Here is a 144,179-nt window from a genome sequence, read left to right as displayed (position 1 = left end):
TCACTGGTGTTTTAGAGGGAGAATGAGGGAGTAAGGAGGAGAAACGAGCTGGGGCTTGAGCAGTCAGGGAAGTGAGAAATTACAAAAACTAGGTTGGTGGGTTGGTCAATGTGATTAAGCCATGTGGGTTTGCTAACTGGTGCTTATCTAAGTTAGGCTCCTACCCTCCCACAGAGACTAGGAGATTGTTGCCCTATCTTCAGGTGTTGACTGAAACAAATTCTTTTGGCAGCGTTGAGCTTTCCCAAGTAGAAACTTAAAAGGAAGGAGAGGGCTGCAGGTCATCCCAGGATAAGACCTTGAGCAACGAACTATGCTAGGGTTTATTCAGTTCTCTTAGTGTGTGTTTAGGTGGGAGGAGGCTGTGGGGGGAGGTGGGAAAGGGGATGAATGAAATCATTTATACTGAGTGTCTGCAACTCTTATAGGCCAAGGTTGAGGCTTAGTCAAGAAGAGCCCGAGTTTGGTCAAATAGAGTCTTTGTCAGGACATCCATGAACTAAGGGCTTTATAGTGTCTAATACATATCACTATCTGGCATCAGCCAATTCTCTTGTTTAGAATATTCCATACCGTCATACAATACCACAGATGCAAAAGTTAGCCTTATAAAGCTAGTACCTTTACTGCCTTTCACTCATTTATTCATTCATTCAATAATTTACTTACTTACTACTTACTAACTTTCTTTGGCCTTTTATTTCAAGCATTTTTTAACTTCTGGAGAAATGATGATTATGTTCAATTAGATATATATAAGATAGCATCAATAAACATTAGTTCTCTTTTCTTTCAAACTTCACTAAGAGATCCTCTGATACCAACTCTGTTTTCCCGGGTGATTCCCTCACCAAATTTCCTGTTTAGTGGAGCCCTGGATTTTCTGACTCATGTTCACGTATTTTGTCTCACACTTCTCTGAGTAGGCTAGGGCATTTAACAGTTTCCTGCCTGATTCACAGATGGAGTCAGGCCTTCTGTGACTCCTACTTTGGCCTTCTAGAGCTACAGATGCTCTCTTTAGATTTCAACTCTGCCCAGACCCCTGGGCATTCTCTTGCTAACATTCATTGACTCTAGCAGGCCAGCCCTGGCTCTTCAGGCCGACCCAGTGTCCTAGGGCCCTGGTTTGGAAAGGAAAGTTCAAAAAACCTTCACCCAAGTAAGAAAAGCATCTTCCTTTGCAGCTGGGTACCATTCCCTCAACCTTTACAAACCAGCAAGAAAACCTGATAAATATTTCCCACTCTTCTCTGCAAAGCACTGGATAGCTACACTGCAATTTAGTCAAGATGGATGAAGCCATTGAACCTCTAAAGGAGTTAGTAAATTAGCTCTGGTTTTCCACTGTCCAAAGAGAAATGGGTGTTGTTATTGTTGTTGTTATTTAGGGCATAACAGGCATCACCTCCTACTTATTACAAATTCAGGTTTTAGCATTATTGACTTATTAGATATGTGATTTTTAGAAAACAATCTCCTGGGCCGGGTGTGGTAGCTCACGCTTGTAATCCCAGCACTTTCAGAGGCTGAGACAAGCAGATCCCTTGAGCCCAGGAGTTTGAGACCAGTCTGGGCAACATGACGAAACCCTGTTTCCACCAAAGAAAAAAAAGAAAGAAAGAAAAAAGAAAAAAAACAGAAAAATTAGCCAGACGTGGTGGCATGTGCCTCTAATCCCAGCTACTTGGGAGGCTGAGGTGGGAGGATCACCTGACCCTGGGAGGTGGAGGTTGCACTGAGCCAAGATCACGCCACTGCACTTCAGCCTGGGTGACAAATTGAGACCTCATCATAAAGAGAAAGAGAAAGATAGAGAAAGAGAGAAGAAAGGGAGGGAGGGAGGGAGGGAGACCCTCAGTCTATCTGATTTAGGTTTATTTAAATTCAGTTTAATGGCAAAGTGACTTTGTGATACAACTAAGAGGAGGTTGCTATTCAGAAACTGTTTAATATTATAGTCAAGAATCTAAGTTAGCTGAGTTACCTCCAAATTCTAATCCAACTTTGTGAAAAACCTAAATGGTGTGCCTCAGAGGTTATACCTCTACTACTAAGATGCATTTAGACTTTTCAAACCTCTAGCTTCAATTGTTTTAAGAAATCTAAACATGAGATTGTCAAAATCACTATCACCAGAAAACATGGGCCAAGAGAATTCTTTTCCTGAGAGTCATTTATCTAGAAAAAATAGGTTGGGAATAATAGGTTTGATAAAGAGAAGGAATTAGCTATATGGGTTATTTTCTTATTATAACCAAATGATTAGAAGACTGTGGGCAAATAAGAATCATAGTATCTTATCCTTGAGTTAAACATTTTTACTAATCACCTACTTAAGAAATGCCTGGTGTGCTTTTTTGCAGACATTTTGGACTTGCTCCAAATCAGAATCTGTTAGTATGGTGTGTCAAGAATCTACATATTTTTAACAAAGTTCTCTAAGTGATTCTTGTGAACACTAGAGTTTGAGAACCAGGGTAAAAGGAGACGAGCACCCCCATACACTGCTGCTAAGAGGGCAAATCAACAAAACTCTCCTGGAAGGCAGTTTAGTAGACACTCTCAAGCAACTCTAAGTTACCCAGGTCACCAGATAAACTGACACTCTTTTCTCTCTATAAAACACACTGCTGGCCATGGCCCATCAAGTTCTTAATGGCAATAGGCTACTATTTGATCTGCTCTTCAAATCATGAATCATCTGCTAACTAAGGGTCAGTTGTGTGTGTCTTTTAAAAACTTTTATGCTGACTGATTTATAATATTATGTAAAATAAAAGAAAAAGAGTTGTTTCAGGGAAAAGAAATTTGAATACTTTGGACAGATTCTAAAGGCAAATTGTACACATACAAATCATGTCAAATCAGGAGTAAAAGATTGGGGGAGGGGTAGCAATTTTGAATGACTATATACTCAGATTGCTTTATAAATTTTTTCAGTTCTTGCTCTGCCTTAAAAACGGAAAAAGTAAAAATATTTGACAATTTATTGTAGATGTCATTTATCTAGGAATGATTACATAGACCGTTGTAATCAGGGAACCCATTGTCAACAATAATAAATTCCTTGGCACTAAAAATAAATTTTAAAATTTCATTTAAATGAGGAGGAGGCAGAGCAAGACAGCTAGATAGAAGCCTCCACCAATCATTCTCCCCACAGGAACACCACATCAAACAACTATCCATACAAAAAAGCATCTTCATAAGAGCCAAAATCACATGAGTGATCACAATACCTGGTTTTAACTTCATATCACAGAAAGAGGCACTGAAGAGGTTAGGAAAGACAGTTTTGAATTTCCAGGGCCACTACTCCCCCATCCCAGGGTAGCAGCTGTGTGGCATGGAGAGAATCTGTGCACTTGAGGGAGGGGGAGTACAGTTTTGCATTGGAACTCAGTGCTGCCCTGTCACAGTGGAAAGCAACACTTGGCAGAACTTAGCTGACATCTGCAGAGGAGCATTTAGACCAGCCATACCCAGAGGAGAATCACCCATCCCAGTGGTTGGAACCTAAGTTATGGCAAGCCTTGCTGCCATAGGCTAAAGTGCTCCAGGGTCCTAAACAAACTTGAAGGCAGTTTCAAGTTTATTAGGCCACAAAGACTGCAATTACTGGGCAAGTCTTGGTGCTATACTGGGCTCCGAACCACTGGATTTGGGGGACAAGCAACCTGGTGAGACACCAGCCAGGGTGACCAAGGGAATGCTTGCATCACCCCTCCCTCAACCTCAGGCAGCACAGCTTGCAGCTCCAGGAGATATTCCTTCCTCCATTTGAGGAGAGAAGAGGGTAGGGTAAAGAGGACTTTGTCTTACATTTTGGATACCAGCTAAGACACAGTAGGATAGGGCACTGGGCAGAGTCCTGATACCCCTATTTCAGGCTCTAGCTACCAGATGATATTTCTAGACACACCCTGGGCCAAAAGAGAACTTAGTGACTTGAAGGGAAAGGCCCAGTTCTGGCAGGATTCATCACTTGCTGACCAAAGAGCCCTTGATCCCTGAATAATCAGCAGCAATATCCAGGCAGTACTCTCCATGGGTCTTCAGTAAGACTCAGAGATGTGCTGGCTTCAGGTGTGACACAGCACATTCCTAGCTGTGGTGGCTATGGGGAGAGACTCCTACCTGAGAAAGGGGAAGTGAAGAGTAAAGAGGACTTTGTCTTGTAGCTTAGGTACTAACTTGGCCTCCATGGGGTAGAGCACCAAGCAGGCTCTTAGGGTCCCTGATTCCAGGCCTTGGTTTTTGGATGGCATTTCTGGGCTTACCTTGAGCCAAAGGGGAGCCCACTGCCCTAAAGGGTGAGTCCCAGGCCTGGCAGCATTCACTACAAGCTGACTGAAGAGCCCTTGGGCCTTAAGTGAACATCAGTAGCACCCTGGCCCATGGGCCTGGGGTGATGATGGATGCAAGGAGAGGCTCCTATGCCTGCGGAAAGGGGAGGGAAGAGTGGGAAGGACTTTGACTTGTTTCAGTGCCAGCTTAGCCACAGTGGGATAGAGAACCAGGTGGATTTCTTGGGTTTCAAACTCCGGGCCCTGTCTCCCAGATGGCATTTCTGGACCTGCCTGGGGCTGGGGGGGATCTTGCTGCCCTGAAGGGAAGACAAAGTCCTGACTGGCTTTACTACCTGCTGATTGAAGAGCCCTAGTGCCATGAGTGAACATAGGCAGTATAGCTAGGCAGTGGCTACCAGAGACCTTGAGCGAGACCCAGTGCTATGCTGGCTTCAGGTCTGACCCAGCATAATCCCAGTGCTGGGGGCCACAATGGTGCTTTTGTCACCCCTCCCATAGCTCTAGGCAGCTCAGCACAGAAAGAGAGACTCTGTTTGTGTGGGAGAAAGTAAGGGAAGACAACAAGAGTCTTATGCCTGGTAATCTAGAGAATTCTTCTGGGTCTTATCCAAGTCCACCAATATGGTACCTCTATGAGCTTGCAAAAGCAACAGTAATACTGGGCTTGGGGTGCCCCCAAATGCAGATATGACTGCCATAGGCAAAAGCTTAAATCACAACACCCAAGTCCCTTTGAATACCTGGAAAGCCTTCCCAAGAAGGGTGGGTACAACAAGCCCAGACTGTGAAGACTACAATGAATACTTAACTCCTTAATGCCCAGACACTGACAAACATCCACAAGAATCAAGACCATGTAGGAAAACATGACCTCACCAATTGAACTAAATAAGTCACCAGGGACCAATTATGGAGAGACAGAGATATGTGACCTTTCAGACAGAGAATTCAAAATAGCTGTGTTAAAGAAATTCAGTGAAATTCAAGATAACACAGAGAAGGAATTCAGAATCCTATCAGATAAATTTATTTATTTATTTATTTATTTATTTATTTATTTATTTATTTATTTTTAGACAGGGTCTCACCCTGTCACCTAGGCTGGTGCCCAGTGGCATGATCCCAGTTCACTGTATCCTCTGCCTCCTGGACTCAAGCAATCCTCCCACCTCAGCCTCCCAAGTAACTGGGACTACAAGTGGGTGCCGCCATTTTCAGCTAATTTTTGTATTGTTTTTTTGGTAGAGATGAGGTTTTGCCATGTTGCCCAGATGGGTCTCAAACTCCTGGGCTCAAGTGATCCACCTGCCTTAGCCTCCCAAAATGCTGGGATTACAGGTATGAGCCACTGCACCTAGCCCTATCAGATAAATTTAACACAGGCCCACTGGTCTAGAAGGAAAAAATGGTTTTCTGGGATGGGCCCAGGGCCCCCTGCTGTGTGCAGCCTGGGGACTTGTGCCCTGTGTCCTAGCAGCTCCAGCTGTAGCTAAAAGGGCCAAGGTATAGCGCTCAGGCCATGGCTTCAGAGGGTGCAGCCCCAAGCCTTGGCAGCCTCCACATGGTGTTAACCCTGCAGTTTCACAGAAGTCAAAAATTGAGGTTTGGGAACCTCCACCTGGATTTCAGAGGATGTATGGAAACACCTGGATGTCCAGGCAGAAGTTTGCTGCAAGGGTGGGGCCCTCATGGACAACCTCTGCCAGGGCAGTACAGAAGGGAAATGTGGGGTCAGAGCCCCCACACAGAGTCCCCAATGGGGCACTGCCTGGTGGAGCTATCAGAAGAGAGCCACCATCCTCCAGATCCCAGAATGGTAGGTCCACCAACAGCTTGCATTGCGTGCCTGGAAAAGCCACAGACACTCAATGCCAGCTTGTGGAAGCAGCTGGGAAGGGGGCTATGCCCTGCAAAGCCACAGGGGTGGAGCTGCCCAAGGCTGTAAGAGCCCACTTCTTGCATCAGCATGCCCTAGATGTAAGACATGGAGTCAGAGGAGATCATTTTGGAACTTTAAGGTTTAATGACTGCCCTATTGGATTTTGGATTTGCATGAGGCCGTAGTCTCCACCTCAGTGGACAGGTTGGTTGGAGTTTCTCCAGGGAACCCCTCCCACCTGGCTGTCTCATTCCCCTCTCTAAAGAAGTACATCTAACTGCCGTTAGATTAAGGATAGGACGAAGACTGATCTTAACTGCTTCCTGCTGACAGGGGGCACTGTTTTGGGAAAACAGTAATCAAAGTTCCCTCAGAGGCCTATTTAAGGGTTCCCAGCAGAAAGGCCATCATCAGAGGCTCCAGTTGCATGACTGTTTGGAGTCTGATGGCCTGAAGGCAAGAACAGACAAACCGGGTTATTAGAAAACACGTATAAAATGAAACAAGGGGAGGGGTAAGGATAGCTAGAAAATTCCGTGGCCTTTTACCAGTTTGTATAGAGAGAGGGAAGCCAAAAGGCTGACTGGCAAAGAAACTTTATCCTTTTGCCGGCATGTTGGGCTTCTGGGTTCTCTTCCCCTGAGCCCAATCCTAAGCCAACCAGTTTAAGGTTTGAGAAATTTACTTTTTCCCATTTGGAAGATCCATCTGAGGCGAGTGTCCTGGAGGCACAATTGCCTAATTGTGAAAAGAGGACAGAGGAGGAGGAAGGAAAAAAAGAGGGCTTTTTTTTAAGGAGTCTCAGGGTTCAGGATGCATTCAAAAGAGGTACAGACTGAAGATGAATGGCTACCCATCCAGAAAGAGGGAAGCAGGTATCCCTGGTTTCCTTCTCTTCCTAGCAGATACCCAAGGTACATGAGGGAGGGAAGGAAGAGTGTCCTCTTTCCCTCTTCCATCCTTGCATCCCTGAATCCCGGTGACCTTGGCAGGTCCCACCATGAGTGCCAAACCAGCTTCCACCCATGAAGCAGGGTATGCCTAGAGAATAGGAATTATCCAATCTCATGCATGCCTCTATTTGTCCTACTATCAGTAGACTTGGAGTTCCCTAGACCTCATTTATGCCATGGATATTAATGTGGCCTTTATCCATGAAACAGGAAGCTTGGGCTTGGCTTAGTTGGCAGGAATCAGCCATGCTCACCTGCACTGTGCCTTTTAACCTCTGTTGTCATTTGGCTCTGGATCCATTAGATCCAGTTGTCTTTCATAGGGCTTTGACCCAAAGCTTGGAACTGAGTTTGGGACAAAAATATGTCTCGGGGGGTTGCATGGACTCCTTGTCATAAGCCAAATGCTAAGATGAAACTGTGGAACTAAGTCCTCCAACAACGGACAGGAAAGAATGTCTTGTGACACACCCAGAAAACTGGTGGCTATAGTTATGCTTGCTAAGATTTGGGTGCATGGTGTTTGACTTTGGTTAGCTCCTTTGGTCTTACTTTCCCAAAAAGGAAACCTCCGAGTCTTGGGTATCCTATTTATTCCGATCACCTTGCAGGATTTGCAGGATAATTGCTCAACTAGAATATTGATTCAGATTTTAACATTTCTCATCCCTTTTGTTCTTTTTGAGCTGCAGCCAGGGATTGCTGGTTGGTTCACAGGAGTAAGCAGGGTTAGTCTAAAATGTAGGTGAAAACTTAAAAACAAATAATGAGTTTAGAATTTAATGATAAATATATGATAAGTTTTGAAACATGATTTCTCTCTCTCCAGTCCTCATTTTTGTTAAAAAATCATCATAAGACTGAATGGTTTACAAAATAGACTTTAGTTTTATACTTGGCCTGATTATTTGCATAAAGTGTGGCAAGAATAACTATTTCTACATAGGCCTTTTAGATTGGCTTTGATGGAATTTTCTTCTACAAGTAATCTCAGATAATACCTTTTAAAGTTGAGCCCAATCATGGGTTTGTATCCTTAAACACCTGTGATTTGGGTGATCCTTTCCTCTTAAGGTCCCATAATAAACTTGGAGCTCCTGAACCTGTTAGAAAGTGACATTCTTTACTTACCACAGGTCAGGAACCCTATGCAGGGACTGGATAGACAAAGGTATGAGGCCAGTTTCCCCACTGGACGTTTATTGGCTCTGCAAGTTGGGATTGACTCCTTAAACAGAAGCATACCCTTCCAGGCAAAGCCTCGGTAAAATAACCACTTTCTCCAATTGTGTTCTGTTGCAAAAGAAAAATGAATTCTTATTGTACTAATGCAAACAACAATATTGCCATAAGAATACTCACAGATAGTTTCCAAATTCTAGAGGAACCAGGCACAGAGGAACAAACATGCTCCAAATTTTGATTACAGGAGTGTATACCTTACTTAATTATTAAAGGCCATAAATAGTTCAAAATAAGTTTCCTTGACTCTGAAAAATACAACAAGAAGCAGTAATATTCCAAGCAAGAGCAAAAAAAAAAAAAAAAAAAAAAAATGCTTAAGGCTGGGCGCAGTGGCTCATGCCTGTAATCCCAGCACTTTGGGAGGCCCAGGCAGGCAGATCACTTGAGGTCATGAATTTGAGACCAGCCTGGACAACATAGAGAAACCCCGTCTCTACTAAAAATACAAAAATTAGCCAGGCGTGGTGGCACATGCCTGTACTCTGAGCTACTCAGGAGGCTGAGGCAGGAGAATCACTTGAACCCGGGAGGTGGAGGTTGCAGTGAGCCAAGATCCCGCCACTGCACTCCAGCCTCAGTGACAGAGCAAGACTCCGTCTCAAAAAAAAAAGAAAAAAGAAACAAAGAAAAAAAAAAGAAAAAAAGAAAAGGTTTGCTTTAGCTTCCTGAGTTAGTCCATTTAGTTAAATCTTGTTTTGCTTGATATTCATGAACACTTCTGCTCTTTATGAGCCATGTACATTTTCCTTTATTCCAAATCTCTAAAGTTATCAGAAGCCTGTATGTGACAGCACCTGTTAAAGTTCTATAGTTTATTATTAACCATCTTTCAAAAGGATTAAAACAAGACAAAAATTGTCTGTGAATAGGAAAATATCCAGGATAGTTACAGTGAGAAACAAAATTGACCAAGAAGTTTGGTTGTCTCCATGGTTTACAATAACTCAACATGAAAACCTTAATTATGATCAATAGCATAAACTCAGACATTAGAAGTTTGGAAATGCCATACAATTTTGGAACGTATATTAGCATTATTCACCAAGATATAACCTAAAGAAGACTGAGCATCATTTTGGCAATCCCATGTAACTAGACATGTCGAAAAATCCTGTTTATGTCTCTTTTCTGGACACTTCAGGGGCCCTCTGATGTATTCAAAAAGCCAGGTGCCAGGGAAGACAATTTTGAAACTGAAGTTTTATTTTGGGAAGGTTGTTAAGTGTTTGAGGTTTCATATCATGAAATAGAATTCCAGACTACCATAAGTTATTTATTTTGCCAAAATGACGACTCAGAAATTTTAAAGAGCACAAACCTCTTATAACCCTTTACAAATTTTGCCACAGAGCAGATTGGTGCCTTAGGAAAACCTTGTTGTGCTTTTATTTCAATGCTCAATTTACAGAAAAACCAGATAATGCCCTTTTTTGAATTTAGTCAATATGTTCACACAAAGAACCTCTTCTGCAAGATTTCCACAATTCTTCCACCACTTCTTTGAACCTTCAGTTTTTTCCTAATTTAACTCAAAACAATCCTTTAACCCTAAGCAAAAGTTTATATTTCCATGCCTTCTTATAACCTTTTACTAAAAAATACATTTTACTGTTCTTACAAACCTTAAATGTAAATCTATTTCCAGTAGCTCCAATTAACTACTAGCAATTTTTAACTTTAAGGTAAAACTTGGTTGCCTTAATTGTGTGCCAACTGCAGCCAAGGTTAGCCTTCTTAGTTAAGGACATGGTTAGTTCCACATGTCCCCAGGCCTTACCAATTGTGAAGCTAGCAAGTCAAATAGCTCTCAAAACCCAAAAAGCAATTTGTAATCTCAAAACACTTAGCAAATCTTGCATCTGACTTGCATTTTACCAATAGTCCTTAGGGTTGCTTTTATTTCTTAAAGATTAAAGTCATGTGAACTTTTTCTTAAAGATTAAAGTCTGGCTCACCCCTGTAATTCCAGCACTTTGGGATGCCGAGGTAGGCAGATCACGAGGTCAGGAGATCAAGACCATCCTGGCTAACATGGTGAAGCCCCATCTCAACTAAAAATACAAAAAATTAGCCAGGTGTGGTGATGGGCACCTGTAGTCCCAGCTGCTTGGGAGGCTGAGGCAGGAGAATGGCATGAACCTGGGTGGCAGAGATTGCAGTGAGCTGAGATCACGTCACTGCACTCCAGCCTGGGTGACAGCGTGAGACTCCATCTAAAAAAAAAAAAAAAAAAGATTAAACTCATGTGAACTGAAAAGGACCACAGTTTTTAACTTCCCTTTAAAAAATATTAGATCTAAGTGCTTGTCTTTCTTTAGGTCAAATTAATTAGAGCTCTTTTTACAGACATCACACACATTACACACACAGACAGACAGAAGAAAACTCAGGCACTGGGTGGGGCCCTTTAAGAGACAGCACTAGGAAAACATGCAGATATCAAACCAGAAAGAAACTTATTCCCTAAGACAGGATTGCTAAACAAAGCCCTGCCACCAAAGTTACAAGCCACGCCCTTAGAATGTAAAACAAGATGGAAGCTTGATTTTACAACCATAACTTTGCAGAAAATATAAACAGTGATAGTTGGGTGGACTGGCCTAGCAAAACATCTTCTAAAAGAAAAAACAAATAAACGTCAAAAGTTAACTTGCGGATGGGATAGAGAAGGGGAAAGAAAAAAATATAGTTTAAAATTGACTGGGGAAGAACCTTATTCTTATGGAAGTGGTTTTTCTACCAAGGAGAAAAGTTTAATTATTTTCTAATGGAGCTGAATCTCTTGGCCAGGGAAGGGGAAGGCTCCAATGGCTCATGGCAGAAAATGCCAGTCAGCTGCCCCCAGTGCCTTGGGCCATATGTCCAAGCCTGGCAGGGAGTTGGGGGGTGAAGGGTATTTGCTGTTCACCTGTCAGTCCCGAAAAAGGAAGGAAAAGGTCATGAAAAGACCTGGGAGCAATGAGGGGTGGAGGTATGGTTTCCCCTACCCTTAGAAGTCTGAGGATGAAAAGGCTTAGAAGCAACAGTGAGAGATTTTGAGTTCCCATTTCACTCACCACTTGAGCCCCACATTGGGCGCCAAAAATATTGCAGGACTTTTCCTTAGTTCAGCTAAGGATGGGGTCTATGTCTGTCCCACAGCCACAAAAATTTAGGCTCACAGACTGAGGGGTGAGTAAAGCGGGGTTTTATTGGGTGAAAAGGAAGAAAAGGAGGAAACAGGGACTCTTGCTAAAACAGAGTCCTTGTTAGAGTGCTTCCCACCCACTGTTTGAATCTCAGGTTCCACACAGGAAGAGGAAGGGTCAGCCTCCATCTCACTGAAAATGGCATGAACCTTCTGAGACTCCAGCCAGCGGAAAGGCTGGTTGGAGTTTCTCCAAGTAGTACCTCCCACCTGGCTGTCTCATTATGTGCAAGTCTTATGATAACCTTAAATCAAGAAACATAGAACGTATACAAAAAAAAAATTAACAACAAGAAATTAAAGCATACCACCAGAGAAAATCACCTTTACTAAAAGGAAGACAGAAAGGAAGAAAAGAAGGAGGAGAAGACTACAAAACAATTAGAAAAAAAAATGGCAGGAGTAAATCCTTATTTACCAATAACATTGAATGTAAATGGACTAAACTCTCCAACAAAAAGACATAGAGGCTGGGCTTAGTGGCTCATGCCTATAATTCCAGCACTTTGGGAGGCCAAGGTGAATAGATTGCTTAAGCTCAGGAGTTTAAGACCAGCCTGTGTAACATGACAAAAACCCTCTTTTTGGAAAAAAAAAAATACTAAAAATTAGATGGGCATGGTGGCAAGTGCTTGTAGTCCCAGCTACTTGGGAAGCTGAGGTGAGAGGACCTCTTGAGCACAGAGGTCATGGCTGCAGTGAGCCATGTTCACACTACTGCACTCTAGCATGGGTGACAAAGTGAGACCCTGTCTCAAAAAGGAAAACAGAGAGAGAGAGAGAAAAAAAGACCCAATGGTCTGTTGTGTAAAGATACACATAGACTGGTTCATCTTTTAGTCTTTCTACTCAAGAAAGACGTAAGTAGTTTACACACCACAATTACAGTATTATAATATTCTGTGACATGCAAATGGAAACCAAAAAAAAAAGCAGAAGTAGCTATACTTATATCAGACAAATTAGATTTCAAGACTAAAACTATAAAAAGAGACAAAGAAGGTCATTATATAATAATAAAGGGGTCAACTCAGCAAAAGGATATAACAGTTGTAAATATATATGCACCCAATACTGGAGCACCCAGATATATAAAGCAAATATTATTAGAGCTAAAGAGATAGATAGACCCAGGCTGGGCATGGTGGCTCAGGCCTATAATCCCAGCACTTTGGGAGGCTGAGGCAGGTGGATCACCTGAGATCAAGAGTTCAAGACCAGTGTGGCCAACATGGAGAAACCATGTCTCTACTAAAAAATACAAAATTAGGCGTGGTGGGGCATGCCTGTAATCCCAGCTACTTGGGAGGCTGAGGCAGGAGAATCGCTTGAATCCGGAAGGCAGAGGTTACGGTGAGCCAAGATTGCGCCATTGCAATCCAGCCTGGGCAAAAAGAGTGAAACTCCATCTCAACAACAAAAAAAGAGAGAGAGAGAGACCCCAGTATGGTAATAGCTGGAGACCTCAACACCTAACTTACAACATTGGACACATCATCCTGACAGAAAATCAACAAAGAACCATCAGATTTAATCTGTGCTGTAGACCAAATGGACCTAATAGATATTTCCAGAGCATTTCATCCAATGGCTGCAAAATATACATTCTTCTGTTCAGCACATGGAATATTGTCAAGGAGAAGCTATATGTTATACCACAAAACAAGTCTTAAAAATTAAAAAAAAAGAAATTAAGTATCCTCTCTGACAACAATAAAATAAAACTAGAAATCAATAACAAGGAATTTTGGAAACTATACAAACATATGGAAATGAAACAATATGCTCCTGAATGACCAGTGGGTCAACAAAGAAATTAAGAAGAAAATTTAAACATTTCTTGAAACGAATGATAATGAAAACAAAATATAACAAACCTATGGGAAACAGCCAAAACAGTGCAAAGAGAAAGCTTTATAAGAAGTGCCAACATCAAAAAAGAAGAAAAACTTCAAATAAACAACCTAATAATGTATCTTAAAGAAAAAAAAAGGCAATAGCAAACCAAATCCAAAATTACGAGAAGAAAGAATAAGGATCAGAGCAGAAATGAATGAAACTGAAATGAAGAAAACAATATAAAAATCAATAAAACAAAAAGTTAGTTTTCTGAAAAAATGAACAAAATCAATAAAACTTTAGCCAGAATAACTGAAAAAAAAAGAGAGAAGACCCAAATAAATAAAATTATGGATGAAAAAGGAAACATGCTTTTCTCCAACTGATGCCACAGAAATTGAAAGGATCCTTAGTGGCTACTATGAGCAACAATATGTCAATACATCAGAAAATCTAGAAGAAATGGATAAATATCTAGACATATACAACCTACCAAAATAGAACCATGAAGAAATCCAAAATCTGAACAGACACATAACAAGAAATGACATCAAAGCTGTAATAAAAATTCTCCCAGCAAAGTAAAGCCCAGGATCTAATCGCTTCACTGCTGAATTTTACCAAACATTTAAAGATGTTTGGTAAGTACCAATCCTACTCAAACTACTTTTAAAAAATAGAGGAGAAGGGAATACCTCCAAACTCATTCTATGAGGCTAGTATTACCCTGTACCATAACTAGACAAAGACATATTTTTTTTAAAAAAAAGGTAACTACAGGCCAAGATCCCTGATGAACATTGATGCAAAAGTCCTCAACAAAATACTAAGAAAGCAAATTCAACAACACATTAAAAAAAATATTCAAGCCAGATGTGGTGGCGCCCACCTTTGGGAGGCCAAGATGGGAGGATCGCTTTAGTCCAGGCATTTGAGACCAGCCTAGTTTTGTAAAGACCCTGTCTTTATAAAAAATAAAAAATCAGCTAGGCATGGTGGTGCATGCCTGTTCTCAGCTATTTGGGAGGCTGAGGTGGGAGGGTTGCTTATGCTTGGGAGGTCAAGGCTGAAATGAGCTATGTTTGCACCATGGTACTTCAGCCTGGACAAAAGAGTGAGACCCTGTCTCAAAACAATATGTAAATAAACAAGTAAATAAATATAAAGACCATTCATCACAACCAAGTGGGATTTATCCCAGGAATGCAAAGATAGCTTAACATATGTAAATCAATCACTGCGATACATTATAGCAACAGAATGAAGGACAAAATCTATATGATCATTTAAATCAATGCTGAAAAAGCACTTGATAAAATTCAACATCCCTTCATGATAAAAACCTTCAAAGAGCTGGGCCTAGAATGAACCTACCTCAACATAATAAAAGCCATATATGGCAGACTCACAGTGAGTATTATACCAAATGGGGAAAAACTGAAAGCCTTTCCTCTAAGATCTAGAAGATGACAAGGATGCCCACTTTTACCACTGTTATTCGACATAGTACTAGAAGTCCTACCTAGAGCAATTAAACAAGAGAAATAAATAAAGGGCAATCAAATTGCAAAGGAAGAAGTCAAATTATCCTTGTTTGCAGATGATATGACATTATATTTGGAAAAACCTAAAGCCTCCACCAAAAAACTATTAGAACTGATAAATAAATTCAGTAAAGTTGCAGGATACAAAATCAACATACAAAAATCAGTAGCATTTCTATATGACAACAGTGAACAATCTGAGAAAGAAATCAAGAAAGTAATATCATTTACAACAGCTACAAATAAAATTAAATACCTAGGAATTAACCAAAGAAGTGAAAGTTCTCTACAATAAAAACTATCAAACATTGATGAAATAAATTGAAGAGGACACACAAAAAAGGAAAGATATTCCATGTTCATGGATTGGAAGAATAAATATTGTTAAAATGTCTACTCTACCTAAAGCAATCTACAGATTCAGTGTACTCCCTATGAAAATATCAATGACATTCTTCACAGAAATAGAAAAAACAATCCTAAATTTTATATGGAACCACAGAACATCCAGAATAGCCAAGACTATCCTGAGCAAAATTATACTACAAAAACTGTAGTAACCAAAAGAGCATGATACTGGCATAAAAACAGCCACATAGGCAAATGGAACAGAATAGAGAAACCAGAAACAAACTCATACATCTACAGTAAACTCATTTTTGATGAAGGTTCCAAGAACATACATCGGGGAAATGACAGTCTCTTCAATAAATGGTGCTGGGAAAACTAGATACTCATATGCAAAAGCATGAAACTAGACTCCTATCTCACATCATATACAAAAAGTCAAATAAAACTGGATTAAAGACATAAATCTAAGACCTCAAACTATAAAACTACTAAAACAAAATATTGGAGAAACTCTACAGGACACTGGAGTAAGCAAAGATTTCTTCAGTAATATCCCACAAGCATAGGCAACCAAAGCAAAAATGGACAAATAGGATCACATCAAGTTAAAAAGCTTCTGCACTGCAAGGAAACAATCAACAAAGTGAAAAGACAACCCACAGAATGGGAGAAAATATTTACAAACTATCCATCTGACAAAGGATTAATAACCAGAATACCAAAGGAGCTCAAACAACTCTGTAGGTAAAAATCTAATAATCCAATTAAAATGGGCAAAAGACCTGAATAGACATTCCTCAAAAGAAGACATACAAATGGAAAATCAGTATATGAAAAGGTGCTCAACATCATTGTTCCTCAGAGAAATGTAATTCAAAACTACAATGAGATATCATCTCACCCATTAAAATGGCTTTTATCCCCCAAGACAGGAAATAACAAAGGCTGGCAAGAATGTGGAAAATAGGGAACCTTTGTACACTGTTGGTGGGGATGTGAATTAGTAAAACCACTATGAAGAACAGATTGGAGATTCCTCATAAAACTAAAAATAGAGCTACCATATGATCCAGCAATTCCACTTCTAGGTATATACTTAAAAGAAAGAAGATTAGTATATGGAACAAATGTCTGCATTGTCTTCACGTTTCTTGAAGCACTATTCACAATAGCTAAGATTTGGAAGCAATCTAAGTGTCCATCAACATATGAATGGATAAAGGAAATGTGCTACATATACATAAAGGAGTACTATTCAATTCAGCCATAGAAAAGAACAAGATCCTGCCATTTGCAACAACATGGATGGAGCTGGAGGTCATTATTTTAAGTGAAATAAACCAACCACAGAAAGACAAACTTTGCATGTTATCACTTATTTGTGGGAGCTAAAAACTAAGACAATTGAACACACGGACATAGAGAATAGGATGATGGTTACCAGAGGCTGGGAAGGGTAGTGGCCGGGAGAAGAGGGGATTGGTTAATGGGTATAACAACATAGTTTGATAGAATGAATAAGATCAAGTATTTGATAGCACAACAGGATGACTACAGTCAACAATAATTTGTCGATCATTTAAAAATAACTAAAGTGGCCAGACACAGTGGTGAACACCTGTAATCCCAGCAGTTTGGGAGGCTGGGGCAGGCAGATCACTTGAGGTTAGGAATTTGAGACCAGCCTGGCCAATAAGGTGAAACCCTATCACTACTAAAAATACAAAAATTAGCTGAGCATGGTGGTACACACCTGTAATCCCAGCTACTCGGGAGGCTGAGGCACAAAAATTGCCCGAACCCAGGAAGCAGAGGTTGCAGTGAGCCAAGATCATGCCATTGCCTTCCAGCCTGGGAGACAGAGTGAGATTTCATCTCAAAACAAAACAAAGCAACAACAACAACAACAACTAAAGTGTACAATTGGATTGTTTGTAACACAGAGAAAGGATTAATGCTTGAGGTGATGGATACCCCATTTACCCTGATGTGATTATTATGCATTGTATGCCTGTATCAAAATATCTCAGGTACCCCATAAATATATACACCTACTATGTCCCCACAAAAATTAAACACTATTTTTTATTTCATCTAATTTTAGTGAGTGAATGTGCATGTGTGTGTGTGTGTGTGTGTACAGAAAGAGAGAGTGAGAGAAAAAGAGGGTCTTGCTCTGTCACCCAGGGAGTGGCTCAACCATTGCTCACTGCAGCCTCGACCTCCCAAAATCAAGAGATCCTCCCATCTTAGCCTCCTAGGTAGCTGGGTCTACAGGTGCATGCCACTATGCCAGGCTAATTTTATTTATTTATTTATTTATTTATTTATTTATGTAGTAAAGACTGAGTTTCACTATGTTGCTCAGACTGGTCTTGAACTCCTGGGCTCAAGCTAGTCTCCCACCTCAGCCTCCCAAAGTGTTGAGATTATAAAGATGAGCCACTGTACATTTACATTTTAACGTATTTTTAAGTTAAAATAGAATGTTATATATATATATTTATAAAATATTATATTTCTCTATTTAACCAGTTCTTTTTATTAACAGACCATTTACCAGCTTCTGTCTCTTTGGTTAAGTGAGCTTCTATTCTTTGTGTCAAAATATTCATGTTCTTTAATTCAATAATTATATGTACATCTAGGCTGGGCATGGTGGCTCACACCTGTAATCCTGGCACTTTGGGAGGCTGAGGCAGGTGGATCGTTTGAGGGCAGGAGTTCAAGACCAGCCTGGCCAACATGGTGAACCCCAGTCTCTACTAACAATACAAAAATTAGCTGGGCATGGTAGCAGGCGTCTGTAATCCCAGCTACTTGGGAGGCTGAGGCAGGAGAATCACTTGAGCCTGGGAGGCAGAGGTTGCAGTGAGCTGAGATCACACCATTGCATTCCAGTCTGGGCAACAAAGTAAGACTCTGTTTCAAAAAGCAAAATAAAAAAACATGTACATCTAGGAATTTAGTCTAAGAAAATAATCATTTATGTTCATAAATATACGTGTGTGTGTGTGTGTGTGTGTGTGTGTGTTCACGTTGGCATTGATTATAGTAGCAAAACTCTAAAAGCTTCCTAAAATGTCTATCAATTGAGGTGTATTATAATGGAATATTATGCAGAACCGTCAAAAATATTAAAAGAGGTTTACATATAATGAGAAGGAAATGTTCAGGTTATTCTGTTAAGTGTTAAGTGAAAGTTATATACACATAGAAAAATGTCTGAGAAAGGGTGCAGAGGGGAGAAAGAGGTGGACAGGGGGAAAAGGGGAGAAATATTCTTTGTTCTGGAGAATATTAAGGTGAGGCATACATGTATATAAAGATTTATTTTCTCTCAGAACACATTATAGAGCAAAAGCAATAAAGATATGTTACCTGGATTTTCAAAGAAAATTAAGATATTTACAGTAGATAAACTCTGTGGTTATAGTTGCTGGGGAAAAGGACGGATTGTAAATTTTTCTGACTTGAATGTTGAAAATTAAAAATTAAGAATGCCTTCTATATCTATAACTTTAAGTGATCTTAATATCATATTTGAAACTCTGATGACGGCTTTGGACTTTTTAAAAAGAGGAAGAATTATCTGAGAGCAAGCACACCAAAACTTGCCAGCACACAGGAAGCACTTCAGATCTGCAGCGTGAACAGACACAGGCCTCTTCTCTTGTCTCTATACTGTGTTTATTTATAAAGCAGGAAAGCCAAGTCAGAACAACAATCACGTTTCATTTCAAAACAATTTATCTCAGCATACTCTTTGTCTTTGAGTTTTGTGTGCACTACATATTTGTTTTCTCACTGCATACTTTTAGAATGTATTCATTTGAATTATTGGGTCCTTTGTTTTTTCAAGGAAAAGATTTAATCTTAACTACCTAGCTTTTTAGAAAGCAAAATCTCTTTTTTTTTTTTTTTTTTTTGAGACAAGGTCTCACTCTGTCACTCAGGCTGGGCTGCAGTGGCATGACAACTGTTCACTACAGTCTTGAACTCCCAGGCTCAAGCAATCACGACCTCAGACTCTTAAGTAGGTGGCACTACAGGCATGTGCCAGCATGTCCAGCTAATTTTTAAAAAATTTTTGTAAAGAAGAGGGCAGTCTCACTATGGTGCCAGGACTGGTCTTGAACTCCTGGGCTCAAGTGATCCTCCCGCTTTGGCCTTCCAAAAAGCAAAATTTTTTACTAATTTAGGATTTAATATGAACCACTAAAAAAAGGAGCTTTGAAAATAATCACATCTAGATTTGTTTTTTAACTTGTAAAGTAAAAAGATCAGTATTCTTTCTCACAGCGTCAGCTTCCTATTCAGTTGTTGTTATTTGCCAATGATCTTATTTCTAGTTTAGATAAGTTGACCGAATTTTCTAAGCTCAATATTCAACATTTGGCTACAATTTATTCCATTTTTAGCCATCTGAAGATCTATCTGGCTGAAGTAATTTTTAAATCCCTAAATTTGTTCCAGGGGTTTTTCTAATAGTAATTCATCCTTTATTTAAGGCATTTTGTTCTTTATAATTGGGAGTAAGTTGTAATCCTAAAAGGAAGGTGGTTAATGAGAGAATTTCAAGTTTATGAGTGTAGCATTACCTCATTGGCTTTTCTAGCTGCCTACTTCATGGACAAACATTAGATCCCTGTTTGTGGATAGGAAATAAAGGAGAAAAATAGGGAAGTTCAGGAGAGTCTCCAAGACTGAAGAAAGCCTTTAAGAATGAAGCCAGGCAGTCCTGAAATGGAGTTAGACATCAATTGTGGACTGAATTGTGCCCCCAAACCCAAATTCATTATGTTGAAGTCCTAATCCTCAATGTGACTATATTTGGAGAGAGGGTCTTTAATGAGGTAACAAGACTAAGCGAGGACATAAGGGTGTGGCCCTAGTCCAACTTGACTTGTGTTGTTAGAAGAAGAGGGAGAGACACTGAGGATGCACACACACAGAGAAAAGGCTGTGTGAGGACACAGAAAGCAAGCAGCCATCTGCAAGCCAAGGAGAGAGGCCTCAGGAGACAACCAACCTGCTGACACCTTGATCTTGAAGATATTTACAGATATTCAACCTCCAGAACTATGAGAAAATAAATTTCTGCTGTTAAGCTACCCAGTTTGTGGTATTTGGTTGTGGCAACCCTAGCAAGCCAATACAATGTCTGAAGCATTTAAATCACCAATATTTTAAAGCCATAGATAAATGCCTGCCAATGAGAATAGAAAGAAACACTTCCAGCTGGACACGGTGGCTCACACCTGTAATCCCAGCACTTTGGGAGGCTGAGAGGGGTGGATCACCTGAGGTCAGGAGTTTAAGACCAGCCGGGCCAACATGGCAAAACCCCATCTCTGCTAAAAATACAAAAATTATCCAGGCATGGTGGCACTTGCCTGTAGTCCTAGCTACTCAAGAGGCTGAGGTGGGAGGATTGCTTGAACCCAGGAGGTGGAGACTCCAGTGAGCTGAGATCATGCCACTGCATTCCAGTCTAGATGACAGAGTGAGACTCTGTCTCAAAAAAAAAAAAAAGAAAGGAAGGGAGGGAGGGAAGGGAAGAAGGGAGAGAGGAAGGGAGGAAGGAAAAGATGAAAGAAAGAGAGAGAGAGAGAAAGAAAGAAATAAAGAAAGAGAGAAAGAGAAAGAACGAACGAACTTCTTACAAGTGCTACAATATAAAGTAACTAACTGAAGACTATAATAAACGGGTTTATACACAATAGAGAGTAGAATGACCATGGATCTGGATGCTTTAATGATGACACCATGATTGAGTTGACTGCTCCCGAACTGAGCCCTCTTCAGAGCTATCATCCTAGTCACTATGGACTGGAACTGATCCAGAAAAGATACAAGGAAATTAGAGGAATTCTATTTCCTCTATGCACTGCTATTATATCTGATATTGGCCTGACTAGACTTTCTTCTTTGATGGAGACAGTCAGGAGTCTCTATTCTACATCTACTTGCTTTCTAAAACTACAGAACCGTCAGGTGCGGTGGCTCACACCTGTAATACCAGCACTTTGGGAGGCCAAGGCAGGAGGATTGCTTGTGCCCAGGAGTTCAAGACCAGCTTGGGCAACATAGCAAGACCTCATCTCTACTAAAAATAAAAAAAATTAGCTGGACATGATGGTGCACACCTGTAGTTGCAGCTTCTCAGGAGGCTGAGGTAGGAGAATCGCTTGAGCCTGAGCAGTCAAGGCTGCAGTTAGCTGTGATTGCATCACTGCACTCCAGCCTGGGTGACACAGCAAGACCCTGTCCAAAACAAAAAACAATGAAAAAAACAATGGGACATAAAAAATTATCGATATTTTCATAGTTGTAGTGAAAGTCGTTTATCTGAAGTTCTTGAATACAAAATCTGACAACTGCACATTCACTGCCTCAATTACATTCACTCTGTCTTTTGACCTTTTCATAATTAAAATTCATTTAGCATATTTGCTGATTTTTGTATAAAGTTATTGATGATATGTGCCAATTTCAACCACATTCATTTCCTAACCTATGACTTTTCTTCCATTGCTCTATGAATTTCAGAATAATTGAAATCCTCAAGGAATATATGTTAGGTATAATCCCCTCTTTTAAAAAAAGTTGTATCTTGCTTCAGTTTATCCCTGCCCATCTCAATTTCAGAAAGCTAAATTAAAAATGCATTCTGGCTCTTTATTTTGGCTTTTAAAAATTACACACATCAGATATTTTCAATACACACACACACACACACACACACACACACACACACACTCCAGTAGGTCTCATTCTTTTCTATCTTCTCTTTCACATGCCCCTTTAGACCCTTCATTGAAGAACCTAAACCACATTGTAAGTCAAGCTCATTCTCCTCTACTTTCCCTACCCTTGTCTCACCTCAAGGGGTTCATCTCCATCCAGTCCTGCATTTGTCGATGCTGCAGCAGTCTGTGTTCACATAGCTCCTAACCACTTCTTTGCAATGGAGTTCAGCTTCTTTCACTCCTGGGGTACCTTGTAAATTTTAGAATCACCACCTTCCCTCTCTGAATCATGTGGTTCCAGTTATATTGGTTTTGGGAGAGAGGTGAAGCAGGTCAGGTTGCTCTGCTGTTTACAGCCTGTCTCTTAATTATCTGTCCACTGCACCCATAACAGGACTAACATGAGGCTGAAGAATGGCTAACAGTTTTCTGAAGAATTGGGAAAAAGCTAGAGTGAATTACAGTGTAAGAAAAGCATAGAACTAGGTATGGTGGCTTGTGCCTATAATTCCAGCTACTGGGGAGGCTGAGGCTGGAGGCCAAGGCTAAATTCCTGGCTTGAGCCCAGGAGTTCAAGAGTGGCCTAGGCAACATAGCAAGAGTCTGTCTTGGGGGGGGGGGGGGAAGCACAACTGAGAAAAAAAAATTAAAGAAAAGACAGAACTGGTGCTATGGGTCCAAAGGAAATTAGCCTTTCATATGAGTCTCCTAGCACCACAGTTTCTAGACTTTGAAACGTTGTTTCAAAGTTCACTCTGCACAGAGAGCTTCTTCTTTACCCTTCTCAGTGAGATTCTACACTTTGCCACTTTAGGACTATCCTATTCCCTAACACAGGAGTGATGTACTTGTCCTAGACTCTGTGCCTTGTGCCCTACCACACCCTAGGGCAATTCATCTGAAGCTAAACATTTCCCTAAATTTTCATTATGTTTAGAAAGATAGTACACAGAAGCTTCAGCAGAATTGTTTGATTTTGGGAGACTCAAAGTATGCACACTTTCATAAAATATTTGTTAGTTTAGAGTGAAGCTATGCCTCCTTACTCCTGTGTAAATTTGGTGGAAAACACACGTGCATGCATGCACATGCATCACACATGCACACATAGCACACGTATTCACACATTCAGATCTACCCATATATGTGTGCATATACACAGCACACATATGTGAATGTATACATACATACATGCCTGTGTGTGCAAGTATGCACAGCACCATACCTTTCAAAAATCAGAACTAATCAATCTCTCATCAATATCCTTAGCTGCAGAACCTATAGAAGATTATAAAGTTAGTTTTTCTTTACCTTTGGTCACATTAACTTTTTGTTGTTATTGTTTATTTTTGAGACCTAGTCTCACTCTATCCCCAGGCTGGAGTGCAGAGGCATGATTTCGGCTCACTGCAACCTCTGTCTCCCAGGTTCAAGCCATTCTCCCACCTCAGCCTCCCAAATAGCTGGGACTACAGGTGTGTGCCACCACTCCCAGGTAATTTTTGTATTTTTAGTAGAGACGGGTTTCTCCATGTTGGCCAGGCTGGTCTTGAACTCCTGACCTCAGTAATCCACCTGCCTCAGCCTCCTGAAGTGCTGGGATTACAGGCGTGAGCCACTGCCCCCAGCCTCCACATCAAATTATTATGCTGGTTTTCACCCTAATTAAACTGTGAAAGAGGGGGAAGAAATCTTTTCCTTTTTAATATTTCAATACAGGTCAATCTTGAGGCCAGGGATAGAATTTATGCTTTCATTTATACCATCAATAGATAAAAATAAAAAGTCCCATTTTTCTAACAAGAACATCTATATAATTATGTGAATATAGGCACGCATAAACATTTAATGTACATACATTTAAGCAAACAAATCATAGGTGTATAGTGCAATAAATGTTTATATATATAAACCACCCTGTGGTCACTACCCAGGTCATAATATAGAATATTATGATCACCTAGAAGGTTCCTTTGCACCTTTCCCAGTTAATACCACCAATTTCTCCACTCCCCAAAGCTTTTACTTCTAACACTATGAATTAATTTTGCATATTTTTGAACTTTACATGAAGTTAATCATACAGAATGTGCATTTTTTACTCAGTGTAATGATTTAGAGAGTAATTCATGTTGTGGTGTGTATCAGTAGTTCATTCTTTTTCATTACTATGTAGTATTCCATTATGTAAACATACCATAATTTGCTCATCCATTCTTATATTTGTAGACATTTAGGTGGTTTTCAATTTGGGCCTATTACAACTAAATCTATTACAAACATTCTTATACCTATTTTATCAGACATATGCACTAATTTCTATTGCATGTATGACTACGAGTAGAACTGCTCCTAGAATAGGTATATAGAAACTACCCAGCAGGTTTCCAACTTGGTTTAATCAACTCACACTCCACCAGCAATATATGAAAGTCCCAGATGCTCTATATCCTTGCTAACACTCAATATTATCAGCCTTCTAATCATTAGTACTTTCTAGCGGGACATACATTTCCTTGATAGTGATATTTAGGATCTTTTCATAGGTGTGGAGGCCATTTAGATGTCCTCTTCTGTGAAGGGCCTGTGCCTATTTTTTCTCTGCCCGTCTCCCACTGAGCCTATTTTTAATTAGGTTGTTGTTCACCCATATTATTAAAATTGTACTTATTTGTGACACATTTTAAGAAACTAAAGACAGTCATCCCTGGGTTTACAGGGTATTGGTTCCAGGTCTCCCATGTATACCAAAATCTGCACATGCTCAAATCCAACTATAGGCCCTGTGCATATTTGAAGTCAGTCCTCCATATAAGTGCATTTTGAGTCCCTCCAATACTGTACTTTTTATCTGTGTTATATTGAAAAGGAAATCTGCACATAAGTGAATCAATACAGTTCAAACCTGTGTTGTTCAAGGATCAACTGTATTGTGATTTTTTTAAAAGCAATTTTTATGAATTACTATTCATAGCAATTACCATTAATTTTAAACAGTCAAAACAATAATCCCTAATGTCTTTCACTATGACATATTCTGAGGAGTCACTCAAGAAAGTATATAGTTTTCCCTTAGCTAGGCTTAGAAAAAATTATACTGAGTCACAAAGGTTGAGGTAGATCAGAGTTTATCAGCATTAACTGGTCATCAGTATCGGCCAAAAAGAAAATTCAGCCTGAGCCAGCAATTGTGTGAAACATACAACAATAATCTGTGGTAGACTGAGGGATTGAAAGATTATGAAAAATAGAGGACAAGATGTTACCAAAGCTATAAAAGGTTATCAGTGGGTAACCTATGAATCTATTATAATTAGGGTTAGGAAGAGATGGTGTTTTAGATTAATTATAAAGATGACCAGGACGGGCACAGTGGCTCACACCTGTAATCCCAGCACTTTGGGAGGCCAAGGCGGGCAGATCACGAGGTCAGGAGATTGAGACCATCCTGGCTAACACGGTGAAACCTCATCTCTACTAAAAATACAAAAAATTAGACAGGCGTGGTGGCGGGCACCTGTCTGTAGTCCCAGCTACTCGGGAGGCTGAGGCAGGAGATTGGCGTGAACCCGGGAGGCGGAGCTTGCAGTGAACCAAGATGGCGCCACTGAACCCCAACCTGGGCGAGAGAGCAAGACACTATCTCAGAAAAAAGAAAAAAAAAAAAAAGAAATGCAAAATTAGCCAAGTGTGGTGGCGCAGGCCTGTAATACCAGCTACTCAGGAGGCTGAGGCAGGAGAATCACTTGAACCCGGGAGGAGGAGGCTGCAGTGAGCTGAGATCACGCCATTATACTCCAGCCTAGACGACAGAGCAAGACTGTCTCAAAAAATAAATAAATACATAAGGTGACCGTAATTATTCCCCTCCCAATATACACACTCCTTTGCATTGAGACTTTGCAGCTCCTCCTATCAAGAGGAAGAATCAATTTTCCCTCTCCTTGAATCTAGGCTGGCCTTGTAACTTGCTTTAGCCAATAAAATCTGTTGAGGTGATCCTGTGCCAATTCCAGCCTTGGACCTCAAGAGGCCTTGTAGGCTTCCACTGGCTCTCTTAGAACCTTATCCAGTCACTGTGTGAATAAGTCTAGGCTAGACCCACATGGTGCACTGACAGATTATCTCAGGTGAGAAATACTCTGCCAGAAGATCCTGAGATGTGCAGGGAGACAAGTTTGACGGGTTATAAATTGTATTGCAATTTATAAAGGAAAGCATTTAAGGATGGGTTTGGTGGCTCACGCATGTAATCCCAGCACTCTGGGAGGCCGAGGCAGGTGAATCACTTGAGGTCAGGAGTTTGAGACCAGCCTGGCCAACACGGAGAAACCCTGTCTCTACTAAAAATACAAAAATTACCCAGAAGCAGTGGCACACACCTGTATAGTCCCAGCTACTTGGGACGCTGAGGCAGGAGAATCGCTTGAACCTGGGAGGCAGAGGTTGCAGTGAGGCGAGACTGTGCCACTGCACTCCAGAAGCCTAGGTGAAATAGCAAGACTCCATCTCAAAAAAAAACAAAAACAAAAAAACTTGAGGTCAGGAATTTGAGAAAGCATTTGAGTATCAACAAGAGCAAGGAAAATTCTGCCCACCTTTTTATAAATGCATTTTTGTCGAAGCCCTGAAATCCTTGCCTGCCTGACAGTTTAGCTTTATTAATATCATCATTTTATTGTATTATGATGGGATTTGTTTGGATAATTACTTAGATAATTTGTTGCATTTTGTGTATATTATCTTATACCACAGTAGAAAATAGAAAAAGTGAAAGTACTGCTTAAAATGACAGTGCAATTGGGAGCAAGATGGACTCATTAAGTTTGCCAAAAGCAATAGTCAGCTGGGCACAGTGGCTCATGCTTGTAATCCCAACACTTTAGGAGACTGAGGCAGAAGGACTGCTTGAGCTCAGGAAATGGAGACCAGCCTGGGCAACATGGTGAGAACTCATCTCTAATAAAAATTTTAAAAATTAGCTGGGTGTGATGTGTGCACTTGTAGTCTCAGTTAATTGGGAGGCTGAGACAGGAGGATCACCAGGGCCACATAGCGAAATCATATCTCAAACTAAACAAAACAACCAACCAAACAAAACCAAAAAGCAACAGTCATTAGTTTCAACCTAATGTTTATTGGACTAAAGATGATCTACTGTGTATTCAAGAATTAAGGAGGCAGAGGTTGCATTGAGCTGAGATCACGCCATGCACTCCAGCCAGCCAGTCAGAGTGAGACCCTGTCTCAAAACAGACGAACCACAACAAAAACAAAAACAAAAACAAAACAAAAAAAAAGAAATGACACTATGTGACTTTCAAAGCTAAGCCATACACAAAGTCATACAACTTGCACTTTGCTCACTGGAATTCTCCCCCTTCTTTGACGTCTTCAACCACCATGTAAGCAGTCTGACTGCCCCTGAGGTGGCAATTCTGTGAGACTGTCCAAACTAGCCCACAGAGAGAGATCACATGGAGAGATCCTGAGACTTCTTAAAGAAAGGGAGAGAGAGAGGAGAGAGGACAGAGGAGAGACAGAGAAAGATGGGGCGGGGGGTAGGAGGGACAAAGAGAGAGAGAGAGACCTAGCTAATTCCTAACTATCCTGTCCTTGTTCTTCCAGTTCTGCCCCCATCTGATGGTACTGGCATGAGAGACCTTAAGCCAGATTCAGGCCTTTAAACTGAGCCATTTCTGAATTCCCGCAACAAAGAAACTGTGAGAGATAGTAAAGTACTTTTATTATAAATCTCTACAATTTTTTTGCAAAGTAAGTTGCATGTGATAGCCTACCCAGAAGTTGAACCTTAAGTTAACCCTATGATTAGGATGTTGAACCCTAACTGATGTCAAAACACAAAATTACAACAAATTTAAAGATCTAATTGTCTTTCTTTTGTGATTCTGGAATTGAGTAACATCTCATTCTGTAAAATAGAATGGGTGTTCCGCCAAGCTGAGCAGAGGGGGTTGGCTTTATAGGCAAAGGGCTGAAGAAAGCAGAAAGCAGGCCGGGCGCGGTGGCTCACGCCTGTAATCCCAGCACTTTGGGAGGCCGAGGCAGGCGGATCACAAGGTCAGGAGATCGAGACCACGGTGAAACCCCGTCTCTACTAAAAATACAAAAAATTAGCCGGGCGCGGTTGTGGGCGCCTGTAGTCCCAGCTACTCGGGAGGCTGAGGCAGGAGAATGGCGTGAACCCGGGAGGCGGAGCTTGCAGTGAGCCGAGATCGCGCCACTGCACTCCAGCCTGGGCGACAGAGTGAAACTCCAAAAAAAAAAAAAAAAAAAAGAAAGCAGAAAGCAGATTGACCATTTCAAAGTTCCTTTCCTCATAGGGTTAAAACGGAGTGAATTTTTATTATTTATTTATTTTTTTTGAGACAGAGTCTGGCTCTGTTGCCCAGGCTAGAGTGCAGTGGCACGAGTTCGGCTAGCTGCAACCTCTAGCTCCTGGGTTCAAGCAATTCTCTTGCCTCCCAAGTAGCTGGGACAACAGGCGTGTGCCACCACATCCAGCTAATTTTTGTATTTTTAGTGGAGACAGGGTTTCACCATGTTGGCCAGGCTGCTCTTGAACTCCTGGCCTCAGGTGATCCACTTGCCTTGGCCTCCCAAAGTGCTGAGATTACAGACGTGAGCCACCATACGTGGTCTAGAGTGAACTTTCTTATCATGCAGGCTCAGGTAAACTGGGGCCCCTCTGGTGGCTGTGTTGCTATGAATTTCCTGGTTTATTTATTTATTTATTTGAAAACTAGCCCCTTTCAAAGTTCAGTTTTATTACGTAGCAGTTAGCACAGGTGACTCCATGCTGGTTTGGTCTGGTCTGCTGGGGGTTAGTACAGGATCAGTCTAATAATTTTTTTGTTTGTTTGTTTGTTTGTTTGAGACAGTCTTGCTCTGTTGCTCAGGCTGCAGTGCAGTGGCACGATCTCAGGTCACTGCAATCTCTGCTTCCTGGGTTCAAGTGATTGACCTGCCTCAGCTGGGATTACAGGCACAAGTAGCTGGGATTACAGGCATGCACCACCACGCCTGGCTAATTTTTGTATTTTTAGTGGAGATGGGAATTCACCATGTTAGCCAGGCTGGTCTTAAACTCCTGACCTTAAGTGGTCCTCCCACCTTGGTCTCCCAAAGTGCTGGGATTACAGGTGTAAGCCACTGGTGCCCAGCCCTCATAAATTTTGTTAAACACTGTCGTCGGTGTAAGAAATGAGCTAATTGATTCAAAGACGCTCAGAAACGTTCGGCAATAGGAAGGACAAATTGCAGAAGGCAGAGGAAGGCATAAGATTGAAAATGGGGATACACTGCAAGTCTTTAGTGAGAATCCCAGGTCCCCACTCCTACCTGAGCTATCAGATTGTCCAAAGAACCAGGGTCACTCACTGCAGAAAATCAGTTTATTCTTTGGACAAAGTTCAAAGTTCTTTGGACAAAGTTCAAGGGGAAGCCTCCAGAGAAACAAGAGGGTCAACTAAAAGCTAAAGAACACTGGCCAGCGAGGAAGGAGACTAGGGGTTTAAACAATAACACTCTTTCATTGGTTACATGTCCTCGTGCAAATCATTTCACCATTTCTTAAAGAGAAGTTTAGACCAGAATGAGGTCTAAAGTAGATTTTCATAGTAAAAATACATGATTGTATTAAAAAGAAAGAGCACACCTTTTAAAATATGACTAATTTAAGTAATGAGCAACCATATGAAGTGCTTTTTAGCCAATGGAAATTCTAGTGCATTTCTTGTAACATGTAGTCCTTTCTAAAATAGCATTAGAGATTATAATCAAAATCCTCCAGTTAAGAGAATTTAATGGTTTCCCCGCCCCAATGGGACCAATGATAAGAGTATGGAACAAGATATAGGGAATGGAAAGAATATGCATGCATCTAGGACTAGTGACTGCAAATATGTTACAACCCCTAAACCCAAAGCAACAGGGGAGGGAAAGACAGGTTACCAGAACATGGAAGAGTGAGTCATTTGGAGCAGGTCACCTGAAGAGGACAAGTGACATCATGTAAAGGTAAGAGACAGTCTGACTTGGTCTTTCAGGGAGAGAGTCACGGGAATATCCTGATATCATTCTCTTCGCATCCTGCAGGTTTTGTCTGTGCTCCCTCCCCATTGGTCAACCTCAGTTGGAAGCTTGAGGTACTGCCTCTATATTCTTCCTGCTCTTGGACTCTAGGACTGCAAACAGGTAGAGAGTGGCCCTGGAGGAGAAAAAGGAAGACATCTAACATAAAAGGGCAGATGAAAAGGTATTAATCATAGCTTCAGAGGATAGGTTGTAATTCACTTTTAAAAAATAAGTTACTGGCTTTGAGACAGTAGTTAAAAAACAAGACATTCTGAAGTATAAGATTCTGGAATTTGTTCTACAATCAACCTTTTTCTGTTTCGCCTCTTGACTTGAACAAATATTGGATCATGAGTGATGGTACAAACTTTAGTATTTGCTTTTCATCCATGTAAATAATTTCTCTTTATTTTTCCCTGTTCACATCCAAATGGTTTCAGCTACACACTTGGTAGTAAGGCATGATATGCCAAAACTGTCTTGGCTGAGCACAGTGGCTCATTCCTGTAATCCCAACACTCTGGGAGGCTGAGCCAAGTGGATCCTTGGAGGCCAGGAGTTCGAAACCAGCCTGGCCAACATGTTGCAACCCCATCTCTACTAAAAATACAAAAATTTGCCGGGCGTGATGGTGTGTTCTTCCAATCCAGCTAATTGGAATGCTGAGTCACAAGAATCGCTTGAACCTGGGAGGCGTAGGTTGCAGTGAGCCAAGGTTGCACCACTGCACTCCAGCCTGGGCAACAGAGTGAGAATCCATCTCAAAAACAAACAAACAAACAAACAAACAATCAAAAAACCAACTGTCTAATATTGTGGTTTTTGTCAGAGAACTATTTTGTCTTTACAACTGAGCAGATGCCTAAGAACACAACAACAGTATTGTAAGCAAAGAGAGAAAACAGTACATAGTACTACGTGGAGAAACACAGGAAGGGTGTATTTTGTTATATATAGAATCATTACTTGCAATTATTTGTGTATACCCTAAGTTGCCTACTGCATATGTAAATTTATGTTTCCAGATGTAATTCATTTGGTGCGCAGGACACATATATCATTTTTGAGTCTTACATCTCTAAACTCTGTCCTAAACAACATAGATCGTTTGGGATCTATACACAAATCCTATACAGTCTCAGTAGATGCCTAATTTTGAGACAGTAGTCTTATCCACACCCCGCCCCAGTTCTCCATTAAAGCCCCATCACATTAAGATAGATAAATCTCATAAGAGTGTGTACAGGAGGTCTTAAAAAGTCCCTCTTTAAGAACTTTCCTCTCTCTCTTTAATACTTGAAACTTCTGTTTCCAGTGGTCAGTTAGACATCTCCAGCTAGACAGATGCTATATTTCGGGTGCATTTCAAACGCAACACAGCCCATTTGGAACTCATTGTATTTTCCCAACTTGCCTCCTCTTCAAGTTCAGAGCATCACCATCTGACCAAGCCATCAATTTAAATCTCCTAAGCTAGAAACTTGGGAACTGTTCTCAACATTCCATTTTCCTCATCTTTTATATCCACAATCCCACAAGTTTTATATGCTCAATTTTCTAGAATACTCTAGAATACATCCTCTCCTCTCCTACTTACCGCCACTAATTTCACCAAAACTGACACAATTGCCTCCTCCCTAAACTTTCTGACAGTAAATTCTCCCCCTCATCTCCCTCTTCCTTACTTTTTTCCTAAGGCATCTGTCCAGATTCCTTTTGCTATTATTTCAAATGCATATTTAATTACATCCATCTACTCCTTAAAAATCTTAATTTTTCCCTGGGGCCCACAAAAATCTTCTGCTTTGAATGCTAATTTTCACACGCTGCCCTTCTCTATTTAGTCAACCATTCTCTGATTTGCAGTCTTTTCAGACCTGTGAAAATGCATACTTTTTGTCTTTGTTTAAGCACTCTTTCCTCTTTGGGTATACTCTGTTTATCTAAATCTTTTCTATAACAACAGCACTAAAATAATTTATTGTGTACTACTAAGGGATAGTATGCAAACCACTTTACATTCATGAGGTTATTTCAAGCACCATTTTACATTGAGGAAACTGAGGATGTAATTTGTGCAAGATCACATTTTAAGCAAGCAGTAAAACTGGGATTACAATTCCGGTCTATCTCAATCCATGAACTGAACATTTAAATGCTGCCTCCTACTACTATGTATCACATAACTCATGTCAAGTTGTACAGTTATCTTTAAGCTTCCAGATCATTCTACTTCCCCTTTTCTTAATCATTCTAGTTCCCCTTCTCTCATCTCTAATCATAGTTTGTGCCAACATCCGTATTTGGTACTAAACTATTCTTTAATATTTTATTTTTGTTAAATCTTATCTCAACTAGATTGTAATTTGTTTTGTGAGAGGTAACTAAAAAAAAAAAAAAAAACCCAACGTTACTCCACGAGGCCACAGAATAACCTTATAATAGTAAATGGTTTTGCCTTACTGGGATAGGTAGTAAGTGTGCTTTAGGTAGATCTGGTTTGTGCAAATGTAATTGCGGTTTTTGCCATCGAAAGTAATGGCAAAACCGGAATTACTTTTGCACCAACCTAAATCTCTCATTTACATATGTAATAAATACTCGATATTTGTTTTAATTAAAATAGGGCCAGACATGTGAATTATATTTAGAGATTCTAGTAACTGAAATTTTCACAGGGGCAGAAACCCAAAATATGTATGTGCAGTTAATTTTTCTCTCTCTCCTGTGTTGGGCCATCTTTTTTTTTTTTTTTTTCTCTCTCTCTCTCTTCTTGAGATGGAGGCTCACTCTATCGCCCAGGCTGGAGTGCAGTGGCGTGATCTTGGCTCACTGCAGCCTCCGCCTCCCAGGTTCAAGCAATTCTCCTGCCTCACCCTCACGAGTAGCTGAGACTACAGGCACCTGCCACCATGCCCAGCTAGTTTTCAAATTTTTTTAGTAGAGATGGGGTTTCCCCATGTTGGCCAGGCTGGTCTGGAACTCCTGACCTCAAGTGATCCGCCCACCTCGGCCTCCCAAAATGCTGAGATTACAGGCCTGAGTCACTGCGCCCGGCCTTTCTCTTCTTTTTCATGATATACTACTGGTCTTGTCTGTGCTTGTAATTATTTTAGCTGTTTATTAGTTTATTACCCAAAAAAAAGATACTCTTATCTTTACGGGAATAATTAGCACCGATAGGAATATTCAAGTTACCAATTTTGGAAAATATGAAGTCCAAGTTGTCTTGTTTTGTTTTCTTTTATATCCTGTCTCCCTTCTTGCGAAGACGTATTTTCATTTAAAATAAACCCACTCACCCCTACCCCAACTCCCCAGCTGTAGCAGGGAAGGATTAAGAAGGGGGCGGGGGAAAGCCCTGTTAGGTAGCGCGGCGTTGGGCCTACTTCTGAGAGTTTAATCCTAGTAGGGTCTTTGGAGTTCTTTCTTCGGAGGCGCGTAGCTCTGCATTATTTAAAACTGTTTTCCGCAAACCCGCAATCCCTTAGGCCAAAGGCACCCCTAACGCGGAAGGTCTACGAACGGAAATATCCCGAGCTAGAGAGCGGCCTTTCTGGCAGCAGCCCCGGCTCCTCCAAGGCCGGAGGGTCGGCTGGGAGCGCTGCAGGTCAGAGAGGGCGATCCCAGCGGGACCCGCGGCCTGAGGATGGGCCTGAGGCTGCCGCCTCCGCCAGGCGACGGGAAACCCTCGGACGTGGGTTTCCGCGCGAAAGCAGCATTGCGGCCAGGCAGGAAACGTGTTCGCGAAGCAGGAGGGCCCCTGGGGCCTTTCCCGGGCGACCCGACCTGCATGGCCGCGTGGCGGGAGCTTTCCTGTTGAGCGCGGTGGAGCGCGCACGTTTCCTTCAGTTCTTTCTCAGAAGTTTAGGCCGCACCCGCCCGCGCCCCCTTTCCACGATTATACAAGAGCACGCCAGGGTTTCTTATTTTTGGTGTGTTTTTGAGACCAAAGACCCCTATTCGCTAAGCCTGAGGAGGCGCCCGTCCCCTCAGCCCTGAAACGAGTCCTCAAAACGGCAACCGATGTGGGTAGCCGCGCAACCGCCCGAAACCCAAAGGCCAGAGGGCGTGCCCAGGGGCCAGGTGCAAGCGGTGGGGGAAGTAACGGCTTTTGGTAGCCACGCCCCTCCGTCCCGCCCTCTCCGCGCCTGCCCATTTTCGTTCCCTCGGGTCTGTAACCGTCTCTCGGGCCGCTTCCTCTTTAAGGCGGAGCCCGGCGTGGATATCGCGAGATCCGGCTTGGCGCCGTGACCTCCATGTGGGAGCTCCAGCTCTATAAGTAAACACTCTGCGCGGCGCAGACATGGCCTCTTCCTCTTTTTGAGGCGGTGTCTGCGGCAGCGCCTCAGAGTGGTTCCGGTCGTCTCTTCTCAAGTCGGTTGGTCGGTCGCGCGGGCTGAGAGTCGCCGCCGCCTGTCGGGCCCGGCGTCCGGTAGGTCCAGTGCGCGCGCTCGCCCGCTTGCCGCGGAGGGCCCGAGCCGCAGGGGAAGCGGCGCGGGCCGGGCGGGGCGCGGCGCCCCGAGCGCAGGGGGAGACAAAGGGGACCGGCTCCTCTCTAGGCGCCAAGATGTGGATCCAGGTTCGCACCATTGATGGCTCCAAAACGTGCACCATTGAGGACGTGTCTCGCAAAGCCACGATTGAGGAGCTGCGCGAGCGGGTGTGGGCGCTGTTCGACGTGCGGCCAGAATGCCAGCGCCTCTTTTACCGGGGCAAGCAGGTGAGGCGCGCCCGCCGCGCCCCTCGCGAAGCCGGGGGCCGGAACAGCTGGGCTCCTCTGGACGCACAGGTCCCAGGGCTCGGTGCGCCGCGCTCTGTTGTCGCCTGGCTCCGCTGCGGGTGGGCAGCCCCCGCGAGGCGCAGCGTGCGGGGCCCCGTCCCGCCGGATGGGAGGGAGTGGGTCCCTGCCAGCCCGAACTGGAGGTGCGCCGAGCGGGGTCAGAGGTGAGGGTGTCCGGGGCGCAAATACCTCGCCGTTTGTTTTTGGCAGGACAGCGGCCGTAGGCACTGGACGCCGAGGTCCCTCGCTTCCCGCGCTCGGCGGGGCCTGGGGCCCCCAGAGGGCGGGGAGGGCAGAGGGCTCTGGCGGCCATGCCTCCGCGCGGGAGACCCGGAGAGCTGGCTGACCCGGCTGAGCGTTCGCCTCGCTTCTGTGGCTTTTCCGCGTCTTCGGCTTCTAAAAGGGGGAAAAGTCGGGCATTGAGCTTTCAAGAACCATACCTCTGCTTCCTGACTGGTAGGATTCGCGCAAACTGAAGATTCCAAGGGTTTCCAGAACTTCTGGTCCCTCTTCCTCGCCGCCTCTCCTAGGTTTGGAATGTCTCGAGGGAGGTTAGAGACCTGGGCATGAAGCAGCTGTCGGTTTAACCGGGTGCCGAGTTTACGACTGCCCAATATAGGCCAGAGTGAAAAGGAGTGTAAGACTCTTGCTCTTCTTCTCGCCTTCTAATACTCATCTCGTTCACGCTTTTAGCACGGCACTGAAGCATAGCCAGCGGTGCATACTTGAAGGCTGACTGTGGGCACCTCTGGTATTTTTATGGTCTGGCCAGTCTAAGATTTTTTTTTTCCTTTTACAGTCTATACCCCTAGCCACTCAGACCCATCATATTTTTCTTTGTCTTCATGTTGTTGTTAATACACTAAAAAGTTGGCATCCTGAATTGATAGACCACAGTTTGGCTCCAATCCTGTGATTTGAAATAAGTGTAGCTCTTTGATTCGGTAGAAGTAGCCTACAGTCTCAAACTACTTAAAAGGAATATTTTCCTCCGCTTCACAGGCTTAGTCTTCGAAGACTGTCCAGAAATTTCATAGTACAAATTACACTTTGGTAAGGAGAGAGCTGCTTTTTTCCCCCCGTTTCTTTCTCTCTTTAAAATAATGTTATAGCACCTTTGATTTGTGTTTGCAGCCAGTTTTGTACTGACTCCTTAGTGTTTGACTTGTAAAAACAGGTATTTAGTTGTAAGCTTTGCTTTTGAAATAATTGTACACTTGTTAAATACTACCTAGATTTGTTTTGCTGTGCCTCAGGTGGCTGATATTGTTTCCTTTTGATCATAAGTGAAAAAGCATGTAATCGTCTGATGCATTCTAGCTAGGGACAAATAGTACATGAATTCCTAGGACACTGGTGATTTCAGCACCAGAAATAGAAATGAAGGATGTTCCTGGGCGACACCCCTAAAATCTTTATTATCAAATATGCTAAAATAATTATCACATATGGGATTGGGTTAAATTCAAGGCAACAAAGTAGACTTTCAGTAAACCTGGAAGCTCATTCCAGATTCCAGGGAAAACTGAAGATAACCGTTGAACTTCTCTTCCAGGATCCTAGTGGGTAATTCAGTACTCTGGTTTCTTCAGCCCAGTAGGGAAGAGGAATAGACCTTTGGTGCCAGCCATTAACTTGGAGACAGAAAAGGAAGGTCATTCCTACCAGCTGTGTGTTCGCTTCCTTATGAGCTGACAGGTAGCTATGTCAAGAGTGTTATCTTATCTTGGTCTTTGGAGCTCCACAGATGAGTTAGCTTACCTGTAGCAGGTAGCTACTGGATTGGCATAACAGAAAGTCCCCATCCTGTAAAATACCATGTCCTCATTGGGAAAAGGTACCCATTCTTCAAAATACTTTACTGCCACGTAGTGAAAAACGTCATAAATGGCAGACAGTACATTTATTTTTGTTTAAGTGGACCCGCCCCCCCATACTCCATTCGTGTGTTAGGTTGCAGCTTTTAATCTTTGGTATGTATCAGAATCGCTTGTGGATATTTATTATAGATGTTCAGCTCACCCCAGAACTGCAAGTAGTTAAATTTAACAAGACCCCACGGGAGATTCTGATAACACCAGAGTTTAGAAAATGAATGTTGAGAGAGAGTCTCCTACTAGTCTCTTACTATTCAAAGTATGGTCCCTGGATTCTCAGGACCAGCAGCATTGGCTTTACCTGGAAACCTCACGCCAGACCTACTGAAGCAGAATCTGTATTTTAACAAGATCTCCAGGTGATCTGTATGTAAATGAAGTTGGAGAAGCAGTGTTAATTGACTCCACTTTTTTTTTTTTTTTTTTTGAGCCGGAGTCTTGCCCTGTCGCCAGGCTGGAGTGCAGTGGCGCGATCTCGGCTCACTGCAACCTCCGCCTCCCGGGTTCAAGCGATTCTTCTGCCGCAGCCTCCCAAGTAGCTGGGACTACAGGCGCTCCACCACTCCCGGCTAATTTTTTGTATTTATTTTAGTAGAGACGGGGTTTCACCATTTTGGACAGGATGATCTCTATCTGGGACCTCAGGTGATCTGCCCACCTCGGCTTCCCAAAGTGCTGGGATTACAGGCGTGAGCTACCGTGCCCGGCCTTGACTCCACTTTTGAGTGTCAAAGTGGAAACCTGCAATACAAAGCTATAAGTTCTGGTTAGAGTGGGATAACATGCTGTGAACATTCTTACCTGGGAAGTTGAGTTTGAGGAACGCGGGGATTGGGTCTTTTTAAGGAAGAGTTATGTTGGTGAATCTTTAAATCTTTTGAGAATCCAGAGCTTTCCCTATTTTAAAGGATTCCCTCTCCTGTCATTCTTTCACTCCTTACCACTGTAGAGATGGCCTTAAAATAGATAATAATGTGGGGCATGAACCATAGTTGAAGAAAAAAGTTGCCCCTCCCCCTTGGCTTTCACACAGAATATAAAAGTACTTGCTTGTTTAAAGAAGTATCGATGTATATATTATATATGATGTATATAATATATATAATATGTGATGGATACATGAAAGTTATTAACTTATGCCCTTCACTGGCAGCGCTCGTCAGTAGTTGCTTGGGAATGACTTCCCACTGCCCTCTCAGCCACTTCCACTTGGCATTTGCTTTCTAGTATTCCCTTGCATTATTGTTGTAGTTCCTCTTGTTACTTGGAATTTCTTCTTTCAACTCAGTAAAATTTAGAGAGTGGTCTGACAAAAAATCCTAACAATTTTTGCTTCTTAAGTATTTTAAATCCTGCATCCCCATCTTCAAGTATGGCAGTTCTCAAACATTTACTTTTGAGACTTTGGTGGACCTAAGTTACATCCTTCTGACTCATATGTTTGTAATTTCTAAATGACCGCTTCCTTTTTTCCCTACTTAGAGCATAATTTGAGTGTCAGATAACTTTCAGTCTTCTTTCATTAAATATGGAAGAACTTCAGTACTTTTCAAGTAAATCATCTCAACACTTCACAGCTCTTCATAGTATGTGAAGCTTTGTGGAATAAAGTTGTGTGAAACTTGTTATTGCAGTAGATAAATGGTCACTATTGTAGGAAGACTGAAGGAGTACCTATGAATTAGGGAAGGAGTCGATAATCTGGGTTTAAAAAGCCTGTCATAGCAAGCATGAGGAAAGGTGGTTATATGTCACTGTGGATATAACTTATTATAGGGCCTCATGCCTTGATGTGCTTAGACATTTGCTTAGAGACATAGGCTCTTACGACATTTTTTCCTGTCAAATCAAATTTTAAAAAGTACCACTTGAAACAGCTTGTATTTACTCATGACAGTCATTGAGTAGAAACTAACCAGGAGTTGAATGTAGAAATACCCTCAACGTCCCTCTGACTCTGGTTCCCCAAACCTAAGTGGAAAAATGTTCTTTCAGTTTCCAGCAGTTGTTTTTTTTTTTTTTTTTTTTTTTTTGAGACGGAGTCTCGCTCTCGCCCAGGCTGGAGTGCAGTGGCCGGATCTCAGCTCACTGCAAGCTCCGCCTCCCGGGTTTACGCCATTCTCCTGCCTCAGCCTCCCGAGTAGCTGGGACTACAGGCGCCCGCCACCTCGCCCGGCTAGTTTTTTGTATATTTTTAGTAGAGACGGGGTTTCACCGGGTTAGCCAGGATGGTCTCGATCTCCTGACTTCGTGATCCACCCGTCTCGGCCTCCCAAAGTGCTGGGATTACAGGCTTGAGCCACCGCGCCCAGCCAGTTTCCAGCAGTTTTATCACTTTAACTGCTATCTTCATTTTTGGAAATATCCTGCTAGTTAATTTGCAGGTTTTATACTGTTAGAGTTTTTATTATCTTTAAACACTTCCATTTAAAAATAGTCATAATGTTTATCAGTTCTATGTTATGCTTTTTCAGCTCCTTCAGAATTAGTGAGGTATTTTGTTTGAGTTTTTTTGTGGGGGCTGTTGGAGATTGTCAAAATGATGGTGTGAATGCAGTGTTTGCTCCTTGAGTTTTTTGGGGTTTTTTTCCTCGTCTATGGGAGTTCAAGACTAGAGGGTGTTCCTTTTTTTTGTTTTTTGTTGTTGTTGTTGTTTAGGGGGTGTTTTGTTTTGTTTTGTTTTTAACCAAGGAAGCAATATTCACATGCCTATCCTTATTAAGGCTTATTTGCTTACTGACTTGGGATACTGCTTAGGCTTGTTTAGAGTGAGCATGCTAACTTGTGAGGTAGTACATAATTTAATTCCCTGACTGGGAAACTTGTGAAGTTCTTGATCCCTTGTTCTGCTTGACAAATACGAATACCTATAGTGTTTGAGATTGTGCTTGTTGGGTTCTTGGACCACCAGATTTCAAATTACTGATCTAGTAGATTAAAAGTTTTAAATTCCGGACTTAACTTTTATTTCCTTTTGGTTGACTTCTCAAATACGGTGTTACTTTGTTAGAGTTGTGAATGTTGAAAAGTAATACATATGAAGAGTAGAAAATGAGCAATTTAAAAATCGGTTATGTTTCTGGGAAAGTGATAGTTCTGGCCTGAAAGGAGTTTAGTTTTCTTGTTTCATTGTATCATAGTGAAATTGCCAACTGAACTTTATAAAGAAACAAAATGGAGACTTAATTTTCTAGGGCTGTTGTATTAATGTAGCAAAACCTGGGTGGCTTAAAACAATAGAAATTTACCCTCTCACAGTTCTAGAGGTCTACCAAGTTGTCAGCAGGACCATCCTCTGATAGCTCTAGCGGGGAATACCCTTTACACTTTGCTGGAAATTTTCTTTCTTGGTTTGTATTAAGTACATCACTCCATTCACAGGGCTGCCTTTTTCCTGTGTCTTCACATTGTCTTCCTGCTGCATCTTTCCGAATGTCCCCTTATTATGAGGACACTAACCATGTTGGATTAGGGCCCTAATGGCTTTGTTTTAACTTAATTACCTCTCTGAAGACCCTATCTCAAAGTGAAGTCACATTCTGAGGTACTGGTGGTTAGGACTTCAACAAAAAATTTTGGCAGGGACAAAACTTCCTTAGCCCATAACAGTAGATTTTGCATTTCTTTTGTTAAATTTATTTCCTGATTAGCTCTTTAAAAGACTCTGTTTCCAAATAAGGTTACATTCTCAAGTACCATGGATTAGAATTTCAACCCATAACCCTTGCCAAAATATGGGTGGGTTGCAAGATAATTTATTCACTATTCATCCTGGAAGACTTCTTGATAAAACGTTGTAATTCTTGCAGATGGATAGAATTAGAGAACTTCAGGCAAGTGGAGTAGCGTGAGCAAGAATTAGAATTATTCCTTCTTGGTTATTTTTCTGCTTGACTTAAAAAATAAAAACCTACTGATAATGCTTTATTTTGCTCTGTCGCCCAGGCTGGAGTGCAGTGGCCGGATCTCAGCTCACTGCAAGCTCCGCCTTCCGGGTTCACGCCATTCTCCTGCCTCAGCCTCCCGAGTAGCTGGGACTACAGGCGCCTGCCACCTTGCCCGGCTAGTTTTTTTGTATTTTTTTTTTAGTAGAGACGGGGTTTCATCGTGTTAGCCAGGATGGCCTCAATCTCCTGACCTCGTGATCCGCCCGTCTCGGCCTCCCAAAGTGCTGGGATTACAGGCTTCAGCCACCGCGCCCGGCCCCTGATAATGCTTTAGAAAGATAAAATATTTAACTTAATGTCTTTTTTTTAAAAAGTGAAACACTGAGCTGATGACTTAATGTCTTTATGAAAAATGAGGTCATAAAACAACTTTGAAAATTCACATTTCTTGAAGTTGATTCAAGCACTGATTAAAAATAAAACTTGATGAGAAATTAAATCTAGTTTAGAGTTTTTCTGTGTAGGTCATAAGGTCACAGCAACCATGAAACATTTTGGGTTTGATTGATTGATTGATTTAGAAACAGGGTCTCACTCTGTTGCCCAGACTTGAGTGCAGTAGCATGATCATGGCTCACTGTAGCCACGACCTCCTGTGCTAAAGTGATCTCCCGCCTCAGTCTCCTGAGTAGTTGGGACCACAGGCATGTGCAGCCACACCCGCCTAAGTTTTTTATTTAATTTATTTATTTTTATTTTTTGTAGAGATGGGGTTACCCAGACTGGTCTGGAGCTCCTGGGCTCAAGAGATTCTCCCACCTTGACTTCCCAAAATGTTGGGATTACAGATGTGAGGCATGGAACCCAGCCTTTTTTTTTTTTTGAGACAGAGTCTCTCTCTGTTGCCCAGGCTGGAGTGCAGTGGCACAATCTCGGCTCACTGCAACCTCCGCCTCTGGAGTTCAAGAGACTCTCTTGCCTCCGTCTCCTGAGTAGTGGGATTACAGACGCATCACCACGCCTGGCTAATTTTTGTATTTCTAGTGGAGACATGGTTTCACCATGTTGGACAGGCTGGTCTCGAACTGCTGACCTCATCATCTGCCCTCCTCGGCCTCCCAAAGTGCTGGGATTATAGGCGTGAGCCACTGCGCCTGGCCCATTTTTTTGTTTTAATGGCTAGCAGTGTTCTCTGTAGTGAATATGGAGTAACTATTAAGAATTTATTGGGGTCCAGAGAAGACACTGACATCAGAGGCCATTAAATAATAAGAATGGTTTTAAAATTTCTAAATTGGAGTGCTATGGATTTTAAGTTTCGCTAGGACATTTGAGCAACTGAAAACGTAGAAAGATACATTTTAGAGTAGCATTTCAGTATTCTTTCTTTATTTTCTAGTTGGAAAATGGATATACCTTATTTGACTATGATGTTGGACTGAATGATATAATTCAGCTGCTAGTTCGCCCAGACCCTGATCATCTTCCTGGCACATCTACACAGATTGAGGCTAAACCCTGTTCTAATAGTCCACCTAAAGTAAAGAAAGCTCCGAGGGTAGGACCTTCCAGTCAGCCATCTACATCAGCTCGTGCCCGTCTTATTGATCCTGGCTTTGGAATATATAAGGTATGTTGTTTTCTTCAGACTTACTGTTGCGAGAATACAAATAAATTTCTTTTGTGTTCAGGATGTTTTGAGTAAGTAAACAGTGATTGCCATTTGAAAATAAAGATTGGGATGTTAATATAGTAACTTTTAAAAGTAGTCTTTTAAAAATTGATATGAAATACGTAGACAAATGTACAAGATGTATATGTACAGTTTAAAGAGCAGTAAAGGAAATAATTGTGTAATTGCACCAAGGTTAAGAAGTAGATTGATTTGAAATACTTTTTTTTTTTTTTTTTTTTGATATGGAGGCTTGCTCTGTCACCCAGGCTGGAGTGCAGTGGTACAATCTTGGTTAACTGTAACCTCTGCCTCCCAGGTTCAAGCAATTCTCCTGTCTCTGCCTCCTGTGTAGCTGGGATTACAGGCGTGCACGACCACACCCAGATAATTTTTGTATTTTTAGTAGATACAGGGTTTCACCATGTAGGCCAGGCTGGTCTCAAACTCCTGACCTCAGGTAATCCGCCCACCTTGGCCTCCCAAAGTGCTGAGATTTCGGGGGTGAGCCACCTTGCCCAGCCTTAAATACCTTTTTAAAGCCTCGTATGTGTCCCTATCGGAACACTTCTCCCTCTGTCTCCCTAAGAGGTAAACTGCTTATTCTGACTTTTATGCTCATTTTGTTTTTCTTTAGTTTTGCTACTTACGTATATTTCTCTAGGCCGTATGTTTTGTCTATATTTGAATTTTATATGATGGAATTCTACTTTTTCTCAGCATTGAAAGATTCTCTGCATATAGCTGTGTTTTATTGCTTTTCACTATTATGTCATTCCATTTTATTAACATACCACAGTATATTTAATCTAATGCATAGATACCTGGCCTGTTTCCAGTTTCAACTGTTTTAAACAGTGCTGTTTTGAACCTTCTGTTATCCTGGTGCATATGTTCAAGAATTTCTACCTAGGATTAGAAGTGCTAGTTGTTCACCCACAGGGTACTGCCAAACTGCTATACTTCATTCCATTGGTCTATTTGTCTAGCTCTGTTCCTATACTGTTCTGAGTACTGTGGCCTTATGGACTGTTTTGATCTCCCTTTCTCCTATCTCCCCAATTTCTTTTCACGTTCAGGGTCTCTTGGTTTTCTTGGCTTTTAGTATTTGGATACAAAAACTGTAGAAATAGCATGTAAAGCTCTACAGTAATCTGATGGGATTCTATGGGGATTGCATCTATAGATGAGCTTGGAGAATCGACATCTTTTTTTTTTTTTTTTTTTTGAGACTGAGTCTGGCTCTGTCGCCCAGGCTGGAGTGCAGTGGCCGGATCTCAGCTCACTGCAAGCTCCGCCTCCCGGGTTTTTACGCCATTCTCTTGCCTCAGCCTCCCCAGTAGCTGGGACTACAGGCGCCCACCACCTCGCCCGGCTAGTTTTTTGTATTTTTTAGTAGAGATGGGGTTTCACCGTGTTAGCCAGGATGGTCTCGAACTCCTGACGTCGTGATCCGCCCGTCTCGGCCTCCCAAAGTGCTGGGATTACAGGCTTGAGCCACCGCGCCCGGCCGAGAATCGACATCTTTACAATGTCGAGTCTTTTAATTCATGAATAGACTTCTCCATTAACTTAGATCTTTTCTTTCTTTCTTGTATTTATTTTATTTATTTATTTATGTGAGACAGGATCTTGCTCTGTCATCCAGGCTGTACTGCAGTGACGTGAACACGGCTCACTGTAGCCTTGACCTGCTGAGGTCAAGTGATCTTCCTGCTTGGCCTCCCAAAGTGCTAGGATTACAGGCGTGAGCCACCGTGCCCAGCTAACTTGGATCTTTGACATCTTAATTAGTTCTCTCTTTACATATTTAATATTTTGCTTTATTTCTGGTAGCTTTGTTTTTGATGCAATTATTATATATAGTTATCTTCTAAAATAGTAATCTGTTTGCTGATATGTAGAAATGAAATTGATTTGACTTTTGTAACCAGCAACTTTTCAAAGCTATCTTTGTAACTTCTTAATTCTTATCAGTTGGGATAAATGGGCACCTATACTGTTTTTCAAAGCATTTAAGACCAAAAATTGAAAATCGGTAGATGAAGTAAATTATTCAAAATTATTCAAATGGAGATAATTTTGGATATATGGAAAAATGCCAACAGATATAAATATGTATATGGAAAGATTAAGAAGAGATAGAACTATGTTTCCAAAGAAAGTACCAGGCTTGGGTTGCTGAACTGTTTTAAACCTATGAGGAGTAGATCATTATAATGTTACCTAAATTTACCTACAGCATAAAGAAGGAAAGCTTCCTATTGCTTTATAAATTGAGTTTAATACTGACACTAAAACATGACAAAAAGCACATCAGCATCACTAACATTGATACAAAACGTAAGTTCTAGTCAGCAAATAGAATTATGGCTATATTCACTGATTTACCTTGCTTTTAAAAATTATGGCTGCTTATTAAAAATATATTACTTAAAGCACATGTGGTTTGTCAGGATGTGGGGACAGTTCATTATTTTAAAATGTTTCAGTATAATTCATTGTACTAATAAACCAAAGAAAACAAATTAATTTAAAATGTTTTCTGCATTTAAATACAAATTTTAGTCATTTGTGATTTAAAAAAAAAAAAAAAACTCTTGGCTGGACGCGGTGGCTCACGCCTGTAATCCCAGCACTTTGGGAGGCCGAGGCAGGTGGATCATGAGGTCAGGAGTTCAAGACCAGCCTGGCCAAGATGATGAAACCCCATCTCTACTAAAAATACAAAAAATAAGCTGGACGCGGTGACTGGTGCTTGTAATCCCAGCTACTCGGGAGGCTGAGGCAGAATTGCTTGAACTTAGAGGGTGGAGGTTGCGAGATTGTGCCACTGCACTCCAGCCTGGGTGACGGAGTGAGACTCTGTCTCAAAAAAAAAAAAAAAAAAAAAAGAACTCTTGATAAAAGGAATAGATAGCATAGGTTAATATCTTAAACTACATTCTATACCAATATTCCCTTTAAAGACAAGCCAGATGAGGAAGCCAATTAATGCTTCCTTATTTGACATCTTTTTGGAAGTACTAGATAATGCAATTAGGCAGGAGAACAAAATAAAGTGTAAATATTAGAGAAGGCAAAATTATAGCCTATGGATACCTGGGAAAGCTGAGAAAATGTTTTAGAAAGTTATGAGCAATCACTAAAGTGGCTATCTTCAAAGTTAACATTGAGCTACTGATAGCTCAAGGAATTACTACGTCAATTAGAACAGGAAAAAAATTGCAATAACAAGAGGTAAAATCTGGGAATAAGTTAAGACTTATGTAAATTAAAACAGTGCTATGTAGTGGTCACAAGACAGAATTTTTAGCACTGAAAGCCAGCTTGCCATTTTTTTCTATATTACTCTGATTTCATCCACCTTTTAAATACCAGTACTTTCTGCATTTTTTACATTATTACTTTTTTATTTGTGTTACCACCTCCGTCATTGCTTTTAAAATAAACTTATTTTAGAACAGTTTTGGATTTACAGCAAAATTGAAGATAGTAGAGAGAGTTTCTGTATATCGCACACCTAGTTTTCCCTGTTAACATCTTAAGTTAATATGGTATATTTGTTGAAATTAATGACTCTTATTTTCTTAGCTTTTACCTCATGTCCTCTTTCTGTTCCAGAATCCCACTAGGATACTATACTGTATATAGTTTTTAAATCTCCTTTGACATTGACTGTGACAATTTCTTGGGGTTTTTTTTTTTTTTTTTCCTGATTATGTGACCATTTTGAAGAGTTCTGGTCAGGTATTTTGTAAAATCTCCCCCATTAAGATTCATTTGTTTTCCTTATTTGTCTGCGTTTGCTTTGGGGAGGAAGACCACAGAGGTGTTTTCATCACGTATAAAGAGCACATACTATCAATGTTCTATTTGCTAAGTATAACTTAGGTTTTACATCAGTAATAACATTAATACTGATGTGAACCTTCATCATCTGCTGGGGTAGTGTTGGTCAAGTTTCTCCTCTATTAAACTCACCCCACACCCCCTTCCTGTCTTTCCATACTGTACTGTTTAAGAGAAAGTTACTGTACAGTCCACACTTAAGGAGTGGGAAGTTAATGTACGCCCTCTACAAAAATTATTTAAAATTATTCAATATGGGACGTGTATTTATTCAGACATTTACATCAGTATGGACTCATGCTCAAATTGTTACACTTTTGGCCGTTAGAAACTCATTTATTTGATGACTGTGTCCCTTTGACATACCCCTATATCCCCCATTATTGTGGGCGTTTTGTTTTTCTTAAGCATTATCTTACTTTCTGGCACTACAGCATGCTTCAGGTACATCTTGTGTATTTCCTGCTTCAGTCCTAGAATCAACCATTTCTCCAAGGTTCCTTTAATTGTCAAATGATAGGGGTCGGGCACAGTGGCTCACGCCTGTAATCCCAGCACTTTGGGAGACCAAGGAGGGTGGATCACTTCAGGTAAGGAGTTTGAGATCAGCCTGGCGAACATGGTGAAACCCCATCTCTACTAAAAATAAAAAAAAAAAAAATTAGCTGGGCGTTGTGGCACATGCCTGTAATCCCAGCTATCGGGAGGCTGAGGCAGAAGAATCTCTTGAACCCAGGAAGCGGAGGTTACAATGAGCCGAGATCGCACCACTGCACTCCAGCCTGGGTGACTGAGACTTTGTCTCAAAGTAAATAAATTTAAAAAAATAAAACGAAGATCTTGGCTCTAGGTATGCTTCTTACTATTGGTGTGTCATTGCTTTTAGAGCCTTCAGCAGACAGCAGGTAAATAATACATATTTGTACTAACCTATGTATATGTACATCTATGAATATTTACGTAACCGTCTGTATATTAAGCTTACAATATTACTTTTCATCTTTGACCAGAGTTTACGGTCGGCTGCTTTTGAATTGATTGTTTTGGCAGTGACAGGATGAATTTGCTTTCAAAGGAGGGCCAGTTTATGTATCTGCACATCTGAGATTAATCAAGGTTCAGCAGTTCAGGTCAACTTAAATTTCTGTTTAGCAAACTTCTCAGTACCCCACTATTCCTTCCTCTTCCCTCCCCAGTCTAATTCAGAAGAGCATCATGAGAAATTACTTCTCTCAGCAGGTCTTTGCTTTTTATTTTGGGTGTTAGTGCCTTGGCTGTGAACTACAGAATTTAAACTCTATTTGACATCTCTTCTATTTCCTATTATTGTGTAGTATAGATGTTAAAGACTTGAGCTTTGCCATGAGATCTGGTTTCAAATTTCAGTTCAGCTGCTGCTTGGTTATACAATTTGGGAAGTAAATTTTACATTAAGGCTCCCTTTCCCCGTTTAGGAGCCCATAGGAATCTAGTAATTCTCAGAAGGCTGCTGTTCATACAGTAATAAATTTAGAGCTGTCTTTAGTCTTAGTTGAAGCTACAGTAGATTTATTTACTTTTGGAGGGATGAACCTTAGTAATTGTCATAGGTATTTGAAATTTTGATACCACTACCGCATATGGAGAGCCTATGAAAGATTGTACAGAGGCTGGGTCCATCCATTCACATTGTGTGTGCATTTAACATAAATTGAATCACACCGGGTCTAGATTGGGAACTAATTTTCTGCAATAAGATGGACGTTCGAACCTAAGTTGTTTTTAATTTTGGTTTTTGTATATGGAAGTTTTTTATGATACCAGAAACAACGTACTTTTCAAATGGCTGTCATCCTGCCTAAATGATGACGGTTTAGAATGATGATGGTAAGCCTTTACAGTTTAGCTGAACATGTGGCACTGTTAAACTTCTTACATGTTTTCTTATGCTTATTGTATAATAGAAAGTACTGGAAAGTGGAGAATTATCATTGATATCTTAGTATATTATTTCTTTTGTCCGTAGTACAGTTTTTGATGTTTAACCTTTTTGATTATGAAATGTATTAGACAATATAAAGAGTACGATCAGTGTCTATAAACACCACCCAAGTTATGAAATAGAATAACAATACTCCCAGGAACTTACCAGGTGCCTCCTCCTGATTATAACTCCCTCTTCCCTAGTTGTAACTGCTACCCAGACTTCTATGGTAATCATTTCTTTGTTCTTTACTAACTTTCTTATTAATGTTAACCTTTTTTTTTTTTTTTTTTTTTTTTTGAGATGGAGTCTCGCTCTGCCGCCCAGGCTGGAGTGCAGTGGCCAGATCTCGGCTCACTGCAAGCTCCACATCCCGGGTTCACGCCATTCTCCTGCCTCAGCCTCCCGAGTATCTGGGACTACAGGCGCCCGCCACCTTGCCTGGCTAGTTTTTTGTATTTTTTTTAGTAGAGACAGGGTTTCACCGTGTCAGCCAGGATGGTCTCGATCTCCTGACCTCATGATCCGCCCGTCTCGGCCTCCCAAAGTGCTGGGATTACAGGCTTGAGCCACCGCGCCCGGCCTAATGTTAACCTTTAACAGCATGTTAATAATCTTTAACTTATTTATGCAACCCTAATCCCTCATTTTCTGGTTTCTGAACTTAATGTAAATAGAACCATATTACTTTTGCCTTTTTTTTTTTTTTTTTTTTTTGAGACGATCTCATTCTGTCACTCGACTGGAGTGCAGTGGCATGATCATAGCTTACTGCAGCCCCAACCTTCTGGGCTTAAGCGATCCTGCCACCTCAGCTTCCTGAATAACTGGGACTACAGGTCTGTGCCACCATACCCAGCTAATTTTCAATTTTTTTGTAGAGACAGGGTTTCACTATGTTGTCCAGGCTGGTCTTGAACTCTTGTGTTCAAACAGTCCTCCTGCCACTTTCTCCCAAAGTGCTGGGATTACAGTGTGAGCCATCACACCCAGCCCAGCATTTTAAAATTTGTAATTAAAGAAAGATGGGGCTGAGTGTGGTAGTTCATGCCTGTAATCCCAGCACTTTGGGAGACGGGGGACAAGTGGATCACTTGAGGTCAGGAGTTCGAGACCAGCCTGGCCAACATGGTGAAACCCCATCTCTGCTGAAAATACAAAAAGTTAGCCACTATGGTGGTGGATGCCTGTAATCCCAGCTACTCAGGAGGTTGAAGCAGGAGAATTGCTTGTACCTGGGCGGCAGAGGTCTCAGTGAGCCAACATCACGCCACTGCACTCCAGTCTGGGCAACAGAACAAGACTTCGTCTCAGAAAAAAAAAAAAAAGGGAAGATGGTACAATGAGAGAACGATTTTCAGAGTTGGAGAACCTGTGTTCTCAGCTTAACACCCACATTTTTTACCTGTGTCTCTCTTGAGCAAATGTATTTCTTGTCTGAACCTCATTAGAAAATGGGAATTATTTTGTATTATAATTAAAGGAGGTAAAGTATGTATTGGTTAACTGCTAATGTTTACTAACAGTATGGTAATAAGACTATACTCTGCGGTTTTTGTTTTTGAGACAGAGTCTTGCACTATCATTCATGCTGGAATGTAGTGGTGGGATCCACGCCTGGCTAATTTTTGTGTTTTTTAGTAGAGGTGGGGATTTTGCCATGTTGGCCAGACTGGTCTCGAACTCCTGACCTCAGATGCTCCGCCTGCCTCGGCCTCCCAAAGTGCTGGGATTACAGGCGTGAGCCACTGCACCTGGACTATACTCTTTGAGTTTTAATGAGTCTTAACATTGAGCATATATACTTAGTAAGGAGACAGTTGTTTCATTTGTGTGTACTATATGCTTGCTGGGTTGGCACGTTACATGAATTTTCTCACTTTATTTCAAATACACTGCAAGATGCTGGGACAAATTAAGTAACTTGTTCATGGTTACACCTAGTAGGTGATAGATGAAGAACTTGAACCTAGGTTTACCTGCAGAGCTGAAGTGTTTTCTGCAGACCAAATGATACCTAGCATATAGTAAAACCGTCAAATATTCGCTGTTGGTATTTTCTTTTTTTATTGATTGCTCCTTGCCTCCCATACTTTAGTTTTCAAACATATTAGATATTTGGACAGGTAAAACCTTTTCTCTAAATGTGGCTTTTTTTTTTTTTTTTTTGAGATGAAGTTTCACTCTTTTTGCCCTGGAGTAGTGGCACAATCTTGGCCCACTGCAACTTCCACCTCCTGGGTTCAAGTGATTGTCCCGCATCAGCCTCCTGAGTAGCTGGGATTACGGGTGCACACTGCCACACCTGGCTAATTACGTACTTTTAGTAGAGACAGGGTTTCGCCATGTTAGCCTGGTTGGTCTTGAATTCCTGACCTCAGGTAATCTACCTGCCTTGGCCTCCCAAAGTGCTGGGATTACAGGCGTGAGCCACCATGCCTGGCCCTAAATGTGGCTATATGTTTGATGTGAATAAATGCAGCTCTTAAGTATAGAATTATGTGGTTGGCTTAAACTTTTTTTTAGCTTTTTAGCTCAGCTCCTTTTCCCCCCCATATTAACCTTTTTTTTTTTTTTTTTTTTGAGACGGAGTCTCGCTCTGTCGCCCAGGCTGGAGTGCAGTGGCCGGATCTCAGCTCACTGCAAGCTCCGCCCCCCAGGTTCACACCATTCTCCTGCCTCAGCCTCCTGAGTAGCTGGGACTATAGGCGCCCGCCACCTCGCCCGGCTAGTTTTTTTTTTTTGTATTTTTTAGTAGAGACGGGGTTTCACCGTGTTAGCCAGGATGGTCTCGATCTCCTGACCTCGTGATCTGCCCGTCTCGGCCTCCCAAAGTGCTGGGATTACAGGCGTGAGCCACCGCGCCCGGCCTGAATCTTTTAAAAATAATTGTATATGATGTTTTGACATCTTTGGGGGCCTTACTGGCTGAGGAGGGACTGCCCTTCTTCCTAGGGCTAGCTTATTCCTAGAGATTGTAAACAGCTGATCAGTGAGCCTGCCTTTCATATACAAAACATCTAATCCTGAGTCTATGCACTTAACTACCTCCTTTATCTAACTCTTAAACACCAAGCCAATATTCTGCCATGATCACCCAGGGTCAGGTACCAAACAACTATAGACCACCCCTACAATCCAAAGCCCACTGACATTATTCAAACTAGCCATCTTGTTTCCTCTGCCTTGCCTTTCCATGGAAAACACAATAAAGGCTCTGGGTCCTAATTTTCCCCAGTTCCCTCTGCCTCCTGACCAAACCTAGTGCTTTCCTATATGTCTCCTTCTCTTGGGAAGTAAGTAATTGTTCTTTCAGTGGCGTTGGCCTCTCCGTGTTGTCACTCAGTTACATCAATAAAAATCTCATGAGTACAATTCAGATGTTCCCACATAGGCAAATTCTGTTTTCCTCTTTTGTCGTCTTGTCTGCTATTTTGCTACTCCTCTAGCTAATTATTTCAGTTCTTAATTTGTACTAGATTACTTAGTTACCATGGCAGGATCTTCTGTGTTCATATTAATCACACAGGCCTAAGTATTTTTCCTCTGAACTGCCTTTAAAATCCAGGCTTTATAAAACAGCTTTAATATCTTGCATGCATCTTGGCCTATTCAAATTTTGCCTGACTTAGTATGTCTATCCAATGTGCAGAAAGTTTTGAATTTAAGAGCATTTCTGCCCCCGCCCAGTTTATATGCATTTCTGTGAGTGGTTACTCACAGCAATACTTAGTAGGATACTTACTATACTTAGTAGGATAATATTTTTTTGGCCAGGCAAGGTGCCTCGTGCATGTAATCTCAGCACTATGAGAAACCAAGGAAAGAGGATTGCTTGAGGCCAGGAGTTCAAAACCAGCCTGGGCAACACAGCAAACTCTGTCTCTACAAGAAGTAACGTTAGCTAGGTGTGGTGGCATATACCTGTAGTCCTGCTGCTCAGGAGTTCGAGTTCAGGAGTAGGAGGCTGCAGTGAGCTGTGATCACACTACTGCATCCAGCCTGGGCAGCAGATAGCCTGTGTTTAAAAAAAGAAAAGAAAAGAAAAATTCTTGTTTTTAGTTGTAAATCTAGGTTTACTATATTCAAAGAATGCCCTACCTTTGTGAGCTGATATGTTCTATGTGTTGATGTTCAAACAATGGCATTATTTTGAGGTTGATTTAGGTTTCTGTTAACTTTAGTTTTATTTTGAGATGTTAAGGTAGCCAGCTATTAGATCTTCGTGCTAGTATCTTACATTTGATAGGCAAATTCAGTACTTCATTTGTGCCTCCTCGTGTTCCTTAGTAAGGTTGATACAGCTTAATGTATTTTTGCTGTTACCATTTTAGTATCAACTATATGCTGCATTCTTTGCAATATTTTCATAGTGATATATGAAACTTACATTTTGATTTGCTGCAACAGAGTAGTAACCTCAGTTTATTCTCCCAAGTATGATGGACCTTAACATTGATTATTTGCATTTTTATTGTGTTATCTACAAGAGACTAAATGTCTTTAAATTTGTCAGTGACTAGTATGGGAGAAATGAGCCTATGTTTATTTGATACATGAATTTATGTTATGTATGACATGCTCCATCTCTGATTGTCACACCCAGCCTGGTTGACTGTTAGGTTTTTATTTTTTCCTAAACTCTTCATTCTTGTGTAATATTAAACATTATGTCTTTCAAGCTATTTTATTGCTACCATGTTCATTACATACACTGCCTTTGGTCAAATGTACCTCTTCTAGTAGTGACAGTTGATAGTTTTTGTTTTGTCTGTATTCTTTCTATCCTCTGTCAGTTTGTGGTTTGAAACCTTTTTATATTTTCAGTAACTTACATCTAAGTTCCTAACTTCCTTTGAAGTTGCTGTTGACCTGTCTTGTCATTTATCAAGGTTCATGGTATGATGGCAAGAACGTAAGCTTCAAAGTCAAGATGGCTTCAAATCCTAACCTTACATTTCATTAGCTTTAACCTAAAGGAAGTTAATTTCTCAGAGCCTTTGTTTCCATATTTTGTAAAACGAATTAAACTTGTTAGGGTTAGACATACCTGAGTAAGGAACCTTGCATATTATCTGGCATACTGATACTTAACTTTTAGTATATACTTCTCCCACAAGGTATGCCATCTATCAGACACCTTAGGAGTGGTGTCTTCTACCTTCAAGGAAAAGGTAACTGGATGAAATAGTGATCTTGTGTTGATTTCATTTTTTCTTTTTTAAGGGCTTAAAAAGAAAGTTGAAGGAATTTCTCTTGGTTATTGTCCTGAAAGGGCTCTGGCCCTTTTTTTTTTTTCCTTGTTTTTCTTTTTGAGACAGAGTCTCACTATGTTTCCCAGGCTGGAGTGCACTGGCACGATCTCCACTCACTGCAGCCTCCACCTCCCGGGTTCAAGTGATTCTCCTACCTCAGCCTTCTGAATAGCTGGGATTATAAGCATGCTCCACCATGCCTGGCTAATTTTTGTATTTTTTAGTAGATACTGGGTTTCACCATGTTGGCCAGGCTGGTGTTGAACTCCTGACCTCAAGTGATCCGCCCCTGCCTCGGCCTCCCAAAGTGCTGGGATTACAGTGTGAGCCACCATGCCTGGCCTGATCTTTTAAACAGTGTTTAAAAGGAGAGGATTTTTTTTTAACCTTCCATTTTATAACTCTTAATTCTCTGATACACCTGTCTTTTAATACTCTTTCCTTTTGTCAGATTGCATGGGTTAGTTCTGGATCAGCCACTTGACTTGACTACATCCATTTTGTGTCTTACAGCCCTGTTCATTTTTATATTTTATCTTTGTTCTTTGAGGTGGTAGATAAATGTATTTGCCTAGTAAGTTACTAACTAGTGATGGAACTTCACCATTTCGTATAGATGTGTTCATTAGACTCTTTTTTTTTTTTGGTTGTGCATAATTCTCTCATTTTCAACTTTTGTTTTTCATGCTTTACTGTTTTCTGGTTGGACTGATTATGTAAGTTATCTTTAGGATTATGAAGAAATTAATGGAACAGTTTAGTCATAATAGTTTAAAGTCCTGGCTTTTCATTAGTGTCATTCTTACTTGATGACTTGCAAGAATGACTCTTAGGCACATAAGAATTATATTTTCAAAAGTCTAGTGTATACGTCAAGGAGTAAAGAAAACATCTATTTCATTGAAGGAAATCAGGAAGAAAGTTAGTTTTCATCTTAGTCAATAGATTGAAGATAGCACAATTCAGAAAGAATAGTTTTGATCTAATCTTATCACTTTAAACATGAGTAGCTGCAAATATTGTTTACCATGATAACCCACAAATAACTTGAGTTATATTAACGTTTATGAAGCAGTAGACAAAATTAAGCTTCATTAACTGATTTTAAACTTTTTTTAGGTAAATGAATTGGTGGATGCCAGAGATGTCGGCCTTGGTGCTTGGTTTGAAGCACACATACATAGTGTTACTAGAGCTTCTGATGGACAGTCACGTGGCAAAACTCCACTGAAGAATGGCAGTTCTTGTAAAAGGACTAATGGAAATATAAAGCATAAATCCAAAGAGAACACAAATAAATTGGACAATGTACCCTCTACGTCTAATTCAGACTCTGTTGCTGCTGATGAAGACGTTATTTACCATATCCAGTATGATGAGTAAGTGCTCAAGCTATTGAGGACTTTATTCATATTTTCATTTGTAGAAACAAAGCCTTCTCTTTCAAGATTCTTTTAAATAGTCTTTCTGAAGAAATCCTTTAGAGATTATGTTCAATTTGTTACTTTTTGGTTTTGGTCGTTGTACTCTAATAAATAAGGGCCCTTTAGCTCTCTATTGTCTCTGATTCTTAAGTGGTTTATTTTTCAGTATCATAATATTGGCTTAATTTAGGGTGTATGGGTTTCTGTTTGTCTTTTTCTCTATTAGGTGGGCTTTTTTTGAGACGGAGTCTCTTTCTCTGTTGCCCAAGCTGGAGTGCTGAATGGCACGATCTCGCCTCCTACAACCTCAGCCTCCTGGGTTCAAGTGACTCTCCTGCCTCAGCCTCCCGAGTAGCTGGGATTACAGGTGCCTATCACCACGCCTGGTTAATTTTTCTATTTTTAGTAGAGGCGGGGTTTCGCTGTGTTGGCCAGACTGGTCTCAAATTCCTGACCTCAAGTGATCTGCCCCCCTTGACCTCCCAAAGTGTTGGGATTACAGGGATGAGCCACTGTGTCTGGCCTCTATTACGTATTTTGATATGTATTTTAACAGTATTTTGGAAACTATTTTATAACATGTAGTGTAATAGCATTAGAGTGACATCTGTATGTATATGTTGTGGGGAGTGGGGACAGGGTCTCACTTTGTTGCACATGCTGGAGTACAGCGATGTGATCATGACTCACTGCAGTCTCCACCTCCTGGGCTCAAGCGATCTTCCCACCTTAGCCTCCCAAGTAGCTGAGAATACAGGCATGTGTATTACCATGCTTGGCTAATTTTTTTTTTATTTTGGTTTTAAGACAAGTGTCTCACTCTGTCACTCAGGCTGGAGTACAGTGGTGCAATCTCTGCTTACTGCAACCTCTGCCTCCCCAGGTTCAAGCTAGTCTCTTGCCTCCTGAATAGCTAGCATTACAGGCGTGCACCACCACGCCTGGCTAATTTTTGTGTTTTTAGTAGACATGGGGTTTCACCATGTTGGCCAGGTTGGTCTCGAACTCCTGATCTCAGGTGATCTTCCCACCTCAGTCTTCCAGAGTGCTGGGATTACAGGCGTAAGCCACCACACCTGGCCGGCTAATTTTTTTGTAGAAATGTGGTCTCACTATAGTGCCCAGGCTGGTGTTGAACTCCTGGGCTCAAGTGATCTCCCGCCTCAGCCTTCCAAAGTGCTGAGATTAAAGGCGTGAGCCACTGTGCCCAGTGCAAAATATTTTTTAAACAGCTTTTTATTGAGATAGTTCATGTACAGTTAACCTGTTTAAAGAGTATAATTCATTGCTTTTGACATATTACCACAAACTAATTTTAGAGCATCCCCCCAAAAAGAAATCTCATATTGATTATCAGTCACTCCCCAATCCTACTTCCCCAAGAAAATTGGATGGATTGATTGATTTAGAGATGGAATCTTGCTCTGTTAGCCCAGGCTGGAGTGCAGTGGTGCGATCTTGGTTCACTGCAACCTCCGCCTTTTGGGTTGAAGTGATTCTTCTACCTCAGCCTCCTGAGTAGCTGGGGACTACAGATGCCTGCTACCATGCCTGGCTAATTCCTGTTTTTTTGGTTTTTTTGAGATGGAGTCTCGCTCTGTCGCCCAGGCTGGAGTGCAGTGGCGCAATCTCGGCTCACTGCAAGCTCCACTTCCTGGGTTAATGCCATTCTCCTGCCTCCGCCTCCCGAGTAGCTAGGACTCCAGGCACTCGCCACCACGCCTGGGTAATTTTTTTTTGTATTTTTAGTAGAGACGGGGTTTCACCGTGTTAGCCAGGATGGTCTCAATCTCCTGACCTTGTGATCTGCCCACCTCAGCCTCTCAAAGTGCTGGGATTACAGGGGTGAGCCACTGCACCCAGCTAATTCTTGTATTTTTTAGTAGAGACTGAGTTTGACTATGTTGGCCAGGCTGGTCTCGAACTCTTAACCTCAAGTGATCCACCCACCTTGGCCTCCCAAAATGCTGGGATTACAGGCCTGAGCCACCACGACTGGCCCAAAATCGGCTTTAAACTGTTAGGTTGGAAGTGGTATTAAGAACTTATCTTGAGGGTTTAGATTCTGATAGTAAACTATTGTCTTTACCCATTTAAAAATTATAGTATGAAAGTTACTGTTGGGACAGATTTAGTATGTATTAAACACACTAAATGACCTTAAGTCACTAATCAAGTAATACATTAATATGTATGGAAGATATTATGCTACCAGATTCTTATCAAGTAAAAGTTCAAAATCCTAGAATGGTGGTTATTTTTCATATCACAAAACAGTATAAAAAGACTTCAGTATTCAGATTTCCAGGATATCTGGAAACGAATCAAAAGTAGATCCCTTTAATCTTTACTTTTCTGGTACTTATTGTGGTTGTGGCTAAGCTGCCAACACTGCTTATTTGACATGGTAGATGGTAATAGTACCAACAGTTATCTGAGTATTTAGATCCGGGATTGGCCAGAACTGAACAGAGGCTGGCGTAGAAAAGGGTTGAAGTTGGTGTGTAATAGTACGTGGTCTCTGGGTTTATAAATGCTGCGTCAAAAGAGGTAAATAAGTAGAATGTTTTAAGTTCTTGAGTTTTGTTGTGGAAATGGGAGAAATAATTAGGAAAAGTACTACCTTGAATCTGATTTTGGCCAATAAGAGTTATTGTTTGGCAAATAATATTATGCAGAATGGCACAACAGAGACATAGAATAAGGAATTTTAAATAGTGAACAAAAGCTTATTAAATTTTGCAGTTTTAGGGGCTCGTAAAGTTGCTTTTGAAGTAAGACTATCCAATGAATAGGCCCTACACTTCAGTTTGGTGTATGTTAGAGCACAAAACACAGTACTTTAGCATTTGGCTGCTTTTTTTGTCCGTTAGAATGAATGTTAAGTAAAGGGAAATCTAAATCCAACATGTGTGAAGAGACTAAAATTACCTGCCCTAATAATTTTACATGATGGAATTAAATGTTTCAATGCTGGCAACTTGAAAATATGATAGCTGAACTTTCTTTGAAAAATGAAAAATAACAGAAGCTTAGTAACAGGTAAATGTCACCTCTTTAAAAAGAGGAAAGGACTATATAAGATATGAGATGTATAAAATAAATAAGCTCCTGGATAAGAGAATCGTTATGAGCCGATATGGATGTGATACAAAGCTTGTTGAAGTTTCATTCTTCGTGATAATGAGAAAAATGAATTATAAAATATAATGAAGTACATGTTGATTTCAGTAAGTCATCAAACAAGTTCTTCCTTGAATGGAGGATGCATTGAAGAAAGCTGGTGAAGTGTATAGCCTAACAGTAGTAATAAACAGATTTTTTATTTTATTATTTTTTAGGCAGAGTGTCGCTTTGTTGCCCAGGCTGGAGTGCAGTGGCACGATCTCGGCTCACTGCAACCTCTGCCTCGCGGGTTCATGTGATTCTCCTGCTTCAGCCTCACGAGTACCTGGGATTACAGGTGCCCGCCACCACACCTGGCTAATTTTTGTATCTTTAGTAGATACAGGGTTTCACCTTGTTGGTCAGGCTGGTCTTGAACTCCGGACCTCAGGTGATCCACCTGCCTCAGCCTCCCAAAGTGCTGGGTTTACAAGCATGAGCCACTGCACCTGGCCAGATTTTTTATTGAGTAGTAAGCTCCAAGTGAGTTGATAGAATGTGGTTGTCATATAGTTATGCTGTAAACCTGTTTTACTTACTTTAGTTTATTTATTTATTTTTGAGACAGAGGCTTGCACTGTGATCCAGGCTGGAGTGCAGTGGTACGATCTCAGCTCACTGCAACCTCTACTTCCTGGTTTCAAGCAATTCTCATGCCTCAGCCTCCCAAGAAGCTAGGATTATAGGCATGCATCACCACACCTGGTTAATGTTTGTATTTTTAGTTGAGACTGTGTTTCACCATGTTGGCCAAGGTGGTCTTGAACTCCTGAACTCAAGTGATCCATCCACCTTGGCCTCCCAAAGTGCTGGGATTACAGGTGTGAGCCACCACACCCAGCTAGTTTCATTAGAAGTAAGATACCTAGTACAAACCAGATGATGCTGCTGTTGTACTGGACTGGCTATTCCCTACTAGGAGTATTGTCCTCCAACTCCCATGCCTTAAAAACAATACCATCAGGACCTGGTGCATATTCAGAGTAGGACTCAAAATGTAAAACTACAGTGAAGAGTAGCCAAGAAAACTAAATACTTAGCTTAAAAGACCTGGATTATGGTATTTCTCTCAAAGAACTACTTTTTCATTTTTCTACTAGAGTGATAAGCATTATTTGGCAAACCTGTACACATTTGTATCTCCAAACCTCTGAGTGTGGCAGTGTAGTTTGAACAAGCCATCATTTAGCAAAAGCAGGGAAATGTATTGTACATGAGATAAAAGAAACCTGCCTCCAGAATTCTTTTGGGCTATACAATGTTTGTCAGTTAAAATGGAGCTGTTTAAAAGCTATTTTTATAGTAATCTACATATCTAATAGATTACTAGACCAGATTATCAGTCTTTGAAATGAAGCTTCATTAAAACAATTATAAATCATTAAGTGGTTAATATAAAAAAGGGAGAAAAATCAAATTTTCTCATATTTCATTTTAGTAAGTGTGTACTGTTCAGTTTTATAGCTTCCTCAATGTTGCATATTCCCATCAATTATCCTCTCTTTAGTTAAGATATTAAAGGTTAAGATTAACATTTTTAAAGGCCCTAAACATCCGAATTCACAAAACTGACAGCAGTCTTGCAAGTAGAGACCCTGAAGCTATTGATGAAGAGTCAGGATGTTGACTGAAGGAAGTAGTGATCTTGAAGGACAGTCATTCCATTAGTGTTTTAAATAATATCTGTGGCATAGCTTATGATATTTTAGAGAATGTTGTCTTATGTGCCAGACTCTGAGCATAACTTCTTACACAGATGCTACGTAATCTTTAGCATGACTATAATGTAGCTACATTAACTCTTGTATGGGGAAACCAAGGATTAATTACATTATTAGCCAAGGGTCACATCTATTAAATTGTCTGATTCCAGAGCCCAAGAGTTAACCAATATGCAATATTGTGATTCAGCACAGACATGGTACATATAATTGGTAGTAGCCTAGTTGTGTGTTGCCTTCAGAGGTCAACATTTTATATAAATATTTAATTGCAAGTATGACCTGAAGACTTGCTGTAGACTTTGCCTGGGATTTAAAGCAAAACACACACACGCAACTTCTATTGAGTTAAACCATAGGTATGTCAACAACTTGGGCTATCCTGTCAAATTTTATCTGTACTCATCATTTGACTGCTTTATCAGCAGACAAATGCTAAAATCTTGATCCTGCTTTTGTGTATAAGAAGCATCTGCTTTCAGTGGATTTTGTTTAGATTCATTTTAATTACTTAGACTAGTGGTACTCAACCGTGGCTACACATTGTGTAGGAAGTTTTCAAAATAATCAGTGCGTGAGACCTCTCCCCACAGAATTTGCAGATAGTCCTTCTGAGGGAGCCCCCTTCCCTCTCCCTGGCATTGATGTCTTCAAAAGTTCTAATGATTCTAATCATTCCCTGTGATTCTATTTCATTCTCTGTGATTCCCTGTGATAATAATCCCCTATGATTGTAATGTCTAGCCATGGTTGAGAACCACTGCCTTAGTCCATTTATTCTCAAAATATGGTCGTTGGCCAAGAGCATCAGCATCACATGTTAGAAATGCAAATTCTTGGCCTGTGTGGTGGCTCATACCTGTAACCCAAGCACTTTGGGAGGCCAAGGCAGGTGGATCACTTGAGCCCAGGAGTTCGAGACTAGCCTAGGCAACATGGCAAAACCCAGTCTCTACAAAACAAACTCAGCCAGCTATGGTGGTGTGCAGCTGTAGTCCCAGCTACTCAGGAAGCTGAAGTGGGAGGATGGCTTGAACCCAGGAGGTGGAGGTTGCGGTGAGTGAAGATTGTGCCATTGCACTCCAGCTTGGGTGACATGGTAAGAACCTGTCTCTACCAAAAAAAAAAAAAAGAAGTGCAAATTCTTGGGCTCACTCCAAACATATGATGAATCAGTCCTGGGGGTGGCTGAGCAATATGAGTTCTAGTAAGTCTTTTGAGTGACTCTGATGCACACTTCAGTTTGCGAACAAATCATTGATTGATTCCTTTTGACCCAGCCTTATCCATTACTATCAGGCAGCTGCTGCCAAATAGCAGTGTGGGGGAAAGTAGTTGATATATGACAGTTTAAATATATTTTAGAGACCAAAGATGATATGCAATACCTGAAGAATCTGAGCATTCATTCTTATTTTAGTATGTCTAGGTGGTTTGTAGCTTTTTTTTTTTTTTTTCATTTTGTTTCCTTATAGACAAAATTATTGGAACTAAGTCTTTTCTAAAATTATATTTCGTTCAAGCTAAGTCATCTGTAGGTGACTTTAAATGAGGGACCATTTCTCCACTGTGCAGTCTTTACCCATATTAATTTTTCATAGAAATTAATGTCTGTAATGTATTTATGGGGAAATTTGTCTGTTAAATTCTTGAGTCGGGGAAATACTATGTAATAGTTGACTTTTCTGAGATCTAAAGTTTTTCTTGCTCTGTTGCCCAGGCTAGAGTGCAATGGCACAATCTTGGCTCGCTGCAACCTCTGCCTCCTGGGTTCAAGCAATTCTCGTGCCTCAGCCTCTCGAGTAGCTGAGATTACAGGTGCCTGGCACCACATCTGGCTAATTTTGGTATTTTTAATAGAGACAAGGTTTCACCATGTTGTCCAGGCTGGTCTCAAACTGCTGACCTCAAGTGATCCACCCACCTCAGCCTCCCAAAGTGCTGGTATTACAGGTGTGAGCCACCACCTCCAGTCAGTCCTTCTAAGACAAGCTTCCTGAATGGGAGATGGGATTGAACGAGATGTCAGATTCTTCCCTGATTGTAAAATGCTTTTCCTTGAAATGTTACCAGTGGATGAAGCAGCTCAGTCTCTGTTCATTACAGAATAATCATAATCAACCCATAAGTTTTCAATCAGTTCAAAAGTTTTCTAAACATTGGCATAATTTTTTTTTTCTTTTTTCTTTTTTTTTTTTTTGGAGACAGGGTCTTGCTCCATCACCCAGGTTGAAATGTGGTGGCACAAACATGGCTCACTGCAGCCTTGACTTCCTGGGCTGAAGTGAATCTCCTGCCTCAGCCTCTCAGGTAGCTGGGACCACAGATGCACACCACTGTGACCAGTTCATTTTTGATTTTTTTTTTTTTTTGGTAGAGATGGGGTCTCACTTTGTTGCCCAGGCTGGTGTCGAACTGTAGGCTCAAGCAATCCTTTCACCTTGGCCTCCCAAAGTGCTGGAAGTACAGGCCTGAGCCACTGTGCCTGGCATGGCATGAAGTTCATAATGATATGGTCTAGGCTTTAATTTTTAGGCCATAGTTACCACACTACCACCTGTTCTCTTCATCCTCTTAAAACCAAGGATTTAGCATGTACTGTTAGTCAGTCTTACAGGTCAGTTAAAAAGGTAAGTGTAAGGAAGCTGTGCTTGTTAGTGACTTGTTTTTCCTTTATTGCTTTATTTAACTTAGTGGTCTAATTTAGAGATCTTGGGTTATAACTTCTAGCTGATTTCTGTAAGAATCAAAGTAAGCTAGAAAACACCTAGTAGTTTGAACAAGGAAGTGTGTATGTAAAGAAGGAAAATTCTTATGAAAGTTAGTATGTCTGTATCTCATCTTAAGAATGAACAGTTACCTTCGGCTAGGCAAGTTGCAGTCTTTAACTATGGGCAAATGATTGCCAAGAGTCTTTTCATAGTGAAGCCCAAATTAAAGTAGCTTAATCTAGTAATTCTCTTATTAAAATAACACGGTGTGCCAAGCAGTATACAAATACTTCACCTGGATTATCTCATGTAATCCTCATAGAAACTCAATGAAGTAGATATTTTCTTATGTGAAAAGTGGGAATAACTGAGGTTTAAAGAAGTAATTTGCTCAGTATTAGAGAGCTAGTGAGTAGTAGGCAGATTCCAGAAAGCACATGCGTGCAACTCCTCTGCCATACTACCTCTCATTTTAAGAGAAGCATGCTTTTAAAAAACTATTGTAGAGTACCATTTATCTATAGCATATCAGTTTGTTTACATAACTTAAAAATGTGTGTCTCTCAGAATGCTTTCACAGAACAGATACTATAGACCAGAGAGATTCTTTACTTGTCCATAAACACCTGTATGTACTTCTTTGTGGGGGAGAACACATACTCTTTAGTATTAAAAGGGTTGCTTAAACCAAATAGGTTCAACTGCTACTTTTAATGCAGTGTCAAGGCTTTACCATGGGATTGAAATCAAATGAAATGTTACAGCATCAGTTAGAATTTTGTGGGTAACTTAGGCTAGGCTATAATTAAAAACTCATCTGGCAAACGTCTTAAAATATGTTGTCATTGCTCCCAGCATTCTTTAAGATTTCTAGAGCTATTCTCAGTCTATGGTACATGATTTTGAGTAGCCTTAATTATGGCTACTGCAAATAGAAGTCAGTGAGCCAATTCTGAATAAAATCAAGTGGTATTTTTAGATGAAAGTAGTTTTTCCAAAAAGTAACAAAACTGATGTTCTTGAGTATATTGATGTAGTGATATCTTTTCCTAAAAGAGTTCCAAAAATGTTTTTAACAGTGTCAAATGTAGTTATTTCTAGGTTTTGATGGGAGAGAGAGTAGGTTTTTCTTGAATTAAGTGTCATGTCGATCTTGAGTACAGGGACCTAGAATGAGTTGTTGAATTTTAGAACCCTGGTAAAGTAACCTATCTGCTCTATTGCTTCTTGGTTGTTATTGGTGTCTTTACTAAAGACTTAAGAGTATTTCCTCTGTCTATGACTTGTAGGGTCCTGAGTGGATAGTAATCAAAAGGAGGGAGGAAGAAGTTAGATATGTATGTGATCTTCTCATTGCTCATGTGTTACAGGATCACTTAGTACTTAGAAAAAGGACTTTACAGATACCAGTTGATTTCACCTCTTCAAACTTGTATATTGTCCCTTTACATTTATGTTTCTCAAAGATGGTCTAAAACACTGCATTTTCACCCATGTAAGGTGTTTAAGAAACAGATTCCTAAGGGGACCCTCTCTCCCTGCCTCATTGTGTGGGCCTAGGAATCTGCTGCTTGCTTTTTTTTTTTTTTTTAAGACAGAGTCTTGCTCTTGTCGTCTAGGCTGGAGCGTTGTAGTGGCATAATCTCAGCTCACTGCAACCTCCCCCTCCAGGGTTCAAGTGATTCTCCTGCCTTAGCCTCCCGAGTAGCTGGGTTTGTAGGCGTGTACCACCATGCCTGGCTAATTTTTGTATTTTTAGTAGAGATAGCATTTCACCATGTTGGCCAGACTGGTCTCAAACTCCTAACCTCAGGTGATTCACCTGCCTCGGCCTCCCAAAGTGCTGGGATTACAGGCGTGAGCCACCACGTCCAGCCTAGGAATCTGCTTTTCAAAGAGGTACCACCCTGGCCATTAAGTATACAGAGCAGTGGCTCTGTCACAGGCTATATAGTTTAGGCACCGGATTTAGAATTTGGGTTGAGGCCGGGCACAATGGCTCACGCCTGAAATCCTAGCACTTTGGGAGACTGAGGTGGGAGGATCACTTGAGCCCAGGAGTTTGAGGCCAGCTTGGGCAACATAGCAAAACCCCATCTTCTATTTTAAAAAAAAAAAAAAAAAAAAAAAAATTGGTTTGAATTCCAGGTCTTCAGTTTATTGTTAAGTTTTTTATTTTCTCTTAAATTTTTCAGCTTTTAATTTCCTCATCTGTAAATAACTATTTGACCTGTGTTATTTATGTATTGATTGATTGATTGATGGAGCCTTGCACTGTCTCCCAGGCTGGAGTGCGGTGGTATCATCTTGACCCACTGCATCCTCCACCTCCCAGGTTCAATTGACTCTTCTGCTTCAGTCTCCTGAGTAACTGGGATTACAGGGGCGTTCCACCACATTTGGCTAATTTTGTATTTTTAGTAGAGACGGGGTTTCACCATGTTGACCAGGCTGGTCTCAAACTCCTGACCTCAAGTGATCCACCTACCTTGGCCTCCCAAAATCCTGGAATTACAGAGGTGAGCCACCACACCTAGCCTCTTTATTTTGAGACAGGGTCTTACTCTGTCACACAGGTTGGAGTGCAGTGGCACAACCACAGCTCACCGCAGCCTTGACCTCCTGGGTTCAAGTGATCCTCCTACCTCAGCCTCCTAAGTAGCTGGGATCACAGGTGCATGCCTCCATACCTGGCTAATTTAACAACTTTTTCTTTCTGTAGGGACAGGGTCTTCCTGTGTTGCCTACACTGGTCTCGAACTCCTGGGCTCAAGCAATCCTTCCCCCTTGGCCTTCCAAAGTGTTGGGCTGACAGGCATTAGCCACTGGTCCTAGCTCTTTCTTCTAATAATATTGAAAATAATCTGGTGATAATGGAATAAAGCTTTTTGCTTTTCATTTACTAATTAATAAAGACGGGTTTATTTTGGTAAATAACTGCCCCCTGCCCTTTTTTTCCCTTTTTCTGATATAGAGTCTCATTCCCATCACCCACGCAGGAATGCAGTGGCATGATCTTGGCTCACTGCAGCCTTGACTACCCTGGTTCATGTGATCCTCCTGCCTTAGCCTCCTGAGTAACTGGGACTACAGGCACATGTCACCTCGCCTGGATAATATTTTTTTTTTTTTGAGACAGAGTCTTGCTCTGTCACCCAGGCTGGAGTACAGTGGCTCAGTCTTGCCTCACTGCAACCTCCACCTCCCATGTTTAAGCGATCCTCATACCTCAGCCTCCCAGGTAGCTGGGATTACAGGCATGTGCCACCACGCTTGGCTAATTACAGGCATGAGCCACCTTGCCTGGCCTAATTTTTTTTTAATTTTTAGTAGAAACAGGGTTTTGCCATGTTGCCCAGGCTGGTTTCAAACTCCTAAGCTGAAGCGATTCGTCTGCCACTGCCCCAGTCTACATATTCTTAAATAATACTTAGAGCTGGGTGCGGTGGCTTATTCCTGTAATCCCAGCACTTTGGGAGGCTGAGGCTAGTGGATCACTTGAGGACAGGCGTTTGAGACCAGCCTGGCCAACTTGGTGAAACCCCGTCTCTACTGAAAATACAAAAATTTGCTTGGCATGGTGGTGCACACCTGTAGTCCCAGCTACTCGAGAGGCTGAGGCAGGAGAACCACTTGAACCTGAGAAGCGGAGATTGCACTGAGCCGAGATCGCGCCACTGCACTGCAGCCTGGGCGACAGAGTGAAACTCTGTCTCAATAAATAAACAAATAAACAAACAAAGAAATAATACTTAGAAGTTTTATTTTGGGCATACTTTTTTTTTGAGTCTTGCTCTGTCACCCAGGCTGGAGTGCAGTGATGCAGTCTCGGCTCACTGCACGCTCCACCTCCCAGGTTCACACCATTCTGCCTCAGCCTCCCGAGTAGCTGGGACCACAGGTGCCCACTACCACACCCACCCAGCTTTTTTTTTTTTTTTTTTTTTTTTTTTTTTTTTTTTGCATTTTTGGTAGAGACGGGGTTTCACTGTGTTAGCCAGAATGGTCTCGATCTCCTGACCTCATGATCTGCCTGCCTTGGCCTCCCAAAGTGCTGGGATTACAGGCATGAGCCACCGTGCCTAGCCAGCATACTTATTTTTTAATCTAATTATGTTGTTTCTACTGTTAACAAAATATATGCTGGGCGGTCATAGTTTATTATATATTTGATTAAGAGCTTTTTATACAAAAGCATATTTTTCTATTTAGTAAGTTGGACATGTTTCCAGACATTTGTAGGCCTGGTCTCTCCCAGATACACTATATTTTGAACATGGTACTTGCTCCTCAATGAAAAATTGCTGTTTTACAGTACGATAGAAGTATGCATACCTAGCTTTGAGAGTACAAAGGTAGAGGAGATATTTTAGTTCCTGAAGGAGAACAGCAGTATACAAGGATAAAGAGGCAGAAAATACAGGGCTACCTGGGAGTAGATTAATATGGCTGGAGTGTAGAAAAGCATATAGTGAGTAAGAAGAAATGAAACTAAAGGCAAATAAAGATTTCCAGTTAAACATGGCAGGTTAAGATGCATGTTTCTTTCCACTCCTTTCTAAACCATTCTAGAAGACAGTAAGATAATAAATCCATAAACCCCCAAGGACAAAAAAAAAAAAAAAAAGGCACAGAAATCAAAACACAGGAAAAAGCAACATTTTGGAAGGCACAACGGTAATGAATTAATATTATGTAGTTTAGCAGGGCAGAGAAAACTGAAACCTATGGACAAGAAGCCAACAAACAAAGCAAGCAAGCAAACTGGTGTTGGAGAACCTTGGGGAAGGCTCAGGCCTTGAATTCACTAGGCACTTTGGAGGAAGGCATGTGGAATAGAACTAAAAACAAGAGGACTGGATAATTTGTATTAAAGAGCATTTTAACCACTTTTAACCCTTCCTAGTGTTAAGAAAGAAGGCATGCTCTCCAGGAAATAGGATTCAATATAGGAGGTAATGGAAGGAGATGCTAGCATGATAGCTATGGACTAGGCATAAAGCCTGTAAAGCAAGGTGTCCAGATTGGAATTTGACAGAGGCACTAGAATAAATGTTTCAAAGTTGCAAAAAGGTGGAGTACCTAAGATGTCTGAACAGTTTTACAACTGTGTAGGAATGTAGATAAATTAATGATAGGTACATAGTAACAACCAAAAAGAGCAACCAAATTCTCAAAGGAAAACACAGCTGTGGAAGGAAGGAAATGTAATTAAAGCATAGTTCATTACTTATCTGTGAATACTATTTAGTTAACATGTAAAAAATATTGATTTTACAGACTACCTAGTTTCTATAATATATTTAAGAAAAAGAAAAAATTGGCCGGGCGCGGTGGCTCAAGCCTGTAATCCCAGCACTTTGGGAGGCCGAGACGGGCGGATCACGAGGTCAGGAGATCGAGACCATCCTGGCTAACACAGTGAAACCCCGTCTCTACTAAAAATACAAAAAATTAGCCGGGTGTGGTGGCGGCGCCTGTAGTCCCGCGTAGCTGGACTGAGGCTGAGGCAGGAGAATGGCGGGAACCCGGGAGGCGGAGCTTGCAGTGAGCTGAGATCCGGCCACTGCACTCCAGCCTGGGCGACAGAGCGAGACTCCGCCTCAAAAAAAAAAAAAAAAAAGAAAAAAAATTTATCAGCCCCTGTTAAGTATATAGAGTCTAGAGCCAGATGATCAGTTTGAATAATGTCTCTGTGCCTTATTACCATCCAAATAAATACCTTCTATGCTTCATCTGTAAAATGGGGGTAGAATAATGCCTAACTGTCCTAAGGGTTGTTATAAGTATATATGAACACTTAATGCAGTGCCTCGTGTTAGTAATTGTAAGAGGAGGATGGAGGCAAGTGAACTGTACTTGGTGGATGTTAAGAGTAACAGTTTAACAACAAAAAATACAAAGCATGCTGTTTGAAAATGTGGCGGTAAATAAGATAAGAATGGAAAGTTTTTGCCTCTTGAGTAACAGGAGTTAAGAATGTGGTAGGTTGTGGCAGTAGACAGACTCCCTGTCTTCATTGTAAGCCTTGAGTGTTACCTTTTAAAGTGTGTACACATAAGGAGAAACTTCAAAAATAGGAAAAGCCTTTTGTGTTTAGCCAGTGTTTGGATTTTCAGTTGCGTAGCATTTGTATTTATTACAGAAATCTTTAAACACTGCAGAACAACAATATGATGAACCCATCACCTTGCTTTAACCATTATCAACTCATAGCCAATCTTAAGACCTTTACTGACCAGCTGCAAGTAGTGCAGTTAGCGGGTTGTCTTCAACTACAGCACTTTCTAACTCTACCACAGTGTTTGAAGCAAAGCTATGCTCTTTCTTGGCCTCCCTCAGCCAGTGACCAAGTGTGGCAGAGCTTCTAGATTTGGCAATTTTTGCCCAATGTTAATTTCACACCTGAGCTTACCATCAGGCTGGCCAAGATGTCAGAGTTGAACCACACTCAGGCTTTTCCTGCCTCTTCCTTCTTTCAAAGTGATAGACCGGCATCATGGTCTAAGGGCTTTTACTACCTAGTTCTCCTTTCTTTCCCTGTCTTTCATAGGTGTTACCTTCATCTTGTCGTCTGTTTGCCAGAGTATCCAATGGACAAAATGGCTTAAAAAGGATTCTTTTTAGAGTTTGCAGGAAAAAAAGTTAACATCAGATCTGAGACTGGTATCCCTGAAATGGTCAGCTTACATGGGTTGGCCCTTGCCTGCTGTTTGGAAACCTTAGATTTCAGGAACATTCCCTTTATTTTCTGATTAAAAATGGTTCTCTGTGTCTAAACTGTTTTTGCAAACAATATGGTTTATGCTGAACACTTGCTTCTGGGAGTCTGGAATTCTGGTATGTGCTAGGCAGTACATATTATCAGCCCCTAATTACCTTGAATACTTTAATCTGCCCTAGTAGACAATATTTGACATGTGTTTTCACAGTTGGTTGTTGGAGGCATTAAGCATGCCCTGTGTGACTCCACTAGGAGATGACTCTTCAGAGAGCTTGTGTCTGGTTTCCTCTAGTCACCTCATGTACCTTTTCCCTTTACTGATACTACTTTTTGTTGTTGTTTGTTTTTTGGCTGTATTAACTCAGCCATGGGTATAGCTTCATGCTGTAATGTGTAGAGGAGTCCTATGAGTTCTACTACATCAATGAACCTGGAAATGGACTTGGAAACGCTGACATACAAAGTGTAACAACAAATGTCACATAAAATTCCCAGTGGTTCTTTAACATCAGATAACAAGTCAGTGTTTGTAATTCCTTAATTATCTGTTTAAAAATGTACTTAGGTTGTTCCAATAAGGATCGAAAACAAACCCCACCCATTGCATTTAGTTGGTAAGTCCCGATCTACAGATTTCTTCCCCCTTTCCCCCCTATTTATTTAAATAAACTGTGTCATTTGTCTTGTACAATTTTCTCAGTCTGGATTTTACTGATCACATTACTGTAGTGATATTTGACACATTCTTCTGTTATGTGTTAGTTTCCTGAGAAGCTAATAATTACATCTAAAGTTTGATTTGATTTAAACTCTATTAGATAAGACTACTTGAGAGACAGTGTTTGTTTACCTATGGCTTGTTATCCCATCAGGAGACACATAATACTTTTCTGTGGTAAGATTCAGGTGTTGTCAGCCTGATACACTCAAAATTTGTTACCAGCTTGTATTGTAATTCCCTAGAATTCTTCAAAGGTTGACCGATGACATTGATACTTTTAAGTATTATTAGGAACTTCCAGTGCCTTTTAACACTTATTTTTAACCTATCCCAGTTGTTACTTTGGTGCTTAGATTGTCTCATCTTTAGCCTGTGGAAGATCCGTCAAGTTTAAAGTGACATAATAGTTTTTGAATGTTTCTTTGTGTTCAGGTATAACAGAATGTTCCAGCCCTGGGTTCAGCCATGTCTAGGAATCCTAGTTATTTTGAATTCGAAATGGTATTTAGAGCACATAGTCTGTGCTGCTCGTTGATACGTGTTTGATCATATTTCTAGATCTTTTCATTGAAGCAGAACTAGGAAATACTTAAATATACCATGGGTGAATATTGATATTTCCAGTTAAATTTAGAGGAGGAAAGGGTTATAACTTAACCTCTGTGATTTTATATTTATTTTCTCTTACCCTGAAAATCACAGTTTCTAATGATATCACTGATTTGCTTTATCCTACTCATGGTAGTTTAAGACTAACAATACTCATATTGCAAACAATAGGACTACTGAAAAATTATTATTTTTTATCCTTAGGAAATATATCATTTGGGCTGTCTAGTGAACTTGGTGTGCTTTCACATAACTTGTAATCGTTTATCTTGGTGTTGTTAGGCTACCAATTGTGTAGTTTCATTCATTTTGCTTTTAGTTTTTAGGGATTTCACACATTTTGTTAATTGTGTTTATAATCATGTGACACATTACATAGTTCTGTAGTTAAATCTCCAAAACAAAGTATACTAAGAGAAGCTGAGCTTCCATCCTGATTTCTTCTATCCTGTTTCTTACCTAGTTTTGTTTTTTGAGACGGAGTCTCGGTCTTTCGCCAGGCTGGAGTGCAGTGGCACGATGTCAGCTCACTGCAATCTCTGCCTCCCTGGGTTCAAGTGATTCTCCTGCCTCAGCCTCCCACCTAGTTTTTTAAGTAACAATATTTGTTAGTTTGGTTTATGCTTCTGTTTTAATAAAAGTGTGTTGTGTATATATGCATTTGTATATATGCCATATACCCATATCTAGTGTATATATGTGTATTTATACATATATACACTAGAAAATAGAACACTACACATACCGTTTTATTCCTTACGTTTTTTTAAGTTCATATATCTTGGAGATCACTTCATAGTATATGTTTCTCATTTCTTTTTTTATAGGAGCACAATATTCTATTATATAACTGTATCATGTTATCTTGAGGATTTCTGTTACAGACGTTTGATTGTTTTCAGAGCTGTTAAAAATAGTGCAGCTATAAATAGCCTTTGTATCTTTTCATCAGGAATTCCTGAGTCAGAAAGTAAATGTATAGACAGTGTTTCTAGTAATTAACAGATTCCCCTCTAATAGGGGAAAGTACCACTTTGTATTTGTCAGTAGTATATGAGAGTACCTGTTTTCCCATAGCCTGCCAACAAACTGTAATCAAACTTCATAAGATATTTTAAGTAGATCTGTGTCTTAGAATCTTCATTTTGGCAGAAGTATGATATGGATTGAAAGATGTGATCCTAAAGATGGGGAGATGTGTTGGGACTAGTCTGAGAAATGTATATCTTAACTAAGGAGATAGAGTTACATTAAACAATCATTAACAGATTATCGTAAGTGGGACTGAGTAACTGGATAAAGGCAATATAAGAGGAATTGGAGATAACTCTTACACTTCTAAGAGCATGAAGGGTTTTTCTCAGAGAATATTGAGCACCAGCAGATTATAGGGTAGGGAGATTCCATTTTGGATGCTTTGCATTTGAGGTGCTTCTGGGACATTTCATTTGGAGGTGTAGTTGGTTATATGAATCTGAAAAGTTCGGGCTAGAGTGGAGCTTTGGAGTTATCACTGTATATGTTAAAATATGTGTAACGGAAGATGCCTAGGAAAATATTAGGTAACATTTGAGCACATAATAGGTTCCCAAGTTTAAGAGTAGTTTTATGTTCCTTTTCTGTTTTTGTTTTTTTTTGTTGTTGTTGTTGTTTTCTCCTAGCAGTTGACTTACTATCTCCTTGGCTAGAATTTAAAAACATACGCTTCATTTTCATGACTTACCTTCTACAGACTTAACTATGTATATGTATGAGTACATACAGAATGTATATATAATCCACTATGTAATTCTCTCCTGGATTTGTACAAATTTAGTTTTGGTGCAGGTATAGCTTAAATTCTCTTGCTGTGGTGTATGGAATGATTTATTTTGCCCTGTCTCCATATAAACGTAACTTTATATACAATTTTAAAACTTTGTTGAGGTTCTCTACTTGGTTCAAAATCTTTCCATTCTGGGTATTTAATTTTGACAAAGTTAGGTTAATGGAGGTGGGTTTCTTTTTGCCACTGATACATGCTTTTTACCTACAGAATGATGATAATGTGTTGTTCAAATAATTTTCACATTACAGCTGAGAAAGGAATCTCATCTGAAATAGAACAGGCTTCTGTCTTACATGGCCTTAAGAATATTGAGGCAGGAAATGAATTTACAACTGTGGAATTAGAAAAGCACTAAAAGATCTAGTTTAACCTCATATTATAGATTGAGAAAAATTGTTCGTTATTTTTCTGACCAAACCATTGTGAAATAACCTGAGTGTATAAACACCAGATGTTGGGCTACAGGCTTTAAATTTAGGTTTGACCATTAAAAAATGGGATTGGCCAAGGCGGGTGGATCATGAGATCAGGAGAGACCATCCTAGCTAACATGGTGAAATCCCGTCTCTAATAAAAATACAAAAAACCAACCAGGCGTGGTGGCAGGCGCCTGTAGTCCCAGCTATTCGGGAGGCCGAGGCAGGAGAATCACTTGAACCCGGGTGGCAGAGGTTGCACTGAGCCGAGATCATGCCATTGCACTCCAACCTGGGCGACAGAGTAAGACTCTGTCTCAAAAAAAAAAAAAAAAAAAAAAAGTGGGGATTGAAATGGAAAAGAGTAGAACTATAGACGTAATTTTGTACTTGTCAGGTTCCTTCTTTAACATTATTTCTACGTAATAAAAAAAAAAATACATTTATTTACCCCATTAAGTACTGTTCTAAGTGCTTTAAAAGATTTCTCATTTTAGTTCTCAAAAGCACCATATGAGATACAGTTACCATTAGGTACATTTTGCAGATTGGGAATATAGTCCAAAAGGTTTGGTAACTTTCCTAAGTATACACAGTGACCAGAAGCTAAGTTGAGGGGTTGGTGGGAAGTTGAGGGAGAAGCTCAGTTGGGAATCTAAACCTAGGCTGGCTGAAAATAGAACATCTTTTGAGTGAAGACACAGGATGATACAATGATCCAAAACCTTGTCACATGAGTTGAAGGAAATTCATTAAAAATGGTTTGAATTGGGAAAGATGATGATTGAGGCTGGCAGGGACATTTAGGCTAAGTGTTATATCTGTTGTGGCAAGAGTGTGTTGATTTCTTCATGGACTTAAGGCATAGAATGAGTTCCAAAAGCTTATCTTTGATTCAGTATCAAGTACTTTCTCTTTCCTGTGTCAAAACTATGTGATCACAGAGTGGCTTTTCTTAGAGTTCTGCCCCCCAACCCCCATCACCTGCTGTAAGATCCCACACAGGATCAATATATATTTAATCTAAATGAGTTAGGTATACTATGAGATTCCTGAGCTTCCGTAGTCCTTGTTTGATTTGGAGGAGCCAGGACTAGCTGTTTCTAACTTCAGGCCTACTTTCATTTTGAGCAGGCCACTCTTAGTTGGGTAACGGTTCAAGATTTCTTCCCTTAGTTCCTACCTTTTTAATGCTGCCTCACTATGATATGATATTTAATATCATAAATATTCTTATATTTCTGTGACTCTTTAAAGTGGGTTTTTAAACTTGAGCATGCATCGGAATCACTGAGAGGATCTGTAAACGTAGATTACTGGACCTCATTTCTAGAGTTTCTGACTCAGGGTCTGAGATGGAGCCCAAGAATTTGGATTTCTAGCACATCCGCAGATGATGTTGATGCTGCTGATCTGGAACCATACTTTGAGAACCACTGCTGTAGTAGTCTGGCCTACCTTCGATAGATTGAGCTTTTTAAGAGCACGAACCAGATGTTACTCATTTCTTTTTTTTTTTCTTTCTTTTTTTATTTATTTATTATCATTATTATACTTTTAAGTTCTAGGGTACATGTGCATAACGTGCAGATTTGTTACATATGTATACTTGTGCCATGTTGGTGTGCTGCACCCATCAACTCGTCAGCACCCATCAACTCGTCATTTACATCAGGTATAACTCCCAATGCAATCCCTCCCCCCTCCCCCCTCCCCATGATAGGCCCCGGTGTGTGATGTTCCCCTTCCTGAGTCCAAGTGATCTCATTGTTCAGTTCCCACCTATGAGTGAGAACATGCGGTGTTTGGTTTTCTGTTCTTGTGATAGTTTGCTAAGAATGATGGTTTCCAGCTGCATCCATGTCCCTACAAAGGACACAAACTCATCCTTTTTGATGGCTGCATAGTATTCCATGGTGTATATGTGCCACATTTTCTTAATCCAGTCTGTCACTGATGGACATTTGGATTGATTCCAAGTCTTTGCTATTGTGAATAGTGCCGCAATAAACATACGTGTGCATATGTCTTTATAGCAGCATGATTTATAATCCTTTGGGTATATACCCAGTAATGGGATGGCTGGGTCATATGGTACATCTAGTTCTAGATCTTTGAGGATTCGCCATACTGTTTTCCATAATGGCTGAACTAGTTTACATTCCCACCAACAGTGTAAAAGTGTTCCTATTTCTCCACATCCTCTCCAGTTACTCATTTCTTTGTCCCCCTACTACCTAGTAATACATAGGAGCAGCAGCTCTTAATTTTATAGAAGCCAGTGTGGACTGTAACTGATTTCTTCAGTTTAATGATATTAGGAAGTTAGGCCTAAAATTGAAGAACCCCGCTGAACATGATTGCTTATGTCTATAATCTGAGCACTTTGGGAGGCCAAGATGGGAGAATCAGTTGAGCCCAAGAGTCTGAGACCAGCCTGGGCAACATGGTGAGACCCTGTCTCCACAAAAAGTTTTAAAACTAGCCGGGCGTAGTGACATGCGCCTGTAGCCCCCAGTTCTTGGGAGGCTGAGGTAAGAGGATTGCTTGAGCCTGAGTGGCCGAGGCTGCAGTGAGCATGATCATGCCACTGCACTCCAGACTGGATGATAGAGTGAGACCCTGTCTCTAAAAATAATAAATAAAAATATATAACATTGAAGAACCTTATAAAGCTTTAGGTTCAGGTCAGGTTAGGTTTGTGATGCTTACTATTAGGAAATAGACATAAAGCCAAGATACTGCTAGAATTTTTACATGGTTTTGCTTTCTGATGAAATTTCTTGGCTTTTTTCTTTTTTAAATGTTACTTAGAGAGCTGGCTACATATAAAAACTAGAATCTGTTTTTTCCTGACTTTTTAAATGATTGCCATTCTAACTGGTGTGAGATGGTATCTCAGTGTAGTTTTGATTTGCATTTCTCTAATGACCAGTGATGATGAGCTTTTTTTCATATGTTTGTTGGCTGCATAAATGTCTTCTTTTGAGAAGTGTCTGTTCATATCCTTTGCCCACTTCTTGATGGGGTTGTTTGTTTTTTTCTTGTAAATTTGTTTAAGTTCTTTGTAGAGTCTGAATATTAGCCCTCTGTCAGATGGATAGATTATAAAAATGTTCTCCTGTTCTGTAGGTTGCCTGTTCACTCTGCTGATAGTTTCTTTTGCTCTGCAGAAGGTCTTCAGTTTAATTAGATCCCATTTGTCAATTTTGGCTTTTGTTGCCATTGCTTTTGGTGTTTTGGACATGGAGTCTTTGCCCATGCCTTTGTCCGGCATGGTATTGCCTAGGTTTTCTTCTAGGGTTTTTATGGTTTTAGGTCTTAGGTTTAAGTCTTTAATCCATCTTGAGTTAATTTTTATATAAGGTGTAAGGAAAGGTCCAGTTTCAGTTTTCTGCATATGGCTAGCCAGTTTTCCCAACATCATTTATTAAATAGGGAATCTTTTTCCCATTTCTGATTTTTGTCAAGTTTGTCAAAGATCAGATGGTTGTAGATGTGTGGCGTTATTTCTGAGGCCTCTATTCAGTTCCATTGGTCTATATCTCTGTTTTGGTACCAGTACCATGCTGTTTTAGTTACTGTAGCCTTGTAGTATAGTTTGAATTCAGGTAGTGTGATGCTGCCAGCTTTGTTCTTTTTGCTTAGGATAATCTTGGCTATAAGGCCTCCTTTTTAGTTCCATATGAAATTTAAAGTAGTGTTTTCTTCTTCTGTGAAGAAAATCAATGGTAGCTTGATGGGGACAGCATTGAATCTGTAAATTACTTTGGGCAGTATGGGCATTTTCACAATACTGATTCTTCCTATCCATGAGCATGGAATGTTGTTCCATTTGTTTGTGTCCTCTTATTTCCTTGAGCAGTGGTTTGTAGTCCTCCTTGGTGAGGTCCTTCACATCCCTTGTAAGTTATATTCCTAGGTATTTTATTCTCTTTGTAGCAATTGTGAATGGGAGTTTACTCATCATTTGGCTCTCTCTTTGTCTGTTGGTGGTGTATAGGAATGCTTGTGATTTTTGCACATTGATTTTGTATCCTGAGACTTTGCTTGACATTGCTAATCATCTTAAGGAGATTTTGGGCTGAGACGATGGAGTTTTCTAAATGTACAATCTAGCCATCTGCAAACAAACAATTTGACTTCCTCTCTTCCTATTTGAATACTTTCTTTCTCTTGCCTGATTGCCCTGGCCAGAACTTCCAATACTATGTCGAATAGGAGTGGTGAGAGAGGGCATCCTTGTCTTATGCTGGTTTTCAAAGGGAATGCTTCCAGTTTTTTTGCCCATTCAGTATAATGTTGGCTATGGGTTTGTCATAAATAGCTCTTATTTTGGGATACATTCCATCAAAACTAGTTTATTGAGAGTTTTTAGCATGAAGGGGTTGAACTTTATAGAAGGCCTTTTCTGCGTCTGTTAAGATAATTGTGTGGTTTTTGTCATTGGTTCTGTTTATGTGTTGGATTACGTTTATTGATTTGCATATGTTGAACCAGCCTTGCATCCCAGGGATGAAGCCAACTTTGATCGTGGTAGATAAGCTTTTTGATGTGCTGCTGAATTGAGTTTGTCAGTATTTTATTGAGGATTTTCACATCAATGTTCATAGGGATATTGGCCTGAGATTTTCTTTTTTTGTTGTGTCTCTGCCAGATTTTTGTATCAGGATGATGCTGGCCTCATAAAATGAGTTAGGAAGGAGTTCCTCTTTTTCTATTGTTTGGAATAGTTTCAGAAGAAATGGTATCCAGCTCCTCTTTGTACCTCTGGTAGAATTTGGCTGTGAATCCGTCTGGTCCTAGGCTTTTTTTGGTTGGTAGGCTATAAATTACTGCCTCAATTTCAGAACTTGTTATTTGTTCTATTCAGGGATTCGACTTCTTACTGATTTAGTCTTGGGAGGGTGTATGTGTCCAGGGATTTATCCATTTCTTCTAGATTTCCTGGTTTATTTGTGTAGAGGTGTTTATAGTATTCTCTGATGGTAGTTTTTATTTCTGTGGGTTTAGTGGTGATACTCCTTTTTATTTATTTATTTATTTTTTGAGTCTATTTGATTCTTCTCTCTTTTCTTCTTTATTAGTCTGGCTAGTGGTCTATTTTGTTGATCTTTTCAAAAACAGCTCCTGGATTCATTGATTATTTTTTTTTTTTTTTTTTTTTTTTGAGATGGAGTCTCGCTTTGTAGCCCAGGCTGGAGTGCAGTGGCTGGATCTCAGCTCACTACAAGGTTCACACTCCCAGGTTCACACCATTCTCCTGACTCAGCCTCCCGAGTAGCTGGGACTACAGGTGCCCGCCACCTCGCCCGGCTAGTTTTTTTTTTATTATTTTTTAGTAGAGATGGGGTTTCACCGTGTTAGCCAGGATGGTCTCGATCTCCTGACCTCGTGATCCACCTGTCTCAGCCTCCCAGAGTGCTGGGATTACAGGCTTGAGCCACTGCGCCCGGCCGCCTGATTTTTTTTTTTGAAGGATTTTTCGTGTCTCTTATCTCCTTCAGTTCTGCTCTGATCTTACTATTTCTTGTCTTCTGCTAGCTTTTGAATTTGATTGCTCTTGCTTCTCTAGTTATTTTAATTGTGATGTTAGATGCTGGAGAGGATATGGAGAAATAGGAATGCTTTAATACTGTTGGTGGGAGTGTAAATCAGTTCAGCCATTGTGGAAGACAATTCCTCAAGGATCTAGAACCAGAAATACCATTTGACCCAGCAGTCCCATTACTGGTTGGTATATACCCAAAGGATTGTAAATGATTCTACTATAAAGACACATGCACATGTATGTTTATTGCAGCACTGTTCACAATAGCAAAGACTTGGAACCAACCCAAATGCCTGTCAGTGATAGATTAAAGAAAATGTGGCACATATACACCATGGAATACTATGCAGCCATAAAAAAGGATGAATGTATGTCCTTTGCAGGGACATAGATGAAACTGGAAACCATCATCCTCAGCAAACTAACACAGGAACAGAAAACCAAACACTGCATGTTCTCACTCATAAGTGGGAGTTGAACAATGAGAACACATGGACCCAGGGAAGGGAACATCACACAGTGGGGCCTGTCGGAGGGTGCGGGGCTAGGGGAAGGATAACATTAGGAGAAATACCTAATGTAGATGACGGGTTGATGGGTGCAGCAAACCACCGTGGCACATGTATACCTATGTAACAAACCTGCACGTTCTGCACAGGTATCCAAGAACTTAAAGTATACATTAAAGAAAAAAAAAGATAAACTGGAATCTTTCCTTTCTCTTTCAGGGAAAATGGAGGCTATTGGAACATGCTAGGTTCATGCTCTTATAAGTATTGCAAATGGCACAAGTTGATGAACTTGTACAAAGATCAGAAAGGCCATCATCTAGTCCTGTTAAAACTTAAACTTGGGGCCGGGCATGGTGGCTCATGCCTGTAATCCTAGCACTTTGTGAGGCTGAGGTGGGTGGACCTCACCTGAGGTCAGGAGTTCGAGACCAGCCTGGCCAACGTGGCAAAACCCCATCTCTGCTGAAAATACAAAATTAACCAGGCGTGGTGGCACATGCCTGTAATCCCAGCTACTTAGGAGGCTGAGGCAGGAGAATCACTTGAACCCAGGAGGTGGAGGTGGAGGTGGCAGTGAGCTGAGATCTCACCACTGCACTCCAGCCTGGCCGACAGAGTAAGACTCCATCTCAAAAAAAACAAAAACAAACAACAAAAAAAACTTGGGGCTTGACATGGTGGCTCATGTCTGTAGTCCCGGTACTTTGGGAGGCTGAGGCAGGAGGATTGCTTGAGGGCAGGAGTTCAAAACCAGCCTCATCAACATAGTAAGACCCTGCTTCTACCAAAGAAAAACATGTTAGCTAGGTATAGTGGCACGTGCCTATAGTACAAGCTACTCAGGCACCTCAGGATCGGGGATTTCTTGAGCCCAGGAGTTTGCGGCTACAGTGAGCTATTATTACATAACTATACTCCAGCCTGGGTGACGGAGTGAGACCTTGTCTCAGAAACCAAAACAAAACTTGGGTTAAAAGAATGTAGAGCAAGAGCTTGTGTTTTTATCACCCTTCCCAGTCCCCTACTTTTCCCAGCTAGCAGTAAATGTCTTAATAAGACTTTAGCAAGAATTGTTTGACTCTGGGAAGTCAAATCATGAGTGTATATTATTTAAGTGCCATTACGAATATTCAGTCTCTCATTGAGAGTATCTAGATTGTAACAGTAATATGTGACTGAATAGATATGTTACTTATAATTTATTCTAGAAAAAATAGCATATAGCTCCCTCAAAGTAGATGACTGTGGTTCTTGAATGTGGGCTGAACACTTACTTGCCTGACAACCTGCAAGCCATGAAGAGATCCACATCTCCAAGGCCTAGTGGGAATGGGGAGAGGGTTCATGCTCATACTTACAGAAACTACCCTGTAGGTATCACAGTACAGGTGAGAAGCCAACATGAAGTAACCCCTGTTATTTAAGGACACTGCAACCTATTTTACTTTCTCTTAGATGATTAACTCAGTAAATTAGGTTTTTCTGTACATTGCATAAAACTTTAGTTGTCTTTGATAATCATAAGCCATGTTTTATGGTTTTCTCTCTCCTCAGATACCCAGAAAGCGGTACTCTAGAAATGAATGTCAAAGATCTTAGACCACGAGCTAGAACCATTTTGAAATGGAATGAACTAAATGTTGGTGATGTGGTAATGGTTAATTATAATGTAGAAAGTCCTGGACAAAGAGGATTCTGGTTTGATGCAGAAATTACCACATTGAAGACAATCTCGAGGACCAAAAAAGAACTTCGTGTGAAAATTTTCCTGGGGTAAGATTTTCTTCACTGGTGCCATTTAATTACTGAATTAATAAAGGAATGTATTTTTAGGTATTAAGCACGTGCACCTTAGTAAAAAAAAGATGGAGTCTATAAAAGATGGAAATTTCCATACTGAAGGAGAATATTTTTATAAATTCTTAAGAATTTTTAAAAGTTAACTGTGGCTTAAATCTTCAACTTTAAGGTTGGAGATACTATTTGGAAGAATGTTGGAAATAACTGAGTGTTTTATTACAGAAATTCTTACCTCATGGGATTCTTATAGATCAAACAAAACAATATGTAAAAGCATTTTAATAACTATAATTGCTATGAGGATCTGTGATCTGTGTTGATATAATAGCAGTGGATGACTACTTAACCAGCTGTCTACTGGACTTCTCAGACTAGCAGTAATTTTCCTTCATAGTAATTTTTCAACTTACAGAATTTAAACTTAATGAAGAGAATTCAGAATGCAAAATGTCACCTGAATCAAATCACTCAGATATTTAAATCATTTCTTTCCCCTCCCCTCCCCTCCCCTTCCCTCCCCTCCCCTCCCCTCCCCTCCCCTTCCCTCCCCTTCCTTTTTTTTTTGAGACGCTTTGTTGCCCAGGCTGGAGTGCAGTGGCGCGATCTCTGCTGTCTGCAAGCTCCACCTGCCGGGTTCACGCCATTCTCCTGCCTCAGCCTCTGGAGTAGCTGGGACTACAGGCACCTGCCACGACGCCAGGCTAATTTTTTGTATTTTTAGTAGAGACGGGGTTTCACTGTGTTAGCCAGGATGGTCTCAATCTCCTGATCTCATGATCTGCCTGCCTCGGCCTCCCAAAGTGCTGGGATTACAGGTGTGAGCCACTGTGCCCGGCCTTCTCTTTCTCTTTCTTTCTTGTTCTGTAGCCCAGGCTGGAGTACAGTGGCATGGTCTTGGCTCACTGCAACCTCCACCTCCTGGTTTCATGCAGTTCTCCTGCCTCAACCTCCCAAGTAGCTGGGATTACAGGCATACAACACCACACCCACCTAATTTTTATATTTTTAGTAGAGACAGGGTTTCATCATGCCAGCCAGGCTGGTCTCAACTCCTGTCCTCAAGTGATGCACCCGCCTCTGCCTCCCAGATTGTTGGGATTACAGGCGTGAGCTACTGCGCCCAGCTTTCTATCATTAATTTTTTAAGAAATACTTTCAGATGTTTCCTGAAGTGATAAAGTACTAGGCATGATTTGAGTTACTTTTTTACACTTTGGAAAACATTGTCACTCTCTTTCTGTGTCTGCTGCTTCTGAATAATTTGCTGAATAGTCACTAATTTACTTTTTAATAAATAAAATCTCTGTTAATGGTTTCCAGTTCTCTATTATCAGTAATTACATAAACATCCTCGTATATGCATTTTTGTGCATTTCTTTTCTTTAGAATAATTAGATTCGTTGCATTGAGCACTGAGGGTTTTAGAATAACCCTGACAGTTGTTTTTTTTAAAATAATGATAATAAGCAGCTAAATGAATATTCTTGTCATGTTCTGATTAACTGGATTAGTGATACAAGGTGACAAATCTTGGAACAATGATTAAAATCTAAAGCAAGGATAGGCAAGCTTATGGCCCACTAGCTTCCTATTTTTTTAAATAAAGTATCATTGGAACACAGCAATGGCCATTGATTTATGTATTATCTGTAGCTATTTTTGTGCTAAGTAATTGCAACTGAGAACATCTTCTCTGCAAAGCCAAAACTACTTACTTTCTTGCTCTTCGTGGGAAAAGTTTGCTGACTCCTGAGATTTAAAAAAAAAAAAATGGTGCGAGGCATTGAAAACTTAACATTTTAGAAAACAGGTTTCAGAACTTCTTACAAACAAAAGTGTGATTCTATTGCCAGACTAAGAGTATAGCTCAGTCACAGACTTCTAAACAACTTGAAACCCTGATATGGATGCAAATCATTAAGGAGAAAGCCCCTAAATAAATTGGCTATGTTAGGAGTCTTATAACCTATTTGAGTGTTCAGGTGTACACAATAGGATAACGGCACACATAGCATTGAGCTAAAAAAGCTTGCTGTTAAAAAAAGATTTCCCGGCTGGGCGCAGTGGCTCATGCCTGTAATCCCAGCACTTTGGGAGGCCAAGGCGGGTGGATCATGAGGTCAGGAGTTCAAGACCAGCCTGGCCAATATGGTAGAACCCAATCTGTACTAAAAATACAAAAATTAGCCAGGCGTGGTGGCGCATGCCTGTAGTCCCAGCTACATGGGAGACTGAGGCAGAATAATTACTTGAACCCGGGAGGCAGAGGTTGCAGTAAGCCAAGATCATGCCATTGCACTTCAGCCTGGGTTACAGAGCGAGACTCCGTCTCAAAGAAAAAAGTTTTCCCAAGTAATCCTGAGGTACAGTTAAGAGTGGGAACACACTGGCTTTAGAAGTGGACCTAAGACTGAGTGGGCCAGGTGCAGTGGCTCATGCCTATAATCCCAGCACTTTGGGAGGCCAAGGTGGGTGGATCACCTGAGGTCAGGAGACTGAGACCAGTCTGACCAACTAGTGAAACCCTGTCTCTACAAAAAAATACAAAATTAGCTGGGTGCGGTGGTGCATGCCTGTAATCCCAGCTATTCAAAAGACTGAGGCAGTAGAATCACTTGACCTGGGAGGCGCAGGTTGCCGTAAGCTGAGATCATGCCATTGCACTCCAGCCTGGGCAACAAGAGTGAAACTTCATCTCAAAACAAACAAACAAAAAGACTTGAGTGGAAATTATGGATAGGCAAATACCAGTTTGATAAAGAGAATGGTTATGTGATGGCTTTCCCAACAGTACAATACAATGTAAAGTATTCTTTGTCATTAAAGTTTTTACTAGAAACATTAGGAACACAATAGCTATAAAGGAGCCAGTGTGGCTTATGGACGGAAATTTTTTTTTTTTTTTTTTTTTTTTTTGGAGACGGGGTCTCGTTCTGTCGCCCAGGCTGGGTAGCAGTAGCACGATCCTGGCTCGCTGCAACCTCCGCCTCCTGGATTCAAGCAGTTCTTCTGCCTCAGCCACTGGAGTAGCTGGGACTACAGGCGCACCCCACCATCCCCATTTCATTTTTTGCTCAAAACCAGGCTGGTTTTGAACCCCTGAGCTCAGGCAGTCTGCTTGCCCTGGTCTCCCAAAGTGCTAGGATTACAGGTGTGAGCCACCGCATCCAGAGAAATTTTTTTTTTTTTAATGATTAGAAATCTTTCATCCTCACTGGTAAGAATGGATAACAGGTTGAAAGAACAAATGCATTCTGCTGTTGATAGGCATTTTGGGGCTGTTAGAAACAATGCTGCCATCATTGATGTTTTTATACCTATACCTATACCTATATCCTGGCACTTGTGTGCATTAGTTTCTGTAGAGTGTATCATGCCTAGGATTAAAATTACTAGGTTGTAGAATCTGCATCTTCAACTTGAGTAGATAGAACCAAGTGTCTGTACCAGATTACAGTTCTGCAACAGTATGAGAGTTCCTGTTCTGTTTTCTCATCCATGCTTAGTTTTTTCAGACTTCAGTTTCCACTAGTCAGGTGGGTATGTAATAGTATCTCATTTTGGCTTTGATTTGCAATTCTCTGACTCCTAATGGGGTTGAGAACCTTTTTGTATTTTTATTGACAAATTATATATATCTTTTGTGAGGACCTGTTCCAATTTGCTGACTTTTTTTGTTTATTAAATAAAGTGATTCATTTTTAGGAGTTCTAATTATGGAGACTAGGCCATTTCAGTTATATGTGGCAGAAATACCTTTTCTAATTCTGTGGCTTGTCTTTTTCTCCTTATGATGTTTGAATAGTAGTTTTCTTAATTTTAATGCAGTTGAGGTTATCAAAGTTCAAGAAAGTTTTTTTCCTTTATGCTTGTACTTTCTGTCTTTCTTAAAGATACTCTTTTATTGCCTTTTAAAAGCTTTGTGGTTTTGCCTTTCTTTAGGTCTTTAATTGACTTGGAGTAGATTTTTGTGTACAGTGTGAGGTAAGGGTCTAATTTAACTCAATACATATGAATAAACATTTTTCCTAGCACTGTTTATTGAAAAGCCAATTTCCCTCCCATTGATCTTCAGTATCACCTCTGTCATATCAAGAATCTTATATTTGATGAATGCTTCTGACTTCTCTATTCTGTACCATGGGTCTGTTTTTTGTGTATCCTTGTATCAGTTCTACACTTCCATAGTACAACAGAGCACATGATCCTTCCTTGTTCTTCAAGTAGGTTTTATATGTTCTTAGCTCTGTGTACTTCCATTTGAATTTTCCAGTCATCTTTTCTCTTTCTGGTATATAGGAATACAAGTATCCTTTGATCTTGGATTCAGTAGCTTTATTAGATTTACTAATTTTAATTTACATGTAGATTGTTTCAAAATGTTTACAATTATAATCATCTGTGAATTCTGAGATTTTTGTTATGTCTTTTTCTTTACTTTTGATTTCTTCCTCTTGTCCTTATTTACCAGTTGGGCCTGAATTACATTGTTGAAAAGAAGTAGTGATAACAGGCATCTTTTTCCCCTGCTTTCTGAGAGAAAACATACAAAATTTCATCCATAACTATAATGTTTGATATAGGTATTTTGTGGATATGCTCTCCTAGATTTGGTTTGATGGTGTTTTGTGTAGGATTTTTGCATTGTATTAGTGCGTGAAATTTGCATGTTAATTTTCCTATCTCACTGTCCTTCGCAGATTTATACTAGTTTCACAAAATAATTAGGAATCTTCTTTTTCTTATGGTAGAGTTTTGTGTCCTTGTCTTGAATGTTTGGTAGAACTTCTCAATAAAGTCATCTGGGGTTGAGTTTTCTTTGTGGGATGGTTCTTTTATGGTTGATTCGGTTTCTGTAATGATCAGAGGACTATTCATGTTTTCTATTTCTGGAACTAGAATTTAATTTTCTAGGAATTTATCCATTGCATCTAAATTTTAAAATTTATTGTCATAAATTTGTTCAGTAACTACATCTTTTTAATGTGTTAATCTGTTATGATGTTTTTTATTTCCGAATTTAGTTTGTGACTTCTTGACCATTCTCACCAGAGGTCTATCAGTTTTGTTAGGCTTACAAAGAAGTAATCTTCAGCTTTGATCCTCTCTATTGTGTTGAAGGTGCAAAGGAAGAAGCAAATAGAGGATATGATTTTTAATTTGCCTTGGATATTTGATAAGGGAACTTGGAGTTAAAGTTCATGCTTGTTTCTGTTTTTAATTTGTGAGTACCAAAAAGTGCATATGCTTGAACTATCTAATTCTAGTTATCAAATTCTATTTTCATGTTGTCATTTTCTGTTTATTTTAGCTTTGAAAAAAGTTGAAAACAAGTTTGGGATTCAAAAACATTTTTTAAAGTAATTTGTTCACTTACTATTGTAATGCAATATTTAGTACCATGTGAACTTATGCTGATTTAGATATTCATGAGTAAAGTAGTATTTGAATCCTATAGCAAGAAAATTAATTTACCTTACTGAAACTACAGATAAAGGCCAAGCATGGTGGCTTACACCTATAATCCTAGCACTTTGGGAGGCCAAGGTGGGCGGATCAGTTGAGGTCAGAAGTTCGAGACCAGCCTGGCCAACAGGGTGAAACCCCATCTCTACTAAAAATATAAAAATTAGGGCCAGGTGCTGTGGTTCGCGCCTGTAATCCCAGTGCTTTGGGAGGCCGAGGCGGGCAGATCACCTGAGTTCAGGAGTTCTAGACCAGCCTAGGCAACGTGGTAAAACGCCGTCTCTACTAAAAATACAAAGAAGTTAGCTGGAAATGCTGGTGCACCCCTGTAATTCCAAGTCCTTGGGAGGCTGAGGCAGGATAATCGCTTTAACCCAGGAAGAGGTTGTAGTGAGCAGAGATCACACCACTATACTCCAGCCTGGACAACAGAGTGAGACTCTGTCTCAAAAAAAAAAAAAAGAGAAAAGGGCTGGGCGTGTTGGCTCACTCCTGTAATCCGAGCACTTTGGGAGGCTGAGGCGGGAGGATCAGGAGGTCAGGAGATTGAAATCATCCTGGCTAACAGGTGAAACCCCGTCTCTACTAAAAATACAAAAAAAAAATTAGCCAGGCGTGGTGGCGGGCATGTGTAGTCCCAGCTACTTGGGAGACTGAGGCAAGAGAATGGCGTGAACCCAGGAGCTGGAGCTTGCAGTGAGGGGAGATCGCGCCACTGCACTCCAGCCTGGGCGACTGAGCGAGACTCCGTCTCGAAAAAAAAAAAAGAAAAATCTATAGATACATTTTAGGTTTAGTGTCATTTTTATGGAGTTTATTTACCAAATTTTTTTCATACTTAAGAAATTTCTATAGTGATATACTTACTAAGCCATTCTTACAGGATACATACTTAATATGCATATCAAGTTATAAGTCACAGGTCACTGTTCTTCGGCCATGCTGGCCTCCGTGTGTTGCTCAGTCACGCAAACATTGTCCTGCCTTGGGGCCTTTGTACTTGATGTTCTCCCCTACGCAGATACTGATTTGGCTTACTCTGTCTCTTATTTCAGTTCTCTGCTCAAAAGTATCTTCAGAGTGACCTTTCTTGATCACCCTTTTTAAAATCACATACATACCAGACATAAGCTATTTAAATTCTCCCTTACTCTTTTTTCTGAATTCTTTATTTTATTTATGACCCCATTTGTATAGTTTCCTATTGCTGCTACAACAAATTACCACAAACATAGTATCTTAAACAATAAATCATAGTACAGTTTGGAGGTTAGAAATCTTAAATGGATTTGGATTTCACTAGGCAAAAATCATTGTCAGTAGGGATATGTTCATTTTTGTAGACTCTAAGGGAGAACCCATTTTCTTGCCTTTTCCATATTTCAGAGGCGTCCCACATGCCTTTGCTTATTACCTGTTCTCTCCACCTTCAAAGCCAACAGTGTTGCATCTCTTTTACAATTCTTTTTGTGGATGCATCCCCTTCATATTCTCTCTTCTGCCTCCCCTTCCCCTGTGATTATATTGGATCTGCATGGATAATCTTCCCATTTCAAGGTTTTTAATGTGCAAAGTCCTTTTTGCCATATGAGGTAACATATTTATAGGTTCCTGGAATTAGGACATGAACCTCTTTGGGGCCCATTGTTCTGCCTGCCACACCACTGGAATGTTAATGCTTTGTTTTTGTTTGCTGTTGTGTGCCAGGCCCTGTTCTAGGCACTAGTTACAGTAGATTTTCAGTACGGTATTTCGTAGATTCCGAGAGAATAGGTTTGTTTTTGTATTTTAACATCTCTGAAATAAAAATGTATCTTAAAATTGCTGTTGAGCTGACTGAAGTTGAATTCTTTCGAAGATTTGAATTTGCTTGTTTACCAGTCACTTGCGAGTGCAATTTAACTTTAACTTAAATTCTCTGTTTGAGCCTTTTTTTAGACCACATGGGTAGCATGAATTCAGGTCTCTGAACCGGACTGAATCCTAGCTTATCATTTAATTCTTGAAGAATGCTTTTTTTCCATTACACCCAGTGGCAGTATTGAAACAAGAATGTTTCTTTATCTGCAAGGTGACTTATTTCTCACTTTAACTGTGAGAACAGGTTGGTGTCTAAGCTTTATTTGAAGGTCTTCCTTAGACACCTAATCAGTCTTTTTTTTTAGTTGAAATTACATAATGTGTCTTATAGTTGCCAATTATCTTTTGGTGTTCCAGCTTTATTTGGGAGTTCTTAGACTGCCTTATTTCAGTCTAGTTTCTTTTTTCGTAGCACATAAATTGTTTTACAATTATCACCCCATTAGATTCAGTGAAATAGGATATTTCTTGAGGAATGAATTGATTATATGCATGTTTTTATTATGATCAATGGTGTTTTGTGCATAAAGAATGTCTTGATAGCCTTTAACAAAAATGGTAAATAAGTGAAAAAGTGACTTTGGCCTTGAATTTGTGACATTTATTGAATCACTTAAAGTAGTACATGGAAAGCACCTGTTTCCAGGTAGGGTGGGACAGCTGGCAGTAGATTAGTGGTTTTAGCTAAAACAACTAGAATAGCCTGATGAAAGTCATTCTTTGAATGCACGAGAGAATCAAAGAGAACTACTGTGGGTATGTCTCTGGAGAGGTAAGAATCTCAGAAGGCAGGTAGCTTTGTAGTTGTGTTTTGTCCCTGGGGAATCTGCTAATTCTGGATGCAGTGTAAAATCTAGTTCAGAGCAGCTAGGAGTCAGATGGAAAGAGAAATCAGTAGAGCTTTTGGCAGATATTTGGGATGCCTCGAGCATATGGCCTGCTTTCAGCTTTGGTTGAATACTGGACTTCTGCTGGGCAAGAGGTTGGAAACGTAAGTAAGAAGTGGCATTTTCAGCAGTCTTAGAAGGCATACACTAGATTTTAGGGTAACTGGTGTAATGGCTCCACAGAATATGTGGGTCTTTTAGTTTGAAAACTGGATGGATGGCTGGGTGCGGTGGCTCATGCCTGTCATCCTAGCACTTTGGGAGGCCGAGGCGGGTGGATCACAAGGTCAGGAGATCGAGACCATCCTGGCTAATATGGTGAAACCCCATCTCTACTAAAAATATAAAAAATTAGCCGGGCGTCATGGCACGCGTCTGGAACCCCAGCTGCTCGGGAGGCTGAGGCAGGAGAATCGCTTAGACCTGGGAGGCAGAGGTTGCAGTGAGCCCAAGATTATGCCACTATACTCCAGCCTGGGTGACAGAGTTGAGACACCGTCTCAAAAAAAGAAAAGAAAAGAAAATTGTATAGCTAAGGCATGCAGGTAGACTAAATCTTATTTCAAGACTGTAAACTAGCTTTGACTCAGCTTAGATGCTGATTAAATGTCAAACCACCACAGTATCTCACCAGCAGAAGGAAGGTTGAACTTTCCTTTACATAAGATAATATCTGAAGCTTTTGGCTCCATGATGGAGCCAAAAACGCCATTCTGCCAAAAGATGGTACCACATAATCAGAAAACAGAAGGAATGCCAATTATAGGAATAGACCCATTAGGTGATCTTGATAATTCCAGTTATCAGAGAGACTTTAAAGTAACTGTGATTAATATGCTGAAAACATGGTAAATGTCCACTGAGAATTGGAACTCACAGAATAATTATATGGAGATTTTAGAACTGAGAATTATAGTAAGAAAGTAAGACCTTGTTAAATTGATTTAATAACAAATAAGGGCCAGGCGCAGCGGCTCATGCCTGTAATCCTAGCACTTTGGGAGGCCGAGGCGGGTGGATCACGAGATCAAGAGATGGAGACTATCCTGGCCAACATGGTGAAACCCTGTCTCTACTAAAAATATAAAAATTAACCGGGCGTAGTGGCAGGCACCTGTAGTCCCAGCTACTCGGGAGGCTGAGGCAAGAGAATCACTTGAACCCGGAAGGTGGAGGTTGCAGTGAGCCGAAATTGCGCCACTGTACTCCAGCCTGGCAACAGAGCGAGACTCTGTCTCAAAAAAAAGTGTGTGTGTGTGTGTGTGTGTGTGTGTGTGTGTAGTTCCTAAAGAAGACAGTAGAGTGAAAACAGTATTTGAAAATATAACTGATTAAAGATATCAGTCCAGGTCAAAGAAGTTCTCTAAACTCTAAGCAGGATAAATATAAAGAAAATGCACAGTGGTATATCACAAATAAGAATGCTAAAAACTAAAGATAAAAACACAGGGAAGATGACCACGTTTTTATTAGAAGCAATTTAAGCTAGGAGACAGTGGAATGGCATGTGAAAATACTAATTTAGGAACATTCCCAGCCGGGCGCGGTGGCTCACACCTGTATAATCCGAGCACTTTGGAAGGCCGAGGAGGGCAGATCACTTGAGGTCAGGAATTCAAGACCAGCCTGGCCAACATGGCAAAACCCTATGTCTACTAAAAATTTTAAAATTAGCTGTGTGTGGTAGCATGCACCTGTAACCCCAGCTGTTTGTGAGGCTAAAGCAGGAGAATTGCTTGATCCTGGGAGGTGGAGGTTGCAGTGAGCTGAGATCGTGCCACTGCACTCCAGCCTGGGTGACAGCAAGATTCCATCTCAAAAAATAAAATAAAAAAATTCCCAACTTAAAATACATTTTAAATGAAAATACCTGTCAAAAATAAAGCCAAAATAAAAATGTTATCAAACGAAACCTGAAAGAATTCACCACCAACAGACAGGCACCAGGAGAAATAATAAAGGGAGTTATTTAAGTGGGAGGAAGGAGATTCCAGATAGAAACATGGAAATATAGGACAGAATTAAGAGCAGGGAAAGGGTAAATGTATGAGTAAGTATAAGTAATTATTTTTTAAAATAGTGAACTTTAAAAAATACATAGAAAAAATGCCTGACAACAGTAATGCAGAAGATGGGGTTGATAAATGAAGTTCTGAGATTCTGGCATCATTGGGGAAGTAGTGAAAGTAAAATTTAAAGTAGATTATATCAGGTTTGCACAGCCCAATCTCTAGTGCAACTACTAAAAATAAAAGATTTTTAACAAATTAATACACTGAAAATGAAAAAATAAATATTAGTCTAATCCAAAAGAAGGCAATTGTGACTAAAAGAAGCAGATAAGTAGAAAACATACAGTAAAATGGCAGAAACAAACACAGCTGTATCAGCCATTATATTAACTGTGTGTGAGTAAAGCATTTCAAGACAACGATCAACAAAGTAGATTAAAATAAAAAATCCACATACTACTCTTAAGAAAGACTCCTTAAATATAGTATAAAGTCACAGAAGTTGAAAAGAGATGGATAGTTGGGATTATAAGAAGATGTCAATAGCAAAGACTTTTCAGATCTCCTTAAATGTGCTGGTAATATAGAACAAAATATTACTAAATTATCTAATTCACAAACTCATGAACAACATCTACAATGAAACAGGATGGTATGGTATCATAAGCCCCAAAATAGCTGGTGGGATAAACAGTGGAAAGTTTCAAGACCTGTGTAGTATCAGTGGCTATGCAAGAGAAATGTGTGTTGCGCCCAAGAATTCCAAATAATGAATTAGTTCAGCAAACTAATTTGAAAATAGCAGCTATGGTAGCCATATTTTAAGGTAACCCCCATGATTCCTGCTTACTAATACTCACCCTCATGTGGTTTTCAGCCATATTTTACTAGGGTGACTCTTTGTGACCAGTAGAATATGGTGTAAGTGATGCTATGGCACTTCAAGATGAGGTTTTAAAAAGATACCAGCCTCCATTTTGGGTGTACCCTCTTGGATCACTTCCTCTGAGGGAAGCCAGCTGCATGTGATGAGGCTATTCAGGCAGCTTTTTTATTTTCCCTGAGTAGAGCCTTTACATGAGACTGCACCCCTGGCCAATGGCTTAACTGCAGTCTCATGAAAGATCTGAACCCAGAACTATCCAGCTAAGCTACTCCCAGATTCCTGACCCACCCCAGTATGATTAAGTACAAGCAGTTTGCAGTAAGATCTGAAGGGACTAGAGTACTCTTTAAACTCTTTAAATTGGTCAGCTAAAACTCCATTCCAGGACTAAAGCTCCATATTGAGAAGAAACTGGTGGGAATAGGATCCACACTAAGTAGGATGAGGAGAATAGAGACAAAGGAAAAAGGGGTCCGGTTAGAAATAGGGGAGGAGAATACAGCCGAAAGATTTCAGTAAGTAAGCTTCCATGCTGTCTTTTTAAAATTGTTTTTGAGGTATAACTTACATTCAGTAATGTGTACTTACCTTAAGTGTATCTTAAATATAGTGAACACTGACAGATGGATATACACATGTCACCACTAATCAAAACACAGAATGTTTTCATCACCCCCAAAAGTTCCCTTGGGTCCCATTACAGTTACCACTACCATCTGTAGAATTGGTCCCAGACTGCCACTGATTGGCCTTCTATCAGATTAGATTTTAGCCTCCAGAATTTTGACTGTTTATCCAAGAAATGTGTAATTTGGTGGGGGGCGCCCAAAATGGCCAAATAGGAACAGCTCCAGCCTCCAGCTCCCAGCGTGAGCAACACAGAAGATGGTGATTTCTGCATTTTCAACTGAGGTACTGGGTTCATCTCACTGGGGCGTGTCGGACAGTGCTGGTGAGTAGATGCAGCCCAACCAGCGAGAGCTGAAGCAGGGCGAGGCATTGCCTCACCTGGGAAGCGAAAGGAGGAAGGGAATTCCTTTTCCTAGCCAAGGGAAACCGAGACACAACACCTGGAAAATCGGGTAACTCCCACCCTAATACTGCGCTTTACCAAGGGTCTTAGCAAATGGCACACCAGGAGATTATATCCCACACCTGGCCGGGAGGGTCCCACGCCCACAGAGCCTCCCTCCTTGCTAGCACAGCAATCTGACATCTAACTGCAAGGCAGCGAGGCTGGGGGTAGGGCACCTGCCATTGCTGAGGCTTAAGTAGGTAAACAAAGCCACCGGGAAGCTCGAACTGGGTGGAGCCCACCGCAGCACAAGGAGGCCTACCTGCCTCTGTAGACTACACCTCTGGGGACAGGGCATAGCTAAACAAAAAGCAGCAGAAACCTCTGCAGATGTAAATGTCCCTTTCTGACAGCTTTGAAGAGAGCAGTGGTTGTCCCAGCACGGAGTTTGAGATCTGAGAACAGACAGACTGCGTGTTCAAGTGGGTCCCTGACCCTTGAGTAGCCTAACTGGGAGACATCCCCCACTAGGTGCAGACTGACACCTCACACCTTGCACGGCTGGGTATTCCTCTGAGGCAAAGTTTCCAGAGCAAGAATCAGACAGTAACACTTGCTGTTCAGCAATATTCTGTCTTCTGCAGCCTCCGCTGCTGATACCCAGGCAGACAGGGTCTGGAGTGGACCTCAAGCAAACTCCAACAGACCTGCAGCTGAGGGGCCTGACTGTTAGAAGAAAAACTAACAGAAAGGACACGCACACCAAAACTCCATCAGCAGTACGTCACATCATCAAAGACCAAAGGCAGATAAAACCACAAAGATGGGGAAAAAGCAGTGCAGAAAAGCTGGAAATTCAAAAAATCAGAGCGCATCTCCCCTCCAAAGGAACGCAGCTCATTGCCAGCAATGGAACAAAGCTGGTCAGAGAATGACTTCGACAAGTTGAGAGAAGAAGGCTTCAGTCGATCAAACTTCTCAGAGCTAAAGGAGGAACTACATACCCAGTGCAAAGAAACTAAAAACCTTGAAAAGGGAATGGAAGAATAAACAATGCAGAGAAGTCCATAAATGAACTGATAGAGATGAAAACCATGACACGAGAACTAGGTGGCAAATGCACAAGCTTCAGTAACCAACTGGATCAACTGGAAGAAAGAGTATCAGCGATTGAAGATCAAATGAATGAAATGCAGTGAGAAGAGAAGTTTAGAGAAAAAAGAGTAAAAAGAAATGAACAAAGCCTTGAAGAAATATGGGATTATGTGAAAAGACCAAATCTACGTCTGATTGGTGTGCCTGAAAGTGACGGGGAGAATGGAACCAAGTTGGAAAACACTCTGCAGGATATTATCCAGAAGAACTTCCCCAATCTAGCAAGGCAGGCCAGCATTCAAATTCAGGAAATACAGAGAACACCACAAAGATACTCCTTGAGAAGAGCAACTCCAAGACACATAATTGTCAGATTCACCAAAGTTGAAATGAAGGAAAAAATGTTAAGGGCAGCCAGAGAGAAAGGTCGGGTTACACGCAAATGGAATCCCATCAGACTAACAGCAGATCTCTCGGCAGAAACTCTCCAAGCCAGAAGAGAGTGGGGGCCAATATTCAACATTCTTAAAGAAAAGAATTTTCAACCCAGAATTTTATATCCAGCCAAACTAAGTTTAATAAATGAAGGAGAAATAAAATCCTTTACAGACAAGCAAATGCTGAGACATTTTGTCACCACCAGGCCTGCCCTACAAGAGATCCTGAAGGAAACACTAAACATGGAAAGGAACAACAGGTACCAGCCATTGCAAAAACATGCCAAAGTGTAAAGACCATCGAGGCTAGGAAGAAACTGCATCAACTAGTGAGCAAAATAACCAGCTAATATCATAATGACAGGATCAAGTTCACATATAACAATATTAACCTTAAATGTAAATGGACTAAATGGTCCAATTAAAAGACACAGACTGGCAAATTGGATAAAGAGTCAAGTCCCATTAGTGTGCTATATTCAGGAGACCCATCTCACAGGCAGAGACACACACAGGCTCAAAATAAAGGGATGGAGGAAAATCTACCAAGCAAATGGAAAACAAAAAAAATGCAGGGGTTGCAATCATAGTCCCTGATAAAACAGACTTTAAACCAACAAAGATCAAAAGAGACAAATAAGGCCATTACATAATGGTAAAGGGATCAATTCAACAAGAAGAGCTAACTATCCTAAATATATATGTACCCAATACAGGAGCACCAGCTTCATAAAGCAAGTCCTTACAGACTTACAAAGAGACTTAGACTCCCATACAATAATAATGGGAGACTTCAACACCCCACTGTCAACATTAGACAGATCAATGAGACAGAAAGTTAACAAGGATATCCAGGAATTGAACTCAACTCTGCACCAAGTGGACCTAATAGACATCTACAGAACTCTCCACCCCAAATCAACAGAATATACATTCTTCTCAGTACCACATTGCACTTATTCCAAAATTGACCACATAGTTGGAAGTAAAGCACTCCTCAGCAAATGTAAAAGAATAGAAATTATAACAAACTGTTTCTCAGACCACAGTGCAATCAAACTAGAACTCAAGACTAAGAAACTCACTCAAAACCACTCAACTACATGGAAACTGAACAACCTGCTCCAGAATGACTACTGGGTACATAACGAAATGAAGGCAGAAATAAAGATGTTCTTTGAAACCAATGAGAACAAAGATACAACATACTAGAATCTCTGGGACACATTTAAAGCAATGTGTAGAGGGAAATTTATAGCACTAAATGCCCACAAGAGAAAGCAGGAAAGATCTAAAATTGACACCCTAACATCACAATTAAAAGAACTAGAGAAGCAAGAGCAAACACATTCAAAAGCTGGCAGAAGGCAAGAAATAACTAAGATCAGAGTAGAACTGAAGGAGATAGAGACACAAAAAACCCTCCAAAAAATCAATGAATCCAGGAGCCGGTTTTTTGAAAAGATCAACAAAATTGATAGACCGCTAGCTAAGCTAATAAAGAAGAGAGAAGAATCAAATAGACTCAATAAAAAATGACAAAGGGGTATCACCACCGACCCCACAGAAATACAAACTACCATCAGAAAATACTATAAACACCTCTACGCAAATAAACTAGAAAACCTAGAAGAAATGGACAAATTCCTGGACACTTACACTCTCCCAAGACTAAACCAGGAAGAAGTTGAATCCCTGAATAGACCAATAACAGGCTCTGAAATTGAGGCAATAATTAATAGCCTACCAACCAAAAGAAGTCCAGGACCAGACGGATTCACAGCCCAATTCTACCAGAGGTACAAGGAGGAGCTGGTACCATTCCTTCTGAAACTCTTCCAATCAGTAGAAAAAGAGGGAATCCTCCCTAACTCATTTTATGAGGCCAACATCATCCTGATACCAAAACCTGGCAGAGACACAGCAAAAAAAGAGAATTTTAGACCAATATCCCTGATGAACATCGATGCAAAAGTCCTCAATAAAATACTGGCAAACCAAATCCAGTGGCACATCAAAAAGCTTATCCACCATGATCAAGTGGGCTTTATCCCTGGGATGCAAGGCTGGTTCAGCATATGCAAATCAATAAACATCATCCAGCATATAAACAGAACCAAAGACAAAAACCACATGATTATCTGAATAGATGCAGAAAAGGCATTTGACAAAAAGGCCTTTGACAAAATTCAACAGCCCTTCTTGCTAAAAACTTCCAATAAATTTGGTATTGATGGAACATATCTCAAAATAATAAGAGTTACTTATGACAAAGCCACAGCCAATATCATACTGAATGGGCAAAAACTGGAAGCATTCCCTTTGAAAACTGGCACAAGACAGGGATGCCCTCTCTCACCACTCCTATTCAACACAGTGTTGGAAGTTCTGGCCAGGACAATCAGGCAGAAGAAAGAAATAAAGGGTATTCAGTTAGGAAAAGAGGAAGTCAAATTGTCCCTGTTTGCAGATGACATGATTGTATATTTAGAAAACCTCATTGTCTCAGCCCAAAATCTCCTTAAGCTGATAAGCAACTTCAGCAAAGTCTCAGGATACAAAATTAATGTGCAAAAATCACAAGCATTCTTATACACCAATAACAGACAGCCAAATCATGAATGAACACCCATTCACAATTGCTTCAAAGAGAATAAAATAGCTAGGAATCCAACTTACAAGGGATGTGAAGGACCTCTTCAGTGAGAACTACAAACCACTGCTCAGTGAAATAAAAGAGGACACAAACAAATGAAGGAACATACCATGCTCATGGATAGGAAGAATCAATATTGTGAAAATGGCCATACTGCCCAAAGTAATTTATAGATTCAATGCCATCCCCATTAAGCTACCAATGACTTTCTTCACAGAATTGGAAAAAACTGCTTTAAAGTTCATATGGAACCAAAAAAGAGCCCGCATTGCCAAGACAATCCTAAGCCAAAAGAACAAAGCTGGAGACATCACGCTACCTGACTTCAAACTATACTACCAGGCTACAGTAACCAAAACAGCATGGTACTGGTACCAAAACAGAGATCTAGACCAATGGAACAGAACAGAGCCCTCAGAAATAATACCACACATCTACAGCCATCTGATCTTTGACAACCCTGACAAAAAACAAGAAATGGGGAAAGGATTCCCTATTTAGTAAATGGCTAGCCATAAGTAGAAAGCCGAAACTGGATCCTTTCCTTACTCCTTATATGAAAATTAATTCAAGATGGATTAGAGACTTAAATGTTAGACCTAATACCATAAAAACCCTCGAAGAAAACCTAGGTAATACCATTCAGGACATAGGCATGGGCAAGGACTTCATGTCTAAAACACCAAAAGCAATGGCAACAAAAGCCAAAATTGACAAATGGGATCTAATTAAACTAAAGAGTTTCTGCATAGCAAAAGAAACTACCATCAGAGTGAATAGGCAACCTACAGAATGGGAGAAAATGTTTGCAATCTACTCATCTGACAAAGGGCTAATATCCAGAACCTACAAAGAACTCAAACAAACTTACAACAAAGAAAAATACAACCCCATCAAAAAGTGGGCAAAGGATATGAACAGACACTTCTCAAAAGAAGACATCTGTGCAGCCAACAGACACATGAAAAAATGCTCATCATCACCCGCCATCAGAGAAATGCAAATCAAAACCACAATGAGATACCATCTCACACCAGTTAGAATGGCGATCATTAAAAAGTCAGGAAACAACAGGTGCTGGAGAGGATGTGGAGAAATAGGAACACTTTTACACTATTGGTGGGACTGTAAACTAGTTCAACTGTTGTGGAAGACAGTGTGGTGATTCCTCAAGGATCTAGAACTAGAAATACCATTTGACCCAGCCATCCCATCACTGGGATTGTAAATCATGCTGCTATAAAGACACATGCACACGTATGTTTATTGCGGCGCTATTCACAATAGCAAAGACTTGGAATCAACCCAAATGTCCATCAGTGACAGACTGGATTAAGAAAACGTGGCACATGTGCAACATGGAATACTATGCAGCCATAAAAAAGGATGAGTTTGTGTCCTTTGTAGGGACATGGATGCAGCTGGAAACCATCATTCTCAGCAAACTATCGCAAGAACAGAAAACCAAACACTGCATGTTTTCACTCACAGGTGGGAATGAGATCACTTGGACACAGGAAGGGGAACATCACACACCGGGGCCTATTGTCACGAGGGGGAAGAGGGGAGGGATAGCATTTAGGAGATATACCTAATGTAAATGACGAGTTAATGGGTGCAGCTCACCAACATGGCATATGTATACATATGTAACAAACCTGCATGTTGTGTACATGTACCCTAGAACTTAAAAGTATAATAATAATAATAATAATAATAAAAAGTGTGATCTATGACTGCTAGCAAAAAGTGAAGTTAGACCCTTTAAAGGGTTCAGGAAATTGATGAAAATAAGCAAAAGGAAAGGATTGATGTTAAATTTTATGTGAAGTTAGAGTGAGAAAGTAAGGAACAGTATAACATACTTACAAGGAAAACATTCCAGAAAAGCATGAGTCAAGGAGAGCCAAGGATTTTAAGTCTAGCCAAAGTAGCCTTTAGTATAACAGCTATAGACAAACTGTCATTAACTTTAAAGAACTGCGGGAGTATTGTTCTGATGAAGCCTTCCTAAGGAATATTCAGGAGAACTAGGTTCAAACAATCGAGATAACTGAAGATAATTTGAAATAAAGAGTTGTGCTCAATATTTAAAATATTTCTGCATTTAGAACCAGGACTAATTGAACATAAAGGAGAAAGTGTAGTATGTACTGGCTTTATGACCTGACACAGCTACATTATAACTAAAAAATGGAAGGAATATATGCAAAAAATTTAAACTATTTTCAGTAATTGACAGCTGGCAGCAATGTCTTACCATGTAATGTGGGATAAAGCAAAGGAGTATTTGTAGTGTTCTAATTCTGGTATCCTTAAGAACTAGAATTTTTCTGGTTGGGGGAAAAAGAAACAAAGATACATAATTTTTTAATAAAGTAAATATCCTTTAGCCCTGAATTTGAATACAAATTGTTAGTATGAACTCATGAGATGTTCTGTGTTTGAGTGTGTATATTAATGTGTATGTTTAAAATTTATAGGCTATAAACAGTAATCAACCCAGTTGTAGTAAGCTTTCCTAGTGCCTAACTATGGTCTCAAAATACCTTTCCCACTGAAAGAAACTCCTCGCTGGGGGCAGAAAATGTGCAAGATGAACTTGGAATATCTTGTCATGCAAATAAGGAATCCCACAAAGTCTGCTAAGTTCTTGTCAGAAGGATTTGAGAGTCAACTGGAAGCTCCCACTGGTCAAAGATGAGACAGTTTTGAACATTGATAGAAAAATACAGTTGGTTGAGACATACCAAATATATTTAAATCCATGAGTTTATAGTAACACAAAAAAACTTGTCACCATGGAAGTTGATAGAGAATGATTTATTTTTAAAACTGCTGAATCAGCATTTTATCTTTGTTATATGAGCTATACTACTGGGTCACCAACTAGTTAATGAGGTCGTTTCTCTATAAAATTGTGCCAAGTAAATGAGATGAGAAGGGAATGATAGAATGGGAATATCAACATTTTCTAATCCCCAATGAATTAATGTAGGCATTGAGCATTAGTAGCTGCCATTATGAGAGGAAAAGAGACAAATAACTAGGTGCTTCCTGATGGAAATAGACCTATGAAATTATCTCACCAAGAAAATGAGCCTAAATCTGATTGAGACTGAGTCTTTAGCCCAGGAGTTGGCAATATTTTTTTTTCTGTAAAGAGCCAGATAGTAAATAGTTTAACTTGGGGGCCAGATGATCTGTCACAACTACTCAACTCTGCTGTTACAGCATGAAACCAGCCATAGATAATACAAAAATCAAATGGCATAACTAAGTTCTAATAAAACTTTATTTAAAGATTTTTGACCTACACTCCAGATCAACTACCAATGTACAAGAAATATGAATGACAGGAAAAACTGTTTGAACCATACTTTGGGAATGCAAATATCAAAAATCAAGACTGTGAGAAACACTTTAGGACAAATGGTTGGAATTGTTAACAGATTTCAAGGAGGAAAGAGATGGCATGTGGATTTATAGATTAGAGACTTTTCAAACACAGGCAAAACTGTTTTAGGGAGGTAGACAAGTGACATGATGAAAAAAATTAAGGTAAATATAACTCTTGGAAGGACACGAAGTTGTCATTGTGAGGGGACAAGGTAAGGGTTTCTGAGGCAGTTGATATTCCTCTGTCTTCTGTCATTGTTGGTGGTCACAAAGGATGTGTATATTGATAATTGGTTCAAAGCTATGCATTTATGGAGTTTTCTGCATTTGTATATATTTGACATTGAAAGTTTATAAAAAAAAAGGTGGAAGGATGGAAAAAGTCTTCAAGCAAGTGCTAACCAAAAGAAAGTAAACTTTTGATTCAGAATGCATTATTAGAGATAAGCTACTCAATAAGATGTAGCCTTCTTAAATCTATACCTAATAAAGCAAAAGCCAACAGATTAAAAGGAGAAATAGGCCAGGCGTGGTGACTCATGCCTGTAATACCAGCACTTCGGGAGGCCGAGGTGGGCAGATCAGCTGAGGTCAGGAGTTGGAGATGAGCCCAGCCAACATGGTGAAACCCTGTCTCTACTAAAAATAAAAAAATTAGCCGAGTATGGTGGTGCAGGCCTGTAGTCCCAGCTACTTGGAAGGCTGAGGCAGGAGAATTGCCTGAACACAGGAGTTGGAGGCTACAGTGAGCCGAGATTGCACCACCAGCCAGGTGACAGAGCGAGACTCCATCTCAATAAATAATATAAACAAACAAATAAATAAATGGAGAAATGTACAAATCCACACCCATGTAGGAAACTTTGAAGAAGTGTATACAAACAAATATGAATTGAGTCTGACAAGTATGGTTTAGTATGAAAGACTTTATGAAAAGGGTATCTTATTTTTGCCTAGAAATTTTATTTATTGGAAATTTTCTTTTTTAGATTTTTAAAATAAATTCTACAGAATTATCCCATGTAATTACATTTTCACAAAAGTATATGAAAATATATTGCTTACATAAAAGAAATGTTAAAATTCTACCAAAGGACAAAACTAACAGAAAACATACCTTATTTCTTGATAGAAAGGTTTAATATTACACAGATGTAACAGGAAATTATTTAAATCTTCCATTGTAATTGACAGAATACCATTTTACCCAGTCTTTAAATTTACAAGATAGCTACTTCTTACCGGATAAACTAATGAAGCCTGTATTTTTTTTTCTCATATTATGTTAACTAATCACTATGGACTTTTCCTACTATTGAAAACAATAGTTCAGAATGATTGGAATAGCTCTAATCTCAGTTTATAGATAGGCAGATTTCAGTGAGATTCCAAACTGACTTTTAGTTGTTATTTGTTTATATACCTTAGATTTTGCTGGCAGAAGTTAACCTTTCTTCCTTTTTTAAACAGGGGTTCTGAAGGAACATTAAATGATTGCAAGATAATATCTGTAGATGAAATCTTCAAGATTGAGAAACCTGGAGCCCATCCTCTTTCGTTTGCAGATGGAAAGTTTTTAAGTATGGATTTTTGTTTTTGGGCTTAGACTGTATGTGTTGTACATTATTGAACTTTATTTGTACTGGTCAGTGAATAACTTGGAAGGAAGTATAAAAGTGTAGACCATACAAATTTATTTTCAAGACAACAGTTTTGATCTAAGATTCATTTTGTTGTAATGAATTTTTCCCAAATGATAAAATGTTATTTTTGAAGAAATATATTATCTTGGTATTTTATTGCTATTCTTTATTTTAAAAATATTATGGATATATAATAGTTGTTATTTAAAGAGTATATGTGATATTTTGATACAGGCATACAATGTGTAATGATCAAATCTGGGAAATTGGGATATTCATCACCTCAAACATTTATCATTTTTTGTGTGTGTTGGTAACATTCCAAATCTGTTCTTTTAGTGATTCTTTCTAACTGTATCTTTGCACCTTATAGCCAACCCTTCTTTATCCCCTGCCCCACTTCCCTTCCCAGCCTCTAATAACCATCATCATTCTATTCTTTACCTGCACAATATCAATTTTTTTTGGCTCCCACATATGAAAGAGAACATGTCACATTTGTCCTTTTGTACTTGGCTTCTTTCACTTAACATAATGTTCTCGAGTTTCATCCATGTTGTAAATGAAAGGTTTCTATTATTTTTATGGCAGAATAATATTTTGTTGTATCTGTATATACCGCATTGTCTTTTTATCTGTTGATGGATTTCCTGTTGTTTCCTCTGTTATAGATTCTGTCCAAAGAAAAAGCCTGTTTCTGTAATTTTGTTAGCCACCCACGTTTAGTTTTTAATAATGAGATTTATTTTTACACAAGTAAAGTCTTAGAATTATAGTGCTGATTGAGCCTTGAATTTCTGGGAGGTAATAAATGAGGCTTATATAAACATTAGAAGGTTAGAATGCAGCTGTACCTCTTCATTTTACAGATTTTTCTTGCTTGATATCAAACATTTGGTAACAGAGATAGAATTAGATTCTAGGTCTTTTCATTCATGGTGGGGCTTTTGTTTGTTTGTTTTTTGTTTTTTGTTTCGAGACAGTTTTGCTCTTGTCTCCCAGGCTGGAATAAAATGGCATGATCTTGGCTCACTGCAACCTCTGCCTCTCAGGTTAAAGCGATTCTCCTGCCTTAGCCTCTAGTAGCTGGGATTACAAGTTCCTGCCACCAAGCCCAGCTAATTTTTGTAATTTTAGTAGGAATGGGGTTTCACTGTGTTGGCCAGGTTCTCGAACTCCTGACCTTATGAGCCACGCCTGGCCTCAGGCATTTATTTTTAAAGCCTCACACTTGATTATTCTTTTTGGTTCCTTTCTTTTCATTAGAAAAGCTGTATGCTGGCTGGACACGGTGGCTCAAGCCTGTAGTCCCAGCACTTTGGGAGGCCGAGACGGGCGGATCACGAGGTCAGGAGATCGAGACCATCCTGGCTAATGCGGTGAAACCCCGTCTCTACTAAAAAGTACAAAAAACTAGCCGAGCGAGGTGGCGGGTGCCTGTAGTCCCAGCTACTCGGGAGGCTGAGGCAGGAGAATGGCATAAACCTGGGAGGCGGAGCTTGCAGTGAGCTGAGATCCGGCCACTGCACTCCAGCTTGGGTGACAGAGTGAGCTCCGTCTCAAAAAAAAAAAGCTGTATGCTGGCCGGGTGCCAGCACTTTGGGAGGCCAAGGTGGGCAAATCACCTGAGGGGTCAAGAGTTTGAGACCAGTCTGGCCAATATGGAGAAACCTCATCTCTGCTAAAAAATAAAAAAGCCAGGCATGGTGGCGCCTGCCTGTAATCCCAGCTACTTGGGAGCCTGAGGCGGGAGAATCACTGGAACCTGGGAGGCAGAGGTTGCAGTGAGCCAAGATCACGCTATTGCACTCCAGCCTGGGCAACAAGAGCAAAACTCCATCTCAAAAAAAATAAAAAAATAAAAAATAATGCTGTTTCCACATACTTTTCTTTATGCGGTTCATAGATACAAAAAATGTTTTAAGACTAGGCTTGCTATAATTTTGTTCTTAATAGGGCGAAATGACCCTGAATGTGACCTGTGTGGTGGAGACCCAGATAAGAAATGCCATTCTTGCTCCTGTCGTGTATGTGGTGGGAAACATGAACCCAACATGCAGCTTCTGTGTGATGAATGTAATGTGGCTTATCATATTTACTGTCTGAATCCACCTTTGGATAAAGTCCCAGAAGAGGAATACTGGTATGATTATCAGGTTTTTGTTGTTGTTGTTCTTGCTGTGTAAATAATTAAACATGAAATATGTATTTGAACCACCAAAAGTAGATTTCTAAAGATACATAATATAAAAGTGCTTAAAATGTTATGACCAGGGGTTACTTAGCATTCATAGCTTTATTCAATTACTGTAACAACTTCTGAACCATCTCTTGCTCCATTTTTTAATCCCTTCAGTTTCTTCTCTGATAATAGAGTCTGTGTTCATTCAAAAACGCAAATCTGATTGTGTTGCTTCGTTGCTTCAGAGGGTTTATGTTGCCTTACAGGAGTGATATTTAGTGTGATATTTAGTTGCTTCTCCAGCCTGTATCTCTTACCACTTTCCTCTTTCATTTCCCCAAATACTCTACACTCTAGCCAGATTAAATATCTTTAAACTCCTTAAGTAAGCCATGTTCTTTTCCAGGTTGTCACACTTGCCATATTTTTATCTTGGAAGCATTATCCTCTTTGCTTAACTTCAAGATGATACGAATCCTTCAGCTTTTCAGTTAAATGTGACTTCCTCTGGTTATCCTTTATGGATGGTCCTCTACCCCCAACCATGCTAGATATCCTTGTTATGGTCTATAATAGTACTTAGCATTTACTAAACACTAACAAAGCAGTTTATATGATTACTGTATTTGATCCTGTGATGTTGATACATCGAAGAAGATTCCAGTTATACTTGCCAAAATCTGTTCTTCTCTTATGGCATAGTGATAACTACAAAAAGAAGTTATCAGAAAAGAGACTGGGAAAAATGTGTCCAAAGTTAATCCTTTTAATACCATGTTGAGGAGGGTTTTTCTTTTTAAACTGTGTGCCATATTGCTACTGTTGAGCATTTTTAAGGACGACTGAGTCAGAAATAACTGATGTCACAAGTGGGTAATTGGTATCTGTGAAAAATAGATTGTTCCTTTTGATCTCCCCCTAACCTGTTGGGAAGGCTGTTGCTGTATTATGACAGAGGCTGTAGAGGTGAGAGAAAGGGGGAAAGGATATATCTTCTTCCTTTTACCTCCTACTACTACCTTATATGATCACACTCTGAATTTTACCATCACTAATAACTGTTTCTTCTGAAATCTCATATTTTCCTTCCTTCTTGTTCAGTGGATGACATATTTCTGCTTTTCTAAAATACAAACTCTTTCACCTGCTCTTACAGTTCCATAGTCTTTCCAGAAACTTCACTTCTTCAGTTAATCCCTCTCCCAAGTTACCATTACCAGATCGTTCTCATTAGCATTCTAGAATCTCTTGAATTTTCAAAATACACACAAACCTCCCTTGATCCCATTTCTCCACCAGCTGTCTACCCCATTCTCTGCTTCTTTCATGGCAAAGATTCTCAAGAGCTATCTCTACTAATTGTTTCAATTTCCTCTCCTGTTCATACTTCTGCACTCCAGTCTAGCTTTCTTTCCACTGTATCTGCTTATGTCAGGTTCACAGACACTTTTTATGTCTACACCTAAAGGTCAGTTCTCATTCCTTACTCAACTGCTTAGCTGGTTACTCTGTTTTATAGATCTGAGATCATATAATCCCATTTTTCTACCTACTTCACTGGCCTTTCCTTCTTAGTCTCTTACTGGGTTCCCTTCACCTACCAGATTTCAGAGCCCCCCCACCCTAACCCCCAAAGCACTATCCACTTCTTTTCTATGCTAGGGAACTATGCTTGTTCCCTAGATGATCTTATCCAATTATGAGATGTTAAATACGAAGCTAATAGTTCTGAATTTATGTCTTCATTTCTAATTTCCCCTGAGCTTTATATTCCTATGTGCAATTGCTTAGTGGACTGGCATCACAAAATTAGTCCAGATGGAGTTCTTGATTTCCACAAACTCCCTAAAATCCTGCTCCTCCCCTAGTCTTCATTAAATAGAACTAATCATTTTATGCCAAAAAGCTAAACTTCATTTTATGCCAAAAACTAATCATTTTATGCCAAAAAGCTAAACTTCATCCTCAGTTCTTTTGTTCTTTCACATACTCTACATCAATAGATTTTGACAGTTCTTAATGTTTCTTCATTCTCATCTCCCAGCCCAAACAACTATTTCTTCCTTGAACTTCTGTAACAGATATCTAACTAGTCTCTTTGCTTCATGTGCTATCCTTTCTCCCATAGCAGCAGAGTGAGCTTAAAATGGCCTGAATTAGATCATTTGTCTGTTTGAAACTCTCTAATGTCTTCCTATTTCACTTAGAATAAAAATCTAAGCCCTTACCATTTATGACCTGGCCCATGTCTACTCTCTAACTTCGGTTGCTTATCACTAGCCTGTTTACTTACTAACCTTGGTCTCTACCCACCTTTATCTTCCTCAAAGCATACCATTTCTTTTTGTGCCTCAGGACCTTTGCACTTAACTGTTTCTTTGCCGGGAATGCTTTTCTTGGGTTATCTACTGTAAGAAGCATATCATTTCTAGTCACTCTTAACACATAACCCTGATGTATTTCCACTTAACACTTTCTGGAATTCTTTCCTTGTATGTACTGGTTTTCCTTAACTACTATGTACAAACGTTTTTAACCCCAGCACCAAAATAGTGCCTTGCACATAGGAGGTTCTGAACAAACCTGTTGAAGGAGTGAATCAATCCCAGAGATGACTTTAGGATGATATAATTAGAAGAGTGTCTTGTATTACTCTGGAGCATATCTCTACATTCGTATCAAGGTCTTTCACTTCACCTGGAACTCCTTAATCTTAAATCTTTTCTGCTTCTCCAAATCATGTTGTCTGGATATTTAACCTGTGCACTGATTTTCTCATCAAACAGATAATACTTGCTTTAAATCACAGAATCTTTAATAAAGTTAGTTATAAAGATGAGCCCATTGGATAAAATACAGCTTTTCTTTAGGACAGTTTATTTTTGGAAGCCTTCCTGATTTTCCAACTAGAAAGGACTTTAATTCATAGTATTTAGTGCCTTCTCAAACTTAATTTGCTCAGGATCAGGGATTGAATTATTTAAATTTTTGTCTCCTGTAGTGTTCAACAAAGTATCTCATAATTGGATTGACTTGTGGGCATAGTATTCTTTCTTCTAAAAGCTACATAGAATAGATAATTGTGAAATAGAAAGTATGGGCAAAGAAATTTGAGATTAATTGGGCGGTGGCCATTAGATCTTTGTTAGGGTATTCCTAAAGTTTCCTTTTTTTGGTGACGTAAGAATAGCCTCATCTTATTCTGTAGACATATACCTTGCTTTTTAGAAAAGATTCAAGGTAGTTTATGAAATACAAGTTATAGTAGGGTAATCAATTACAAATAGGCTAAAGGACAAACAAGCACAAGGAATTAAAATGAAGCTAACGATAAGGTTAATATAAACAAACATCCTTGAAGTCATGTATACTTGTTATATAAACTACCATTTTCTTCTGGGAATTCTAATAACCAGTTTAGATGGGGAGATGTATCTGTTACACAGTTGAATGTTCTAGGAAGATCTAGCTACTTTTGTTTTAATGACAGGAACTTCAAATTTCTATTCTCAGGGTTAGTGAAAAGTTTAGAGTTCATGGTATCATTCTGAATCTCATAGCTTTGAGTTTTTAACTGAATTTGAGGATTTATAAGTTATCTAAAGGAATGACAAGGATATTTTAAAAGCCAGCCTAACCATGTAAATATTTTGAAAAGTTTAGTATTTTAATGCCAGTTAAAGCTCTGTAATGTATACCAAATAATACATCTTAAAACTTGCTCTTACCTAGGAAGGCTAATATTCTGTTACTAGCCTTAATATGGCATTGTGAAAATGTCTTCGTTCTTTTTTTCTTTTAAAGGTATTGTCCTTCCTGTAAAACTGATTCCAGTGAAGTTGTAAAGGCTGGTGAAAGACTCAAGATGAGTAAAAAGAAAGCAAAGATGCCATCAGCTAGTACTGAAAGCCGGAGAGACTGGGGCAGGGTAAAGAAGAAATTCCTCTTCCCAGTAGCAATTATAGTATATAATGTTTTGATACCAGTAGTAGTAATGGTATAAAAGATTAAACAATATCATTATTTGTTAATATCAGTGGTACTTAAATTACATAAACAGCTGGGTTCCTGTTTTATTCACATCTCAGAATTAAGGGCTTTCATTAAAATCTAACATAATGAATTTCTCAAAGTTTGTTTTGTGACTTGTAGGGAATGGCTTGTGTTGGTCGTACGAGAGAATGTACTATTGTCCCTTCTAATCATTATGGACCTATTCCTGGTATTCCTGTTGGATCAACTTGGAGATTTAGAGTTCAGGTATGTTTTAACATTGGCTTAGTTGAAAAGGGAAAATTGGCTATCAGATTATAGCAGTGTTAATGTCTGTTGATTGTAAGTGACCCTAACACGTGACATTGACTTGTTAGAATGAAAGATTTTATTTTAGGATGGGTATACTCTTCCTGGAGGTTAATAAAGGAACATACATCACAGAATTGGGCATTAGCTATGCATTTTCATCACTTTGTTTTTACTGTTCTGTTATAGTTATGGTAGTAACCATTAATTGTTAAGCTTTCTAAACAGCCTTTCTTGCAAAAATTTAGCATTTGAAATATTAAACTTGAATGGTGTAGCAATTTCTCATTGAATGTCGATAAACTCTAAGCTTGTTTCAGGTGTTGTCTTTGGGATTTATCCTCCTGAACAAATGCTAAGACATTGGGTGAGGAAGTGCCAGCTAATCCGAGAATAAAATAATTTCCTATTTCCAATTACACCTAGGATTCTGAACATTAATTAAGCGTGGCTTTAATTTTTTTTTTTTTTTTTTTTTTTTTTGAGATGGAGTCTCGCTGTGTTGCCTAGGCTGTAGTGCAGTGGTGTGATCTTGGCTCACTGCAAGCTCTGCCTCCCGGGTTCACACCATTCTCCTGCCTCAGCTTCCCGAATAGCTGGGACTACAGGCACCCGCCACCATGCCTGTCTGATTTTTTTGTACTTTTAGTAGAGACGGGGTTTCACCGTGTTAGCCAGGATGGTCTCAATCTCCTGACCTCGTGATCCACCTGCCTCGGCCTCCCAAAGTGCTGGGATTACAGGCGTGAGCCACCACGCCCGGCCTGGCTTTAAGTTTTATACTGAATGGCCCTGGTACTCAGACCTTTAATATAATTATAAAATTTAGATAACATATACTTATCCCTTGGTATCTGTGGGGATTGGTTCCAAGATCCCCCATAGACACCAAAGTCTGTGGATGCTCAAATTGCACACAAGCTCAGGCTTGTGTGGTGGCTCACACCTGTAATCCCAGCACTTTGGGAGGCCACAGAAGCCAGATCACTTGAGGCCAGGAGTTCGAAACCAGCCTCGCCAACATGGTGAGACCCATCTCTACTGAAAATACAGAAATCAGACAGATGTGGTGGCGAGCGCCTATAATCCCAGCTATTCGGGAGACTGAGACGGAAGAATTGCTTGAACCCAGGAGGCCGAGGTTGCAATGAGCCAAGATTATGCCACTGCGCTCCAGCCTGGGTGACAGAGCGAGACTCTGTCTCAAAAAAAAAAAAAAAAAAAAAAAATCCTTTATACAGTGGTGCAGTATTTTCATATAACCTATGCACATCCTCCTGTATACTTTTTTATTAATACCTGATACAGCGTAAATGCTGTGTAAATAGTTGTTACACTGTATTGTTTGGGGAATCATGGCAAGAAAAAGTCTGGACAGATTCAGTACAGACACAACCATCTATTTTTTTCCCCAGATATTTTCTACTCTCTTTAATTGGCAGATGTGGAACCTGTGGGCCAACTGTAATACATAAAAATGACTTAAAAAGCTATGTATATATTAAATACTAGTAAATAATTTATATTTTAAAAACATGCCCTACTTTTCGCTTTTTTTTTTTTTTTTTTGGGAGACAGAATTTCACTCTTGTTGCCCAGACTGGAGTGCAGTGGCACAATCTTGGCTCACCACAACCTCTGCCTCCCAAGTAGCTGGGATTACAAGCATGCACCACCACACCTGGCTAATTTTGTTTTTTTAGTAGAGGCAGGATTGCTTCATGTTGGTCAGGCTGGTCTCGAACTCCCAACCTCAGGTGATCCACCCGTCTCAGCCTCCCAAAGTGCTGAGATTACAGGTGTGAGCCACTGCGCCCAGCTTAATCATTATTTTCTGTTTCTCAGAGGCAGCCACATAAAAATTTTAGTTGTCTCCTATGCATTTACCTTCTTTCTTTCTTTCTTTTTTCTTTCTTTCTTTCTTTTTCTTTCTTTTTTCTTTCTTTCTCTTTCTCTTTCTTTCTTTCTTTCTTTTTCTTTCTTCCTTTCTTCCTTTCTTCCTTCCTTCCTTCCTTCCTTCCTTTCCTTCCTTTCCTTCCTTTCCTTCCTTTCCTTCCCTCCCTCCCTCCCTCCCTCCCTCCCTCCCTCCCTCCCTCCTTCCTTTCTTTCTCTCCCTCCCTCCCTCCCTCCTTCCTTTCTTTCTGTCTTGACAGGGCCTTGCTCTATCACCCAGGCTGGAGTGCAGTAGCAGTTGCAGCTCATTGTAACTTCAAACTTCTGGGTTCCAGTGATCATTCCACCTAGATAAGACTAAAGATGTAAAGACGTATACCACCATGCCTGGCTATGTTTTGTTTTGTTTTGTTTTTTGGTAGAGACAGGGTCATGCTATGTTGCCCAGCCTAGTCTCAGACTCCTGGCCTAAAGCAGTGCTCCAGCCTTGGCCTCCCAAAGCACTGGGATTATAGGCTTGGCGGTGGCAGCTGCTGCTCCTCCTCCTGCTGCTCCTCCTCCTCCTCCCCCTCTCCCCTCCACCCGCCCCCCCGCCCCTCCCCAGTCCCTGGCTGTAGTGCCGTAATCACAACCCACTCCTGGGCTCAAGCCGTCCTCTAGTCTGAGCCACCAGAGTAGCTGGGACTACAGGCACACGCCACCACACCCAGCTGATTTTTGTGGGTTTTTTTTTGAGTCGGGGTTTCACCATGTTGCCCAGACTGATCTTGAGTCTCTGGGGTCAATCCCTCCTGCCTCAGCTTCCCAAAGTACTGGGATTACAGGTGTGAGTCACTGTGCCTGGCCCTACCTTCTTATTTCTATTAATAAATAGTGTGTTTATACTTTTTTTAAAAAATTCATCTTTTAGTTGTATTCACTTCTTTCTTTCTTTCTTTTTTTTGAGACAGAGTTTTGCTGTTGTTGCCCAGGCTGGAGTGCAATGGCACAATCTCGGCTCACCACAACCTCAGCCTCCCGGGTTCAAGCAATTCTCCTGCCTCAGCCTCCCAAGTAGCTGGGATTACAGGCATATGCCACTACGCCCAACTCATTTTGTATTTTTAGTAGAGACATGGTTTCCATATGTTGGTCAGGCTGGTCTCAAACTCCCAACATCAGATGATCCACCCGCCTTGGCCTCCCAAAATGCTGGGATTACAGGTGTGAGCCACCATGCCTGGCCATATTAACTTTTTTCTGTGGAAGATGAAACATTTAGTTTAATACTGTCTGTGTTCTCTTATCTTTGCAATAGTTGTATTATAATTTCGGTTGAACCGGTATTCAAAGTTTAGGTTATTATGACTTTGGATCTATAAATACAATAAAATATTGTATACAAATAGAATATAATACTGTAAATATAGTTAAAATACACTTTGTGTATTTCTAATCACCTTATTTTTTATTTGCTTTTTTTTCATATACCTGTCTGTCACATATTTATTTTCTAAACTCCGAAAGACTCCTTATATAGTCTAATATGACTATGAGGTTGTTTTCCTGAGCAACTAGTGAGATGGATTTGCTATTTAGAAAGAAGGGAAGATTTAGGAAAAACAGATTATTTTTGCCAGGGTTGATGAGGTGGTGCAATCAAATGGTCCCTTTTGCTGAGGTATTTCAAAAGCCAAAACCTTTCCAGGTTCTGTTGCTATCAACTTCTTGTTGGCTTCTAAAAGCTTCTAAAGTGCCTTCCCCGCCACCCCAAATTCTTGTGCAAGCTTGAATTTCAGCTTCTTTTACTCTACTAAGAAAATTGTATTGGCCAGGCATGATGGCTAATGCCTGTAATCCCAACACTGTTAGGCTGAGGCAAGAGGATTGCTTGAGCCCAGGAGTTTAAGACCAGCCTGGGCAACATGGTGAGACCCCTGTCTCTACCAAAAAAAATTTTTAAAGACCCAATTGTATGACAAACAGATGAACTACAATACCTTTCTCAGGGAATTTGAAGTTCACCAAGAAGTGGTACTTGTTTCAGTGAGGCAGGAATGAAGATACGAGGGGAAAAGCAGTCAGCCATTGAAGTAGAAATGAGTAAAGTAGAAATGGATAGCATGTTTGGGTAACATTCAGCAGTTTTGGCTCAGGCATATATGTTCCTTGAAGGTGAAGCTGTAGATAAGGCTAGGAAAAATAGATAGGAGCCATATTTAGAGGGTAATAAATCATGTTGACTTGGGTTTAATACTATGTGACCACTTCATGTCAAAAGCAGAATTGTTTTTAAAAGAATCATCCAGTTTGTGATAGATAGGATGGGTTTGAAGAAGCAAAACTAGAGGCAGTAAAAAAGGATCTGTTGTAAACATTCATGACTTAAACTGAGACTCAAACTAATATTGAACAGTGGAAGTAAAGGTAGATGGATTTGAGAAATTTAGGAGGTAAAATCAGCAATCCTTGTAACCAAAAGGGTTTGAGGAATATGGGAGAAGAATGGGGCTAAAAAATAACTCCTGCATTTTTGACTTCACAAACTAGGCAGGCAACAGAGCCACTATCCAAGACTAGAAATAAGAGAGAAACGATACAGACTGCTGATAGTTCTCTTTTAGCTGAGTTGAGCTGGAAGTTCCAATAGACAGAAGATGATTGTTTACTAGTTATTGTGCAACTCAGAATTCTACCCAATCAGTTTTAGAATTCTCAGAACCCAAAGGATATGTTTGAGGAGATTTAAAATGAGAGAGCAAAAGATAGAACTCTGTGAGAACTTCGTTCTTTAGGTACCAATAATATATATGAAAGCATTTTGTAAATGTATCTTAACTAACTGTTCAGAGGTATTTTGAGACTCTTCAATTGTTTTATAGGTGAGCGAAGCAGGTGTTCACAGACCCCATGTTGGTGGAATTCATGGTCGAAGTAATGATGGGGCTTATTCTCTTGTCCTGGCTGGTGGATTTGCGGATGAAGTCGTAAGTCATTATACAACCTTACTCATTAGTACCTGCCTTGATCATTTGTAAAATACAATAGCTTTGCCTAGGATACATCAAATACTGCTGTGTCTTTTTAGCACAGTTTTTTGTTGAAGTAATCAGTTTTATACATGTTAGAAAGTAAATCATTTGACAGTGTTTATTCTTTACATGTACTGATTTGACTTATATGTGTTGTTATTATGTTATAAGGAAAACACTCACATTCTTGATAGAGCTTTTAGTCCTCTTTTTTTTTTTGAGAGAGAGTCTCGCTCTATCACCTGGGCTGGAGTGCAGTGGTGCAATCTTAGCTCCCTGCAACCTCTGCCTTTGGATTCAAGTGATTTTCCTGCCTCAGCCTCCCAAGTACGTGAGATTTCAGGCATCTACCATCACACCTGGCTAATTTTTGTATTTTTATGTTTTATTTTTTGAGACGAAGTTTTGCTCTTGTCACCCAGGCTGGAGTGTAATGGCACAGTCTCGGCTCACTGCAATCTCTTCTTCCCGGGTTCAAGTGATTCTCTTGCCTCAGCCTCCTGACTAGCTGGGATTACAAGCATGCACCACCTCACCTGGCTAATTCTTGTATTTTTAGTAGAAATGGGGTTTCACCACGTTGGCCAGGCTGGTCTTGAACTCCTGACCTCAGGTGATCCTCCTGCCTCGGCCTCCCAAAGTGTTGGGATTACAGGCGTGAGCCACCACACCTGGCCAATTTTTGTATTTTTAGTAGAGATGGAGTTTTGCCTTGTTGACCAGGTTGGTCTCGAACTCCTTACCTCAGATGATCTGCCCACCTTGGCCTCCCAAACTGCTGGGATTATAGGTGTGAGCCACGGTGCCCATCCTCTATAGAGCTTTTTTTTGTCCTTCTTCTTTAAGTTTTCTCTTTTAAAAAAATAAAAACTGGTTCCAGTGTTAGATCTATAGAGCTTTTTTTTTTTTTTTTTTTTTTTTTTTTTTTTTTTTTGAGACGGAGTCTCGCTCTGCCGCCCAGGCTGGAGTGCAGTGGCCGGATCTCAGCTCACTGCATATAGAGCTTATTTTTAAAAATTAACTTATTATTTTGAGTTAATTGTAGATTCACATGTAGCATTAGAAACAATACAGAGGGCTGAGTACAGTGGCTCATACCTGTAATCCCAGCACTTTGAGAGGGTGGAGTGAGTGAATCTCTTGAGCTCAGGAGTTCAAGACCAGCCCTGGGCAACATGGCAAAGCCCTGTCTCTACCAAAAAATATAGAAATTAGGTGAGTGTGATGGCATATGCATGTAGTCCCAGCTACTCAGGAGGCTGAGGCAGGAGGATTGCTTGAGCCCAGGAGGTCGAGGCTGTAGTGAGCCATGATCATGCCCTTGCAGCACTCCAGCCTAGGCAACAGAGAGCGAGACCCTGTCTCCTTTAAAAAAAAAAAAAAAAAGGTGGGAAGGGGATCCTGTGCCCTTTACCCAGTTTCTCACAATGGTGACATCTTGCCAAACTATATAATAAAGTATCAGAACCAGGATATTGACACTGTACAGTCAGGGGCCGAACATTTATATTATCACAGTTTCCATTGTTGTGTTGCCCTTTTATAGCTACACTATCAGACATAGCCCCCTACTGCTTCTTAACCTCTGACAACCACTAATCTTTTCTCTTTTTTTTTGAGATGGAATCTTGCTTTTGGCGCCCAGCCTGGAGTTCAATGGCGTCATCTCGGCTCACTACAACCAGCCTCCTGAATAGCTGGAATTACAGGCACCCAGTTAATTTTTGTATTTTAGTAGGGATGGGATTTCTCCATATTGGCCAGGCTGATCTCGAACTCCTAGCCTCAGGTGATCTGCCCACCTCGGCTTCCCAAAGTGCTGGGATTACAGGCATGAGCTACCGTGCTGAGCCTTTTTGTTTTTGTTTTTGTTTTTGTTTTGAGACAGAGTCTCACTCTGTTGCCCAGGCTATAGTACAGCGGCTCACTGCAACCTCTGCCTCCCAGGTTCAAGTGATTCTCCTGTCTCAGCTTTCCGAGTAGCTGGGCTACAGGCATGCACCACCATGCCTGACTAATTTTTGTATTTTTGGTAGAGATGGGGTTTCACCGTGTTAGCCAGGCTGGTCTCAAACTCCTGACCTTGGTGATCTGCCAACCTCAGCCTCCCAGAGTGTTGGGATTACAGGCCTCATTTCTTTATTCCTGCAATTTTGTCACTTCAAGAATTTTTGTAAATGAAATTATGTGGTATATCATATATTAACCTTTAGGACTGGCTTTTTCTACTCAGCATGATTCTCTGGAGATTGTGGCATGTATCAATAGTTCATTCCTTTTTATTGCTGAGTACTAGTCCGTGGTGTGGATGTACCACAGTTCATTTAATCATTTACTTGTGGAAGAACAGCTGGGTTCTTTTGAGTTTTTAGCTATTACAGATAAAGCTACAGTAAGTATTTGTGAACAGGTTTTTTGTAAACATAAGTCTTTATTTCTCTGGGATAAATGCCCCAGAAGTGCAATTCCGGGGCCACATGTGGCAGTTGCATGTTTAATTGTTTAAAGAAACTGCCAGACTGTTTTCTCCAGTGACTGTACCATTTTACATTCCTATTGGCAATATATGAGTGATCCAGGTTCTCTGCATCTCACCAGCATTCACTGTTGTTGCTGGGTTTTTTTGTTTGTTTTTGGTTTTTGTTTTTTTTTCCATTCTGAGAGGTGTGTAGTGGTAGCTTATTGTAGGACGTCATTCATTTGTTTATTTGCCATCTGTGTAGCCTCTTTTTTTTTTTTTTTTTTTTTTTTGAGACGGAGTCTCGCTCTGCCGCCCAGGCTGGAGTGCAGTGGCCGGATCTCAGCTCACTGCAAGCTCCGCCTCCCGGGTTCACGCCATTCTCCTGCCAGCCTCCCGAGTAGTTGGGACTACAGGCGCCCGCCACCGCGCCCGGCTAGTTTTTTGTATTTTTTAGTAGAGACGGGGTTTCACCGTGTTAGCCAGGATGGTCTCGATCTCCTGACCTCGTGATCCGCCCGTCTCGGCCTCCCAAAGTGCTGGGATTACAGGCTTGAGCCACCGCGCCCGGCTTGTGTAGCCTCTTTAGTAGTATAGCTCTTCAGGTTTTTTGGTCTTTTTCTGTTGGGTTTTTTTTTTTTTTTTTTTTTAACTGTTTATCGGATATGTGGTCTTTAGGTATTTACTTGCTTTCATGGATTGTTATAAAGATGAATTAATTCGAGTAGTTACGGAGAACACAAAATACAGTATGTTTTCAGACAGAAATAGAAAAACTTGCTGTCTTTCTGAAAGGCAGATTTGGCAGTGCATTTACATTAACATGGCAAAGTAAATGAAAATGGAAATATTTAGGTTCATCCTTTGCATACTTCTTTAGCATGCATATTTTGAAGCTGTATCTTTATGTATTTGTCAGAAATACAAAAGATGTTATATATAATACAGTCAGCGTTTGGAATTTTTTAAAGGCTTTATAAATAACTAGAAATGTAGTCTAACAATTGTTTTTAGTGTCTGGGCAATTGTATTTGATCTGGTCTCTGACATTTGTTGTATTTGAAACTTGGGCCAAATTATTTAACTCTGGTAACTCAGTTTCCCCGTCGGTAAAAAGAAGAAATAGTAGTATTTTATGTCGGGAAGATGATTACATTAAATGAGATAATTTATGTAGCCCTTTGCACATAGCACGGACTGAAATGTTAGTTATATTCTCTGTAGCAGAATATTACTTTAAATAGGGCGAGTCACAGTAGCTCATGCCTGTAATCTCAGCACTTTCAGAGGCTGAGGTGGGCTGATCACTTGAGGTCAAGACTTCGAGACCAGTCTGGCTAACATGATGAAACCCCGTCTCTACTAAAAGTACAAAAATTACCCATTCGTGGTGGTGCATGCCTGTAATCCCAGCTACTCGGCAGGCTGAGGCAGGAGAATCACTTGAACCCAGGAAGCAGAGGTTGTGGTGAGCCAAGATCACATCACTGTACTCCAGCCTGGATGACAAAGTGAGACTCTGTCTTTAAAAAAAAGAAAAGAATATTATCTTAAATATATGAAGTTTATTTTCTTGTTTCCATGTTTTTGAATATAGTTACTGGTCAAACGTTAAAACATTTGTGGAGATAAGTACTGGTGAACTGCTAGTTGTCTTAGATAGTCAAGTCTATTAAATGATGTAAAGAAGAATTTTAGGACTAAGGTGACATATAGGCCTTGATTGACAGCTAAAATGTATCTGGAGATGTTTATATATTTTATAAGCATTTTCAACTTTTTGATCATTCTATTGTAGGCAAGTATATCTATAGGATTAGGAAAAGGAAACCTGAATAAGCTTTTCACATTTAAGAAAAACATTTCCTGAATTCTCGAATTTGGTATAAATTTCATGAAGCCAGTGGTCTTTATTCAGTCTGGTTGAATGGATGTAATACTCTTATGTACCTGCTGATAACTGAGTTAATATTTTAGCCTAGTAACTTAGGAATTAATCAAATGCCAGTTTTAGTGCCCTGTATTTTGGTGACCTCTTTTGAGAAGTGAGGACCCACAAAGATGATCTGTATCCTCTCAGTTGTCTTGAGAAGTAGTTTGCTCAGTGTTCAGGAGAAGACTCTGAAGCCAGAGTCTGTTTGGTTTTGTGTCCTGGGTGTGGAGCCATCTCTCTTCCTAGTTGTGTGATTTTAGGCGATTTACTGAACCTCCGCCTCATCTGTAAAATCAGATTTATAGTACTTAAAGGCTTGCTGTGAGGTTTAAATGAATTAATTATATGTAAAATGCTTTTCCTAACACCACCTAACCCCCCAGTAGTAGATGTGTGTTATACTAGCAGTGGTACAGTTTTGCAGAGATGTAAAGGGTATTATGAGAGGTATTGGTAAACTTTGAGGCTATGGTCTAGACAGCCTTGAATTAAATCGTTAAAGGAGTTTGGGGAATGTTTGTCTTCATTGTGCTTTGGAATTATTTATCTGATAGTCCTATAGGGAGGAGGCTGAGAAGTTTGGTATAAAGGTCTTCCACCTGATCTTGATGATGGCAAGAATAGGAGCATCTAGCTTGTCTTAGGCAGTTGCTTTAGCACCTTGGGAGAAGAATAGAGATTGGGAATAACTGAAGAACTGAGTTACTTCAGGGCAGTGCCGTGTCCCTTGTGTAGATAGAGCTGCTTTATGTGAGCTCTTCCCAGGCACTAGAACTTGTTTAGGCTACTGCCTCCCAGGCACAATTTAATGGATCATTGACTAGAAGATGCAACAAATTTAGGCTGATTATTTTATTTTTTAATAGAGACAAGGGCTTGCTATGTCACCCAGGCTAGTCTTGAACTCCTGGGCTCAAGCAGGCCTTCTGCTTTGGCCTCCCACAGTGCTGGGATTACAGGCATGAGCCATTGCGCCTGGCCTTTCCATAGGAAAAATAGTCTGAAATAATATTGGTTGAGCTCTTACAGTCTGACAGTTTTTTCCCTTGTGGTAATATAATGTTTTTGTTGATGTAATGATTAAAGTACAAATGAATTAAAGGTACGAAATTTTAGCCATGTTTCCTTGATTTGCTGCTTGAAGAATAATCAGAAATGTTTTAAATACTATTTAGCTTACATTTGTCTTATTATGCTCTCTTACTTTCCATTACTTTTTCTTTATGGCACTCCCATAATAACTTGAAAAGTTGACAGAGTTATGAATATGAATATTGTGGAGTCTGTCCAGATACCGGGTGGAAGACTGGTTTTGATCAGTTTAAGAAGTATTCTAAACTGTTCTAGATGTACGTATTTATTAGAATTCCTTCTCATAGAATACATACTAAAGATTAAGTTTCGTAATACCTTGTTTAAAAAATATGTAGACCTTAATATTGGATTAACAAAAAGTGAAAGTAAATTTAAGGGTTTTGGACCAATAAAAACACTGTAAGACCATGAGATTTTTAGTTGTGGCTTTTAATACGAGGAAAAAACAAAGTATAAATAATTGACTTCTATAATAAGAATTTGGTAGACACAAAACATTGTCTAAGTTGTCTAAACTAATTAAAATGATCTTGCATTAAAGAATCACTATTTTGCTAGTGTTAGTAGAATTAATTGTGCACTGATAGTTACTTTTCTTAATTTGTTTCAAGTACTGAATCAGATAGAGACAATAATATCCATATAAATTTGTAGCTGCTATAGAAGTAATTGGAGAGCTAGTGCATGTAACATCTTTTGGCTTTTTTTTTTTTTTTTTTTTTTACATTTAGTAGATACTTTATACTACTTTTAGTTTTTTTCAAATTTTTTTCCAAATTTCTTAATGGGAGGCAATTTTTTTTTACCTGAATGTGATATAAGTGAATCCGCAGAGTATGAAATAAAGGGAACTTACTATGCTGTTAGAATTTTAATATGAAAGCCAGGGCTCAGTGGCTCATGCCTGTAATCCCAGTACTTTGGGAGGCCAAGGCAGGTGAATCACTTGAGGCCAGGAGTTTGAGACCAACATGGCCAACATGGCAAAACCCCATCTCTACTAAAAATGCAAAAGCTAGACAGGCATGGTGGCACATTGCTGTAATCTCAGCTACTTGGGAGGCTGAGGCAGGAGAATCAGTTGAACCCGGGAGGCAGAGGCTACAGTGAGCCGAGATCGCGCCACTGCACTCCAGTCTGGGTGATAGAGCAAGACTCTGTCTCCAAAACAAAGAAAATTGAATACGAAGTTTTTAGGTAAACTTGCTTTGTAGTACTTATTTATTGTCAATGCCAGAATTTGAAATTTGAGACAGCACACTTCGGTATGGTGTAGATGTCAGTTGGAAATCTGGTTATGGAGTGTTTGTTGAAGTGGTGTTATCTATAAAGAACCTACAAGCTAGTATTGTTAAGTTTTAACATTGAATTGAATAAAATATAACATTTAAACCCATAAGACCTTACCTTGTTTGTAACATTCTATTGTAGTAAAATATTACTACGTATATAGCATGAGTCTAACCATATTTGGAGATGTTGGAAAGTATAATTTAAAGTGTTAGGTCAAGTTATGTAACTTGAAGGTATACTACACACAAGATTGCATTTAAATTTTGCATTATTTTGGGAGATGCCTCAAGAGAAAACGTCAACTCATAACATCCTAATGAAATGTTTTGACTCTGAAATAAGCATTGGTGAAATTATACTTGGGTTTAGCTTTCTTAATAAAGAAAATCTTCTCTGACAGGACCGAGGTGATGAGTTCACATACACTGGAAGCGGTGGTAAAAATCTTGCTGGTAATAAAAGAATTGGCGCACCTTCAGCTGATCAAACATTAACAAACATGAACAGGTACTACTGTAAACGCTGTTTAGAATTTGAACATTGAATAAAAGTTTCATCATAGGACTGTAAATTGTAACTTATATTGCAGAGGAGAATCTCAAACTGGGAGTTAAAGATCTGAAATTAAAATTCCAGTGCCTGATTACGTAATTGTTTATCAGCATCCTAACATATCTTTATACTGTTGTTTTTTAAATGCCACAATTTCTAGTCTTACTGAACACATGTGGTATGCATTTGAAAAAGTTCACAACTTTGAAGGAAAGGAGCCTGTATAATTTAAGCGAAATTGAGAATAAGGTGGCTTGTCTACTGCCCCATTGGTCAAAGCTAAAAGTGACAAACTCCTTTTTAGAGTAAACTTAGTAACGTGAAATAAAGTTATGTTTGAGAGCCACATTTATGTACATAAATGAAGCATAAGGTAACTTAATCAGGTCTGTACTGAATGTACTTTTAGGATGTCTGCTAATAAGATATCTTCTAAGAGTTGTTAAAGGGAATGTTCATTTAGTTACAAAAGTGATCTTTTCTAACTAAATCCCCTTAAGACATTACAAAAGAGCCACCGTGTGCTGACTTTTATTCTATAGAAATACTAATGACATCTTAGCTCCCGTGTGTACAGAAAATTTATTAATTTCAAAATGTTTTATTTTATAAATGCATGCTAATACCAATATTAATAAGTAACCCAGACCACCAGATAGCAAAAATCACATTATAGTTTGTCATACTGAAATTTTTGTGAACATTTCATAAAGTTAACAGCTTTTATATCCTATTATTAAGGGTATTTTGTGGATTGAGTAAAAATGAGTGTTTTTCACTTTGAGTCTAAATCACTCAGTTTCAAGTAGTGTCCCCTTAATTTCTGATTACTGTGTGATGTAAAGAATATACCAGTATGATTTCAAGACTTTCATGTGGATCAACTTACATAGAATCTCTGTTTTCATGTGTTCTATATTGTTTCTGACAGTAGGATTATTGTTACTGAACCAGCAGAGGAGACAGGTCAGATTTGCTGGTGAAAACATTCTTGAGACAGGAGCTTAGCTATTCTTTTCTAGCAAGAAAGCAGTCCTTCAAGAAGAATGTCTTAAAATAAATATTTTGATGTGTTTTTGTCAAAGAAAATGTATCTCACATTTACAAAAGGACTCTTTCAAGTTGTCAAATCTGAAAATTATTTTTCCCTTTAATAATTGATAGTTTTGCTTGAAAGGAACTTCCTTCATAACCACCCACCGTTGTAATGTACATGTTAGATTCCTTTCACGCTTTTGGACAATGTAATAAGTACCGCTACAGTCTCATTAAAAAATAATTCACAAATAGTAAAAATGTTTGCTATAAAGAGGAGATAGTGAAAATGAAGTATCAACTGAAAACAATTTAGGATTGAATTATCAGAGAGACTTTAACATCCCGTCTGTCAGTTTATACATTAAGTTGTGAATACGCCTTGTGATTGTAAAAGTGCTTGGGCAAAGGTACCTGTATGTCTTACAAACATGAAAACTGAGGTGAGAGACCCTTTGCTCTGACCCATAGTATACTCTTTTCCCGGCAGTGTATGATTCAATTCATTTTTGCTTATTTGCTAGGAGGTAGTTCGACACCTTCTTACTTCTGAGTTTATTCCTATTTCATCCCAGCTCTTCCAACTTTAAGAAACTGAAGAGGGCAGCAAAGTAACCTGGGCATCTTTTATCAGGGCAGTCAGAGGCACCTGACTGATTGAGCTGCAGATAGATTAATGGAGGAGCTCTGTTGCTGTATTGCCTAGTTTCATCCTCTTGGACTCTTTTCATATACTTGAATAGCCTGATTATCTGAAGTCAGAAGTGAGTTGACAGTGCCAGTTAGTGGTGGCAGTAATTATAACTGAAGGTATCTGTGAGCACTAAAGCATTCCATTCAGTGACAGAAGGTAATACTTACCCTAGCTCTTTAAGATAAAATATGTGTAATATGTCAATAGATATTCTGTAAGTAAGACGTAATACTAGCCCTAGAGTCGATGGCTATATTTTTTTCTACCTCCCAGAATTGTAATGCATCTTCCTTTTAGATTAAAAAAAAAAAAAGGTAACTTGGTAAGCTTCAACTCTTCGACCACAGCTACTATATAAGTTATTTTTAAAACAAAATTTTTAAGTTTATTTACTCACTAAAAATATAACTATAGTTATATTTCTTTTCAATAGGTTAGTCATATTCTTGGAGTCTATTTTTTAACTTAAGCCTGCATACAAAGAATTAAACCCTGAAGACATTTTATGTCATATCTGCTTTCACCAGATTGGGTATAATTCTGGTTTTTGTTTGTTTTTTAAACCTTAAGTGTTCTCAGTGTTTTCTTTTCATTTAAGACATAGGTGTCCTAGAGGAAAATGCTAATTTTAAACTGATTCTAAAATTGTTATTTTAAAATACTAAAAATAATTTAAATGCAGATTTTGATACAACTAGGTTCTCCCAAGAGAAAGGTCTTCTGACATCTAATAAGTTCATTGATTTACTATTGTTAGGTGATGAATGCACATACTAAGTTCCAGCTAAGTCAGGTGCTGCTTCCAATTCGGTGTTCCTCTTTGACCATGTATTATCAGTAAAATGTAGTGATCTCAAGCAGCCAGAAATCTTCATTTTCATTAGCACAGACATTTGGATGCTTTAGGCTTATTGAAATTTATCTTTTTATGGAGGCCTTTAAAGAATATTCTCATACAGCACTTGTTCTTAATATCTTTTAAACTTTAAGGATTCTCTATTGTCTGGAATGTGGAAAGTAGACCTGGGAAAGTCATTTGTGCCTTGCTGACAAATTTATATTTCTGGATTTCTTTCTACATTATTCCAGCAATTTACCTCACACCCTTATCAAAGATCACTATTAAAACAATCATTTGCTTTAGTTTTCCAACGTTCTCCCTTCCCCCAACAAACGTTATTTAAAGAAAAATTCCATGTATTTCTAGTTGTTTTCTATTATACGTGGCACAGATGTTATTACTTTCAGAAGAACCCTACAGGCTATCTGAGAACCAATCCCCTGGCTTGGGGGTGACATCAGAAAACTGATTTGTCTTCTCTGCTGGTGGGGGAAAGCATAATCCTATTATCTGGAATAATATGGAAAGAATCATAGAATCTTAACCATCAGGTAAGGTATAATTCACCTTTTAATTGAGCTAATGACTCGATTGTATACTTAAAGAAAAATTACGTGGTATAAAGACCTTTTTGTTGTTTTTTAGGGCATTGGCCCTAAACTGTGATGCTCCATTGGATGATAAAATTGGAGCAGAGTCTCGGAATTGGAGAGCTGGTAAGCCAGTCAGAGTGATACGCAGTTTTAAAGGGAGGAAGATCAGCAAATATGCTCCTGAAGAAGGCAACAGATATGATGGCATTTATAAGGTGCTCTATCTGGCATGACATCTTGTTTGTCATTCTTCCTGGGCTTTCAAGGCAGGGTTGTTACAAGGGACTACTGTGGGTGGGCTCGAGGAAACAGTAGCCATCTTATATTGCTACTTTTTCTGGAAATTTAACAGATGCATAAAGCAAACTCTTAATTTTAGCACTTTACTTTTAAGGCTTATTTCAAGTTCCTAGGGGCAGAGTTATATTTTGGGTTAAGATTTTTTTTTTAAATGTATGTTCTCTGTAATAAAGCCATTTAAGTAACTGGCTGTTGTATAGCTTGATTTTTATATATCTTTTTAGAATAATTGTAGTTGTAATAGATTTTCAAAGCAGAGCACATTATAATAATAGATTTGCATTCTTTGTTTAAAAAGAGGCATTTGCTGCCATCTTTACTATACAGAATTCTGTTAATTAGCATAATCCTGTTACTCTCTTAACTTTATAGCAGTCTGTACTCATATGGGAAGTACTGTGATAGGAATTAGGTCAAAAATGTTTTAGCGAATATTCTTGACTTACTATCCTTACAGCAAAGCAGTATATTCAGAAGTTGCATTTAATTCTGGCAAAGATTATTTTGATACCACTAATGTGATGAATAAGCCTAAACTTTAAATCTCAAACTGGCACTGAAATATTATAATTTAGGTGGTGAAATACTGGCCAGAGATTTCATCAAGCCATGGATTCTTGGTTTGGCGCTATCTTTTAAGAAGAGATGATGTTGAACCTGCTCCTTGGACCTCTGAAGGAATAGAACGGTCAAGGAGATTATGTCTACGTTTACAGGTTAGATTACATTTGTCGAGCTACCTATGTGTTCATAAAAATATATACCTCCACTATCTACATGCCTTAACACTGGATATAACCCACAGCAGTTGATTGGTGGACTATAAGGGGTGAGGAATAAGATCATGCAAATAGAGGAAAAGAAGAGAAAAGGTGGTATCCTAGATGTCAGACTGCCCTAGGACCAAGGGTTGTGCCTGGGAAAAGCTGGACTTGTTAATTTTAAAAGTAAAGTATTTCCAAATCAATTTGGAAATGACTTGAAGTGTGAGGGAAAGGGATTCATAAAATGTAGGTATAGGAGGCCCTGGAAAAGCACATTTATCCTAGAGGGCACAGGGGATGTCTGTCTGGTAGGGGAAGGGTGGGAGGTGACTTTATAAGAGTGGTCTGCTTTCTCCCTTTCTCACTTTTCCTCACCCCTTTTCTCTCTTCCCCCGCAAAGCTGCTTCCCTGCTCTGCCACCACCTTTAGTGCTTTGCCTTTTTTCCCCTTTGCCCATGCTCTGCTGTTAACCCATAAAGACTTCGTTGATTTTGTATGCATAGTGGATGGTATGGCTGCATTTCCCCTTCACTGCCTGTATACCCTAGAATTTGTCCCTGACACTGACTTCAGTGCATGGTTTAAGTTCATCTCCCATCATTCCCCATTGTTGTGCTTCCCATAAAAACTGCCAGCTTTATCATTTCCCCTGGCTCTGCCCACACTGCATGTGTAGGGACTGAACTATGGGCAAGTGTCTGACCACCCACGCAGGTGAGTGTGTGTCTTCTAGTGCAAGTCTGTTTCTGTTTTTGTTGTCTTTTTAAACTCATAGAATTGATTGTTGAAAATAAGACCATCAGCTGCTAAAACAACTACTAAAATAATTCTTTTTAATATTAAAAAAACTTCGTCCAATTTACTTTCAGAAGATTTTTCAGATGTCCCTGTTGAGAGCATTGTTCTAGATAGGTTAGATTTGAAACTGTGAGCAGAAGCATGTGAGCCCATCTGCTATGATGAGTACTAGTCATTGAGACCTGAAACATAACAGTGCTTTAAGCATGACTTATTACAAAGCATGCTCCTGCCACCCCACCCACCCCCTCAAAGGTAGCCATTGAAACATAAGGATAATAGATAGAATGTATTTCTTCAAGTCTAACTCTTAGCTGATGGAAGATTTAGTAATTTAGTTGCTTTAGGTTTTCTAAAAGCTCCTTCTTACTTTAGGAGATGAGAAGTTTGACCCTTAATGTTTTTGATATTTTTTTAGATCAACTCCGCAATTTACTATGATCCAATCTATTTGCTTTCTATCTGTTGTGCTCTGTGATTGGTTCTCATTTACCTTCATATCTGTATTCTACTTTCCTTACACTTTAAAGAAATCTAATCACAGCTCCTGAAGACTTACCTTTCTTAGATCTGAAACTTAAGATCAGTGTATTATAAAATGGAATCTCTTAGTAGTCACAGCTATGTGATTTTACACTGAAATTGGGATTTTAATAGTTACCTGTGCTTTGAATTCTTTTCCTCTGTCTGTTTCTTTTATGTAAAGTTTTTCAGTTTGGGGCAAGTGTAGTCCTCCCCTCCCTTTTAATTTCTCACCAGGATCTAAACTCCCCTTCTCTGTGAAGCTTAAATCTACATTGTACTCTGCCTCCTTCCCCCATCAGTATCCAGCAGGTTACCCTTCAGATAAAGAAGGGAAGAAGACTAAAGGACAGTCAAAGAAGCAGCCCAGTGGAACCACAAAAAGGCCAATTTCAGATGGTAGGTAATGATTGCAAAATATAAATAATAAGATCCTTTTTTTGTTTTTGTTTTTTTGGGAGACAGGGTCTCACTCTTGTGACCCAGGCTGGAGTGCAGTGGAAAGATCTTGGTTCACTGTAGCCTTGACTTCCTGGGCTCAAGTGATCCACCTACCTAAACCCCCGGAGTAGCCCACGGCTGTACACCACCACACCTGACTAATTTTTGTATTAGCCAGGGTTTTTTTTTCTAATTTTTGTATTAGAACATGGAGTTTCTCCATGTTGCCCAAGCTGGTCTCGAACTCCTGGGCTGAAAGGATCCTCCCACCTCAGCCTCCTAAAGTGCTGGGATTTCAGGCGGAAGCCACTGCATCCGGCCAACATACTTTTTAATAAAGAGAAATATTAAGAAAATAAATTGAGAGACTTACAAGAAATGAAAGCAAAGGATTTGGCTGGGGGAGGGCGGTGGTAGAAGATGGATCATTTGTTTATTTTAATAGTGTCAGAGCCAAATAGCAGGAAATAACAATATCCTAAATTTTAGGGGAAATTAGATGCTGTTTTATGTTGGTTATCTTTCTGCTAAACATTACTTGTGCCAGTTAACTCTTTTGTTTCATAGTTCTGCTTAGAACCACTTGTAAGTCTGCTGATACATTTTTAAAATAAATCTAGATGACTGTCCAAGCGCCTCCAAAGTATACAAAGCATCAGATTCAGCAGAAGCAATTGAGGCTTTTCAACTAACTCCTCAGCAGCAACATCTCATCAGAGAAGACTGTCAAAACCAGAAACTGTGGGATGAAGTGCTTGCACATCTTGTGGAAGGACCAGTATGTGAAGATTTTTAAAAATAATAACATTCTGATATTAACAAATGATAAATAATTGTCTCATGAAGTATGTTTTTCACGTGTCAGTCAAAACTTCATCCTTTTATCTGATTTTCTCATCCAATGCCACTACCTTTCGGAAATAATCTAAGGCAACTCATATGCATGCTCCTAAATTTACTTTAAACCTCTTAGAATGCTGGATTTTGACTTCTCTATGCCCAAGCTTACTTTACTTGGAGGGACTGTTCTCAGAAGAATTTTCAGTTGTGAAACGTGGTCAGTTTAATCTAAAAATCGCCACAAAAGTTTTTGTTACAGTTCAAGGTTACTTAACAGCGTAAGTCTTAAGCAGTTCAGCACAATTTTCAAAACCTACATGTTAAACTAAGCGGTAAAATTAACCAGATTATCTATTAAGTATTTTATGTTTTAAAATTTTTCATTTTTTCTTAATCACATAATTTTAAAGTAAAAACAAATCACATAGTTAATTAACGTGTGGCTTTTGTGTTAAGCTGTGTTTTGCAAGCAAGCCTTTTTTTTTTTTTTTTTTTTTTTTTTTTTTTTTTTTTTTGAGACGGAGTCTCGCTCTGTCGCCCAGGTTGGAGTGCAGTGACCGGATCTCAGCTCACTGCAAGCTCCACCTCCCAGGTTTACGCCATTCTCCTGTCTCAGCCTCCTGAGTAGCTGGGACTACAGGCGCCCGCCACCTCGCCCGGCTAGTTTTTTGTATTTTTAGTAGAGACGGGGTTTCACCGTGTTAGCCAGGATGGTCTCGATCTCCTGACCTCGTGATCCACCCGTCTCGGCCTCCCAAAGTGCTGGGATTACAGGCTTGAGCCACCGCGCCCGGCCAAGCAAGCCTTTCTTATCAAATCCCTAAAGTTGGAGGCTTCAAATATGAACTGTCTCTTCATTCTTTACTCACTTATTGTGTCTTTAATTTTACTTATAAATTTGAATCTTCTTTTGAATATTGACCCCTTGTCATTTATAATACAATTACTTTTCTGTTTTCTTTCTCTCCAAAGTGTTGATGTGCCCCTATGTCTGTATGTCTTTTCTATCTAGACTTAAAGCAGCAACACAAAAACTCTACAGCGTTTCCTTTGTGAGAGATAGTCATTATTATTAAGGAAGAATTTTTAAAATATGATTTTTAAACTTTTAGAAATGCTGAAATTTATCAAATATCATTTGGATTTATATTGGAATTGTTATTTCCTTTGTCTATAAATGTGATACATAGAGTTATCCTTGGCAAAATGAGGCTTACATGCTTACAGGGCAGAGGAAAGTGATTACACTTTGAGAAGTGTTACTTGTATTTTAGCCAGGACACCCAGGCATAAGGAGAGTCTTTGTTAGGTCACACTCATTTTCACTTACAGAAAATTAAGATACAGGAAGCAGTTGTTAATCAGCCTAATTATTCTCTGGTTGGGAAAGATACTGCTTGTTAGTGATAACTGAGGTGAGTTCCCACTGTAGGTGGGAAAGAAGCAATTACAGATGGAGGAAAAAGCCACCTGAGTACATGTGAAAGTTGTCTTCTCTATGGGTGGTATCCCACTGGTGACAGAATCTGACCTGTCTGGGTCATATTATTGTGACCTTGCTGCTAGTGATTACTCTGGATGTTATGTACTATTGCCCTGGACAAGTTTCATGCCCATTCTCTTCAGATAGGCCAGGAACACATTTATTAAGCCAGAAAAAACAGGTGTTAGCCAACAGTAACTTTAAATACATATGTGAATATATATTTATGTCCAAACTCATTCCAAAGTCCCTGTGATCAGGAGCCCTATCTACATCTGTGGTCTCCTCTTTCTGCTCTTGTGCCCAGATTGCTTGACTGCAGTGGTCACTTTTATTTATACACCCTCAACATCTTGATGCCCCTGGGCCTTTCCATACGTACTGTTTATCTGACTGGAATTCTCTTTTCATGTGTCTCACTCTTTCATATCCTTTAAGTCTGCATTAATAGAGATTCCTCAGAGAGGTCTTCCCAAACCTCCCTTTCTAAAATAGCAGCTCTTTTTAAAATTCACTTTAAAAAAATCCACACAAATGGGGTTACTATGTTGCCCAGACTGATCTTGAACACCTGGCCTCAGGTAGTCCTCCCGCTTCAGCCTCCCAAGTAGCTGGGTTTGTAGGCGTGAGTCAGTTTGCTCTGTTTCATCAGTTATTACTATCTGAAACTGTTTTTTGTTTGTTTACTCTCCTGTAGGAACGTAAGTTCCAGGAGAGCACAGACTGCCTTTTTATTACCACTGTTGATGAGTCCCTAGCACATTGTAGCTACCTGTAACTCAAAATACCTTTATTAGATATACCCATATTATAGGAACTATGGAAGTACCAGGTTAAATATTGGTCATTAACAAAGGAATTTGTTAGGGAGAGAGTACCTGGTATAAAGTTTTCAGCATCTCCCCATAATTGCCATGTTTTAAAAATGTGTTTGTAATACTTTGTCCATAATGCATTTGACTTTAATAATCCATGTTCATAAATCAGTTAATATGAGACATCTTTTGAAATGTGACATTTGATTTTTGAATTTGAAACTTGTAAGGTTTTTGTTTGTTTGTTTTTGAGACGGGATCGTGGTCTGTCGCCCAGGCTGGAGTACAGTTGCATGATCTCAGCTCACTGCAGCCTCCACCTCCTGGGTTCAAGTGATTCTCCTGCCTCAGCCTCCCAAGTAGCTGGGATTGCAGGCACCTGCCACCGCTCCTGGCTAATTTCTTGTGTTTTTTTCTAGCGACAGGTTTTGCCATGTTGGCCAGGTTGGTCTAGAACTCCTGACCTCAAATGATCCACCCGCTTCGGTCTCCCAAAGTACTGGGATCACAAGTGTGAACCACCATGCTCAGCCTTACTTTTTCTATTAATATAAAAAATAAATATGAAATGCATTCCCTTACTACCTAAAATAACTGAAGGATTATCCTTATGACTATTTAGCAAAAAATACTTCTAGCTTAAAAAAACAAACAGCCAAGATGAAATGCAGCCAGTAATGGCTTTTGAAGAATATAGGGTATCCATTTGATCATGTTTACTTTAGGTGTCTCTACTTTTTATAATTTCATCCTACCGTAAGTAAACATTAGCATCAGGAAGGTATGGGATTTTAGGATTGAGGTAAAATATCACAGAATAATCCTAGGAAATTAAATGTTTTGTGTGTGGTATTAGATACTACAGAGTATTGTTTCCTAGTGTTTTGTTTTTTGTTTTGTTTTTCAAGCTCCAAAAGACAAATATTCAAGTTTTATAACAGCAGAAGATTGAATAGATAATACATGTTCATACACTGGAATACTGTGCAGAACAGCTTTTTGAAAACAGGCAGTCAGTATGTAATGACCTTGAGACAAGCTGCCCATGATTTTTTTAAGTGAAAAATAGTTTATCCCTGGAATGTGACGTTTAGAGGGACATTGACTTTTTAACATCATATTTTGACTTTGCAACTTCTCCTACCTAATACTATGATTTAAAACTAACGTGTGTGGAATGGGGTTTCTTTATATAAGTTTGCTTTTCTCAGGTAGTTACAATCATGACTACTTGATTTTTTTAAATAGAAGACATTAAATGTGACTGAAACATTTTTATTGCTAAATAATAGATGGATATATTTTGGGATACATGTGAAATTTTGATATATTCATATAACATGTGATAAATCAGGGTAATTGGAATGTTCATCACTATAAATATTTATCTTTTCCTTATACTGGGAACATTTGAATCATTCTCTACTAGCTGTTTTGAAATATACAATAGATGAATTTTATGAACTGCTAACTTTTCTTTCCTTATCCTTGGGTACTGTTGTAGAATTTTCTGAAAAAATTGGAACAATCTTTTATGTGTGTTTGCTGCCAGGAGCTAGTTTACCAGCCTGTGACAACTGAGTGCTTCCACAATGTCTGTAAAGTAAGTGGAATTCCTTCGTCATTTTCCCTGTTAGGCATGAAGGCACACTAATCTCTATACCTGTTCTTAGCATGCTAAGAATAAGAAACATTTTCCATGAAGCAGGATAGTTGTGGAACCTTCTAGTTAAGAAGCATTTAGTTACGTCTTGGTGGTAAATGCATGTTTTAATTAGATAGTAATAATAATTCAGATATATATCGTTTGAGGTATTCTGTCATGTTTGGAATTTTGAGGAGGGGCTGAAATGGGAAAGAAGGTAAGAGGTCATTGCTCTTGTCTATGTAATAACTTGTATGTTTTATTCATTATAGTGCAAACTGGAGTGTTTTCATTAATAAATGATATAAAACAGTTATATCTAGCATCACGCCCAGATGAACTGAATACTGTGTTTTCAGTGTGGTGTAAAAGGAAAGTTTGTGTTTTAGTCAAGCCAAGGTTTGAATCTTGCTCTACCCAGTGGTGATTATGTTTCCCTAACTTCAGAACTTCAGTTTCTTTTATAAAATGGAAACAAATCTACATATGAGTTTGTGCCTGATCTTGAGTTGATTAACTATATATTTAATGTATTTAGTACTGCTAAATGTATATATATGTATGTGTGTGCGTGTGTGTGTGTATTTTTTGTTTTTTTTTTGTTTTTTGGGGTTTTTTTTTTGAGACAGAATCTCGCTCTGTCATTCAGGCTAGAGTGCAGCAATGCGATCTTGGCTCACTGTAACCTCTACCTCCCCAGTTCAAGCAATTCTCATGTCTCAGCCTTCAGAGTAGCTGGGAGTACAAGCATGCACCACCCTGCCCAGCTAATTTTTGTGTTTTTTAGTAGAGACAGGGTTTCACCATGTTGGCCAGGCTAGTCTTGAACTCCTGACCTAAGGTGATCCACCTGCCTCAGCCTCCCAGAGTGCTGGGATAACAGGTATGAGCCACCATGCTTGGTTGCTAAGTATATTTTTGGAAGACTCACCATATGTTAAGTGATTTGGTAAAATATAAAATTCATTTCTAAGCAAGGGAATCCTGATCCTCCCCTGCCTCCCCCAGGGCTCTGTTTAGAAAGAACAGGGTTAAAATCTAACCCAAAAGATTAGGCTAGTGAGAACTATATGTAATCTCTAACTCTATCATTTTAGTAGACGAGGAAACTGACGCACAAATTAAATAATTTACCTGAAGTCTGAGAATATCTGCCAGAGATGAAACTAAAGCCATGACTGTAGGCTTTTCCATAGTGCAGATTCAAGCCTTTATGTTTGTTCATTCTGTGCATTTCCCTCATTACCAGTGTCTGGTTCATATTTAAAAGCGTAAGTTGCTGAGTACTTACATGCTTTATGCTCAGATTAAATGGGATGTTTTTGTTTTTACCATAGGATTGCCTACAGCGCTCCTTTAAGGCACAGGTTTTCTCCTGCCCTGCTTGCCGGCATGATCTTGGCCAGAATTACATCATGATTCCCAATGAGATTCTGCAGACTCTACTTGACCTTTTCTTCCCTGGCTACAGCAAAGGACGATGATCTGTCTGCTTTCACTGTGTTGTTCATGGTGGCTTTTTGGACAATAAAGAATCTAAAATGGGCGGGGAGGGTGGAAGAAATGGTGGACTGTATCTCTCACGTTCTGAAGCAGCTAATCCTCTTTCCCACATAGCCATCATCTTGTGTGTGTAGTAAGAGGCCCATTTCTCAACTGTCTTTTAAATATCTAAAGGTAGTTCCTGTAACAACTAGTTTTAATGAGTAAAAAGTCAAAGCCTCAGCTCTAGTTGATATCCAAGTTATGATTTATTTTGCAACTACCTCAGGACAGAAAAGATTTATGGGGATTTTAAAAATCATTGAATAACTAGTTAAATGAAATTTTAGCTACACACTGCCTCCCAAATATTAGTTGTGCCTGGTTCTTGTAATTTGATTTTACAGAAAAGGAAATGACACTTGAGATCCTTGGAATGAACACAGCTTCTATAGTGTGCATATACTTTTTTAACGTCTCTTCTTCCATTACAATGTGTGTTTTGCAAGGACAGGTTCATTTTTTTAGCCCACTTTGTGAACTCCATTGTGCTTTTTTCTGGTGTTTTATGCAAGTTGACTACTAATGACTAATGAGAACAATAATGAATGCATTGTTGCTGCATTAGTGTAATGTGGTGTGGTTTTGCACTTAAAAGAGGTATTCATGCTCTAGTTGTAAATGTTCATGAAAATCCACTTCTGTACTAGTCGAACTGCTTTTAGTGTCTCACCAGTGGTTTTACATCTGCAGAGTTTTGAGGGCTGTGCTGACCTTTGAGAGGATTTGAAATTGCTTCATATTGTGATCCTAAATTTTATATTCACTATATTCCCTAAAGTATACCTTAATAAATATTTTATGATCAGAAAAACAGCTCATTTTGCTTTACTTTTTTACACTTGTCTGGCTTATGTTACCAGTTCTAAGGGATCCTGTATTTCTGGAGTTTTTTATTGTGTATCTCTATTGAAACATTTTTTTTACTTTGCACTGGTAGTGAGAACCAGCATGAAATCTTAAGCACTCAGAACAGATTTCTTCCTCAGTTTTTTTGTTTGTTTTGAGATGGATTCTTGCTCTGTTGCCCAGGCTAGAATGTGGTGGCACAATCTCGGCTCATTGCAAGCTCCACCTCCTGGGTTCACACCATTCTCCCACCTCAGCCTCCAAAGTAGCTGGGACTACAGGCACCTGCCACCACACCCGACTAATTTTGTTTTTGTATTTTTAGTAGAGACGGTGTTTCACCGTGTTAGCCAGGATGGTCTTGATCTCCTGATCTCATGATCTGCCTGCCTTGGCCGCCCGAGGTGCTGGGATTACAGGCATGAGCCACTGTGCCCGGCCCTCAGTTTGTTTTTTTCGAGATTGAGGCTTGCTTCAAGCTCCGCCTCCCAGGTTCACGCCTTTCTCCTGCCTCAGCCTCCCGAGTAGCTGGGACTACAGGCACCCACCACCATGCCTGGCTAATTTTAAAAATATTTTCAGTAGAGATAGGGTTTCACTGTGTTAGCCAGGATGGTCTCTATCTCCTTACCTCGTGATCCACCCACCTTGGCCTCCCAAAGTGCTGAGATTACAGGCATGAGCCACCGTGCCTGGCCAGTTTAGTTTAGTTTTTTTTTTTTTTTTTAAAGTTTAATAGGAAAAAAATGTAAAATAGTCACCTAGTGACCATTTTGTCTGTAGTTTCTGTTCTATGTTCAGTTTTAGTCTAATCAGTGCTACTTATTTCACAGACATAAGAATGTTTCAAAACATTGTTCTATTCTCTATACTGCTGGGCCACGCACGATGGCTTATACCTGTAATCCCTGTGGGAGGCCAAGGTAGGAGGATTACTTGAGCACAGGAATTCCGGACCAGCCTGGGCAACATTACAAGACCCTGTCTCTCAAAAAGTGAAATTAGCAGGGTGTGCCAGTGTGTGCCTGTAGTCCCAGCTACTTGGGTAGCTGAGGTGGGAGGATTGCTTGAGCCCAGGAGATTGAGGCTGTAGTGAGCCATGATCATTCCACTGCACTTTAGCCTGGGTGACAGAGCAAGACCCTGATCCCCACCACACCCCCTCGAAAAACACACTGTTTTTATCAGAGAAAAGTTTTAATGTGATCCAGTCTTTCCACGCCTAAGTTCACAGCCGTATAAATACCACTCATTGAATACTTACTTTGTACTAGTCACTTGTATGTATTATGTATATTCATTGAATTCTACCAACAACAAATATTGTTATCCCCATCTTATGGATGAATATCAGTGGCGCAAAAAGGTTAAGTAACTTGACCAAAGGTCATACAACAATCAAAAGGTGGATCTGTGACAAACTTAGGCAGTCTTGTATCCAGAGCTGGTGATGTTTGCTATATAGGCAGGCCCTCACTGTTGGATATATGGCCAACTAGTTTCAGTGCTTTTCCTGAATTCAACTAAATTCCAAATCAGGTTGTGGGAAATGCCTGGAACTATTGTCTCTTAGAGGTAAACATTGGGATCATTTTTATTTTGTGGCATTGCATTTAAATAGGACCTTCTTAAATTGAAAAGGAATCATTAAGTTGCATCATTCAGTTCTATATCCCCTCTCGTATTGGCCACATTTCTGCATGAAGAGTGGGAAATATCTTCCAGTTTCAGCTACTTGAACTGGTTTATTTCTACCACTTTGATTAGCAAAATAGCTGATTCCCACAGTTCTGCTTTGTATTGTCTGAACTCTAGCTATAACATGATAGACTAAGAAAGAAAGCTAATTGTGGCTTAGCATATTTGCAGATGTGAAGAACGGCCCAAAGCTAAGCAATTATTTATTATTGAACCTTTGAATCATCACAGTTCTTTTACATAATATTTCAGTTGGTGTCTAGAAAATGGGGACTTTAGGACACATAACCACAATAATATTCTTAAACATGTTAAAAGGTTGTTTCTTTACATCATCAAATAGTAAACGTTCCAATTTCCATAGGTCTCAAATGTCCTAAATTGCTGTTTTGTTTTTAGTTGGTTTGTCTGAATCAGGATCCAAATAAAGACCTCGCATTGTGATTAATTGCTGTCTCTTAAGAATATTGTAATCTGTATACATCCCCTCAATCTTTCTTCCCCCTCTTCCCCTTTGCAATTAGTGTGTTGAAATTGAGTTTGTGCTGAAGCATTTCTGACAGAACATAGATAATGGAACGCTGTGGTGTAGTTTAACATGTTTCTCTTTATTTTCTGTTAATTGGTAGTTTAGAATTAAAGCATGACCAGATTCAGACATGACTTTTGGGAGTGGGGGATGGGTAAGACTTTTTTTATAGGTGATGTGATTATCCTTCAGGAAGTGCATAACACCTGGTTGTCTCTTAGTCCTAAGTTTGAAAGATAAGCTTTTTTCACTGGAATTTGTTACATTTGGTAGGTTACAGTGATTACTATGAAGTAATCAGTCACTTTAATTTGGATAGGATTTAAACGTTTTTTTCTGATTAGATAGGGCCTCTAGTTTTACTCGCTTCTAAGTAATACGGTTCACTCAATAAATATGTGCATGCTAATGTTTGAGTATATTGGTAAACTTTTGGAAGCCGGCAAACTTTCAGAAGCTGGCAATCTAAACATCCCTCTCAACCCTGTTATAACATTTAGCTAACAGAAATGGGCCCTACCTATATACTGAAAGCTTTGGATTTTAGTATCAATCCTGCTTGGAAGAGCCGAGTAGAGATCTGCTCTGATGCCCAATATCTGCTATTTGCCTATTAAGAACCAAACCTTTCCCCATTCTTAAGGACAACCCTGATTGCAAGAATGAGCTTGATGGGCACCATGAGCTTACCTTGGAAAGAGTTATCCTTTCTTGCCCACTCTGTCTGGTCCCTACAAGTAGACTGTCACAATTCCTGAAGGAAGTGATATTTAGTAACCTGGCTTAATCTAATCCTACACAGAAAAAAGATTAAATACCTTCGCTGTATATAAGAAAATCGAAAGCTTCTTAGAGGGACCATGCAGGCAGACCAAGTGACTGCTATTGAAAAAGATAAAAGAAGGCCAGGTGCAGTGTCTCACACCTGTAATCCAGCACTTTGCAAGGCCAAGGCAGGTGGATCACCCGAGGTTGGGAATTCGAGACCAGCCTCACCAACATGGAGAAACCCCATCTCCATGTTGGTGAGGATTTTTATATCTAAAAATATAAAGCGCATGCCTGTATATCCAGCTACTTGGGAGGCTGAGGCGGGAGAATCGCTTGAAACCAGGAGGCGGAGGTTGTGGTGAGCCAAGATTGCGCCGTTGGACTCCAGCCTGGGTTACAAGAGCAAAACTCTGTCTCAAAAAAACAAAAACAAAAGATAAAAGATGATCTTTCTTACTGTTTAATGACTAGATTTGCAAGTATGAAACTGCATTGCATTGACAATAAAACAGGCTGCCATGTGAAGAGTAATTTGAGATTAAAATTCTAGGAAGTAAACATGATTGTCAAGACGATGCAACAGATGAAACAATTGGATACTGCCAAAATTTGAATGCATTGCTGAGTAATATGTATGGATATGCCACGGTTTATTCATCTGATGGATATTTGGATTGTTTCCAGGGTTTTGCTATCACAAAGCTGCTGTGAGCCATTGTCAGTCTTTGGAAAACTCTTACAAAATTATGTACTTACCATACAACCCATCAGTGTCGCTAATTGTTAAGAAAAATTACATGTTCAAAGTGGTTTATACAATTTTACATTCCTGCCAGCAGTGTGTGAGATTTATGGTTGCCCCACATCCTCTCTTAATATTTGGTTTTGTCATTTTTTTTAAAATTATAAACCACTCTTGAGGGTGTGTAACTCCTGTGAGAGACAAGAATGGGTTGCATACTTGGTGACAGGAGAGTGGATTGTGGTAGCCGTTTGTACTGTTCACCAGGTATCTTTGACTCAGAAGTGCACTTGCTGGGATTGTTCTTCCAAGCTTCCTTGTGTTTGGATAGGGCCATGTGACGAGCTGGCCAGTTAGTTGTGAGCAGATATGCTGTATACCACTTCTAGGCAGGGCATTTCCTTGCCCTTCAGTTTTCTTTCTTCTTCCATGGAGACTAGTAACACCCCAGATGGGACTTTTCTGTCAGCTTAGATCTCAGAATAAGAATGACAGGAAAAAAACCCAGCTAACCTGTGGTGGGCATGCAACATGAGAGAGAAGTAAATGCTTGCATTTACCCCTAAGGTTTTTGAGTTGTTAGCAGAGCATGACCTAGCCTATCCTGATTGATAGAAACATTCCTAACTTCCTCAGCCTAACAGCAGATATGGAATTGAATTTGTTCTATATTTTTTCTTGAGATGGCCTCTCTGTCATAGTGGTGTGATCATGGCTTTCTGCAGCCTCTTCCTACTGGGCTCAAGCTATCCTCCTGCCTCAGCCTCCCAAGTAGCTGGGACTACAGGCATGCGAAACCATGCCTGGCTAATTTTTGTACTTTTTATAGAGATGAGGTTTCACCATGTTGCTCAGGCTTGTCTCAAACTCCTGAGCTCCGTCAATCCACCTGTCTCAGCCTCTGGAAATGCTAGGATTACAGCCATGAGCTACCATGCCTGGCCTGGAATTGAATTTAATTGGCCTTTTAATATTGAGTCTAAAGTTTTCAGTATTTTAGAGCTAATTCTTTAATATCCAACTCAATTGACTAAGCTATTTATAAATTGGTTGGTAATATAGTAGGCACCCTCGAAGATGGACCCCAGTGATTCCTACCTTCTGCTCTTCATGCCTTGGTATAATCTCCTCCCCTTGAGTGTGGGCTGGACTTAAATTCTATTGTAAACAACAAAATACGACAGAAATGATCAGACCTAACTTCCGAGGTTAGGTCCACAAAAATACTGTGACTTCCTACTTGGACTACCCTCTCTCTTTTAATCTGGGTGAAGCCAGCTGCCACGCAGTGAGCTGCCAAATGGGAAGGCACATGTGGCAAAGAACAGAGGTCTCCAGCCAACAGCCAGCAAGGTCCTGAAGCCTACCAAAAACCACAGAAGTGAGCTTGGAAGTGGATTCGCCTCCAGGCAGTCCTTGAGATGACTTCAGCTCTTTATTGCAACCCTGTGAGAGATGCTCAGCCACAGGTACCCAACTAAGTCATTCCTGGATTCCTGACACATAGAAAGATGATGAATGTTGATGTTTTAATCCATTAGGCCCTGGGGTAATTATGCAGCAAAAGATTGCTAATACAGATAGGGTGACCCTGAGTGCCAGTTTGCCCAGGAAAGACTCAATTTGCACTTGTTGCTCCAAAATTTGCTTTTCCTCCTTAAAGTGCCCCAGATTGGATAACATCACCTAATTTATTCAACTGAGATCTTTTATGACATAACTGTGAATTCACTTTTATTTTTGAAGTAGTGTTTCCTTACCATAGCCAATAATTTTTTAACTCATTGATTTTCTTTAGGAGAAAATACAGGCATTTAAAGTAAGTCTCTAGTGAAGTCTCTAGTTAATAGATAAAAATGATAACTGTAGAAAGTACAGTAATCCCATGAGCATTTTGCCTGGAAATTCTTTGACTCTAAGAAGCTTCTAAATAGATTTTTGCCAGTTTCTAGATGCCAAGAGAAATTTTTGAGGTGCCCCACACTTCCGACATACATTTATCCTTTATTTGTGTGGAAGATTGTGAACTAGATTGTTCAAATACTTTATCAGTGGAATTTACCTAGTTGATATATACTTAAGAAATCATAGTAAATCTTAGATGAGCTTTTGGGCTTATATCCACTCACTACTAAGTGACCCCCAACCCCCAACATAAACTTTTTATTTGGGTCACAGATACTTAACAAAGTGTCACAAATGTGATCTTACCAAATGCGCAAGTTATTATAAAATACTCCATTTCTATAAAGAACAATCCCCCCAGTTCATGTTACAAACTCTATTTATTTATTTATTTGAGACGGAGTATCACTCTTGTTGCCCAGGCTGGAGTGCAATGGCACGATCTCAGCTCACTGCAACCTCCACCTCTCGGGTTCAAGCGATTCTCCTGCCTCAGCCTCCTGAGTAGCTGGGATTACAGGCATGTGGCACCACACCGAGCTAATGTTTTATATTTTTAGTAGAGACAGGGTTTCACCATGTTGGCCAGACTCGTCTCGAACTCCTGACCTCAGGTGATCCACCTGCCTTGGCCTCCCAAAGTGCTGGGATTACAGTCATGAGCCACTGTACCCAGCCTTTCTTTTTGAATTTTGAAGTAATACAGACTTACAAGCTGCAAAAATAGGACAGAGAATTTCTATGTATTTTTCACCCAGTTACCCCCAGGGATGGCATCTTATATTATCAGTAGGTTGTCCAGACCAGGAAATTGACACTGGTATAATAATATTAAGAGCTTACTTGAATTTCACCAGTTTTTATATGAACTCATTTTTGGGTGTATGTACGTATAGTTTTATAGAATTTTACCATATATATACATTCATTTTATACATATATGCATAGGATGGTAGTGGTATAAACCACCACCATAATAGAAGATGGACTGTTTCATCATCAAAAAATTAATTCTCTCCTGCTACCCTTTAGAGTCACAACCGTCCCCAACCCTAACTCATGACAACCATTGTTCTGTTCACCATCACTATAATTTTGTCATCTCAAGAATGAAATATAAGTGGAATCGCATAGTGTGTAACTTTTTCAGACTGGATTTTTTCCCCACAGCACGATAACCTTGACATCCATCTAAGTTATTGCATATGTCAAATAGTTTCATTCTTATTGTTGAGTAGTATTCCAGTTTATTAATCTGTTCATGTCTTGGAGGATTTTGGGGATGTTTCTAGTTTTTGTCTGTTATAAATAAAGATGATAAATGTTGCTGTGCAGACTTTTGTGTGGACATAAGTTTACATTTCTCAGTGACATAATTCTAGGTGGTATGATAAGTATATTATTAGCTTTATAATAAACCATTTCCCAGAGTGGCTGTACCATTTTACGTTCCCATCAGTAATGTGTGAGTTCCAGTGCCCTGCATTTTTGCTCACACTAAGTATGGTCAGTATTTTTATTTTAGCCATTGTAATAGATGTGTAGTAGTATCTCATCATGGTTTGATTTTGTATTCTCCTGATGGCTGATGACTTAGTCATCTCTTCATGTGTTTAGTTGCCATCCTACATATCCATGAAGTGTCTCTTCAATCCTTTTGCCCGGGTTTTATTGGACTGATTTTTACTGTTGGGTTTAAAATTTCTTATATGTTCTGACGTTTATTCTTCAACTTATAAACAATCCAATTGTACTATTTATTTTAAAATATACAATTATTATTTACTATAGTTGCCATGTTGTGCTATCAAATAGAAGGCCTTATTCTTTCTAGCTAATTTTTTGTACCCATTAACTATCTCCACCTCCCAGCTACTGGACCCCACTACACTTCCTAGCCTCTGGTAATCATACTTGTACTCTCTATATCCATGGGTTCAATTATTTTGATTTTTAGATCCCACAAATAGGTGACAACATGCGATGTTTGTCTTTCTGTGCCTGGTTTATTTCACTTAACATAATGATCTCCAGTTTCATCTGTGTTGTTTCAAATGACTGGATATCATTCTTTTTTATGGCAGAATAGTACTCCATTGTGTATGTGTACCACATTTTCTTATCTATTCATTTGTTGGTGGACAGTTAGGTTGATTCCAAATCTTAGCTATTATAAACAGTGCTGCAACAAACATAGAAGTGCAGATATCTCTGATATGCTGATTTTCTTTCAGGTATATGCCCAGTAGTGGGATGGCTGGATCATATGGTAGTTCTGTTTTTAGTTTTTTGAGGGACCTCAAAACTGTTCTCCATAATGTTTGTACTAGTTTACATTCCCACCAACAGTATACAAGGGTTCTTTTTCCTCCACATCCTCACCAGCATTTGTATTGCCTGCCTTTTGGATAAAAGTCATTTTAACCAGGGTAAGATAATATCTCATAGTAGTTTTGATTTGCATTTCTCTGATGATCAGTGATGTTGAGCACCTTTTCATAAACCTATTTGCCATTTGTATGTCTTCTTTTAAGAAATGTCTATTCAAATTTTTTACCCATTTTTAATCGGATTATTATATTTTCCTCTATAAAGTTGTTTGAGCTCCTTATATATTGTGATAATTAATCCCTTGTCAGATGGGTAGTTTGCAAATATTTTCTCCCATTCTGTGGGTTTTCTCTTCACTTTGTTGATTATTTCCTTTACTGTGCAGAAGCTTTTTAACTTGATGTGATCCCATCTGTCCATTTTTGCTTTGGTTGTTTGTGCTTGTGTGGAGTATTGCTCAAGAAATTTTTGCCCAGATCAATGTCCTAGAGAGTTTCCCCAATGTTTCCTTATAGTAGTTTTATGGTTTGAGGTCTTAGATTTAGGTCTTTAATCCATTTTGATTTTATTTTTGTATATGGTGAGAGATAGGTGTCTAGTTTCATTCTTCTGCATATGGGTATCTAGTTTTCCCAGGACCATTTATTGAAGAGACTGTCTTTTTCCCAGCATATATTTTTGTTAGATATTTGATTTGTAGATATTGTTTCTAGTCTGTTGGTTGCATTTTTTGTTGTTGTTATGTTAGTTGCATTTTCATCCTCTTAGTAGGGTGTTTCAGAGAAAAAGTTGTTAATTTTGATGAAGTCTGATTCATCAGTTTCTTATTTTATGCATCATGCTTTTGGTGCCAAACATAATTTATTTTATTTTTTGGGACTGAGTTTCCCTCTTGTTGCCCAGGCTGGAGTGCAATGGCGCAATCTCGGCTCACCACAAACTCTGCCTCCCAGGTTCAAGCGATTCTCCTGCCTCAACCTCCCAAGTAGCTGGGATTACAGGTGCCCACCACCGCGCCCAGCTAAGTTTTTTTTTGTATTTTTAGTAGAGACAGGGTTTTACCATGTTGGCCGGGCTGGTCTTGAACTTCAGACCTCAGGTGATCCACCCACCTTGGCCTCCCAAAGCGCTGGGATTATAGGCGTGAGCCACTGTGCCTGGCCCAAACATAATTTTTTAAACTGTGAAGGAGAAGAATAGTTTAATACCCAGATAGTTCTCCTTGCCATTGCTCTTTCCAAACTTAATTTTCTAGGTTTTTTTCTATTATTTCCTTTCTGCCTGAAGAACTTACTCTAGTCATTCTTTTAGATCAGGTCTGCTAGCGACAACTTGTCTTAGTTTTCCTTCATACAAGAATGTCGTCATTTCACCTTCATTCCTAAGGGATATTTTCACTTTCCTGGGTTGGCATTTTGTTTAGCACTTGAAAATATCTTGCCATTTCTTTCTGGCTTCCATGATTTCTGATAAGATAAGAAATCTGCTGTTACTCATATTGTTTTTCCCCTGTGGATAATACATTGCTCTTCTCTGGCTTCTTTCAAGATTTTTTGTCTTTAGTTTTCAGAAATTTGATTATGATGTGTTTGAGAATGGGTTTCTTCAGGTTTATCCTGTTTTGAGTTCAACCAGCTTCTTAAATCTAGATGTTTATCTTCTGTCAAATTTGGGAAGTTTCTAGCCATTACTTCTTTAAATATGGTTTCAACCCTCTACTCCTTCTCCTCTTCTGCTGGAACTCCAATGACATGAATATTAAATATTTCATTACTGTCCCAAAAGCCTCTGAGATTCTGTTCATTTTTTTTTTTTTTTTTTTTTTTTTTTTTTTTTGAGACGGAGTCTCACGCTGTTGCCCAGGCTGGAGTGCAGTGGCGCGATCTCGGCTCACTGCAAGCTCCGCCTCCCGGGTTCCCGCCATTCTCCTGCCTCAGCCTCCTGAGTAGCTGGGACTACAGGCGCCCGCCACCGCGCCCGGCTAATTTTTTGTATTTTTAGTAGAGACGGGGTTTCACTGTGGTCTCGATCTCCTGACCTTGTGATCCGCCCGCCTCGGCCTCCCAAAGTGCTGGGATTACAGGCTTGAGCCACCGCGCCCGGCCTCTGTTCATTTTTATTTGGTTTATATTCTGTTGTTCAGATCGGGTAATTTCTAGTGATTGAGTTCACTGATTCTTTTATCTATCATCTACATTCTATTGAGCCCATCCAGTAAGTGTTTTATTTGGGATGACATATTTTTCCATTCTGAAATTTCCATTTGGGTCTTTGTAATGTTCTTTCAAGTTGAGACTGTCCTGTTTCTTGATAGGATCAGTAATTTTGCATTGTG

General features: G+C 39.8%; 1 protein-coding gene across 3 annotated transcripts; it reads left to right on the top strand.

Moving 5' to 3' along the window:
* The first annotated feature begins 34,438 nt into the window (after window positions 1-34,438).
* On the top strand, window positions 34,439-133,833 carry UHRF2 (ubiquitin like with PHD and ring finger domains 2). 3 transcript variants are annotated; one of them, XR_013404848.1, is made up of 16 exons: window positions 34,439-34,883; window positions 42,107-42,337; window positions 54,569-54,828; window positions 80,386-80,604; window positions 101,815-101,924; window positions 103,944-104,130; window positions 107,974-108,097; window positions 108,322-108,429; window positions 113,226-113,330; window positions 120,555-120,661; window positions 123,922-124,084; window positions 124,745-124,885; window positions 126,556-126,652; window positions 127,262-127,472; window positions 131,337-131,435; window positions 132,815-133,833. XR_013404848.1 is itself a non-coding variant. In XM_015117704.3 (16 exons), exons 1-16 carry the CDS (start codon window positions 34,731-34,733, stop codon window positions 132,959-132,961), a joined length of 2,409 nt encoding a protein of 802 aa, XP_014973190.1. In that variant the 5' UTR covers window positions 34,439-34,730; the 3' UTR covers window positions 132,962-133,833. The 3 variants fall into 3 exon arrangements, 2 of the variants coding, with proteins under 2 accessions (XP_014973190.1, XP_014973191.1); XM_015117704.3 differs by having other exon boundaries at window positions 127,315-127,472; XM_015117705.3 differs by lacking the exon at window positions 42,107-42,337 and having other exon boundaries at window positions 127,315-127,472.
* The last annotated feature ends 10,346 nt before the right edge of the window (window positions 133,834-144,179 follow it).

This window comes from Macaca mulatta, chromosome 15 (assembly GCF_049350105.2).
Source record: "Macaca mulatta isolate MMU2019108-1 chromosome 15, T2T-MMU8v2.0, whole genome shotgun sequence".
In the NCBI taxonomy this organism is placed as follows: domain Eukaryota; kingdom Metazoa; phylum Chordata; class Mammalia; order Primates; family Cercopithecidae; genus Macaca; species Macaca mulatta.
This window is presented reverse-complemented; position numbering and strand designations above follow the sequence as displayed.

What these genes read in the sequence shown, in the direction of transcription:
- UHRF2 (XM_015117704.3), top strand. Translation starts at nt 34,731, where the DNA reads ATGTGGATCCAGGTTCGCACCATTGATGGCTCCAAAACGTGCACCATT. An exon ending in GATTATGTCTACGTTTACAG is followed by an intron (nt 124,886 to 126,555) that starts GTTAGATTACAT and finishes TTCCCCCATCAG; the next exon opens with TATCCAGCAGGTTACCCTTC. An exon ending in GCTTCCACAATGTCTGTAAA is followed by an intron (nt 131,436 to 132,814) that starts GTAAGTGGAATT and finishes TTTTTACCATAG; the next exon opens with GATTGCCTACAGCGCTCCTT.